Source organism: Haemaphysalis longicornis, unplaced genomic scaffold (genome assembly GCF_048455015.1).
Source record: "Haemaphysalis longicornis isolate Haplotype H1 unplaced genomic scaffold, Haemaphysalis longicornis Haplotype H1 scaffold_7, whole genome shotgun sequence".
Lineage (NCBI taxonomy): Eukaryota > Metazoa > Arthropoda > Arachnida > Ixodida > Ixodidae > Haemaphysalis > Haemaphysalis longicornis.
This window is the reverse complement of record NW_027526422.1, coordinates 143295676-143433424: the sequence shown is the minus strand read 5'-3', so window position 1 is coordinate 143433424 and position 137749 is coordinate 143295676. Positions and strand designations below refer to the sequence as shown.

At 48.4% G+C, this 137749-nt stretch overlaps 1 protein-coding gene across 1 annotated transcript; it reads left to right on the top strand.

The window, feature by feature from the left end:
* The first annotated feature begins 17332 nt into the window (after window positions 1-17332).
* On the top strand, window positions 17333-136887 carry LOC144146580 (uncharacterized). Its single transcript, XM_077678523.1, has 11 exons — window positions 17333-18195; window positions 36555-36737; window positions 43855-44058; window positions 57878-58128; window positions 66732-66804; window positions 83427-83523; window positions 83966-84042; window positions 85725-85913; window positions 105074-105293; window positions 119831-119969; window positions 135299-136887. Exons 1-11 carry the CDS (start codon window positions 17446-17448, stop codon window positions 135807-135809), a joined length of 2694 nt encoding a protein of 897 aa, XP_077534649.1. The 5' UTR covers window positions 17333-17445; the 3' UTR covers window positions 135810-136887.
* Window positions 136888-137749: the final 862 nt, after the last annotated feature.

Here is a 137749-nt window from a genome sequence, read left to right as displayed (position 1 = left end):
ATGTGGCTATTGTACGAGCTTCGCGAGCCCAATCAAGCTTGCCCTGGGACGCTGCAGTTTTGAACCAATGTATTCTAGTTGGTGCTGCTGGTATGTGACGTGAAATGTGCTGCTGTCACTTGTCAATTTGCTGCTGTAACGATCCATGATGGGAGGCTCCATGTAAACTGGCAGTAATTTTATGTGACCATGAAAGGGCAACTTAGTTTCCTCTCTTACATGATGTTTACCGACGGCGTTGCCTTGTTTCATGGCATGACTTGCAACCCGCGATATTGTGGCCCTGACGAGGGCAGCAACACATAGGCAACATCATTTTACTGGGTCACATGGGTCTTCCTAAAATGTCTGTCCTAAACTTTCTCTAACAGCTGTTCATTTTAATCAATCAAAAACTTCGAGCAGTTTTTATAGGTTATTAAACGCCCGTTGCAAGGGGGGCTCCTCTAAACGAACGTGCAACATACGCTTCAGTACGTATTGTTATGAAATTCGTATGCCTTCCATATTGATTACCAGCACTAGCGTTTCGGGTCAGCGAGTGATATGCTATGAATATTCGGCTTGCTATAACAGTTGTAACATTCACCCAGCTTGCCACGCTCTTTCCTTTGGATTTCCGATAAGCTTGCCTGCTTGCGGCGATATCGGCTCCTCTTTTTTGTTTTTGCCTCGCTCTGATGGGTTCAGCAGCGCACAAAAAGCGCGTCGCTGAGTGAATAAACGGGATTGGCTTCCTGGCACTGCGTGAGTCGTCTGTTCCTCGGCACTTGTCAGTCGTCCAGCCGCTGTACACGTAACAGACGTAACAAAAGAATGTGATGCGACTTTATAATTTTGTACTATTGTATTTCTGTCCAGTTGCTTTTCCGATAAAGTGACATAGACAGAAAATTCAACTTCCCTCAATCGAAGAGGTGCTCCTCATTGATCCCTGCCCACTCAGAACGGCCGGCCGCGCAGGGGCGAAAGTTACCGCTTTGCTGCATGAGGTGGCGCCGCAGTTGCTTGGTTCGGTCGCATGTACAGTCTAGGAAAATTCACATAGGAACCGTGGAGCGCATGGCCGAAGATTCCGGCGTCGTCACCTGGCAGCGGCCGTGGAAAACGCACGGACATGCGCAGTTGAGATTTCGGGTGCGAGGATGCGAGTCCCACTTCGATATGTCGCCCTCTCTTCGGTCGCATGCTTGCCTTATCGCCACGCCGGAAGAGCGCTCCAAGCAGTGAAAGTACCAGCGCTTCTGCAGCTGAAGGTGTTGGTCGCGCTGAGAGCAATGCGGCGCGTAGTTGCTTGCAGCTGCGGCCAGTGCTTGCGTGTGAAACGCGTGCACGCTCTCGTAAGGCATGCTGTTGAGCTCATCCCGCTACCTTGAAGAAAACAGTCGCACAGATATAAAGCCAAAATAAATTCTTGCCGCCAAACTTCCGACTGCGCTGCATTGTTTGCGTTGGTGGTGCAGTGGCTCGGGAATCGAACAATGATATGACCGCGAAGAATGCACCATTGTTTAACGGAGTCATGGCTGCGTCATTTCGCGGAGTTGCTGCTAGTAGCAATCAATAGATATACGTGGCCTTTCTCAGACAGAAAAGCGTTCGTAGATGTTTGGTCGTGCTGCGGACCGCTCTGCTTATTCACACAGCGCAAAAAAGTACTTCCTGGCCCCTAGTTTGACGCGGTATGGTAATCCTTTCGGTTGATTCTATTTTCTTAGTAACAATATTAAGTTCGCCGATTCTTGTCCCGCCTTCAAATGGCCTTAGATTTTCCTACTAGCATGCCAGTCAGCGAAGCATCGCATGTGCGCTTGTGTGAAGCTGCCTGGACTTAGAGCTAGATATAGTATACAGACTAACAAACTAAAGGCACCACAAACATGTCGTGCTCAGTTTCAAATGAGCGAATGAATTGCGACAACGTGTCGCTGGCCGGCGGAATAAACGCCGGGCAGACTGACTCTGTCGGAAGGTCAATGAGCTGTGCAGCAGCGCAGTCAAGCAAAGCAGCCATTTTTGAAGTCATAGGAAACGCCACAGGTAATGGCGAGGAAACAAACAGGAGGACTGCATTTTCGAATTGATTTTTGTAGTGAATAAAGTCCCGTAAATGCAGCGAGAGTGGTCGAAACATGGCCTACAGATTCCAGACAACTTGCGCTGAATATCCCACAATGCTTACAAATCACTTCAGTCTCCCTTTAATGAAGCGAGCGCGAAAATATGAGTACTACTTCAACTTTCTACCGACAGGGGTCAGGATAGCCAACTTTACCCATGCTTGCCCTGTTTGCTACCACAGAGATACGTGTACCAGTTTCTGATAAATGGGGCTGAGAAGAAGTTTTTCCACTGGTTTATACGAAGTAACTATGGTTGTTACAGGCAAGCATACTGACCTAGGAAGGATACATAGCTTTGATAGGGTAAAAGATACAGGCGTTTCCCATAACCATGCTCCCTCCAAGAGTGGCCGTGTTTTGATAGGTGACGCGAGTACTGTAACATGTACAGCTTTACTGTGAACTAATATGCAACTCGCGTTATGATGTCGTCTTTGCGGAAAATTTGGGAAATATTTTTTCTATCATACCTTTATTGAATTCAGAGCTACTGAGGATATTCAATTAGCCCGGGATCGAGCGCGTACGATTCTTTATTGAATTGGCTGGATAGATGTGCGTAGCTTTTTCGGAATTAGCGCAATGCATCTTCGCCGTATCAGGGAACATGCTGTGACGATAGAACAAGCGCTTAACCTGTTCTATTGCGAAATCAATGTTCGCATTCTCCAGCGCGATTGGCCATGCATGAGAGCTTGACCTTGCCGCAGTACCACCTTACACACTGCCGCGGAGGATGCCGCCCTTCGAGTGCCTCTCCTCTTACCTTCTTCACGCCGCTCCGCCGTGAAGGATTGAGAGCGAGGGAGGAGGAAAAGATTGTAGCCAAGGCGGGAAAGCCGCGCGAGTGGAAGCCGCGGCATGTGCCGAAGTTGTGTGCACTGCGCGGTCCCAATTGCGAAAGAAAAAAGCTGCGTCGGACCATGCCAGAGACGTCGGACCATGCTCGGGTTTCTAAGGCTTACTGGTAAATATTTCCGGTGATAAATGAATGAAACACGATCTGAAAAGATGATGATTATTGTAGATTAACAATACTTGCCCGGAGCAAGTTACATTCCTATACTGGTAAAGCTAGAGGGGTGTTTTAAAAGTTTTTGGTTTTAGTAACAATCACTCGTACTTCGTGCGCATGAGCAGTTTGTGAGGTATTGTGATGAGCCAGCCAAATATTGGATGACTTGAAAGGTAACCGAGAAAAGTTAAAGGGGTGAAAAAGCGACAAGCGCAAAAATTTTCTTCGGTTCCCGGGTTAGGCAGACCAAGAGAATGTTTCTGAGCAGATACGCCGATATCAGAGGTGTAGGAATTCAAGAGGAATCTTGCAAGTTTGTTCTGACGGCTTCAAGGGAGTCATTAGTGATCGGCTGGTGTGTATGCCAGATAACGGAAGAGAATTGTAAGGGGGACCTTATGAAGAAAATGTACGTCTGCAGTTTCGTATTGCTGTTAGCTTGAAAAAGGCGGCGTTTAAGAAATCGAATTTTTTAGGGCCCTGTTAGGGATGTGAGTCCCGCAGCTCAGATCGGAAGTAAAAAAAATACTCAGATATTTAAATGTGGAGCCTGTTTCAATTGGACCAATGCCAACAAAATACTGATTCGAAGGAGTATCTAAAAGGGTAAAAAAGTTATGTGATTGGTTTTTGATACGATAATCTCCATTTGCTATTTATTACACCATTATATGTATTTAGACAAGTCATCCTTCAGCATGATGACGTCATCAATGCTAGTTATCGGCTAAAAAAGAATGCAGTCATCGTCAAATAGACGGAAAGCCGAGTTATTACCAGATGATGTATTATAATATATATTAGAAACAGAAATGGCACTCCCGCCTTCACTCAGCAGCTGGTGAATATGCACTGATTGATCTGTACAGATTGAGACCGGTTTGTTAAAACCCTTTTATCCAGCTTGCAGTACTGTTGTTGAGTTGTAACTGGTGAACTTCAAACGTTAGTCGGCCGTGGGCCATGCAATCAAAGGCTTTGGAAATATCTATGAATTTTGCGCCTGTGTAAAGGGACATGTAGATAGATTCATGAAGGTGAATTACCAATTCTACTATAGGGGTTGATTTTATTTGATTTGATTGTAGGGTTTAACGCGCCGACGCAACGCAGGCGATGAGGCGCGCCGTAGTGGAGGGCTCCGGAATAATTTTGACCAACTGGGGATCTTTAACGTGCACTAAAATCTCGCACACACGGGCGCTTTTGCCTTTACCCTCCATCAGAAAAGCGACAGCTGCGGCCGGGAATAGAGCCCGCAACCTCGTGCTCAGCAGCGCAACGCCTTAGCCACTGAGCTATCGCGGCGGATAACATTGGGTTAGGCATGACCCGTTATATCTCATTTCATGTTGATGTTCTAATAGTAAATTATTTGCGTTTAAATTCAGCATGACTTGTGGGAATAAATAATGTTCCAGTATCTAATGTTCCAGTATCTTGGTGTGCTTATAGCCATTAGAAATACCTTTTCATCCTCACTCGTTCTGATTGACAACAACATAGAATTAATCTGGACATGCATATCTACCGGAGCCCTTACATTCGTTTTTGGCGTCTGCTATAGACCGCCCGATAGCCAGCCAGACTTCTGCGACCTACTCCATCTATCCCTCACTGCAGTAACTAATAAATATCCCAAGGCGCCCATATTCCTCTTCGGAGACTTCAATTATCCATTAATCAGTTGGCCGTTGCTTTCCGTACCGAATGGGCCCTCGTCTAACGAACAAAAATTTTTGAACACTGTACTCGACTTTGATCTTCACCAGACCATAATGTGCCCTACCAGGGGCAACAATACCCTTGACCTTCTACTAACCTCGTGCCCAGAGGACATAAGAACCATTAATATCCTTCCAGGTATTAGTGACCATAACCTAATCCATATTTGCATAGCCACTCCACTGAAAAAGAAATCACCTACACAGAAGATAATCACGGACTACAAAAGAGGAAATTTTGATGCCCTTAATGCCGACCTAACCAATTTCTTAGATAACTTTAGGAACACGTACCTACATCGCAGTGTCAACGCTAACTGGGAACTCTTTAAAACAACGATGCTGAACCTTAAAAACAGATACATCCCTACTATTCTTATCAAATCTGATACTAACTGCCAATGGTTTAACAAACAACTAAAATTACTCTGTAATCGAAAAAAACGCCTCTACAGAAAGGCTCACCAAAGCCAATGCCCCACCGCATGGGAACGCTACCGCTCATGCGCTAAACATTATCTAAACGAACTTAAAGCAGCTAAAACCAAATTCTTTTCCAATGACCTGCTATCAGTTCTTCAAACTAATCCTAACAAATTCTGGCGCATGCTCTCCCCTACACATCGATCTAGTCAAATAGATCTTGTTAACAATCATGGAGACCCAATCGATCTCTCCCACTGTGCTTCTGCTTTAAATAACCATTTTTCGTCCGTATTTTCCGCTGCTAACAACAACGACACCGAATCATTGCCCAATCATTCCTCTGTAACAATGCCAGAAATTGATATCAGCCCAGACGGTATATATAAACTGATCAATGACCTCAAACTTTCATCTTCAGCCGGCTGCGACAAAATAAATAGTAAATTACTAAAGAACACCGCATCAGTGTCAAGCCTAATATTGCACTTGATCTTTACCCAATCACTACAAACAGGAGACGTCCCTGACGACTGGAAGAAGGCTCAGATAATACCAATTTTCAAATCAGGCAATCGCGCTTCGCCAGCCAACTACCGCCCTATTTCCTTAACCAGCATCGCATCCAAACTGCTCGAACACATCATTGCGTCAAGTTTAATGACCCATCTGGAATCCATCAATTTTTTCTATCATCACCAACACGGCTTCCGGAAACTTCTGTCGTGCGAAACGCAACATGCTGAATTCACGCACGATATACAAAACTTCATGGACGATAAAATTCAAACAGATGCCGTATTTTTAGATTTTTCAAAAGCATTCGACCGTGTCCCCCATAACCAATTAATCCTTAAGTTGTATAACCTCGGAATCCCTCTCAACATTATTTCTTGGATCAAGAACTTCTTAAAAAACCGCAAGCAATACACTAGCGCAAATAACTACGACTCTCCTCTCGCTGATGTAACGTCGGGCGTCCCCCAGGGTGCCTGTCTCTCCCCTCTGCTGTTCCTAATTTACATTAATGACTTGCCTACTAACATATCATCAAGGTTAAGACTCTTTGCAGATGACTGCGTTCTATACTCCCCCATCCGTAATCCAGACGACAGCGCTGCTCTTCAAAAAGATCTCCAAATGATTGCGACCTGGTGTAACAAATCACTCATGCCGTTAAACCTAACTAAATGTAAAGCAATGTCGTTCACCCGCAAACGCACCTCACCTCATTACGCCTACTGCATTGATTCAGTTCCGATTAGCTCTACATCTTCATACAAATACCTCGGATTGCATATGTCATCGTCACTTTCATGGGAAACTCATATACAAACTATCTGTTCCGAAGCCTCCCGCACACTAGGATACTTGCGCCGTAACCTGAAATTAGCCTCACCAGATATTAAAATGTTAGCTTACCAAACTTTTGTGAGACCGAAACTCGAGTATGCCTGTTCAATTTGGCACCCCTGGCAATCATATCTTACTAACGATCTTGAAAGAATCCAAAACCGCGCCGCCCGTTTCATTTGCTCCCAGTATTCTAACGATATCAGCGTGACCGCACTAAAAGAATCATTGAAGCTGCCATCTCTTGAATCACGTCGCATTGTTTGTCGGCTCAGCCTGATCCACGCTTTCTTCTATCGCCCACAATCACGGCACGCCCTCTTACAACCATCACACAGAACTTCATCCCGCATTAACCACAGCCACCCTATAGCACCAATCAGCGGCCGCACCTCAGCCATGAACAACTCCTTTTTCCCCAATGGAATTACCCTATGGAACAACCTGCCTGATAACATCGTCACGTGCGGCAACCGCCAAACCTTCCGAAATAAACTTAACAGTCACATATCACAATCTGAGTAAATAGAGCTAACATATACCCTTGTAGATTACTTTTTGGAGCCATGTATTTTGCGTTTATGTCTATTGCAACACTTTTTGTGCCACTTTGTTTTTCCTTTTTTCTTTTTTTTTCCCTGCTGTTTGTGTTCCTGATTGAGCAGAAATTCATACCTTGTACGCCCCCCCTTATGTAATGCCTTCGGGCCTTTAAGGTGGAAATAAATGAAATGAAATGAAATGAAAAATGAAACTGAAGTAAAAGAAATACGTCGAAAATTGTTCGGATTAGTATTGTCCCCTCCCTGAAGTACAGTTTTTACATGAGGGTTTTTAAATTTATCTGGTGTACTGCTTGTGCGTAGTGACTGTTGAAAAATTAGTGATACTGTAGCGGCAGACATGTGCGTAGTCATTTTTAAAAGCTTTGTACTGATGCCATCTGGCCCCAGACTAGATCTGGGAAGAAGGGGGTCAATTGCTTTCACCACAACGTTTCTGGATATGGCTGTCGGGTCATTAATCTTAGGGATAACGACGGATTGAAGAGTTACCAGGGTATTGAAGGGAACGTCGTAGGGCTTGATTTCTGGCTAGTTGATTCATGACGTACGAAGGAATAAGTTTCCGCAAAAGACGGATGAAGAGAAGAAAGGGCAAGAGGAGCGGAACTTCCAACTTTATTTTGCATGAGATAGGAACGTACTTAAGTACCTCGCACCGGCGGAACCTCCTTTTCTATCAGCAGCCGCACCACCCAATTCGGCGTAAAAGAATCGAATGTCAAATAAAACGAGAAAACAATTCAATTAAATGGGGTAACCAAACACTATGCGTCAGATAACAGATCCTAATTGGACTGTGTACACGTCTTGCACAATCAACACGTGCCGCACTTCAAATTAAAGATGAACGAATAATATCAAAGTCAAAAGGGCATAAAACCACTAATAATAAAATCATAATTATATAACACGGGTTGAAGAATCAAAGTGATGAACAACGCCGCTCGCGTTTTCAAGACGAATGAGAAGCTAAAACGAATGATACCTCACTGCTACACAAGCTTTTCTACATCAACACGTGTCAAACCGCAGAGTTAGCCTTCTTGGAAGGTCATGTTTAAAGGAAGTTTGATATTTTTTTGGTTTGTTCAGTCTTTTGGTAAATGTCGGCAACACACCCTCTGTGTTGGTCACTACTTCCATTCTTCAATCCCACCATTGTTATTATTTTATGTTTAGTGTTTATATGTCGTTGGCTGTGAGTTTGTGCTTTTATTCTTTCATCCTTCGCGTTAGGATTGAAACGTCACGATGTTGAAAAGCTTGGGTAGCATGGAAGTTGAGATTGTTTTCCCCGCACGGGGCACCTTGTGTAATCTTGGTGACGCTGAGTGGCGACATCGCGTACCCCGAGCCCCCCATACTTAAGCTGTCACCTACCGTGGCTAGAAGTTGAAAGGTGAAGGGTTAGAAGCCGTGCACGGTGGCCGTCGGAGCCTTGGTCAAGCTCCGGCCGATGGGCTCCGTCCCTGTCTACCAGGCAGGGAGCTCCGGGACCTCTTTGACTACCAGGGTAAGGTCAAAGGAGAAAGTACCCCCGTCTCCCTGCTTTTATACTATGCCATATGGTATTTTCAAGCCCTCCCAAACCGGGATCGGCCCCGCACCGAACTGAATTTCCCACCGCTACCTACCATAGAATTCTCCAGACCTGACAATTTTCCCCGTTTTTTGATAATGGAATCTGCATAAAAATCTGAACCTCTTACATCGAAGTCAGTCTTCCTCATTGCTAAGTTTCTTGAAAACATTCTGGAAAAAGCTAACCAGTGGTGAAATCCTTGTGGAAATACAGAATCAACAACAGTCTAAAATTCTCCTCGAATAGAGCATAATCGGTGACTTGCAAATTAAGGTCACTCCTCATAGCAGTCTAAACACATGCCAAGGTGTAATTTCTCAATTTGACCTAAAGGATGAAAAAGACTCCTCCTTGCTGGATGGACTGCGTGAGCAAGGCGTTACTGCAGTCAGACGAATCACCATCCGCAGAGACAACAAGGAAATAAAAACAAAGCATGTAATTCTCACTTTCGACCGTTGCAACCTCCCTCAAGTCCGTCCCTATGTTCCCAATCCGCGTCGGTGCTACAAGTTCCAGCGCTATGGGCACGGCACTTTACAGTGTCGGGGGAAACTGACGTGCGCCAAATGTTCTGATCACGACCACCCCACAGACAATTGTAAAGCCAGTAGCATGAAATGCCCAAATTGTGAAGGACCCCATGCAGCGTACTCGCGTGCCTGTGGCAGGTTCAAGCTCGAGAAACGCATCATTATTTGAAGGTAGCGGAAAACATCTCGTACCCGGAAGCACGCAAAAGGTTTGCCTTATTTGCTTCTCCGAGGTACGCCGACGCAGCTCGCCGGGGGGCAGAGCGGTGTCTGGTCTCGGTGGCGACCCAGTTCAGTGAGTCTGATCTAAGCCCACCCCAGCCCCCCACTGGGTTGTCTCCGACAGCCGAACCCGTCACCACACCGCTTGTTCAGTCACCAGCCGCTGTGGTGACAACTGAGTCAGTTGGGGGCGCTGCTGCATCCACCATTTCTTCTCCACCTGTCCAAAGCTCAAGTGAGGGTACGGATGCGGAGATGGAGATGGGGGATTCCGCAGCAGCTCCCGCACCTGCCGCACCGCCTGTGGCACTTCTGGCAGTGCCGATGCCATCGGTGGCGGCGGTTGCAGAAAAGAGCACCCACGACGGTGCCACGTCCAAGGAGCCCAATCCGTTGGGTACTCCGAGGATGTCGGACGAAGACATGGACGTTGGACCCTATCTGTCTGCAGTGCAGTGGAAGGAACGGTACCATCGTCCAAACCATCCGATACGCCCAAAAAATCAAGAGTCACAGCCCCGAAATACAATACGTAAACACTCATTCTCACACATTTCCAGTCGCTTTTGCAAATAATGGGAAGGGAAAATATACAGTGGAACTGTAGAGGCCTCATCAAAAATCTTGACGATATATATCAAATACTGCACACCAAGCAGCCAAGTATAATGTGCCTGCAGGAAACTCATCTGAGCAGCAAAAACACAAACTTCATGAATTATTATATGGTATTTAGAAAAGACAGAGATGGATGCACACACTCCTCGGCAGGTGTGGCTATTGTTGCTCGAAAATGCATTGCATGTAATACCATCTCCTTAAACACTGTCCTTGAAGCTGTTGCGATTCGTTCAATAATATTTAATAAATTAATAACACTGTGCTCCCTTTACATACCGCCTGACTTCCAGCTCTCAAGCTCGGATTTTGAGGGGCTGGTAGATCAGTTGCCTGGACCTTACAACTTGATAGGCGACCTGAATGCACATAATTCTCTTTGGGGCTCTTCCCGCACCGATGCCCGAGGTCGCCTCATTGAGAAATTCTTAACATCGTCGGGAGCATGCCTTTTCAACAAGAAACAGCCAACATATTACAATATAGGACGCAACACTTACTCACACCTTGACCTGACTATAGGATCGGCAGTACTTCTTCCGTCTATTGAATGGGATGTGGACACGAATCCATACGGTAGTGACCACTTCCCTACTTCATTAACGTACATAGGCAAAGGCCCTACCAGTTCACCCTCCCATAATAGGTTCACTGAAGCAAGAAAAAACTGGAATACATTTACAGAAATATCCAAACTACACTACACATCAATAACACACCTACACGTACTAATATGAGCAATATGAAAGGGAACACAGGAACGCGTGGCAAACAGCCTCGACACAGACTCGGAGCGATACGCGGATGGCGCTGCGAAAACCAAAGGGAGAAAGGAGGGCGCTCTTCCACTAACTGTTGGCACACCCACCGCGCTGGCATTTCTACAAAGGAGCAGCCTACGTAATTTCGCCGATGATATGGCATCGTCGGACAGCCGATAAGACGCACGGCGGGAATGAACGCAGTTGTTAGAACAGCGTCCCCATTTCCCCTTTGTTTCCGACGGTGGCCGCTGCGTATCACTCATAGCTGGGTCTGAGGGTGTTTTCTACGCGTTCCTGTGTTCCCTTTCATATTGCTCATAATAGTACATGAAGCCACCCACCTCCTTACGCCGCCGGAAAGTCCATTCCCCACGTCTCTGGTGCCCCGGGCAACCAGCGGAGGACGTGGTGGAATGAGGACTGTAGGCGGGCGCGAGAGGCCCAGAACAAGGCGTGGGGTATCCTTCGTCGCTACCCCACGACGGGTAACCTTCTCATGTTCAAACGGGCAAAGGCGTTTGGAAAACGGGTGCGCCGTGAAGCAAAACGAGAAAGTTGGCGCTCATTTGTAACATCCATAAACTCGTACACTGACACTCGCAAAGTCTGGAGACGAATACGCAAACTAAAAGGACAACAGACACACAGTCTGCCCCTGGTTAGTACGACAGGGGCACACTGGAAGACCAGGCTAACACACTCGCACAACACTTCCAACACGTGTCCAGTTCAGCACACTACACCAACACTTTCATGAAACACAAACAATTGGCCGAAAAGAAGCCTATACTAGATAACTATAGGTCAACATATTCTTATAACTCAGAGTTTTCACTTCATCAGCTGAGAGCCGCTCTGAGCAGTTGTAAACCCTCAGGTCCAGGCCCAGACATCACATATACAATGATACAGCACCTACACTCACACACTCTTCTAACACTCCTCCACCTATATAACAAGAAAAAGCTTTCGGGGCACATTCCAAACTCTTGGAGAAAGGCTATAGTTGTAGCTTTCCTAAAAGAGGTGAAGGATCCTTCCTGTCCCGCTAGCAATCGACGCATTGCCTTGACAAGCTGCCTTTGCAAGCTTTTCGAGAAGATGATTAACCGGAGGCTGTGTACAATGGTTAGATGATTAACCGGAGCCTGGAGTACAATGGACTTCTCGAGAGATGCCAGGCAGGCTTCACAGCAGGGCGATATACGCATTATCAACTCGTTTTCTTAGAATTCTACATCAAAGATGCATTTATTCATAAACAGTTTGTATGACAGTATTTTTCGATACCGAAAAAGCGTATGATACTGCATGGCGCTATGGAATTCTTAGCGATCTTAAGTCTTTTGGATTGTCAGACAACATGTTAAAAACTCTTGCAAGCTACATGTCTGAAAGAACTTTTCGTGCGAGAGTGGGCGATAGACATTCCCGAGTTCACGTCCAGGAAATTGATATGCCTCAAGGGGGCGTTTTGAGCTGCACGCTGTTTATTATAACAATGAACTCGCTGGGAAAAGGATTCCCACAAACCATTTCTTACTCGCTATATGTAGACGACGTTCAAATCTCCTTCAAATCATGTAATCTGTCCGTCTGCGAGAGGCAAGTCCCGCTGGGTGTCAACAAACTTGCTGATTGGGAGACAGGAATGGATTTAAGCTTAATCCAGACAAGTGTACCTGTGTTGTATTTTAAAGGAGGCGCGGAATCCATGCTGATCCTGATATTAAGATTAAAGGTGTCTCAATTCCTCCCAAAAAGGAACACAAATCTTATGTGTGGTACTAGATGAAAAACTGACATTTACTCCCCATATAAAACACCTGAAAGAGAAGAGCCTCAAAACCATGAATATTCTGAAGGTCTTTTCACATTGCTCCTACGGAGACGACAAACAAATACTCCTCCGCGTTTTTTCCAGCCTTATTGGCTCACGGTTGGACTACGGGAGTGCCGTCTATGGGTCCGCCTGTAAAACTGCTCTGAAAATGTTGGATACAGTGCTGCACTTGGGTCTCCGTCTTGCATGTAGAGCGTTCCGGACGAGTCCCATTGAAAGCCTGTATGCAGAGTGTGATAGGTGGAGCCTTGAACAGCAGCGTTCTTATACTTCATTGCTGTATGCTATTGAGGCGACTTCTATAAAAAACCACGCATGTAGTTTTATCATAAGCAACAGCTCATCCGATCCGTTTTTCGCAGCACGGCCATCGATACCCGCTCCTTTCACTATCCGAGTGAGAGCCCTCGCTGAGGAACTAGGGATTTCATTTGAAGAGAGCATGAAGTCTTCTATTCCTGACCTCATTTCGCCTTGGGAGAGGTCGGCAATTTCGTGTGATATTTCTTTTAAACATATCAACAAATGAAATGCGCCTAGAGAACATATACTACAGCACTTTCTTCAGTTACAACACAAATACCCCCACATCACTTTCTACACCGATGCTTCGAAGTCTTCTTCAGCCGTCGCATGCGCTGCACATGGTCCCAACTTTACCAGTACCAAGGCGCCACACAGAAATAGCAGCATTTTTACGGCAGAAGCACATGGTATCGTATTAGCAGTACAACACATTACACAAACTCGAACAGAACACTCCATTATCTTTATAGACTCTCTAAGTGTGGTAACAGCCTCACATTGCTTCAGACCTACAAAAAACATTGTCCTCCAGCATCTAATCAAAGCTTTACCCTTTGCTCATCACTCAAAACTGAAAATAATTGTTTGCTCGGTTCCAGGTCACAGTGGCATTCTGGGGAACAAAATTTCTGACCAGAGTTCCGCTGTAGCTGCTCTCCGCAGTAGCATAGATGTACCATGTGTGCCCTACCTCAACCTGAAGCAACTGGTACGGACAGCCTTGCGCAAATCTTGGAAGGAAACATGGGACACACAAACAGAGAACAAACTCTACACTATAAAGCCACACTTAGGTAGATACATAACAGACAAACAAGCCAGACACACGGAAGTAGCCTTAGCCAGGCTACGGATAGGCCACACTTATGTAACACATTCACACTTGCTCACTGGGTCTCCGAGACCCGTGTGCAGCAGGTGTGCAGAGGGCCTATCCGTAGTTTACATACTAATCACATGCAAGGCACTCCACACCACACGACGCAAACACATTCCAGAAATATACAGACAACAAATCCCACTCCACCCATCGCACTTCTTAGACGATGAACCAATGTTTACTGTCAAACGTGTTTTTAATTATCTATCAGAAGTTAAATTTCTGAATCTCATATCGTATCATGCCTAATCACAACCTGGCCCTCTACACCAGCCATCCTCATTGTCTGTATTTATTTTTGCTTCTGGTGCTATTCACTTTAAGTATTGAATTTAATCTGTGGCAGCTAACCATCTTTTTTTTGGCGCTCTCTGCCCCAGTTGGCCTTGCGCCATTAAAATGCAACAATCATCAAGTTGAGTTTGTTTTAGCTTCTCATGCGTCTAGGAAACGCGAGCTGTGTTGTTCATTCTCTTTATTCTTCCGCCAGTGTTATCATATTATGATTTTATTCATAGTGCTTTTATGCCATTTTGGCTCTGATATTATTTGTTCATGTTTGATTTCAAGTGCGGCACGTGTTAATGGCGCGAGACATGTACACATTGTAAGTAGTGTCTTATCTGGCGCCTACTGTTTGGTTACCACATTTAATCGAATTGCTTTCTGTATTTGACATGTAATTCATTTTGCGCAGAATTGGGTGGTGCGGCTGCTGATAGGAAAGAAGGTAACGCCGGGTGAGGGGGTTCTATATGCGCGTTGCTATTTTATGAAAAATAAAGTTGGAAGTTGCGCTCGTCTTGTCCTCTCTTGTCTTCGTCCTCGTCGTTGCGCAAACGTATTCCTTCGCATATAGAAAGAAAGTTCCTCCGCAAATACGCCACAGAAGTGCTTGTTAAAGATCTTTCAAGAATCTGCTAGAAAAGGAGCACCCAAACGTTCGTCAGGAATGTTATGTACTGCCCGAACTTCGGTCTGATTACCCACACGTCAGAGCTTTTTTAGGATTACTTTTTAACGTACTTGGGAGAATTTTGCTGAAATAGCGGTTTTTAGCTATTTAGTTATCCCCGACCTTCGACGGGCGGGGGGATAATTCTACATCTCCTGCGCATAGCAACACCAAGAAAATACGTAAAGAAAGACAGAGCAGAGATGATATCGGGCAAATGGCGCCAATCAAGACCGAACCAGTGGAAGCGCGAACATCATACGTGAGCGCAAGACCCCGGTATGCGAGAAAAGTGCCGATGCGGGCACGGTAAAAGCACATGTGAAAACCCATAATGCCAGAAGGGGAATCACCGGCCACGGAAACACAGCAAAGATATACACTGAAGAATATTGCTGTCGTTTAGCCTTGGTTAACCCTCGTTGATATCAAGAGCTTCGTTACCCTGCCTAGGCCCATTGTAGAGGTGTGGTGTAGGTGTGATTGTGCAATGATATACAGACATGTTTGCAATAAATGCACTGTTTATTTATGATCTCTCTTCGCCTCGCGGCGTTGTTAATACTCGCCGCTCCATGTGCAATCACGGCTCGAAGTTCGTCTTCCACCATCGCCCACGGCTCGGCGGTGCATGTGGCCTCCTGGAGTTCATTCATGGAGCGCGCGTATAGCTGTGCCCACGGCCTCCTCGCCTTGCTCCACACTGCGGCGACACGAATCTTCAACGCGTCTCCGTTTCTTCCACGCTCAGCTCCTCTCTTCCGCCTATATTTCCCCGCCATCGGGCCGCTACTTTGTGCCCGGGGCTTGCGGTAGGGGGTGGGGTTTGACCTTTAGCTCTAAAGACCGAAACTGGTCACCTCGCGAAGACTGCGCGAGGTAGCGTAGTGTAGCTTTCGCTACAAAATCAGGTGCCTGCTTGCCACAGGCAGGCGGCACCAGTTAGCATGTGCCACTCGTGGCCGTGAGTCCCAGTGAGGCAATGGTGCTTCGTTCTTTATGTAGGGGCGCATGGTGGTGCGTCAACAGGTGACGGCAGGTGATTCTCCGCCCAGATATTGTAGGGGCGCCGATGTACCAAGAGATGTCGCTTTGCGTTGAGGGTCTAGTCTCAGGCAGCAAACAACCCAGCACCTGGGGATCACAAGGCAAAAGGCATCAGCTTACGACAAAGAAAGGAGAAAGAAAGGAATACCATATTTCGTTCACCGGGATCAGGTATTTGGGATGGAGCAGGCCCACAGGACTGCTGCGACCACAAGGGCCCGGGAGTTGGTCAGGACATGGCCTGACTCCCGCTGGTCGCACAACATCTGGTCCCAGGGGTCAGGTGAGGGTATGGGGGGTATGGACCTGTGGGGAAATCGCAGAGGGCAGAGTAGTGAGTGTTGCGTGCCCCGCTGGCTGGGCAAGTAGGGGCAGTACAGAGGTGCACATTACTGCAGCAGCCGGTGATTTGTCATAATGTCATCGTCCATACACGCAATTGTAAATAGTGCTGCATCAGACATTTTCTTACCGTCAACAATCGGTAACGCTGTAATGTTCATTCACCAATATCGTAATAGTACGAGTTGTGTTCCAGTGCCGATTGGGTCATTGATTTATTGTTTCCTGTGTATAGTATTATGAATACTGTTTTTGTGTCCCGCTGCTGGTGAGTGGACTGTCGATAATACTATGTGTAGTTTATAACCGCTAATAATTTTATGGGAATGTACAGTCGTATAAAATGTGCCCGTATTCCTATTGAACAATCTATGTGAAACCTATTTGTGCAAGTTAATGCACGGAATGACAAAAAGGTTTTTATTTTGGTTCAAATCAGTAACTTAGTGGAGTGGAACGCGTTGGTAAGTGATTACTACTAGGTTCATGGGTAAAAGTTTACAGAAAGTTGTCATTGCGTCTCTGTTAAACGAAACTACATAAACGTTTCTAAACTTGCAGAAACCACAACGCCACGGGACTGACTGCATGTGACATCCAGAGAATGGTCCTCATCACGCCAAGCAGACCGGTTGAAAGACGTGTTTTGCGAACATAGAGAAGAAGGTGACCATTTCATCTTTTAAAGCTCCCTCATGGAGCATTGAAATACGTACTGGGCAGTGTTCCTCTTCCGAAGTGGACGACGCAACTGGCATGGAAAAATTTGGGCAGCTGTCCCCGACACCTGAAATGGAGACTTTCTTTCCCGTTGATCCGGATCCCCCGAATGTTGTCCAGGATCTGTCAGGGCAACTTGGAGGGCTGCAGTTAAATGTCTGCCGAGAAAATCCACAAACGGAGGCAAATTCAATGCAGCGAAAAGGTTTTGCGGGTGCCGAACGAAAGCAGGAGCCTAGCATTGAAACGGAGCCGCTGACACAAGGCGTGACATTTTTCATTGCGGTTTCCGTGCCTCGCCCTGGAAACACAAGAATTGCTCTTCTCAAGCTGTCTGACGACCGGTGTCGTGAACGCATCACATGCGGGCAACCCTTCTGCATTAAACTGGATAATGATGAGGTTGTTTGCTGGCTCAATAAGACTGCCATGAAAGAGCTTTGTGCTGCTGGGTTCTCCCAAGAAATGAGCCAAGGGACGCTTGCTAAACTTTTCAATGACTATTTGTCGGTTGATATACGTGTAGAGGTCTTGAAAATGCACGTGCTTGGCCGCAGATTACTGAGAAACCTAGAACTCAGTTGCCTTGCAAAGTGCATTCTTGAGCTACTCCCAAAACAACGCCGTAGTTCAGTCAAGATTCGTCTACACTCGAGGGCTTCAAACGGCAAAGTGGAGGGAGAGGTGTATTGCACGGATGCTGTATCAGCTTGGGAAGCCGCAAAGTTTTTGGAGAGCAAGGAAATTTGTCTGGACTGGAACTTTCCGCCACATCAGAGGCTACCTCTGCTGTTCATTGAAACCAAGCTAAAAATCCAGTTTCGTCTTCCCGCTGCAGTATTCCTAACAACACAGAAATGGTTCCGTGACATGTTCTGCATAGAAGGCTTAGCGCACACAGTGACCAACGTTAACTCGCTGGGTAGCCTCGAATTCCAAGGGAGCAATTTCGGTAGCATTGCGGAGGCTGTGAAGGTGTTGAACTGGATGTTGCGAGGATCAATGATTGTGGACGCAAGTTGGCCGGTGTCTCTTGAGCAAGTGGCAGAAGCTGTGAAAGCAGCCGTGTCGGCAAATAAGATCTATATGTACTGCAAACCTCAGACAATTCACCTTATTGGAGGGGCTCAAGATATCCAGGAGGCTGAGCACACACTGAGAAACTGGATCAGAGAGACGGTGAGTACTCTCTGTCACACTGTTCAAGATGTCGTGAGTGCATACATTTCAAGAGAACGCATTTCTTATGTCTCATACTAGTGATTGCTTGATTGTAGGTTATAAGCACCGAAGCTACACCTGGGCTATGAGCCGCGCCTTAGTGGAAAGCTCCGAATTAACTTTGCCCCATGGGGTTCTTAAACGTGCCCCTGAATGTAGGCACAGGGGCCTTCTGTCTTATTTCAGTGTGGAACCTGGGACTTTCATTTCAGTGAGCAGCAGTTATTGCATAAGGTTGCATCGGTATCATCCGGGAGTGAGGCTGTCGATTCTGAAAACTAGCGCCTACTTGTTCAATCCGGCGTACTAGCATTATATAAATTTTATAACTATGAATATAAAAGGGCGACGGGGCGCGAAAGTGGCGCATGCTGTAATTTTGGTGGGCTGGTCTACTCCAAACAGTCCCAGCTACACCGTACCCGCTGCAAGCTCAAAATTGAAGGTTCGTTGGCTGGGTGGAGAAAAACTACGTTACATGAAGATTGTAGAGATTTCGCGCCTGATAATTCGGAGTCCGCGGCTTCGTGTCCTTTTGGACTTTTCGGGGTGCCAGGGGTTTTGGGTAATGGCGAATGAAGCATAGAATTTCCAGTGCTAAGAATTGTGGTAAAAGGTTTTTCTCGGTTTACTTAAGAGACGCGAAGGCTGAGCCACTTTGATTTATTTCTCTGTTTTATTTAAGATTTATGCTGAGAGAATTCTGAGGCCAGAGAGACGTCAAAAAATGCCATGGCGCAATCTTTCTGTCAAACATACACATTTATATCCATTATATTGGAATCTACTAAAAAGACAAATCAATAGACCGTACGAATTCGTAACGCGCGATATACTGCTGAAGACCACGGTACTGCTTTTAAAGCATGTCTCAATGCTTCAGCGTGGGTCTGTGCTACTCTGTGGATAAGATTTTGGAAGGTGTAATACTACACAGAGACAATTCAAAGTGCTGGCACATTCCTTTTCGCCAGCCCTTGCAGTTATTGTAAAGAAAGTAACCAGTTCATTGTCTGCTAGGTTGAGTCTTCGATTGCTTGGGGCATGTCGAAGGATAAAGAAAATCTATTCAGCGTCGTTCAGTACGACAGGGTGTACAGTTAAACTTCGTTAAACCGTACCTGACAGGTACGTGAAGAAAGTACCACCTAACCGGCACTACGGTTTATCTGACTGCATTAGGTTAAAGAAAAACCGAGTCCGGGTATCGGCTGAACTACGCACACAAAGAAACTACGGCTTATACTTGCACGGTTTAACGAGATTCCGCTGTATATGCATTAGTGTGTGGGTATGTATCACTCTACTGGACGAGCAGTAGAAACTGTCGGGCTCATGGTTGCTGCGGAATTTACGTTGTGCTTGCAAGGCTTATGACGTGAACCGATACTCAAAGTTTGTCGTGCAGTAAATATATCCAAGTGGTTACCGGTTGACCAAGTTAGGCATCAAGCGTGACCTGCTGCCTTAAGTTGCACCTGCCAGTTTTCATGCCGCCCCCATCCTCTGGCGTGCAAAACTGAAAAAAACGTTGTAACATTGCCTTTAAATGAGCCATATCAAAATGATTTTACTTTTCGTGATTTCGAAGCTTGCCTGGAGTCTTGCGCTAGATAGCATCCACTAAAAACAATAACCGTGAACATAGGACCACAGTTTGCATTACTAGCCTCTCGAACGAGGTGTGGAGAATCAATACGTTTGAAACATACAGAACAGGCCAGTGCTACACCAATCATGAGAATGATTGGTTTACCAATAATATACAAATGAAAAGATACAAGCATTTTCTTTAGCTTGAAACGTGCTTCACTGCAAGCTATCTGCGGAATGTATTCGGAAAATAATTAAATGAGGAAAACTACATTTCTGAGAGACAAATTGATATTTATATCCTTCCCAGTCTCGCTTCCAAGAACACAAATGCAGACTTGACCAGCTTGTTTGAATTCAAGTCCTTCCAGGTTGATACAACCGCGATTGAAAGTCCTTCTGTGACAGGGGTATTACACTACACCTATCAACCAACATCTGCGCATATCGGTAATATCTTTGTTTGCTTCTTTTTACGTTTCCATTTTCGCGTGGCCTTTTACACCACCACCTGAATCTGCAGCAACATAGCCATCTATTCACAGTGGTCATATACCACCACCACCACCACCATTCATCATCACTATCATGATCATCATCATCATTATTATCATCATCATTATCTTTATCATCATCATTCCACTCACAATCATCATCACCACCACCACCAGCCTATCTACGCCCACTGCAGGGCAAGGGCCTCATTATTGTCCAATTATCCCGCTTCTGTGCTAACTGCGACCAATTTATCCCCGCAAACTTCTTGAATTCATCTGCCCTTCCAACTTTCTGCCGCCCGCATGCAACGCTTGCCTTCTCTAGGGATTCACTCTGTTACCCTTAATGACGAATGGTTATCTTGCCTTCGTTTTACAAGCCCTGCCCACGTCCATTTCTTCTTAATTTCTACTAATATATCCCTACACGCGTTTGTTCCCTGACCCACTCCGCTCTCTTCTTGTCCCTTATTTTTACACCTATCATCTTAAGTTCCATTGCCCGCTGAGTCGTTCTCAATTTAAGTTGAACCCTCTTAGTGAGCCCCCAAGATTGTGCCCCTTACGTGAGTATCGGTAAGATGCAGCTATCATACACTTTCTTCCTCAGGGACAACGGTAGGCTACATTCATTATCTGAAAATGTCTCCCGTAGGCACTCCACTTCATTCTTATCCTTTTAATTATCTCTGCCTCATGGTTGAAATCCGGGGTCACAACTTGGCCTAAGTAGATATATTCGCTTACCACTTCCACTGCCTCGCAACCTATCTCAAGCCGCCTTTCTGTCCCAGGGTTATTAATCATTACTTTGGTTTTCTGCATAATAATTTTCAGGCCAATGGTTCTACGTTGTTTGCCCGGTGCTGAAAGCATGCTTTCCAATTCGTCCCCCGAGTTACTTAGCAAAGCAACGTCATCGGTGCATCTGAGGTTACTGAGGTATTCTCCACTAACCCTTACCCCCCCCAGTTCCCAATCCAATGCTTTAAATACTTCTTGTAAACACGTTGTGAATAATCTTGGAGAGATTGTGTCTCCTTGTCTGACGCCCTTCCTTAAAAGTATTTTACTGCTCTCCTAATGGAGTATGATGGTAGCTGTGGACCCATTGTAGATATCCTCTATTATTCTAACATAATGCTGACCTACACCCTGGTTCAGTAAAGCCTGATCATAGTGCCTGGTGGTGGTCATATACAGTACGTAACAACGTGCGGTGCTCACACTCCACTTATCTCAAATACGACCTTTTAACGCCTTAGCGTTATTAGGCTAATTTTTTTTATTTTCCGTGGCTGCTAGCCGTCCGCCGTCAGTTGTGCTCATCAAGCGTCCGCAGAAGTACGTCATCGGTCCTGAGAGAAAACAACACTTGCGGCAGCCAGACACCAGGGCTCGCCAGCAATGGGAATACCGAGCATCCGCAATTAGATTATTGAACGGCGGACAATGGTACTGTGGTCCACTCAGAAGAAAACATAGGCGGTTTGAGCAGGCGCCGCGCCGGCGCATTACCTCGGATGTCTATCATAAAGAAAGCAGTTGTGCACAATCGACAGCCACTGTTACGCGAACTTTCATTTCAAACGCGATCGTTCTTGATATTTTAGTGAACGCTCAAAATACCGGGGCCTACGTGCATTACTGCTTGGATAATACGGCCCGTTTAAAATAAATTGCGAACTGGAGAGGCCGCAACAAAACGAAGCGTAACTTCCGAGAACACTTATTGCGTTTGCAGTGCGCAGCCAGAAGTGGTGAAAACCGGAGATGCTGTTAGAACCGCTCCCCGCTCGCGGAAGACGCTCGCTCCCCTAGGGCAACTCCCACCCGCAGTGCCGTGGTGGCAAAAGTCGCAGCAAGCCGCCTTCTCTGCGTGGCCCCGGCGGGGAAATACGAAACTAAAAAGCATCTACACATCGCTGCCAGAAAGTACTTACCGGCGCTTAAGAAGAGCAAATAACCACCGTGATCAGGTCGGCATATAGGGCAGCCCTTGGCCACCCTATTTTCAGAATCAGCTCAAGGGTTTTTAATTTTGTCTTAGATTACCTTTGAAGAAATCAGAGAGGCCACTTTTCTAGCAAAAAGGGGCGTCTGGGAAAAACAAAATTTTGACCCGTCATCCTTTAAAATGCCGTCACAGGTACAGAAAAAAAGGTCTGTCGTCGCGATGGATATGTCACTGACTCAGTGACTTTCCATAAAAGTCTTCCCCCTAGTGTAAAACATTGATCTAAACCTAGGCGAGGATGGGCGACAAGCCAGGATCAAATGGCCTAAAGAAAAATTCTAAAACCAAGAAAACAACATTATATGCCGATGCCAGGACGTTAGAATATAGAAAGGCTACAATTGTCGTACTGGATCACCGTGGAAATTCGTGTAATTGCATCGCCTGCCTACACACAATTGAATCCTTTTTGGATCATCGGCGGAACAATCGAATAGATGATTAACCATCAATACCACGCTCAATAGACAGTACTCTTGGCTACAGGCAGAATACCTAAACGCATGAGAAAGATTACCCAATCCACAGTGATAAACGTTCAAAATAGAATAACACGCACACAAAGTTCTGGCATAGAGGGACGTAGCCTAGTAAGATCCCCACGCACTCGCATATGGTGCTCGCTGTTCACAATGACTACACACTTCCCTCCCCGAAAAATATGAAAAAAAAATGAAGGAAGCTTACCCTAACGCGTAAGACATGAAGGTAGCGAAGCAGTACGCAACATTCACGACCTATGCAACATTCACGACAGTACGCAGTACACAACATTCACGACATTCACGTCCTACGGTTTGAGTCTAGGATTCCAGCCGATTGGCTTCTTCAGTTGCGCAACGACCCTTATTCCGTAATTGTTGCTAGAAGTGTGAGATTCTTTCACTTTTGTTTTGGAAATCATAAATATTGGACATCACCTTGACGGGGCGTATCTTTCTCGTTCCGAAAGAGAGAGAGAGCGAGAAAGAGAAAAACGTTTATTCTAACAGCATTTACGGCGTTCTTGTAGGAGTAGTTCCCTTTTCACAGGAACTCATGAGCTGTCCTAGCACCGGCTACCCTCTTGGTGAGCAGGAGCTGGTCCGAGAGCCAGGGGTGACAGCAGTGTCTCTCACTGAACTTGAGGATTTGCGATGTGGGTAGTGATGGTGGGTGCTTGTTTTTCTACACTCTAGGATAATATATCTTAGTGTAACAGGTTCTTTGCAGTATTTGCATTCTGCTGGAGATTGGGTGGGGCATATCTGATGTAGCCTAATTGGATGCGGGAAGGTGTTGGTTTGTAGGAGTCTAAGTGTTATTTCTTGAGCTTTCGGAACGGTTTGGGTGAGTTAGCAAGAAAGTCCTTCGATTAAGCTTGTAATGCATTATTTTGTGGTATGTTACAAGATGTATAGGTTTCTCTACATCCTCCGAAGCCTGGTCGGCAAGTTCTCCAACCTTTTGGTGGGCAAATTCATTGTCCTTCATGGAGGCTTATGCAGGCGCCCACACGGTCATTTCTTACTATTCTGTCGGGGAATTTGGTTGGGAGCATGCTGTGCGTTGCTGGTACCACCCAACACGCCCTGAAGCTCCTGTACGCTTCCTGGGAGTCCGTTACGACCGCCGGGCCTTCTGTCTGCGTGAGGGCCAGCGCCACAGCTAGCTACTCCGCTTCCTTGGCCGATTCAGTTATGACGGAGGCACTGAAAAGGAGCTCTGTTTTTGTGGTGACTACCACTGTCTTTGCTCTTCTACCGGGTATTGCGGCTGCATCCGTGTACGCCGTTTCCGGGAGGGTGCCGTATTTCTTGTCTAAAGCTTTCTCTCTAGCTTCTTGTCGACCGGAGTGGTGAACCGGGTGCATGTTCTTTGGCAGTGGTTTGGGTAAGGTATTATGCCGCCACCTCTTAGGAAGCTGCTTGTTCAGTTTCCCGTCTGGGGCGCTCCACTTGATTCGGTTCAACAGTTTTTGGCCGGTTTTTGCCATTGCAGGCCGTACTGCCTGGTCGGAGAGATGGCCCTCTATGAGCTCGTCCACCGTGTGGTGCAGACCCATGCGAAGGAGCCTATTGGTTGACGCAATCATGGGGATCCCAAAAGCTTGCTTCGTAGCTTTACGTATGAGGGTTTAAGTGGCTTTAAGTCTTTCCGTATCTGTCTTGGTTAGAATCATTTAGGGCACTACTTATGTCAGCCTCGATAGAACAAAAGTGTGGACAAGACGGATGGTATCGTCTTCTTTATGCCCCGGTGTCTATTTGTGGCTCCATGAACCATATGCACAACTTGTTCGGTCGTTCTGCTGAGGCGCTGAAACATTAGGTCCTATTTTAAATCAGCTTGCACAAAAAGCCAAAATACCCTGTCTGAGCTGCAGGGATGGATTGTGTGCCCCTCTAAATTGATTTTGATGCAGTTCTTGTCACTTTTAGTGTGACGCCGCCGCACCACCAAGAGTTCCGCTTTCTGTGTGGAACACTCCAGTCCACTTTGCCTACTACCCAACAGCGTCGGCTGCTTGCTACAGGCAGTCTTGAAATCTCCCGAGTGATTCAGTGCCAGTCCAAAATGCTATATCATCTGCGTAGAGCGCATGGTTTTAATCTGGAACCCTCTCTAGCCTTGCCGATAGACCCAGGAGCACGATGTTAAATAGGAGCGTGGAGTGTACCCAGCCTTGCGGTGTACCTCTACTTCCCAGGGTGATGTGACGTCAGGAGATATCCCCGATTTTAGTGTGGCTGTGCGGTCTGAACGATCGTCTACACTGTAGTTGTAGGTTCTCTCCAAGCATGCTTTGTTGTTAAGGTTTCGTAGAATTGCCTCGCGTGACATGTTATAAAAGCCTCTTTGAGGTCGGGCGCTAGTATTGCTCGCGCGGAGTGTCGAGTGGCGGGTGCAGGATTTCCTCTTTTAACTCAACCAGCACGTCCTCTGTTCCGAGAAGGTTTTTAAATCCAAACATGGTGTCTAGCATTTGCTGGGCTTCATCCTGGTATTGCTGCATATGGTTGATCACAACCCTTTTCATCACCTTTCCCACGCACGATGTGAGTGGTATTGTTCGCAAATTATGTGAGTGGTATTGTTCGCAAATTACCAATGTGCGGGGATTTGCTGGCTTGGGGATAAATCTCATCTTTGCTGTGTTTCACTGCTGCGGGATCGTGTCTTTAGTCCAAAAGTCATTAAAATACTCCAACAAGGCCTCGATAACCTCGTCGTCAAGGTTGGTCATTGTTTGTAGTAGATGTGATCGGGTCCCGGAGTGCTGTTGTGCTTCTTTTCGGCAATTACAGCCCAGAGTTCCTACTCTTGGAACGGATTGTCCAGGCCTTCATTCGGCTTTCCCGTGTAAGGTAGTGGCTGGTAGCTCTTTTCGGTTTGGAGATACTTGGTTTCAAAATCCTTGAGGAGCTGTTTCAAGTCCTTCTGATTGAATTGACTGTGCGGATCACATGGCGATTGGTTTACCCCTTGCTGGTTAGAGAGTTTATCAGGTGGCGGAGGAGAAGCCAAGTCTTTCTGGTGGATAAAGTTCCCTTCATGCCATCACAAATTTCAAGACAGTTTTCCTTGCATAAAGGCAAGGCGTATTCAGCCGCTTGTTTGTTGATTTTAGCGATCTTTTTGCGGAGTTTTTTGTTGTGCTTCAGTGTTTGCCGTCTTCTTTTAAGGCTTCGCCTGGCTTATCACAGATGTAGAAGTCTCGTATCCACGTGGCGTGTTAAATACGTAGAAGCAATCGTTTAGGAGCGGGTTTTGCAATACTTCAATATTTCAGCGGCACAATCATCGTAGGATGACCCCAGGTTTCTTTTCTTTACTTGCTCGAGTTTTCCGCAACTTTTCGCAATCGGTGATTCGAGCGAAACCTAATCGGCTTTGTAGGTGATGTTTTCGACGGTAAGTTTAATGATCGCGTGATCAGAACAAAAGCTTCACTTCCGTGTTTGTCCAGGCATTCCCGATAACGCATACGGACAGGAACAGGTCAGGGCAAGTATCGCGTGACGTGCTAGTACCAATCCTGGTGGCCACGTGAGGCTTGTAAATAAAGTGAGTCGGTTCTAATCAATGATGTTAGATTTCCTTTTCCTTCTGGGAGTTGAGTCTGCACCCCCACATCTGAGCACCGTAAAGTCTCCCAGGATAAGAGTTGGGTATTCTTTGGCTTGGTTGAGAGTCCCTTTAATGGTGTTCTGTAGGCTTGGTTTCTTGTTACATGTTAGGCAACACGCGTTGAGCACAAAAAGGTTTCCTTTCTTTTTGGTGAGGGAAGAGTGAACATCGATGAGTGTGTGTTCACATCCTTTGTGGCTTGTAAGGTGGTGGGTTGCTGCGATGTTCTTTCTCACTAGTGTGGCTGTTGCCTTGCCTGTTGGATCGGTGTACGTAACATACCCAGGCAAGCGCGTCCTGCTGATAACCTCTCGGAGTGCTATAATTCTGGTTGGGGATCGAGTGTCGTGATGGATTGCAGCAGCTATCCTACTTTTTCTTTGATTCCACGGCAGTTTCATGGAATTAATGTCGCGGTGTTGTCCGATCTTTTGCTTGATGCCATCGTATAGCCACGGGTGCTGTTGATGTCTATGTGGGGTCTTGGGTATGCAGTCTAAGAAGCCGTGGAGTGCTGGGCACTCTGTCTAGGAGTAAAAACTTTTCTATCACATTTCACTCACTTTTGAAGCATTAGGCTACTCTTCCCGTGAGTGGCACGTAGCCGTCAAAACAAGGGGCGGAATACTCCTCGTGGGAGTTACTTGCGCCCTTCGAGTCAGAGTACCTGAAATCTGTATGAGAATTATAACATCTCCAAAGCAGCGTTCTGTAACTCCTTTGAAGAGTGAATAGCTCTATTGGCTGCGGCGTCACCGGATACTGCGGAAGGGTAGTTCAGCTCTCTTGGAAAGCGACCCGTTACGCCCCAAGAGCAACTATACTTTTCCCCGCGAGGCAGCGGGTTTTTGATTTGCCTGCTACCAGACCCACCCTCCCCACGGCGATACCGTAGACAGTTACAAGCAAGCAGCAAAAAAGAAGTAATTTTATACATGGAAAACACGGATAAACAAACTCATAGTTTTATTTTCGAAGAACATTTCACATAAAAATCGAGTCGTTCTGCAATTTCACACAAAAGGCAATTTATTTGGAATTAAAATATAACAGCATAAAAAAACGGTTCCTACTTATTTCACACAGAACTCACGGAGCTGCTATTTCGGCCGAATTCGAGAAAATCTCAAAAAAAAAATTCATCAAGGCAACTTAAAACACTGAGACTAGAAACATGAAATTTGAACAATAAAAGTTACATTAACACCCACAAATACAGAGGCACAGACCCTAGCACATATAGTGGCATTTGAAATGCAGCAGTGGGAGAATAGTAGTTGTAATGAAAATAGAACGGTATTCTGTATATTAGTGAGTGCTTCACACAATCTAGAACTCAGCTCCTATTTAGGTCCAATAAAAACCTTTGCAAACAAATCTTGGAAAACAAAAATGTGGGACTAAAAATTTTTCGGCTGGGAAAAGTATTAACGCATTAAAAGATGCCATCAACACAACTATGAAACAACACAGTGACAACAACTCTGCAATTGATATATGGTGGTGGGACACAGGATACAGTATGAAACATTTTCAAAGTGTTCTTGGTTGTGATGGTTCTAAAGTGCAGATTGAACTAGTAAGAGCTAAAGAAGGCGGAACGTCGTACTAAAAACAAACTCGTTCGAGCTCACGGCTTCATAATGTTGGTGACGGCCTTCAGAACTGTAGGGACCAGGACACTGGGCTTGAAACCAACCCAACGGGCGTCCTTAACTAAAGAAACGCGGGCGCTGCTGGTTAAATACGTATGTTTTTTTCTCAAATGCACGTATAGTTTTCTTTGCACTAAACAACATGAAAATGTATGACAAGCGCCAGCGCTTATCGAGTTTCGAACGCTGATGACTGTAGAAACCGCTTGAATTTCGAAGCTTCCGGGGTACGCCGCGAACAACAGCGTTACTTGGATTGGATTTGATTGGATTGTCTACATTGGCCAAGGTTGACCAGTTTCGCGTAGCTCCTGGAGATCCGTGCTGCGCGAGCGCGGGGATTAGATTGGATTGCATTGGATTGGTTTTGGATTGGATAGGATTTGGATTGGACTTGGATTGGATTTGTATTTTGGGGTAAGCAGCAGTAAGATTAAAATCGGCTAATCCTAGACAACAAGGAAAGCTAAAAATAACGAGCTGAACCTTAACTCACGCTACGTGTATCGTGGCATAGCCGCTTGGCTTTCGAAGCCTCTGGGTTACGCCGCGGCCAAGGGACCGTGACAGGCTACACCGTAACGCCGTGGTGATATGCTTGGTTACAGCGAGCGAGCTAAGAGGACAAGGCGAACGCCTGATGTGCTCTGCATTTTAAACTTTTGCTCCACACTGCTTAGCTACCTTTGGCGGTAGCTAAACGACCTTGCAAGATTAGAAACACAGGGGATGTGTTGTCCTGAGGAGGACAGCGGAGCAGACGACGCTCCACACAGCATATACTTCTATGCGCGTGCGTGTACTCTCGCCTATTCCGCCGGTTAACTCCATGATAAGGCGTTGACCACCGATCGGTCGTTGCTCTCGCTATACGATTAAAAATTTGAGAGGAGGTACAGTGCGGGTCGTACGCCCCCAATAATCCCGTTTCCGTCCATTGTGCCCTCAATAAAAATTACTCCCACCTCCCCTCGCGGGAGCCCTGGTGTGATGGAACGCATCTCATGAGGGCTTCCATTGACGTTTTCAATTGTATTGATTACGCTTATAGCAGGGATTCTCACGCGAAGGGGAGGTGGGAGTAAGTTTTCCATTTTTACCATGCAATGAAAATGCAGTACACGGATGCTTAGGTTCGGTCTTTATTGCAGGGGAAAATGAGTGCGTGGTCCCTAAAGTGCACAGTTAGGGGCTCGACGATTGCATCGTCGAGTACTGCGAGAGAGTGCAAACGTAATGCGGACGACCGTCGACTGAGACCGTCGGAGCGCGGCATGCCGCTTTATATTCACAGCGCCCGAAGGAGACACGAGCGCGGAGAGAGAGAGAGTACTGCACATGCGCATCGCGCGCAGCACCGAGCGCAGCGCCGCCCACCGGCACCTAGCAACGGAGTGAGAGCGCGCTGCGCCAACCCGCAGCTGTATGGGAAAAAGGGTTCGCTATCGGAGAGAGGAGAGGAGAAGAGGCGCAGTATATATGCAGTATATAACTGCATTATATAGTATATACGTATGCAAATAAATGGCAGGAGTGCACCTCCTTGCTTACTCCGGCACTGGACAAGAATGAAATTGCAATTTTGCTCCTACTGGAGAGGGGGAGACGATGCAGAGGTTTATTCTTCACTGGTGCGGGAGCGGAACTGGGGCTGCACTCTGCCCCACACGTGCAGAGCACGCGGTCAGTTTTTCTCTCCCTCCTCAAGGGGAGTGAACATTGCATCCAACTCCCCGTAGCTTTTGAGGGGTGTGCACCAATGCTTAGAAGAGTAAAATTACTGTTGGACTCTAAATACTCCCCGGCTTTCTTAGAGTGTGAGTTGAGCGCCTGATCAAGTGGTTGATTGAGCTTTGGCTCATGTCTGCCTCAAGTCGATCTATTCTTGTTGCGTGGTTCTGTGTTTCTTGTTTGAGTACCTGCACGTCTTTCCTGAGTGTGGGCACGTCTCGGGAAAGTGGTTTTGGTTTTCAAGACCAGCGGCAGACACTTTGCGTGCCCAGCTCACCTGTTTAACACTGGATTTGGGTAACGTGGTCCGAGATGCCACGGCTACGGCGAATGCTGAAGCTTTTTTCTGCCAATCTTTGCCCATCTCTCTAAGGGGGTTTGCTCTGTTAGACAAACGTGCGCCGGGGACGCTAGGTGGTCACCGCGAGACAGGCACACCCAAGCGCTCGGCAGTTTCTTGGTAGTTTAACTGCCATGCGGTCACCGCAATGTAGGCCAATCTCTGTACGTGGGTATGCTTGGCTTGACAAACGTGCGCTGGGGACGCTCGGCATCGTCGTGAGGCACGCACAGATGAGCACTAGGCGTTTTTTGGATTTGTTAGGTGCCGGACGGTCGCCGCAAGGCCCGCTATGACGGGCGCGCGCACAGCAATTTTTTGGTATTTTGAACTGCGAACGAAAAAATTACAATTTGCTAAACAGCTTCACTGTTAAACTCGTCTCTTGATCCCTCGCTGGGGACACCATTCTTCCGTATGCAACACTGGGATTCATCGCCTAAAGGAGTCATGAATGCAAAATACAATTTTAGGTAATTGAAAACATTGCCTCATTAGAATATTACTGACACCTCTTTTAACGTAAACTTCGCTCGAATAAGCAATATAATTAGGAAAAGGCTATTCGACCCACTCTCTCATTTCCTGCAACAGAGCCTATGATGTCATGCCTGCCAGGTCTGGGATTGGCGGAGGCCGGCAAAAGCAAACGCAAATTAGGCAGAGCTTATAAGCTTGCCGAACAGGCGATTTGCGCTTAAATTTAGGCGACATTCTTTTTAATGCAGTGAGAATGCTGGGACCGACAGTGTAAGTTGATAATGAAGGTTGGATGTTTACGACGCAAGGCCAACTAGGGCAAACGACGCCCAAACAGTGGTTATGTATTGTACATGAAGATCTAAACTCTGAAATCTCTCAAGGAAAAAACAAAATAAAATCAGTAAAAGATAATGAGGATGGGTGGTGTAAAAGGCGAAGTTGTGATAGGGCATGGCATAAAATTAGGTGCAAAAACTACGTGTGATAGGAAATGCTGTGGATAAATTTGATTTCGTTAAGAACCTGAAAAGTGCGCTGAGGAGGAATCGTGGGACCATCCGCTAAAACAGTGCTAGGCGAGGTGGGGTGTATTTTCTGTATAGTGTGTGGAAAATGTTTGAGTGTTGTTGTGTGGAGTGCTTTGCATGTAATTAAAATGTGAATAACGGATAGGTGGTCTCCACACCTGCTACACAGTGGTCTTGGCGATCCCGTGAGCAGGTTCGAGGATGTTGAATGTGTGTGGCCTATCCGTAAACGAGCCAGGGTAACTTTGTTGTGTCTGTTATGTGTGTCGGTGTAGTATGGTCCCAAGAGTGGCTTTATTATGTGTAGTTTGTTGTCTGTTCATTCCAGTGTGCTTGCAATGTTGTGCGAAGGGGTCTGCTGTTACTTGAGGTCGGCGTGGGGTTTTGTTATGTCAACTGTAGTTATAATTGCAGCAGCAGCAGCCATTCGGTCTGTGGTCTCATTACCTGCAATCCCAAATGGCTCTGGCACCAAGCACACGGTTACTTCAAAGTTTAATGCATATACAGATATAATAGTAATAATGAGAAGATCGACACATGGTTTTTAAACTTTTGTGATGACAATGTTCACACAACACTTAAGTAATCAGTATAAATTAGGGATTTGGGAATTCGATTCAGAAGAACATGATTAACTAAAGGTTATGCCACAGGCCTCTGCCATAAATATACTTGTATTTTTATTCAGAGTTTTACAGAACTTAAAGGTGCAACCATGCGCCGCACAGGAAACAGTTATGGAAAATTTTGAAGGGTGAGTGTAAAATTCAGCACACTTATATTGGTGCTTCAAAGACAAGAAATGTTGCAGGATCGTAATTTTAGGCACTCGTTTTTTTACACTTGTCCATGATGCATCACATGATGTCGGGCGAAGCTGCCACGGTGCTAAAAATTCAGTAACGGAGGTTTTTATGGTGTCAGAAAACATGGAATTAAGTTCTGACGCTTCTTCTCTTACTCTGAAAGAGAACGGAGCGGAGATGGATGGGCGTTAAAAAAGAGTTGAGATATGGATGTATCATAAAAAACTGAATTGTAAGGCTGGTGTGGCAAAGATGAGATTAAAAGCAGAAAGCAGGTCCGTGTATGCTCGCTGACGTTGTAGGCTATATTTATTTCACTCTACATACAGGCTTTCAACTGGACTAGTCCGTAAGGCACCACACGCCAAGCGGAGCCCTAGATGAAGCGCAAGGTCAAACATTCTGAGGGATGTTTTTGTGGCTAACTCATAGACAACGCTACCATAGTTCAATCGTGAACCTATTAGGCTAGTAGACACGTGTAATAGAAGTTGTTTGTCAGCACCAAAAGAAATGTGTGGGAGAACCTTCAGGAAAGTGAAAAAGTGATTGTTTTCAAGCATTTGTGCTTGGTTGTTTTATGTGTGGGGTGAATGTGAGTTTTTGTGAAAGATTATACCTAAAATCTTGTGTTCGTTTTTGACAGAAATCAAGAAACCATTGAATTTGATGTCTGGATCTGGGCGGATGCCACGCATCTTGGAAAACAAAGCACAAGTGCACTTTTCTGGATTAAATTTAAAACCATCGCTATCTGCCCAACCGCCTAGAATGTTACCACCGAGCTGCACTTAATGTTTACAGACAGAGAAGTTACAGCATTTAAAAGAGAGTTGAATGTCGTCTACATAGACTAAACAGGATATCGATGGTGGCAGCGCCTTCCTAAAAGAATTCATTTTCACAATAAACAGGGTGTAGCTCAGAACCCCACCTTGTGGCACGCCATTTTTCTGCACATGAACCCTAGAAAGGGCAGTTCCAACTCGCAAGCAAAATATGCGATCAGACATGTAACTGGCAAGTCTGTTCCCTATGTTACTCAACATGCCAAACGACTTCAAATCGCTCAGGATACCATACATCCAAAAGTATCATGCTTCTTTTCAAGACCAAAGAATACTGTCATACACTACTGCTTGTGGAGGAAGGCATCTTTTATATAGGACTCTAATGCAACGAGTTGATCGTTGCTAGATCGTCCGACCCCGAAGCCTGAATGGCAGCTCTGGAGAAGACCGTTGTACTCTTAAAGTACACGAGTCTCCTATAATCATCTTCTCAAGGAGCTTGCAGAGGCACCTTGTCAGGGCAATGGGATGATAACTGGCGCGACAGGAAGGGCCCTTTCCTTACTTCAGGAAAGCCAGTAGTTTGGCCTCTCTCCAAGAGCGTGGAATGTGCGCAGAAAGCCATATTTTTTGTACAGATGTAGAAGACTTGCAAGGGTGTCGGATGTAGGTGTATCATAGTGTATGCAATTTTGTCTGCATCTGGAGCTGAAGGTTTACATGTGGTCTGAGAAGCCTTGAGCTCATGAATTGAAATGGAGAATTGTAGGAAGTGTGCGACTTGTTGCTATCACGCAAGGACTTCTTTTCGCACATTTTGTGTTTCATGACACTGTGTAGTGTGCGGAACTTTAAACGTGTTAAAAGTATTGTGCGAGTGTGTTAGTCTGGTCTTCGAGTATGTCCCCTGTTGCACTAACCAGGGCCAGGCGGTGTGTTTGTTGACTTTTGAGTTTTCGAATACGTGTCCAGACTTTGTGAGTGTCGGTGTATAAATTTATGGGCGTAAGGAAAATGCGCCAACTCTCTCTTTCTGCTTCACGGCGCACACCCTTCCAAAGTGCTTTTGCACGTTTAAAGGAGATGAGGCTATCTGACGTGGGGTACCGGCGAAGGACACCCCACGCCATGATGTGGGCCTCTCGTGCTCGCCTGAAGTCCTTGTTCCACCAGGGCCTCTTTGGGTTTTGTCGAGCACCGAAGACCTGGGGAATGGACTTTCTCGAAGCATCAAGGATGAGTGCCGTGAGGTGTTAGGCAGCTTCCTCTACGTTAAGTGTGCTACAGCTGTGTGTAGTAGCTAAGATGTGTCGGTGAATATATTCCAGTTTGCTTCTGATTCATTGAACCTGTTATGGGAAGATGGACTGTTTGGGCCTTTACCTATTATGTTATTGAGGTACGGAAGTGATCAATAACGTATGAGTAGTGTCGATATCCCACTCAAGAAATACATAGAAAAGTGAGGAAGAAATAGCCAATTCAATATTTGAGAAAGTGTCGTGTCCTTTATTATAGTATTTACGCTGTTGCCTAATAAAAAGCATGCATAAAATTTCTTAAAAAGAGTTTCAGAATTTTTCAATCAGGCGACCACGGGCATTCGTGCGCGAAAGACCCCAAATAGGATTATGTGCATTCAAGTCGCCTATAAAGATGAAGGTTTCTAGAACCTGAGCTAAGTGCTCCTCGAAATCTGAGCTCGAGAGTTGGAAGTCAGGCAAAGAGAACATAGTGTTATAAGGCTATTAAATAATTTTTTGCGAATAGTAACAGCCTCAAGTATGGTACGTAATTGAATTGTGTGGCACGCCAAGTATTTTCGGGCAATGATGGCCACACCACCTGAAGATGTGGCACCACTATCCCTGTGTTTCCTAAATAACATATATCTATGCAAGTAATTTGTGTTTTGTCGGGCGTAAATGGGTTTGTTGGAGACACATTACACTTGGCTGATTAAAATTAAATAGCTCATAGACATCATCAAGATTTTAAGAAGGCCTCTGCAGTTGCGTTGCATATTTTCTATTGCTATGATTTAAGTTTAGAGCGAATGGAATATGTTCGTGTTTATGTGTCAACTTTCCGGCTTGAACTATAGGAGGGGAGTTTTGACCATCTGTGCTGACCTGAATGCCGCAGCCCGTTCGTTTCGCTGTGGTGGAAGCCGGAACGGCTCGACGTCCGTGTCGCAATCTGAAGGCAAAGGGTTGCCCAGCGGACTGGGCCGCCTAGACCTGGTACCATTTTGGGTGTTCTCTGCCTGCGCTGCCAGTGCCGAGGGCGTGGGGAGCACCACAGATGGCACAGGCCCAGTGAGGCGGGGAATGGGGGTTGCTGCGGCTGCCTCCGTGTCCATCTCCTCCATGCTATCGCGTGTGCTATGGGCCGGTGGAGAGGAAACCGTGGATGCAGCGGCACCTCCAACCAATGTGGTTGCCACCACCGCCACTATTGGCTGTGGTGGATGGTGGACAGTCGATTTCTGTGATATCAATGCTGACGACGAAAACACGCGATTTAGCGGGAAAATCAAAATTTTAGCGTAAATTCGTTAATTTCTCAGTGAATAGACGCGTTTGCACCCGGACAAGCGCTTGGGACACTATAAAACACGAAATCTTTCGAATAAAACAAACTTGTATTTTGTCTTCATGGCTCGTTTAAAACTCGCAAACTCTGCTTAGGATACAAACCACATATATCAGAAAATCTAGATGGGCGAAGCTGTTTGGTAGTAAATGTCCTTCGTTGACTTAAAACTGCTAAAAACGGGCAAACACCCACTCTCTTTTGCGATACCTGGTCATATCCTAGGATATAAGCCCATGAGTGAACTTAAACATTACATCTTCAAATTATATACCCACGTGACAGGTAAGTTGATGACGGGGTGCCCTCACCACCTTGCCCCCTAAAGATAAGCGTGGTCTGATTCTGGAGGCCTGGAAGTGTGGTACAACCTATGTGGTCTTCCATATCTTTATCCCCTCTTCTCAAACTTTCAATAAATCTTACTCCAAAAAGATATTTCTTTCTCCCTCGTTCTCCCTCTATGTCTGTCTTAAAATATACCCAAACATTCACTCAGGAGACCACGATAATGAATACAACCCTTTACATGGTGGTTGCCTTCCCTCTCGAACAGACCAACACGCCGCTGCCACAACTTTTCACGCCCATACCTTAAGGCACGCAAGAGTAGATGTCCAATGAGTTTCCTAAGCCGTGGTGATTCAGAGCACTGTGGCTAGCCTAGCTGTCGTCACTGAACATCAGCACTTGAAAAGCGCAACTCTGATCGAAAGCAACTCCGATCGAAAGCACTCCCTCAACGCCAGAGCAAAGCTAGCGCGTCATACATCTTAAGGCGTTACCTAAATGTCATCTGCAACTTTTTAAATGCTTTTTTTACAATAGCTCTTCCGCTCTCACCTTAAGTACGAGTGTACCGAGCGACTTTATTGAACAAGTTTCTTTTAACGCTACTGTAGTCAAGGCTCTGAAAAGCTTGTTATACTGATTTTGCCCTTAAAATAAAATGTAGCCTTTAGAGTAGCAAATGGCACAGCTGATGATTGTGGTGTATTTATTGTTGAAATGTTTGGTGTAGCATCAGGTGTTGTAGAACTGGAATGTTTGCGTAACCTCTGTATGCAAAGACATGATAATAGAATGATTAACCGATATTTCAGGTAAGGTTCGTAAAACGCGGGTGGTGCCAATGACACGCGAGAAAAAATCTGGTTTGTCCCGCGCAGGACCAGTGCAACAGGAAGAACTTGGTCCTTGTGTCTGAAGAATTCAGCATGCTAAGATCGTTCTTGGCAACGTATGGAGACAATCTTTCGAAGCTCGCTGAAGAGTGGGAGCTGTGTGGCGTGGAGTTTCATCCAAATTTGAAGTCGATTGAGGTTACTGGTACTGAATCAGCCATCGAAAAGGTATGTATAAAGCATTCGAAATCACAAATTTGATATTTCGAAAACAAAAAAAGCGTGCCACGTGTGTCAGTTTGTGGGAAATTTATTCGAGTGAGACCAAGTTTCAGCGCGTCTTATTTTGGCCATCAACCTTGGCACTGTAAGATTGCCGCCAAGATGATATTTCTGGGAAGACGGCACTGCCGGTGAGTGTTGGAGTGGTAGTGATGTGCGGTTCATCCTTCGCGACCCTCGCTCAACCGGTGTATTGTCGTCGAGCTACGTGTCAAAAGTGGAAACAAGCTGGCTTCCGACAGGCCTTTCCCAAAGATTATCCAAGCCCGCATGACACCTTCACCAACCCTATTAGTAGTAGGTTCATGTACTGCACACTGGTGCCAAAGTAATAAGTGTATGTGAGCACCTCGTGATATCCGTCAAAATAATTGCCGCCTCAGCGAAAACTGCTTTCGGGACATTTCGCAGTGAGATGGCCAAGGTTTGGCGCGACGGCGATCGGGTGGTTGTAGGTTACGCATGCAAACCACATAATCAAGGGATAGTATGTCTGCCTTCAAATGTTTGACAATGATTCTAAAACACGCAGTCTCAATTGCTTTCACTCTTCATTGCATATCTTGAATCTCGTTCGAAACAAAGGGGCTTAGAGGAATAATAAAACCTTGGTATACAAAATGTCTGCCATGGGGGCCGGTCTCACCATGTCTGTTGACGTCGCCCGTATGAAAGGTGAGCAGTAGGCAGGGTTACTATGCGAGAATAGGATTTGGGAAAAAGGAGAGAAGGCGGTTGGGTGCAAAGGCAAATTTCGCCATACCGTCACGCCAGGTATGTTGTGCCGTATAGAAAAAAGTATGAAAGTATCTATATTAAAAACTACTAAGTAGAAACTGTTAGTTTACGCGGACGAATGTTGGAACAAATAGACAGAGGTTGGAAGTGAAGTTGGTCGCAACACTTACGACAAAACCATTTTAATGCTTGTACGGCTTGGCGTGGGCGCGGCCAAGGAGCCGAAACTGTCTTCCGTGTAAAACCTACGTGATGGCGCGTGCCCAGAGATATCTCGAGTGTCAGTTTTGGCACTGCTAACTCCGAGCACACGCAGATGGCATGCTCAACATCTTTTTCTATGTCTTGTGTTGAACGAAGGGATGAATCGGCGTTCTGAAATTCCCAGAGATAATGGTTCTTGCGTTCCACGTTCAGTCGCAGTCAATACAATACAGCTCCCTCATGCTTGATGTGGCCTACGCCCGTTTCTCTGCGATGCCCCTGTATATGCCTTCTCAAAGAGTCCCAGGATGCAATTAGCAGTACTGCACAAGGCTACGCTCCAAAGAATAGCTAGATTGCCGCGACATAACCCTAACTTCACCGTTGAAAAGGGGGCTCCCCTGCTTTTTATAGAATCCCTGCTTTGTGAAGCTGCCCTCCATCACGAACAACGCGAATCTCTTCGCGTCAGAGAGCAACGGTCGCTGTGTAGGATGCTCGAACTATATTTCCACAACCACTGAGTCAGGCAGCACCTGCCCCCTGAGAAATACCGCTTTTAGCATCGCCACATCAGTGACCTGGCATTCCCAAAGAAGGACGCCTCTACACCAAAAGGCCCTTCGTCGCATCCTGAACCAATACTCCACAGATGAAATTGACATCTTTACCGATGCGAGGTTGGACGAAAACCTAATGGGCCTCGCATGGCATTGCCCAGCACGACGAGAGTTTGACGGTTGCATTACAAAACATATACCCTATCCGTCCCCGACTGAAGCCGAAATGTGTGGGTACTCTATTCACGGGACGATCTTGCCTAAAACATCTCTGCTCTACTACCTGCCCGCATTCGTATACTAACCGTCGCCAAACGTGCTATTGACAAGCTCATCAGGGCTTTCTCTAACCATCGTACTGCCCACTAAATTCAAGGTATCGTCAAAGTGCTCGCTCATAATGGCACTAAAACTCATCTTGCTTGGATACTGGGACATATGCTTTGAGGACCGGGCAACAAGGCGGTACCCTCCGCGGTTAGCGAAAGCCTCCTCTTAACCCCTCCGCTGGATCATGAACCCGCCGCTGCTGTGTCGCCCACCTACTTTCGCCTGCAACTAGACCTCGCTAGCCACGCGCGCTGATGCCGTCTAGCATCAAGCGCTCAGCATGGTTACCACAACGGTGTCCCTTCTCAACCACGCCCAGCCGAAATTTTCATTACTAAGACTCTTGCCAACGCTGCTATTACTCCTAACATCAAATCAAATTATATTAACCCTAGGAAGTCATCACCTCCACGTTGTTTGTACTGTTCAGCGACTTCTATGGCAAACCTAAGCCATTATATCTGGTACTACGCTGCTTTCTCACTCCATTGCTATACTCCCGGAACTGCTCTCCCCAATGGCCCTTGAGCTGATAATCGCTCACATTATAAACCTGAATTCCTCTCCGCGCTGGGCACTTTCAACCTTGAGAGTTTTGTTGCTCCAATAGTGTAAGCCGGGGCTTACAACCTACACGGTACCTCAAATGAACAATTACATCTCCATTTGGAAGCTTCCTACACCACCCTTGAAGATTCAAAAAGTGTTATTCCTGCCTCCTTGCTATTCGCATTTCCTCTCTTTGGCCAAAAGGGCTTCCCTTCCCAATAAAGCACTTCACTACGAATAACCCTCCCCGTCCGTGCTCGCATTAACCGTCGACCGCCTATGTGCACCTGCTCGAACGTGAAGGACACCGGCAAATGACATTTGTGCAAAACAGCTGCCGGTGGCCAAGAGGAACGAAGGAACGGCGCCGAGCAGAACGGCTTCGCAGGAATGAAAACCTGAAGGGTCAAACTTATACTGCTTCGCTTTAACAAGGCTATCAAAAAACCAACTTATGTAGAGATAACAGGAAGTACAGGATCACCTGAAGCGCATACTTTCTGTCGCACGTTGCCCATAATCTTCAGAGAAACGGCAGTGGCTTAACTTGTGATTGAAAAAGGCACGGTTTAGTGAAGTGAAAACTTATAACGCCTAGCAACCTTCCCCGAGTACACTCCTGCCGGGACCATGCCACGCCATGCATTTAAAAAAATGCTGGTTTTGGGAAAGTTTCACCTGTATTCCCTATAACAAGGTAAATGGGCCTAATTGGTTTAATAAAATTTTGAACAACCAAAGAAGAAAATAAGAAAGATAGAACAAAATAGCGAAATATGACGAACCGTAAATGCTCTCTATTTCCACAAAACTCAGATATGAGAGAACTTTCACATGTAATCGTTAGAATAGATAAAAAGAGATAATTGGTTGAAAAAATGCCGATTTGGCGGAAGTTCCACGTGTAATCGTTATAATATCGCCAATGGATATGGAAGAGTCAAGTTCATTTTAGGAAAGTTCCGAAATCATTAAACCACAAAATACACCGACTCCAGCATGTGCGAAACTACACGACAGCAATTGTGGTAGTTGACTACTTAGGCAATCTTGTTGCTGTATCACCCTTCTAGGTACAGCAGCAATGAAAAGGAAGTTGGAGGGATAGTCTTGGCCATCCCACTACCGGAAGTATGCAACACAGCGTAGTAACATAGCCTCACCGAGAAGCGTTTGTCCATCGCGCTTCGCAGCTCCTGGCCATTCTTGCCGCTCGAACAACCTTAGGCGATTTTCTTATAATTAACATCAATATTTTCCCCCGTGGCACTATGTAAAGAACCCATGGAATACAACGACTTGAGTTTTACAAATCTAAAACTGTCCACAGACATACCGCGAAATGGCAACGATGGCACCATTACAGGGGACTCACCACCCCGCAAACAGAATAAATGGATGCGTTTCGGCTGCCCGGTACTCCTTATAGGTAGGCGTGGACGAACAGTTATTCCGCATTTGTGAACAAGGCACACACCCTGCCACAGCTACTCCACTTGAAGATGAAGGGTTGCCTGCGAAGACTAGCGGCTGTAATTTAGTCCCTATTTTAGTCCCTTTTGTGCCAGAGTAAAAGCTGCAGACACTTATCACGCACTGGAAGTTCTTTTGAATACCCGGCCTTGTGAATTTATGCACATGTCACAAAAGCACACGTTTTGGCGGGAGAATCTAAATTTGAGACGTAAATTAATTGAATTATCAGTGAATGCATCATCGTTTGCTGCCGCACAAGCACTGGCGGCACTATAAAACACGAAATCTTACGAATACAACAACCTTTTATTTTGTCTGCATGGCCCCTTTAAGGTGGTGGTCCCCCTTTCTCGGCTCACGCTGCAAGACTTCGATGTTGATTGGGCAGCCTCTATTGCGCTGCAGTTTGCACCACAAACATAGCTTATGTACCATTGAAAAGAAGGGAGAGAGAGAGAGATCAAACTTTATTTAGAGCGGCCCGTGTCCGGGCTACCGAAAATGTGGTTCTGGTGGGCCTGGAAGACGTTCTGGTGGGAATTCCGCAGGTGTCAGGGCCCCGCAAGTGGGCACTGTGCCGGGCAAGACGAGGCCAAAGGATTGGGCGAAGATCAGGCGGAGGAGCGGCCCAGTTTTCCCATGAGTATCGAATGTTGGATGGTAAAAGGTGTGGATGAAGAAAGTGAGCTGATCGCCTGGCGCGAGGACAAGTCCAGTAGGTGGGTTTAACGTCGGGATAGGCACCACACACCTGACAGTGGGGTGTGCCATCTCGGGTCATGATATAGTGAAAAACGAGGTCACAAGAGAAGAAGAGAGTCTGAGCCGGGCGGATGTAAGTGCCTTCGCGGCGTGTGAGGTTAGAAGTGGGAGGAGGAAGATTACGGCGGGATCTGCGACGGGCCTTCAGCTGTTGCCTTCGGGCCTTGCGATGGGCGGCGCGTTCTTCCTGGGGCTGTAGTAATGGGGCCAGGTTTGAGGGTCGCTCGGCTTTCGATTTTCACGAGCAAGGGTATAAGAACCTTCATTCCCTACAATTCCATGGTGTCCGGAGACCCATTCTAGAAACAGGTGCAGGTGACTGTGGGCTGCCATGTAGCATGTCAGCTCGTGATGAATGTGCGCAGGTAAGGAGTTAGTTGCGAATTCTCTGAGGGCAGACTGACTATCCTTGCGGATGGTCATTTGGTCAGTTGAATGGGTTTGCAGCATGATCGAATCGGCAATGGCTGGAATTTCAGCAGCTGCAAAAGAAGGTACATGACAGTGTTGACGGATGGTTTCTTCACGTGGACCTACCGTGACAGTTGTGGCCATGTTGTCGGTAAACGTGGCGTCTGTGTAATATGTGTCATGTGATGGGCTGGAAAGATGGGGGGCTCTACTTCGGAAAGAAGGGTTCGCGTAGTTTCAAATCTCGGTAAACAGTGTACTTTAGCTGAACTGGCTTTAGAGGAAGAAGCGGAATTCCAAAAAAGAAAAATCGTATTTTTATGAAGTGGCCAGTGCGAAAGCGCTAAGTAATTACACATCCAATCATTTGCAATTAGAAACATGCTAAAAGGTGTCATCGGCACGTTCAAAGAACGGTCTTTGCGAATGAAATTGAAAAGTGGAACCGATGTGCATCCACAGCACGCCTCTTAGCTATCCCCACCCACCCCCACCCCCCCCGATTACCAATATTTGTCAAGACCGACGGTGTTGTGTTGTGGCGAAGGTGTTGTGGCGAAGGTGTTGTGCTGCTGAGGCCAAAGACGCGCGTTCGATTCCCTGCAGCGGCGGCCGCGTTTATGATGGAGGTGAGTAGCAAAAACGCCCGTGTGTTGGAGACTTCGGCACAGGTTTAAGATGCCCAAGTGGTCAAAATTAATCCGGGGCCCTCCACTACGGCGCGCGTCGTCGCCTGCGTTCTATCGGCGCGTTAAACCATAGAGTCAATCAATCAGCTTCATAATCAATCAATCAAACAAAATTACGCCCACCTCCCCTCACGAGAACCCTGGTGTGAGGCGACGCTGAAGGGGGTTCCATTGTGCGTTTCCATCAGGTCGATTACTCGAATTGCGTGAGCAATTGTTGGGTAATGCGATTGCGAGAGAGAGAGCAAACGTAGCGCGGACGACCGTCGACTGAGAGACCGGCGTAGTGCGCCACTCCGCTTATATGCGCAGCGCGCCTGAAGAAGGGGAGACCGCGGAGAGAGAGGGCGCTGCACAAGCGCACAGCGCACTTGTGCCAGTGAGAATGCGCTGCGCCATGCGCCCGCAGATGTTGGGCGAGAGTGTTCGCTATCAGAGAGAGGAGAGGGGTGAGCGGAGTAGAGACGCAGCTGTGCGGACGCGGACGGCGACGACGGACGCAGGGCAGGGCCGCCGGCAAGAGACGCTCCTCTCAGCGTCGCATCTAATAGCGTCACCGCCAATAGTGTTTGCGAGAGTCACCAATTGTGATTTCAGTATTGGCCGCTCGTAGTGCTGTTGGAGTGGAAAAGGTCTGTCGCTACCGGAAGCATCTTGAAACGATAGAGACAAGCCCGACCACATGAAATGTATGGGACCTCGCCATTGGCATTGGGGTCTTGATTGGATCACTTTGCCTTTCGTGGCACTCCTTCAGTTGATATATGTTATCCTGGCAGTTAAAGAGAGTGGATACGAGTTCCTCTACGATGTCACCTGCAATGAAAGTTTGCTTAGTTGTTCCTCAGCGCTTGTCGGAGTCCTATTGTGTACTTCTATTTGTATAGGTCTTCGAAGTTTTCGTACTGTTTTTCAATCATGAATGATAAAAGGAATTCTTGCACATGCAGAGTCGGCTATTCATTTCAGCGCTAATGTAACTTCTGTTATAGAGCTACTTCTCTGTATTGATTCATGGAAGGCGTAATGACTTTGCAGTACACGCTACTGGCAGCTAGGGCGAGGGTACGGCATTTGTTTAGCAGCCGCTCGCTGATTCAAGTCAAGTCAAGTCAAGGTAAAATTTATTCATCAAATTAAAGACCTTTTGGTCAGGGCTTCTCTAACCTGTAAAAGTCACCCAATTTATAGTGATTAGCCGCACTCCCATGACGATCATTTTTCGCGTTATTATCTTACAATCTAATGCAGCCGTTTCCATTACACCAAAATTCAAGATAGAGAACTGACCAGACTGAACTCTGAAGGTGGAGAAGTTGAGAGCTGTTTTTTGTTCTTTTTTAGGCTGAAAAGCTGATGCAGGAGTTGCCGAAGCAACGCCCGAAGTCTGTGTTGCATGCCAGTGGCGAATCGTGTCCTGTCTGCGGTTTACCGTCGATGAGCTCACCGAAGCGCATCCGTCTTGAGAGCTGCGGCCACTGGCATTGCATTCAGTGCCTTCAACTTGCCTTGAAGGTGGCTCCACTGCCTCTGGTCTGCTTTAATACGGTACGTTGCAGTACACTTTTTCTTATGTCGATCACAATAGTAGTATGGTTAGATCACCAAATAGCCTAGGCACAACTGCGCGAAAAGTTTGATAATAAAGTCGGCCTGACATACTCATTTCTTAAGTCGGGTCACAACTCATGCTCGCGAGCAGCTTGTATTTCGAGAACCTGTTTATTTTCTTAGTTTAATAGGGTAACTGGTGCTCTGAGTACTTGGTTAATTTTCACAGTTCAGTTACAAAACTTGCGACCTAGTTCAATTTCTCAGCGCCTAACTTTTATAATTTATATATAGAAAAATAATTATTACTCGCCTATTTGCGTACCCCCACGCCATTTTGCGCTAGCTCTCCTGCAGTACGCCGGCTGGATAAGATTCAGAAGGTTGACGCAGCCAAGCCAGATGACAGGCGGGACAGATGCGACTGCCACGGATTACTGAAGGTCACCAAAGTTGGTTTACCCACAAGGTGCCAGGAATTTCCCAGAAAGTTGCATGAGGTAAAATGAAAAAAAATACTGATTCTCGCCTCGGTGGAGAAGCTCGACCTGCGAAGATAGACGCAGTCCAACTAGTGGACCACCCGATATACCACCCGATAGTAATGGCTCGTTCATTGTTTAAGTGAACGTTACACCAGACAGATTCTGCGGAACTCAAGTATATGGTTAGTGAACCAGATTATAAGCTGGCATCGACAAGCAGGAAAACGCCTCCACCTTGGGTATTTTTGTCACTACGATATACGTCAAAGCCAGACAAAAATCTTTGGCGTCCAGGAACGAACTATGAAGGCAAGACCCGGCGCCAATGATAATATAAGGCTTAGATGTTAAATTGAGCGTAGCAAATTCTTCAACTTTACTTTTTATGCTACGGCAGTCTACTACGAGGATAGTAAACTCTGGAATCTGTAATGCTGTCTGAACAGAGTTACGACCACACGCACCATGTTGCGAAGACATCTGCATCCCGCTTAGCTATGATTTTGTTGCGACTACTTGGCCGAGCTCAGAATCGTAGACGAATGTTTTTTTTTGTGTACAACTAGCTTGTCATGCCTCAGTTTGTATGGAAAATCTAACCTATGGGCATGTTGTGAAAGGTTCGAGGGTGGTAATCTTACAGCAGGGCTACGATCATTGCGCATTGCAAAATCAGTCTATTCTAGCTTAAGCCCACTGGAAAGCATGCGCTCTTTATCTGTGTAGCTAGAAAATGTCACAATAATCCGACGGTTCTTATTCTCTCAGAATTCCTCAATTCGGTGCGCTCGCTCAATACGGTCAGGACTAACGCATTCGCCCAACTGTGTTTCCAAGAAAGGGCGTGCTTTTTCCTTCAAGTTAGCCCAGTTTTCGTTTATTTCTGTCAGATATGGTATTGGCGACTTGTTGTTGTTCTTTTAGCTGGGCGATTTCTCGTGTTAGGGAAGCAGCAATATTATTGTCAGATGATGCGCTGTGCGTAGTTTGTTTCAATGAGTTAACGTAGTTTAAACAACGGTTACTCTGTTTACCAAAGCTTCTGTTCAACGGTGCATTGCAACTTGTTGGTCCTTCACTTCTTTTAGTTCGCGTAAAAACTGTACTTTCCTTAATTCCCCCCTCTTCGCAATTTCAAAAATACCATCAATGCTGGCCTAAAAGTTTGGCTGTCCTGAGGGCCGGAAGGGGTGTCACTGGTAGGCCAGGGTTGCTTTCAACATCCCCCGACACCATTTACAGTATATGGGACAGACACTTAAGCATAAGTTCAACACAAGAAAAACACCGTCTCCAGATAGAAGCGGCACACTCAAATGCAGTATCAGGACGCGACACCGCAATAACATATCTATTCGAGGTGCGGTAACCTGAAGCAAAACGTAAGTAACCGACCTGTACAGAAAATGGGTCTGAGCCCGTGTTGATAGCGATGTCGTGCCCCGTGTGTCCAACGGAGCAGTGGCGGTTTAGTACTCGTGTCACACGAAGGGTGTTGCTCGCTGTACCAGGTTGCCAGGTGGGAAACGCCTTCGGCGCTAAAGCTGGAGATGTGCGACACATATCCGAGAAGGGATGAAAGGGCAGTGACGCTTGCTTGACACCCGTCAACTCGATACGGTGGCTTTCAGGAAACGGCGGTGGTGACTGAATATCCGTAGCGCTGTACATCGTACGGGTGATTGCAGTCAGGCAGGCCAGGATCTGTACAAAAAAAAAAGTGTTAGCCCAGGTTACACTTCCCGGCAGTTAAAGAAACTAAGAAAATGGCGAGTGCTCGTGTGTGCTTGCCTCATGGCGACCGTCCAGCGTCCCTGGCGCAGGTTTGTCGAGCCAAGCATACTACTTGGGGAGCCTCCCGACGATGGCCAAAGAAATGTAACGTTTGCCTTTCTTGGAAACACTTGCTCGGAACGAGAAAGGCTCCAACGCTCGCCGTAATCATGGCACCAGTTGCTTGAAACGAGCAAGACGTCATTGCGTACGCCTCTCTAAGGTGATGTCAAGCAATTATTACTAAAAAAATATTAAACAGGGTCATACTTATAGCACCAATGATGGAGTATAGCTTTTTTGCGGCAGCGATGGAGAAGCAAATCGGCTGCAATCGTCGACTTCAACTATCAGGAAGGTCGTGAAGGTTGCGTGCAGCTTCGCAACTTTCAAGTATTACGCGTTCGTGTGAGCTTGCTTCATTTCTAAGTCCTTATATATTTGTAGATACCGGAGTCGCTCGCGACGCTTATGAATTGTGGACACACGTAAATACATACATACATACATACATACTACATACATACACTTACTTACATTCATACATACACACAAATAAGCCCAAACGAGATAACACAATTAAGCCCACAAAATGCACGATGATAAAAACATACCTAACCTAAAGCGCTTTCAGAAAAGACAATGAATCCCACGTGACGGCTTTGTTAATAGACTTTTTTTACTTAACAACAGTGCAAGGATCGAAAGAATATTTGAAAATACTCCTGGCGGGTGCCATATTCTCAAAAAAATGAAGGAAGCTAAGACTACCACGAAAGGCTTGTAGGTAGTGAAGCTTTGCGCAACCTATATGACCGTATTGCGATGGTTTAGGAGCCCGATTTCAGGCGATTTGCTTCTTCTTCGCTGCCGCAATGACCTTTACTTCATAATTGTGGGTGTAAGTGAAAACATCTGATTTTTCGTAAGTTTTAATTATTGGAAATCACCTTGGAGAGGCGTAAGCTATGACGGCTCTTGTACCTAGCAAGGTTTACCACTGTTACAGGGAACGCGGTAGTATTTCTCTTTCCGTGCAAGAGCTGCCGCAATTACGGTGAAATCTGGAGTTATTTTTTGGCTAATCTTGGCCAATGGGGTTTGCCTGGCTTGAGAATCGCGCAGATGGGACGCCGGGAGGTAGTCACGAGGCACGCACACATGAGCGCTAGACATTTTCTTCGTGTTACTGCTGGAGGGCGCTGCGATCGCCGAAGGAAGAGGACGTGCTCACATCGGCTCCGGCTTTTATGCTAATTTTCGCAACGCTAATTAACAGTTAACGCTGTATATTCAGTACCAATGTGTCCGTGAAGGTGCGGGGCATCGCCCGGTACCAGATTCGACCAAGCGGTACGTCCATTTTAAGGAATAAGAGGACTTTATTCCCGCGGCAGCGGCAACCCGCCGCCAGGCCTAACCGAGTGGCCGAGGGGTACGGCCGCTAAGCCTGCCTAGGCGGGCTAGGCCTAACGCTGGCGTTGCGATGGAACAAGGCGACAGCGTGGAGATGGAGACGACGACGTCATCACCGGAAATGCCCGCGACCCCAGGCCCCAGCAACAGTGACGGGCAAGTGCGCATCGCAGTCCAGGGTGAGGAAATCACCCCAGAAGAGTTCAACGAAAGCCACGGGTGGTCACACGTGGGCAGGAGAGTAAGAACCGCGGTGAGCAGTGAAAGCGCAACGGTAACACTCGCCAGCCTCGACCTAAAACAAGAGAGAATGCCGGAAGGAAGACGATCGCGACGACGACGAGGGCAGCGAGGATGCTGAACACGCTACCGAGAGAGGAAATCAAGATAATCGTAAGGCCACGAGGAGGGCTGAACATCGCAAAGGCGCGAACGGTCACCGTCGCCTCGGCAATCATGGCGGCGGCAAGCGCTGCAAGAGAAGATGGCGTGGCGGACATCTTTTGCCCCAACTTCCACCAAAACATCATGTTGGTGAGTACCCCCGACGAGGGGAGAGCTCTGTCCTACGCCAAGATCCAAGCCATACGAATCGGAGACAAGACGCACGAAGTAGGCGCTTATCAAAGCACGCCAGACGGCACGGTTAAGGGAGTCATACGCGGCATTCCCGTCGAAGACACCCCCGCAGAAATCGACCGAAGCATCGTCAACCCAAGGAACCCGCTGGCGAGAGGAGCGCAGAGAATCGGCAACTCGACGACGGTCATTGTGGTCTTTGAAGGCCAAAAGGTCCCAAACTACGTACGCTACGGCCCGGTACTCACGAGATGCAGCCTATACCGCAAGCACTTCGATGTCTGCAAGCAGTGCGGCAAGGTAGGCCATAGAAGGGACGTCTGCCCCAACCCGGATGCGAAGGTGTCTTCAACTGCGGAACGATCAACCCGACGGAAAATCACGAAAGCGAATGCAACCCGAACTGCAAGCTTTGCTGAGGGAAGCACCCAACGGGTGGCAGGGAGTGTAAAAACAAGTACAAGACCCCCTACATAGTGACGAGGAGACAATGGGAACGCAAGATGGCGGAACAACAGGAGAGAGAGCAGCTGGCCCCGAGCGAGTTCCCCCCCTTGATGACATCAAGAGAAAGCAGCGCAGCGGGCAGCCGAGAATCGCGGCCGAGAGCGAATAAAAGTGCGGACCGAAAACGAGACCGCAGTGCGAGTCGCCAGCGCCAATACCAATCCCAGGACCGAGTCAGCTGGGCAGACGCGGCAAAAACGGAGGCACCCAAAAGGTCGCAGCAGCAAAGTCACCGCCCGGATAGCTGCACGAGAAACCAAGGAGAGAGCGAAATGTTGCGAGCCCTCAAAGAAGAAAACGACGCGTGGAGAAAGATACGCGGAGCTCGAGGCAAAGATCAACAAGATCAACAGGGACATAGAAGAGAACCGGAGAAAGATGGAAGCCCAATTACAGCAACAGCAACAGCAAACGCAGCAACAGCAACCACAGCAACAGGAACTGACAGCAGCAACAACAACGAAGCAGGAAACAGAAATGGAAATGGACCCGAGAGGGACAGCAGTGGTTGGACCGGCACCAAAGAGAAGAGCATTCGAAAATCTCAAGGAGCGCAAGCTCAGCGACAGAATCGACAACCTGGAAGACAGATTCAACCGATTTGAAGAATACAGCCGTGCGTCCTTCCAGGCATTTAATGATCGACTAGCGACACTAGAGCAAATGTGCCAACAACTAATGACGACAGTACAAGGGCTAACAGTACAAATAGCGAACCTCCAGCAAGCATGGAAAGGACAACAACCGCAGCACTAGCAACAGCAGTGAGAGGCCTCCTGGCCTGGCACTGGAACTGCAACGGATACGACCCAAAGAAAGCGACACTGCAACAACACCTAAGACAAGTAACGAGAAAGCCGGACATCATCATGCTGCAGGAAACCCGTGCCCAAAACGTCCGACTTCCGAGCTACCGATCCGTTGCCAGTCGACCCAAAGACCGGGGAACGGCCAGGAGGGGTGGCAGGGCAGTCTGCACCATGGTGAAGAAGGGCGTCACGTTTGTCGAGCACGAGCTTCTCAACAATAGCATGATAGAGCACACAATGGTGGAAGTGGTAACGGGAAAGAAGAAGAAGGAAAGCACGTACATAGCAAACATATACAGTAGTCCGTCGCACGGGAAGCAGAAATTCAAAGCTCTACTGCACAAGGAGAGGAAGATCGCGGGACCGGATAACAGATTGATAATATGTGGAGACTGCAACGCACAGAATCAAGCGTGGGGGTACCAAAGGACATTAGCAAAGGGCAGAGACTTGCTGAAAGATTCCACGGACCTGGGACTAAATCTAATCACGGACCCGACCCAGCCCACAAGAACCGGCAACTCGGTCACCAGAGACACAACGCCGGACCTCACTTTCGTCAGAAAGGGCAAAAACGACAGGGCAGACTTCGAGTGGCGCAACACGGGAAACAACCTGGGCAGCGACCACTACATCGTGGAAGTCACGATCCCGATCGGGTGCAACGGAGGGACATACAGAGGCCACCGAAAGCACCGACACACGGATTAGGACGCCTTCCGAAAGCTGCTACCCACCGAGCAGACGGACATAGAGGAGTGGAAAAACGAAATCAGGGAGAAGGAAAAGGAAGCCACCAGAACCATCGAGACAGAAGACAACGTCGGTAGAATCGACAGCCGACTGGCCCACCTCATCGAAGCCAAACAATCAATACAGGCCAGGTGGAAGACGCAGCGAACCAACAGGAAACTGCACAGGAAGGTGGCCGAACTAAACAGGGAGATAGAAGCTCACAGCAGGGTGCTGTGCACCCAACAATGGAACGAAGTGTGCAACAAGGCGGACAGCCAGATGCACTGCGGCAAGACGTGGAGCATGCTGAAAAGCCTCTTAGACGATAGCGCAACCAAATCCCACCAGCACGACAACCTGGCCCGAATCATCCACAAAGCCAGAAAAGAGCACGGAGAAGACGAGACGAAGAGGAGAATCAACAACAAGTACCTACCGACCGCACCCACCGAGGCGCACCCGGAATACCAGGGGGAACAGAACGAGTGGCTGGACCGGGACATTGAGGTGTGGGAGGTCAGGGCCACCCTACAAGATTTGAACACAAAGTCGGCGGCGGGACCCGACCGCGTCACAAATAGAGCACTCAAAAATCTAAACGAAACGGCCATCGAGAACCTCACGGCCTACTTCAACAAGTGCTGGCGCGCAGGGTCGCTGCCCCGACAATAGAAGACGGCCAAAACCATCTTAATCCCAAAGCCAGGCAAACCTCCCAGCATCGAGAACCTCAGACCAATCTCGTTGACGTCCTGCGTAGGCAAGGTGCTAGAACACGTCCTCCTGAACAGATGGCAGAGGTACCTAGAAGACGGTGGGCTCTACCCCAACACCATCATTGGGTTCAGGAATACGCTCGGCACCCAAGACGCCATGATTCAATTAAAGCACGATATTCTCGACGACACAACGGGAACGAGAGACAACAAGGCCATACTGGGCCTGGACCTCCAGAGCGCCTTCGACCAAGTGAGGCACTCCGCGATCCTGGCGCAAATGTCGAAGCTAAACATGGGCTGCAGGACGTATGCGTACATAAAAGATTTCCTGACGAACAGAACCACTGAGATCAACGCCGGTGACCTGCGGCTACCCGAGAAGCTGCTGGGCAGCGTCGGAACCCCCCAAGGCTCGGTCATCTCACCATTACTCTTCAATCTGGTAATGATCGGGGTGGCCGAGAGACTCTCGCGAGCCGCGGGGGTTCGACACACCATATACGCCGACGACGTGACGCTGTGGGTACAGGGGGAGAGTGACGGGTACATCGAGAGCATGCTGCAAGAAGCAGTCGAGGCCATTGAAGAGCAACTAGACGGGTCCGGCCTCATCTGCTCCCCACGCAAGTCCGAGCTACTGGTGATTCCACCAAAGAGGTCAACCGGAAGGACAAAGGGAGAAAAATTTGAGAGAGAGAGAGACAAGATCAGGATCAAGACGAGAAGCGGCCTCACGATCCCTGAGGTCGAGAAGATTCGGGTACTCGGCATGCTAATCGAACGGAAGTGGGTGAACGGCGAGACGGTCAACCGAGTGACGGCCAAAGTGTACGCGGCCATACGACTCATGAAGAGAGTATCAAACAAGAAAAAAGGAATGAAGGAGGAGAGCCTCATGAGACTCGTACAGTCCTTCGCAATAAGCCACGTAACGTACGTGGCAGCATTCCACAACTGGAGGCAATGCGAGCGGAACAAAATCAACATGCTGATACGCAAGGCGTACAAGGCGGCACTCGGGCTCATCGACGGCACGAGCACGGAGAAACTCCTGGCCCTCGGCGTGCACAACACGCTGGAAGAAATAGACGAGGCGCAAAGAACGGCGCAGCTCGCGCGCCTTACAGAAACAAGAACAGGAAGACAAGTACTGAGGAACCTGGGCATAAGCCTGAGGGAACAAAATAGAACAGAAGAGACAATCCCAGACGACATCATCAGAAGGCTACGAGTACACCCAATACCGAGAAACATGAATCCAGAATACAACAGGGAAAGGCGAGAGGCGAGAGCCAGGGCACTCATCGACCTCCACGCCAGGGACGAGGCAGCCGTATACGTGGACGCGGCCGAATACCCGGGAGACGAGAAAGCCTACGCAGCAGTCGTAGTCCAAACCACGACAGGGACAACTAAGGCAGCAGCAAGCGTGCGCACACGGAAGGCGCATCGGGCAGAGGAGGTGGCCATCGCCCTGGCCATCGCCGACACCGAGTGCACGACCATACTCAGTGACTCCAGAACGGCAGTACGTAACTATGCCAGGGGAAGAGTGAGCAGCGAAGCCGCGCGAATACTGAGAGCGACAAAAATCGAGAGCCGCCGCGTGGCGATGAAATGGTTCCCTGCACACATGGGCGAAGACTTATCGGAAAGAGGGTACGCAAACCACAACGAGACGGCGAACGCCGTGGCGCGAGGCCTCACTAACCGCGCTGCGGCAACTGCCGCCGTCGATCCAACGTGGTGGTGGGAGACCAAAGACAACATGACGACATACAACGAGATAACGAGGTTTTACAGACACAAGAGGAGAACGATGCCACCGCCCCACCCGGGCCTGACCAGGGAGGAAGCGGTACTATATCGGCAACTCCAGACGGGGACGCTACCCACCCCAGCCCTTATGAAGCACGTGTGCCCGGACTTTACACGAGTGACCTATGCCGCACATGCCAGAAGGAGAGAGCCACAGCGGCTCACGTCCTATGGCACTGCAGCAAAAATCCTCACAAAGCGGCAACGAGGAAGACGATCCCGCCGCTGCTAGAAGCAGCGACGAGGAGCTATGACAGGGAGACCCAGATCCAGGCCGTCCAGCAGGTCTCGGCCGCACTCGAAAGGCAGCGACCCAGCGAACCCGAGGGAAGACTGCCGCTCCAGACGAGGGGCAGGCGTGGTCGACCCGAGGAAGAAGCGGGGCCGCGGCCAAAGTAGAGGCGACACCAACCGAGACGACGTCAAGGCCGCGTCGCGGCGAAGTACCCTAACAGGACCAGGGCAACAAGCCGTCTGCAGGCACTATCAATAAAGTTGTCGTACCGTACCGTGTTACTGCTGGGAGGCTGCCGCGAGGCGCCAGCTCCCGTGAGCGCACTCCGCAAGTTTTTGGTATTTGTAACTGCGGACCCGAAAACTTATGATACGCTGAACAGCTTAGCCATCAAAACAGAAAAAATGAAGGCAGGTAATGTACATTTGGGGAAAATTGCAACGTGGTAGTAGTTTTAGTGTGGAGCTTTTTGGCGCCGTGGGCATGGGTATGGCGGCGGCAGTGGCGGCGAAAGGGGAGGCGATTTCCGCTTAATGGAGCGAGAAAACGAGCTTTGTACACTGTAGGCCCCTCAGAACGTGTCAGAAAGTCGGGATGGCTTCCCCCTAGTGGCGCGAAGACTGGGCGAACTGGGAAGCTAGCAGTCCCAACTAGCCTTTTCCTGGTTTGGTAAGTTTATGCCTGGTTATGCTCAGAGACTTGGTCATTTTTCTGCGTCGTTATGCTTTCAGATTCCGTGAAGTACAATTCTCGGTGTCACCGTTAAGCCCACAAAGGACAATGAAGGCTCGGTCATTGAATTAGGTACAGTGTACGCGAGTTCGTAAGGTCGGATCTTGGGCGACTCGCTCGCATTTCGCCGGATCACTTCGGCGATGACGCATCGCTTGCCAGCGCAGCGCTGTTCCTGATAAGAAACTTGTTCTTCCGGCGTCCGAACAATCTCCGGCATTCCCATGGCAGCAGAATGCACTACAGAGTAAAGGGTCTGAGAGATCTATCGCCACACAGGCAGTTCTGAGCTTTTACTTGCTTGTGACGCCACGGCCAAGCTCCGCCTTCACACTTGTGTTCGAGGCTCGGAGGGAGGAAAGCGGAGCGCACACATGACTCGGATTCCGTCCTAGGCGCTTGGAGTGCGAGGAGGTTTTGTGGATCGATGCTATAGAATGTTGTTGGCGAGGGTGGTACAGTGCGGCACACAGCTCAGTTCTTTGCTGTTGGTAGCGCTCCATGGCAGAACCAAAAGATCACATAGCCCCGCTGTTAAAATATGTTGGCTCACAGAGTCTGGAAGAACTCGGGGAGTTCCTGTCAGGTGCCTCAGGAAAGCTTCGCCAGCTTCCTGGTGGACTGCTGATTAGCTCGTCATCTCAATTACTCCGCACACCTGGTGGTTAGCTTAGTCTTTACCAGAGCAAGGACTGCCATGAGGAAATAAATCCGTATAACGCTGGCACAGAAGGCGCGCGGAAGTTATTTCCGACTTTTGGAGGCGTTCCTCAGCCACCTGCAACAGAGGTAAAAAACTACAGCCGGCCTCTTTGAAGCACTTGTGCGAAACCAACAGCCGCCAAATCAGAAAAAGTTGTATCGGCCAAAAAAACGACACTTGGACACGTCTCCAAGAAACGGAGAAAAATGCAGGTAAAATTTTTTTTTCAGGATGATTGCGGACACCCTAAACCAGTCACTGCGTTCTTGTGCGCTTGTCTTCCATTGTGAAATTTGTAGCTAACTATACGGCTCATTCCTTCCTATCAGAATAAACTTGTTTTCGATTTATGCCTTCCAGTTGTGGTCTCTCTACCTCACAATAAGCATAACCCTAGCATTGCACAAGGCACGCACCTATGCACACTGCGAAGAACCACCGTGAGTTCGAGTTAACTGACCACGCTCACGAAACTGAAACGCCGTCGCGCCAAATCAACACCGCCTCTGTTGGGCAGGTGGAGAAAGGGGCGACAAAGACGTTTATTTTACATTAACGTCCCGGTTACATAATTTACAGTACAAGTACGCACTTCCCTTGAGGTGAAAGATCCGATGGGGCGCCACGCGCAAGTGTGCGCATTGTCGGCGCAAAGCCAGTAGGCTCTTCGGCCAGATCAGCTCGCAGCAGCGAGGGAGACGGGACGCATTCGCTCACGGGCGCGTACCGCACGGCGTGATCGCCGAGTGGTAGGTACGGCCTTATTATATGCAAGCGTAGGGGCAACAGGAGCAGCCTTAGGCACGGGCCGCAGCCGGAAGGGCTGGTGGGCTTTCGCCGGCGCAACAGAGTTGCATCCGGCTGGTAAAGAAAACGTCAGATACGTTAGACCAACGCCTTCGGCGTCCGGGAAGCGTCTCCCCGAACGGACCTACGCGCAGGGCACGCGTTCGCGTCCCAGCGAGAGTGGGGTTCGGGAATCGTTCAAACGGACCAATAAGGTGACGTTAGCTCCGCTACCAGGGCGGAGCGCCCGCTGCGTGGCAGTGTTTTATAGCCGCAGCGGTCGCTGCAGCCTTCACCTCAGGCAGGAGTTTGAGAAGACGGCTCGGCTCTACACGGTGGAACCGAGAGGAGGCGGCATTTCGGGGATAGAGGGGAAACACGACGCGCAACGGCACAAACCCAGCGATCGCGCAATGGCTCGGGCGCTACAATGCCCACACCGTATATGAATTAGCGTTATGTAACAAAAATGATCATTTAGGGACTGATGTAAAGGGCGTATATTTGCAGGCGCTAAATATGATGCACATTCCCTTGTTCCTCGTCCGTATACTAATGCATACCTCTGCACGAAGGCTGTATGATATAGAAAAAGTAGCACGTAAGCCGATGGCGGTAGATACAACTTCTGGGTCATGCTTGAAGTCAGCTTGGCCTTTCTGCATTGCAAGACCAACAGCTTGGGTTGTAATGCGTTAGCAAAACACAAGAAATAGCAGACACGCACACAGCTATATATATATATATATATATATATATATATATATATATATATATATATATATGTATATATATATAGAGATACGGGACGAGGGACTCGGTAAAGATACATATCAATGTTGCAGTCGTCATTGCCAGTGCTATTCGGCTTTTTTCGAAATATTTAATAGGGCCGAATGACGTGTGCTTGTCACGTTTCTTTGATTCATTGATAAATAAGCGAAAATATAAGTCGAGAAAAAATCCGCCGTCCCGCTCCCGGAAAACGGCGGATTTTTTCTCGACTTATATTTTCGCTTATTTATCAATGAATCAAAGAAACGTGACAAGCACACGTCATTCGGCCCTATTAAATATTTCGAAAAAAGCCGAATAGCACTGGCAATGACGACTGCAACATATATATATATATATATATATATATACAGAAAGAAATGCGGGCAGTCTACAACGCCAAAGAAGGCATAGGGGAATGGTTGGACTATATTTTTTTACCGTTAGTGAAATTATATTTTTTTTATCTTATTAATTGAAGACAGAAAGAAAGAAAGAAAGAAAAACACGCGCCCAGAGTGGGAACCGAACCCACGCCTTTCACCCACCACCCTCAAGCGTCAGATACAGTTGTAGTAAATATAAATACCCCAGAAAGTGAAGCAGAACACAGTCGCCCAGATAGCCGAATTGGTAAGGCATTCGAGATCTAATCGAAAGGCGTGAGTTCGGTCCCCACTCTGGGCGCGTGTTTTTCTTTCTTTCTTTCTTTCTGTCTTCAATTAATAAGATAAAAAAAAAATATAATTTCACTAACGGTAAAAAAATATAGTCCAACCATTCCCCTATGCCTTCTTTGGCGTTGTAGACTGCCCGCATTTCTTTCTGTATTTCCTAACGAGCCCCTCATTTCCTAACTATATATATATATATATATATATATATATATATATATATATCTTCACATTCTTTCTGTCTTTGCAAGTTCTTTATCTGTTTCAATGACCTACCACATCCTGCCATTGGCTTTCCGAGGTTTTCTTGACTCCCAACTCTTATTTCTGTGTTATATCAACAAGCCCCTGATCTCATATTTGATTTGCTGCATGCATAGCGAGGGCCTCTGTTCCGGCAGCCCTGGTGCCATAGGGAGCTTGACAGGGTTCAACGCTGGTCGACCACTCTTTACATGTCGTAGACACTCGAGTCACGGCCCGGGAATTAAAAATAAGGTCCCCTTCACCCCGTGTAGTCCGAGTGGCGCTGGCGACCACTCTCAAGCCAGGAAACGAAAATACCTTAACATAAGTACCCCAGAAACAGGAGGGGAAAATACCCCGCTGATAGCATAGTGGTCATTGCACCATATGCGTTTTCTTAAGGTCGTATGTTCGAATAGCACCCGACGGGGATTCTTTCTGCGCTTCATTTTTGTATTTCCAAATTCTTTGTCTGTTTCGATGACACACCACATTCTCCCCTTTAATTTTTGCGGTTTTCTTGACTGCCGACCCTTAATTATGTATTTGTGTATGTATGTAGGTATGCATGTATGCATATATGTATGTATGCAAGTGGGAGGTTATTCAAGTATCAGCCAGGTGAAATGTTAGGAACATCTTTTTGTTGTATTTGGGTTAGGGAGTTTTATATTTTATTCAATTTCAGCAGTGTATCTGACGTGTACGTGGAATACCGGCCCTAAATTTGAGACCAATAATCTGGTCGGTTCCCTTAAATTAAAAGTAGCATGTTTGTTTGGCACGCAAAGATTTACTTGTAATTTTCTTACGCTGCCACTTCAGACATGCCGCAAGCCTTGGATGCCGGCGGATATCTCCAATGTCACCAAAAACAGGCCGAGTTTGGTGAGTGAATATGCCCAGAGATCTGCCTACTTTGGCATTACAGAAGACAGCAGCAGCCAAGGGCAGGTTTGCCCAACACCTGAGTGCGACTTCGTCTGGAGCAGTGAAATCTGCAGCGAAAGCCAGAAGAGTGTCACTTACCGAGGGGGACCCATCTGTTCAAAGTGCACCAATGCTGTCTGCCTCAAGTAAGAACCACTTGTACTTCTGCATTTTTCACCCGAGCAAAGTAGTGAATATAAAAATTCTCCGCCGACGAAAAAGGAAATTCAGTGACGCATCCTTAAACCGAAAAATAGTTCAGTACCACACAAGCACAGCTCTAGAACAGCGGTCGGTTAAAATAGGAGCCTTAAATCAAACGGTGTAAATGAAACAACGCCAATCAAGCCGGGAGAAGAATTGCAGTGAGGCTTCAACGTCAAGACTGTGCCCCAGCGTCGTTTTGTCACAGGTTTTTCCACCACTTGAACCCTGGCGCACGGTCGCTTTTCTTGCCGGGTATGTATGACTGTAAGAAGATAGGGCTCAGAGAAGAAGAGACGGTTTAAAGGCTAGGGGATAGAGGACAGGTGAACATTCTGAGCAGAATTGGCACTGCCCAATTATGTGGCGTCTTTTATAGGGCAATGATAGTGTGTTGTACATCTTTTCAATGGCGACCTAACTTTCTCTGGTCAGCAGGGCGCAGGCGGCCATAACTTCACATGAGTGCCAGTGAACAAGAAACCGCTTCAAATAGGCCACACTTCACACTTGAGATGCTAATAAATGTATTCTGTCTCTATTTCTTGGCAGGCTAGCACGACCGCTCCTGGTGTTGAGGTTTCCCCATGTGCATAGGTGTCATCTACAAGACCTTCTGTATCATTCATCATCACCATCATAAGCCTGGTTGTGCCCCTTGGTTGTGTTGTCTTTCACACGCATTACGTGACTTGCCCGTGCAAATTTCTGTTCGTCAATTTGAAGTAGAATATCCTCCACTTTAGACTGTTCCCAAATCCATGTGGCTGTTTTCCGATCCCTCACCGTGGCCCGTGCTATTCACCGTTCCTTGGTCCGTTGGGCCGATCTGTTTCCTTTCAAGCTGTTTGGTCAGACCCGAAGTTTCTGCCCCTTACGTCATCACTTGGGTGTAGGGTTTTTGGTTTATATGGCTGTAGCAGGGAATGCGGTAGAGTTTTAAACTATAAATTAGCGTGTACTATCTCCCGTTATTAGGCCCATAAACAAGCACAAGTTAGAAGTGGTGCAAGTCTATGCGCTTGCATGGGTGTACGAGGATGCAGCTGTGGATGCATTTCACACAGACATGTAACTGGAAATGAGAAAAGTAAAAACTCCGTAAACTGTCATTAAGGGCGAATTGAATGCAAAAATAGGGTCGCAACAGAATGACAACTTGCGGTAGGGTAATCTGGCCTAGCTTCTGAAAACAGCCGCGGCAAAATGCTGGTTGCCTTTTTCGAGCGGAATCGTCTTCAAATTATAAATACCTTCTTCCAAAAGAGAAATGCCTGGATATGGACTTAGAAATGCCCGAATGATGAAACTAAAATTTCAAGGCAATTTCCGCTAACCTAAAACCTGGGCAATGGCGATGCATAGAGTTTATGAGTGTATTCTTGGCGCCTTGGCGTTTTTGCCAGCGCAGATGAAACTGTGGGGGCCGGGAGAGGGCAGGGGGAAGGGGGGGGGGGGCAGAGGTGTACAGCTTTGCTGCAGAAGTCTCTTGCTTTTTAAACACGAAGCTCTCTAGCGCGAGACGTAAACGAGTGTCCCGGGGTTTTTACTACGCGTTAGGAAGCCCTCTAACGGGAAGCGCAAAGGAGTGTCCCGGTGTTCTTGTTTAGTACACGTTACATTGTAGCGCTAGTCGTCAACGATTATGCCGGTGTTTTAGTACCACGACTACACGAGACGACGACTAGACCGCCGACAGAAAACAGCAAACGCCCGTGCCCCGAAGGGGCTTTGACCATAAAACGCACTTGACTTCATTTTACCTGGCCTTCTACGCAAGATACACGATGTGCAGGTGCTCCAAAAATAATACGGAGCCCGGTAGCGGTGGCCGGAGCGGGCAAAACTTTATGCCAGCGCGATCTATGCGTAAATGCGCCGCAGATAGCGAGAGTGTGTGGGCACATCTGGCTGGCCCCTCTTGATGTTATGACGCTCGCCTTATCGCCTGCTTATAGCCGCGCTGCTGCCACCCCTGCTCGCCAGGGGCGCTTTCGGAGCTTCATGAAGGCCTGTTTACGCAGAGCCAGCGAAGGAAGCGTCGTCTTCAGTGGGGTCCGCTTTGTGCTTCGTCATTAATGCCAGCGATTTCGCTAAGGGTGCCTGCCGTTCTTCGCGATCCGCTTGATTTTGAATCATGTGGCTAGAATAATGCTTGGCTAAAGCTAACGCATAACAATTAAAACAAGTTATCAGGGAATTGTCAGAAGTCGTAGCCTCCTGGACTTAAAAAGGGAGAGAATAAGCATACTACAACGGGAGACGCCTAACCTACCCTCTGTGGGACGGAAAATGGAAGAGTTCAGATTGTTTTTTGAAAACAAATTCTCAGTATTGTGTAATGAACGCTTTGTTCTAGACCCTCTCAAATATCATTTCTATCATGCAGTCATTCAAGCAGATCAAGCTATAGGAGATCAACAGCCGGAATTCGAACATCAGTTATTGCCGAAAACTCAGGGCCTCATTGCCAAGCGTAGGATTATGGTACTCCGCAGGGGGCGGGACCAAATAGGAATGGCAGAGCTGTCCACGCTGATCAACAAAAGCATGACTGCCGACATCCGTGAATTTATTGTTGCAACAGTTCAGGCAACATTTAACCAAGGGGGAAGTTTTAAAGTGACCAGCAGAAAACTAAATATTTGCAAAAAGAAAATGCATGAAATCCGGGATGCCAGTGGGAAGATTACAAACAACGTGTTTGATGTGCTTAAAATAACAGAGAAACTCCACACAAAATTTCTATCTTCTACCTCTGCCTCAGACGCAATTTTTTCGTACCAAGTACGTGTCAGGCTTCAGCGGTTATGACAGATTTATTCATTTATTCATTTTTAAAATATACCTACATGACCCCAGGGGCATTAATAAAGGGAGTGGTACGTTGCAGTATTATGCAGACAAAAATAACTAAAGTAAGGAAACACAGCAAAGTCTTTACGAATCAAAATAGAAAGAATACAAGATACATTACAGATTTCAGCATGTTCATGCGCGTACCGAAACACAAACACTAAAAAAGTACAATACGACAATTCATGTGGGGATGCTACAGCGAAAAGATGGTCCATGAAGAAGATGAATTGCTAGAGTGACGTGTGCATAGCCTGATTGACCAGTACTCAGAAAGAACAACAATGATTTTTAGAGCTTGTGAAATAGACTTAAGATTTCTCAAACGTCATTTAAATTCATCAAAATCTTTTATACATGCCAGTGATTCTGGTAGCTGGTCCTACTGTGGTGCTGTGCTGGGAGTATTTGAATTGGAAAATGCAGTACTGCGATAACGCGGAAGGCCAGCGTTCGTGCGGGATCAGTGCATCGTGAAATGTAAGTTGGAGGACCTAAAAATGTATTTTGAGGTCTGCGTTAAAGTAAAGGCGAAGAGGGGCTACCTTTTCGAGTAAATATAAATGTGGTAGTGATAATGCATTTTTTATGATGGTGGCACTAGGCAGGCTGTTATAATGACCAGAAATAAAATGAAACTGCACGGGTTTGCACCGCTCAGAATTCTTCAGTGAGTAATGTAGTGTGTGTCCCAAATAGGTGCGCCATGCTGAATTCTCTACCTTACGGGGGAAGTGTAAAGAAGGAGCTTCACGGAAGATGTTGCCCTTTTAAAATTTCCTTGAACATAATACAACACTCGGTTAGCATTTGATATAATGTATGTTACAAGTTCGTTCTAGGTAAGCTTAATTGAATACGGCAAGGTATTTGTAAGACGGACCTACCCATAGCCTCCTATTTTTAATAATCTAAATGGCTGCAACCAAACGCAGATCCACGTGAAGAGTACATAACTTTGCTTTTAGTCGTGTTAAGACCCTTTTTCTATTGAGAGCACCAGTCCAAAATCAGGTTGCAATTGCAGTGTCGTTGGCAGTATTCATCATTCTTCGACGAATGTGTCGCCCACTCGGAAACTCCATGGTGTCATGTAGTTGCGCTGTTGACAGGCTCAGGGAGTGGAAACCGCACCCTCTACCACAACGACGTTATACGCAACTGAGAGCTCTTTGTTGTCAGTTCACATAAGCAATCTGTTTACAAATATTTACAGCTGAATGCGAACAGTGCGCAGCCAAGCAATCCAATGAAGCTCGTGATAGTCTGTCTCTAGGCTTATGAACTGCCAATTTTGAATCTGGTTTTCGAAGTTTTGAAGGCCCCTGACTGTTTCTTGAGACAACCTATTTGTAGACGGACTATATGCAAGAGCGCTGTCAAGAAAACTACTTTGCACCATTCATGACTTTTTCACCAGCCGGTTCATGCAAGCTGGGTTGGGGAGTGCGCTAATCAAACAAAGAAGTGTCTCAAGGCGTGCAACCAGGTCAATGTTTTGTCTCTTGTTATTTGTAATGCGGACATGGCAGGCCTATCTCAAGTATTAAAAGATCGACAACCAGCTCACGTATCTGTGTATTCGGATGATGTCTGAAGGAGGATATCCCAATACATACATAAGAGACTGGCAGTGATGGCTCAACGGGGTGTTCACACCTTGAAAGATTATCTGGCCTCATTTAGTCTGTGCCCTCAACCGACAAGTGCTGTTTTGTCCTGTTCCTTGGTAACCGGCCGTGGTCCACCCGTCTCAATTTAACACTGAGAAGCCTGTCTATCCGTCAAGACACATAGGTGCGCTTCCTTCGGGTCACCTTGGATAGTGAACTGTTCGGTGACGGACAGTGGCTACGACTATTTCGCCTTTGAATCCCCTTGCGAACATTTTGTGGAGAAATGCAGAAGCTAATTGGGGAAATCACCCGGAGTCCTTACTTCAATTAGGCTGCGCACAGCCCTTGTAGTAAGCCGTATTTTTTAACAGCGGCTCCTCATTTTTTCTTTAGAATCCCAGAATAAGCGCCTCAAAAGATTGCTCAGGAAAGGGCGGAGGACATCAATAGGAGTTGCTCAGGGAGCGCTAAACGAGGTCATTCAGGACAGCCACTCTGCTTCTTGGCGTCGCGGACGCTACTCATGAGGATAATGCGTCTGGAGAAAGTCAATGCTGGAAGTGCAATAATGGCGCGGCTTCGCGCAAGGTCGGCGTCTCAAGTGCACAGAGCTCTTCACATTGTCAGAGTGCTGTTCCATCAGTGGCCAGGGAAACCTGAGCCCTCAATGCCACAATGGTCCTTCGAGAGCTACCGCTGTATGTAAAAGATTCCTCTTATGACTTCCAAAATGAAAGCTGCCATAGAAGCAACCATAGCTTTAGTTCTTGGACGCCTGGAGAACACTTACCCGTAGCACCTTAATGTTTTTACGGATTCCTTCATTAAGCAGCACAGAGGGGACCGTTCAGCAGCGTATGTCATTCCAAATGCCCATGTTTTCTCCGCTTCATCACTGGATCTTGTAGTGTCCTCCACCTAAACCAAATGTGCTGCCATCTGGGCTGCTTTACAAACGTAAACGTACTCGTACAAGCCGCAGGTAGTGGTAATTAGGGGAGGTTGAAATCCAGCACTGCAACTTTTGAAGCTAGTGATCCCCAATAACTGGTCTGGCAGAGTTCCTTACGGCTTGTGCAAGAGCTCCGCTTTAAGAGTTTCTATGTGTGGTTTCAATGGATTCCTTCCTGTTTTCGCGTCTATGGTAATGAGGCCTCTGGTCAGGTAGTACATAATACGAAGTCATTTTCACCGCCTGTTTCCTCCGAACGTTTTCGGCGATCACTGGAACGACTTCAGGCGGGCAGTATTTGACCGTTTAGCGTCCTTTAGAGCTCCCTTTTACCAGCTTGTGTCCAAATGGGTCTTACAAGATCTGAGGTACCTTTCTCTGCCACATCCGAACAGGCTAATCGGAGACCGCATCATAGCTTTACAACGTGCGCCCTGCGCGATAACCACTGTGATAGTCATGTACAGTGCTAGGGAATGAGTACCACTACGTAATGTGCTGCCAAGAGCAGGCTATAGGAAGAACGGCAATGCTAACAACGATGCGAAATTTCAGAGCCCCACACACCCCTCTGGACCACATCGTCTTCCCAGATGGACACTGGATGCTGCGCAGGAGGTGTCGCGCCTTCTTAACATCAACTAATTGTATAAAAGAACCTTTCGTCACGTCTAAAATTATCAAGGGAAAGGCACTTATATTTCAGCCACTTTTAATGTTCCCCTCCTGTTTTAAGGCCAGGAAGTGACGGGTAAACAATTTTTGCAAGTTCTACGAATTTATGTTGCTGCAGTTGCATGCACGAAATAAAATGTCTTTGCACTTAATTTTATGTCGTTTAGATCTGTACTGTAGAATCGGCGTATAAATACGTTTTTCTAATTTTTCTACCTAAACTTACGTACTCGTTAAAATGTGCGGCGCGTCAACATCGCGCAGGCATGGTAGTCTAACTTATCGGGACACAAAGTAACAAATTGAATACATATCGCCAATCTAAATGCGGAAGCTAGGGAGTTAGTGTTACCGTCAACGATGACGACTGTGTTGTCGCGCACAGGACTGTGCACAGCACTGTGGTTACACCTGTAAGTGACGACTGCTTAAAAGTGGTTTTCAACTTGTAGCGGATACGCCGCGCACAAAGCGCCAGAAGAAACTACGGCGACCTACCGTCTAGTCAGGGCGGTATGCGGGGTGCATTTCAAGTTGTATCTAAAACATGTAATCCCCCAGTAATTTATTTTAGATCTTGAGGTTTCTCATATGCTTGTACTCTTCCTCTGGGTGACACGGCTAGCCAGCAGTGGCAACACGATGAAACTTCTGCTGTCTTTGTCAGGCGACGTCGGCTCATGACTATAGCTATGGCTAAAGGTATGGGTCACCAGCCTGTGACAAGCGAGGAAGGGAAACATGTATACGTTGGTTATAGCCTTTGATCTGTCGTCTAGTTGTATTTCTACTGCCTTCATTGGACACAGAAAAAAGGAACCTCCTTATACAAAGGACCTAGTTCTATATCTTTTTTGCGGTCTTCAGTGGACTGGACTTATTGGTCAAGGATATCTCGGTGGACTTAGTTCTCATTTTACAGAGAGGATTTTTTACAGAGAGGAGAGTTCTCATGTTACAGAGAGAATTCTCTTAGCTGCTTGACAGCCTGAGCTCGCCGTATATCACCGAGTGGACGGGTGGAGAAATGAAAATGTGGACTGCAGTGCCAGTACGAATAAACAATATGTGGGTACAAATAAGCGCAAGGTCGGCAGGGTTGATGGGCTCTGGTGCTTGATGATGATCATTGGTGTTAATGGTGCAAGGCCAACGAGGGCAAAGAGTTACAGAGAAGAAGTTGGGTTTTTGTGCTTGTGGTAAATATTGTGATAGAAGGGGGTGATTATATTTCCGCCTGCGTAAGGGGCACGGAGCCTCTCGGTGATACTAAGACAGGGGGTTGTGTGGATTGCGCGTGAAAGGCGGTAAGCGTAGTAGTGAGCACGACAGGAACATGGCGTTGAGTGTGAACCACCGCTGAGTGGTACAGGTTGGGCCGGCACACAGGCAGACCCGGAAAATATACTCGGTTATCCTGTTTCTCCGAGGCGGCTGCCGCTTTAGGCACGGTAGGGAATCTACATTAAGGTGAACATCAGAGCACGATTAGAATTCAGGATAGATGGAGTGCAGTTGATGTGTCAGGGCGAACTTTTGGAGGACTCTTTGGCATTTGGTATAAATGCACACCTACTCGGCAGGGCTAGAGTGCCCACCTTTGAAGCAATGAAAATACTTCATTTGCAGCATTTTTTTTTCGGACGACAACAAAATTACTATTGCCGTTTAACCACGTCTTAATGAAACTCATGATCACGGTCGACAAGAACCACCAAAGCAATATGGCTTCCATCCAGAGTAATCGGTTTCCCTAGAACGCCCTCCTTTATACCATTTTATGCAGCACTCCGAAACCAAAGGAACAACCAAGCAACGCGATTGTCGCACTCAACCTTCCTATGTTCCAACTCACGGTTTTTAAAGCCGTGTAGAAAAGGGAGCCGTGGAGTCGGTGATGCTTTGCTCTCCTACATTTATTCAGGTGCGTAAGGCCCGGCCCGAACTTAGAGAGCGGCGATGGCATACGACCACCTCTGGAGCGCAGTCGTGTTCAATCCTCTAGCGTGGCGCGTGGCTGCTGACGCTGGCAAGGCACCGCTGACGGTGATGGTGAAAGGAGGCGGATGATGATGATAGTGGCGCTAAATTCAGGTGGTCTTGCCGCCACTACAGAAGCGTCTGCGTCTCTCACAAAGTCAGAGATTTCCGGCGCTGGGCCAAAGGGAACACCTTTGAATACAAGAAACACCGACGGCATTCGCCTTGGGAGGAGTGTGTTCGGCGGGGCAGGCAAAACGCACAAGTTGATTTTAGATGATCGTTTTAGATTGTTTCAGATGACATCTGCAACAAGGTAACCTGATATATGAGGAATTTACAATGGTTTTTTTTTAAGGCCCGATTGAATATCTCTACAACTCTGATTTAATCACAGCAATGATTTCTTATTTTATGGGGACATATTGTCACCATTATAAACTATGCCTCTGCCCCCTTCACACAGGTGTCGCTCCTTGTTCCATTACGGAATGTCCTGTGCCGCCTTCATGGCATCGCTGCCGTCACAAGGTGCTACGGTAGGTATCTCCGACAAACGTATTGTCCATTCAAACTGTCACGGCAATCGAGTTTAACTTTTACTTAAAACATTGTTTGAGTAGTAGGATGCTGCCGAATATTCCACGTAGGGACACGTTACTAAGCACAAAAGTAGGTGTACATTTTGTATTTTGGAATTTTGCTACATAGCACATTCCGATGACAGAACGAGATCCTAGCCACTGCAAAAAAAAACTTGTGGTAATGGATATGTCAGTAAAATATGCTGTTGGGTAAGTTCGCGCATATCGCTTCAAGGGCTGACCTTTCCGACGGGGGTTTTCTTTGCTACACGAGCCAAAATGTGGTAATGACAGGTGCCATGGTGAAAGAAAGGACACCGAGCTCGCTTTTTATACTGTCTGAATACTACTGTCTCTTATATGGGAAGCTTGGTAAGACTGAGACCACGTGCCTGCCAGAGTACATATGGGGAATTTAATGCCACATACTAATCTTGACCACATCCTAACTATTCTTTATGTTCGGGAAATGTTGTTTAGGAAAACAAAAACGTCTGGTAACGGCTTTGCCATTTTCGCTTGCATTGGGAGGGGCGTTGTCTCATTTGGTCAAAGCTAGGGATGCTGACACTGACCCACTATCACTCGCGCTCAAAAAGGGTAATGTGGCAGTGTAAAACACCCCACCTCGCCTTCAGAGCCCGCAGACAAATTTTGGCGGCAACGAACAATGCCGCAAGCGACCGTTCTGCAGGTGCTTTACGTCCTCGGATTTCGAGAGATCCCAGGCTGCTTTGAGCGTAGACATAGCTATTCCTTCGACAGCCTTCGGCCACAACAACAACATTGAAGCTGTGGTGCGAAAAACGCCACCCTGTCCTTTGCACCGCATTCAGGCAAGATTGTAGGATGAACACTAGGTAGGATATTGTCGTATGACTGAAGCAACCGTGCCTCACTCCAGGTAGCTAGCAGAAAATGACCAATTAGTTGATTCTTTAGACTATTTAGATGTGGGTACAATAGGCCACAATAAGCGCGCACAAAACACATTTGCCCAACCTGATAAGAAATGTATGATGGAGGTGAAAGCTTTTAAAAATGAGTTAAGTATAGCACTTTCCGCGATCAGTGGGAGCTCCAGGTGGCCAGCTCACAGAGCGAGAAACTGGAACGCCCCAAATCTCGCGCACGGGCTCCTGCACTGGCTCGAGGCTTTCTGGGCTCAGTAATCCAAACACTTTTATGCTGAGTAAACGTCTTCAAATTTTGTGCTCTACAATAAACAGATTTACCTGGTGCAGTGACAAAATAGCACACGACAGAAGATCATGCAACAGAACTACACGCGACCAGGCATAGCGATAATACATCCCAGCGACAAGAGAGCAAGGAGTAAAAGCTGCGGCGGTGTAATAGTAGACAGCAAATATATTTGCGCACCACTTAAAAACTACCGCTTATGTAGGATTTAGCTGCAGCATTCTGTGTAATGCGCTCTCGATTTGTGTATTGTGCGCCGAGGAATTCCAACGAACGTAAAAAAATTGGCTGTCTCCTCCGCTTCATTAAATGTTTTCCCTTGCATCGTGGAGGCAAATTATCCTGCAATGTCGGCCTCGAAAAATGCGACTTTGTAGCTGACTTATATTTTGACTCAAAACTATCAATGTGTGTTTACAAATGCGGTATTTTGTACGCTGCAATTTGGACTGACATTGTGACCTGCATGTCATCAACTTGCTTCGTGCATTGCTGGAGTGTATAATGCATTAAGAAAATATATTTTCCTAGGAGTGGCATTGAAGCTAACAAGAGACTACGAATGAGACAACTATGAAACAGCTTCCATTGCAGATAAAATGAATAAAACAAAAATAAATCCAAAGAAGTAAGGTTACTAAAACAGGATGATATCCTGTGTCTCCTACTTCACAGCCTTCACAAACCCTACATTTCTTGTAGTTTAATTTCACTGCTTAGAAATGGTCTGGGAAGCACGACTCACTTGTGTATGGAGTACCCGAGGAAATGAACATCCTCAAAGCCTCGACCGAACTTTTATTCAGCAGACATTTAAAAACGTACTGCACATTAAAGGGGTTGTGCCACCGAATTTTACGTCTGTAGAAGTCAGCTGTAGGCTTTCTCTCTGTGGAAGTACCCTCAACACGAAGTGTTGGGTACAGCAAGCGCCTAATATATATTTTAATTCGCTTCTCAAAAGTATCTAAAAGCTCTTCTGGAAATAGGGACCCATTGCTAGCGCCACTAACTATGACGTCAGTGAATTGCAAGCATAACAAAGTTTGTGACGTCATACCGCGTTAGTGACTCGAGCGACGTCAACGTGAACTCCAGTTACCACAGTTTGTTTGGTCGCTTGGTCGAATCAGACACACTAGGCCGACACGACAGCGACGCCGACGAGTCCCCAAACCATCGCCACTATTCCGTGCCATCGGCCAGCTGGCGAATTGCCAGACCGCCTTGTCACACTACGCCGACCGCGACACACACACGTCGGACGATGGAAAGTCGCCTTAGTGTGACTCGCCGACCGAAGACGCCAACAAAACCGGTCGCCTGACTGGTCGCCAGATGCGTCGTCGGGAATCGACCGAGAAGCGAAAACTTCGCCCCAACAACATTCGTGCCGCTATAAATGCGGCTCTATTTTGTTAGTTTCTGGAGTGTAATAAACTCAGTTAGGTCCATGAAGCCCATACAATTCAACACTAGCGCAAATGCGATCCGTACTTTGGCGTTCGACGCTTCGGCCGTGCTCTTCAGCGACGCCGCTATACCCCGGAGCTGGAAACTGCATATGCGTGTGCGATCGGCTGACCTGTAGATCATATAAGTTGAGTTTCGTGCAGAAGAAGAGTTACGTAGGGTAATTTGGGCAATGAGAGATCAATATCGGCCAACGTTTTTAATGTAAAACGTAAATCCAAAGTACGGCCAGCACTATCCCTACAGTGCAAAATCGCAGTCGCAGCCTGGCACATTTATTTTTGTGAGCGCTTTCATGAAGGAGCAGAGTTGATGGCGATAAGCTATTGCGGGGGCTTCGCGGAACCTTGCTGCGGAAGCGCTAACTAAGAATATTCAGATTACCAGCAAAGAATTCTCTAAAATAGCTAGTAAACGCCGACGTACCACTCGAAGGATGGGCTTCCATCTAGTACACCGGCTATTTCGCTGCGGGACACCATTTGTGCGGTGGTGCAGTGATCTCGCGCGTCGCGCCCGCTCGGTAAACGTTGCGGGTTCAATTCGCAACAAAGACAGCTTTTTTTAGCGGTCTTTAAGGGGCATTGTTCGGATATCCAATTGCATTTCAATGGTTTGCATATCCCTGGTTTTCATTTGTCTGCATCCGAGTATGCAGAAAAAGAGTCCTTGTAGGAGCTATTGCGGCTTGACTTAACGACTCGGCGTGTTTACTTCCGTGGTGAAGCACGTGTGTGCGGGAGCAGACGCCGCAGCAAAGTCGCAGTGTACCGCAGCGCCGCATGGTAGACACACGTGGCAGAGCGCCCTCGCAACACTGTGGCGTCACTGCTTGAATCGGCGTCCAGAAACCGAAACCGAGTCGTGTTCGTATGAATTGTGCGATAATAAATCTTTTACTCAGAATATGTGCATGTGAGAGCAGGTATCATGCTCTCTAAAGAAATATGAAACGCTTTCCACAAGGAATGCACAGCCAACAAATTTGGTGGCAAACACCACTAGGCACGTCGCAATAGAAAGAAATTACACGCTAGGAAGATATTACGATAGAAAAATATTCAGAAGGGAACAGGTTTGGACGTGTTGGTTCATAGTCACACAGAAAACAAGGGCTGTAAAAAAACACGCCGGTCCTACCCTTTCCACGCCTCGTCCTATGCTTTATTTAGAATGCTTGTGTTCTGTGTGGCTAGAAAACTAGACAAGTAATCAAGATAGAGCAACGGCTTTTATGATAGAGCAGCGATTTTGCGAAAGCGCACGAAAAATGAAAAAGTACCTTTTTCTCTATTAGAGGTGGGCTTTTCAACCTCGGAACCAGAGTAGGAGACAACAGAAAAAAGTTGGCAAGGTGCAAAAAAGAAGACATAAATCGGAGCCAATTTCTGATCACTCACTAGCTACGCATGAATGCCATCTTTTCGATAAGATGAAGACAATTATGCTATTGCGCCCATAACGCTGCTCCTCGCAAAATCAATACACAAAAAAGGAAACGGCAATACCAGCCGAGCGACGACACAGCAACAAACGATGGAAGTCACATTTCTTTTAGAGTCATTGTACGGCAAACCTCTCAGGGAGTTCGTCCGACCATCACCGATTACAATATCAATATTGTCACGAAGCCAAGGACGACGCAGTTGTCTTGCAGGAGAAACAAGTTTATTGGAGCGAACTTGTGCTCCCCTAACAACTCAAAAGAATACAGAGGCGGCGAAGCAGCGGTCAACAAAGTGACTTGCGTCAGCGAGCGTCGCAGAATCGAATGCCCCGGCGTCCGCACTGCAGGCTTTTTATCTTTTGGCGCGCGTGGTTCTCGAAACGTCGATTCGCATCGAGAACATAGTAGATCCAAGAAGATTATTCTGGGCTGTTCACGTTAGATCGGAATGCTCTCCCTATCACAACAGATAACACATGCGGCACAGAAAGAAAGAATGGAACACGCGCTTCCCTTGGCGCAGAGATAACACAGGCCGGCGCAGCCGGGCGGTAAACGCAAAACACAAATAAACAAACCCAATGTATGGTTCGCGGCATTACCCCCCCTCTAAGAGTGCATCGACCCGATGCTAACATAAGCGACAGTCCGAATAAAAGTTCGTCATCGTCCGTAGAAAGGTTTTAAGCGAACCACGTGGACGACTTCAGGCCGCGTGCGTCGTCGTGATGTGCCGGAGTCACCATCGGGGATCACTTCGTAGGTAAGTTGGCCAACACGTCGTAGAATCTGGTAGGGTCCGAAATACCGTCGCAGGAGCTTCTCACTGAGTCCGCGTCGTCGGATGGGAGTCCAAACCCACACACGATCCCCTGGTTGGTACTCGGCGTCTCGGCGTCGGAGGTTGTAGCGGCCCGCATCCACCAGCTGCTGGTCCGTTATACGAACTCGAGCGAGCTGGCGGGCCTCCTCCGCACGTTGAAGATATCCGTGGACGTCGGCGTCGAGGTCGTCGTCTTCTACGTGCGGAAGCATGGCGTCGAGCATCGTAGTCGGCCTTCTACCGTAGACAAGCTCGAACGGCGTCAGCTGTGTCGTCTCCTGGATAGCCGTGTTGTACGCAAACGTGACATACGGGAGCACTTCGTCCCAAGTCTTATGTTCACCGTCAACGTACATTGACAGCATATCTGCGATTGTCTTGTTCAGACGTTCTGTTAGTCCGTTCGTTTGGGGGTGGTACGCCGTCGTTCTTCGGTGATCCGTGTTGCTGTAGCGTAATACTCCTTGCATCAGCTCCGCAGTAAATGCCGTTCCGCGGTCTGTGATTAGGACTTCCGGGGCTCCATGTCGCAGCACAACTTGGCTTATAAAGAACTTCGCCACTTCTTGTGCAGTCCCCCTCGGAAGAGCAGCGGTCTCTGCGTAGCGCGTCATGTAGTCTGTCGCTACGGCAATCCACTTGTTCTGTGATCGTGACGTAGGGAACGGGCCTAAAAGGTCCATTCCAATCTGTTGAAATGGTCTCGATGGGACGGCGATCGGTTGCAGAAGTCCGGCGGGTCTTGTCGGCGGCGTTTTTCGTCGCTGGCAGTCATGGCAGCTGCGGACGTAGTGGGTGACGTCAGAGGTAAGGCCGGGCCAGTAGTACCTCGCCTTGATTTTTCCAATAGTGCGGGCTGTGCCCAGATGTCCGGAAGACGGGTCGTCGTGGCACGCTTCCAAAATTTCGTCACGAAGGTCCGCGGGGATGACGAGAAGGTAATTCGCTCTTGTTCCGGGGCTGAATTCTGCTTCACAAGGACGGAGTTTCTCAGGCTGAATGCTGGTAAGCTGCGTTTGAAGCTCCTAGGAACGGCAACGTTGCATCCCTCGAGGTACTCGATTATGACGCGTAAGTCGGGGTCGGCACGCTGCTGGGCGGCTAGGTCGCTCTCCGTCACGATCCCGAAGAACGCGCTGTCTTCATCAGAGTCTTGTGGTGGTGGGTCGACGGGGGCGCGGGACAGGCAGTCGGCGTCGGAGTGTTTCCTGCAGGATTTATAAACGACTGTAACGTCGAACTCCTGCAGGCGCAAGCTCCACCGCCCAAGACGGCCAGAGGGGTCCTTCAAATTGGCGAGCCAACACAGCGCATGGTGGTCTGTTACAACCTTGAATGGCCTTCCATACACGTATGGGCGAAATTTTGAAATCGCCCATATAATAGCTAGGCACTCTTTCTCAGAGGCAGAATAGTTTTTCTCCTCCTTCGACAGACCACGGCTAGCATAGACGATTACCCTTTCGCAGCCGCTTTGCTTTTGGACAAGGACGGCACCCAAGCCTATATCGCTGGCGTCCGTATGCATTTCCGTTTCGGCATTTCCGTCGAAATGAGCGAGCACGGGCGGGCTTTGCAGGCGTTTTTGCAGCTCGCCGAATGCTTTTTCTTGGTCGTTTTCCCAGCTGAAAGGGGTGCTATCTTTCGTCAAGCGCGTGAGTGGCTCTGCAATGCGTGCGAAGTTTGCGACGAAGCGCCGGTAGTATGCGCACAGCCCGAGAAATCTCCGCACGCCCTTCTTGTCTTTCGGCCGTGGGAAGTTCGCAATGGCTGAAGTTTTTGCCGGGTCAGGTAGGACTCCCGCGGCGTTGACGACGTGGCCCAAGAACTTGAGTTCCCCGTATGCGAAACGGCACTTTTCAGGCTTCAGCGTCAACCCCGACGTACGAATGGCCTCGAGTACAGACTCCAACCTTGCAAGGTGTTCGTCGAACGTCCGGGCGAATACCACTACGTCGTCGAGGTATACGAGGCAGGTGTGCCACTTAAGGCCAGCTAGCACAGTGTCCATGACTCTTTGAAACGTCGCTGGTGCTGTGCACAGCCCAAACGGCATCACCTTGAACTCGTATAGGCCGTCTGGGGTTATAAATGCAGTCTTCTCTCGGTCTCTCTCGTCCACTTCAATTTGCCAGTAGCCGGTCTTCAGGTCCATCGATGAGAAGTACTTCGCGTGGCAGAGGTGGTCGAGGGCGTCGTCGATTCGGGGGAGGGGGTACACGTCCTTTTTCGTGATTTTGTTCAGTCGCCGGTAGTCAACGCAAAACCTTAATGTGCCGTCTTTTTTCTTTACGAGTACGACAGGCGCAGCCCAGGGGCTTTTCGATGGCTGTATAATGTCATCGCTCAGCATGTCGTCGACTTGAGTCCGGATGGCTTCCCGTTCGTGTGAAGAGACGCGGTACGGTGATTGTCGGGTAGGTCGGGCTCCATCTTCGGTTATTATTCGGTGCTTCGCTAGAGGGGTCTGACGTAGTTTTGCGTTCGACGAAAAACATTCGCTATAGCGACGCAGCAAAGCCAATAATTTTTTCCGTTGTTTTTGCGGTAGCGCCGGATTCACGTCGAATGGCTGCGGGAGCTTGAATGTTTCTACGGGTGTGCGTTCAAAGTCGGCGACTGCGATCACATCACTTGCTTCTTGCGTTTCTTCGAGGAACGCAATTGCAGCTCCCTTGTTTAAATGCTGGTACTCTTCGGTGAAATTAGTGACCAAAACGTGAGATTGGCGTTGCTTAAAGTGCGCAATGCCTCTTGCGACGGAGACACCGCGGTCGAGAAGCAACCTTCGATCACTCTCTACGATAGCGTCGATGTCAGAAGCAGCATCCTCACAGTAGACGGCGATCATCAAGCTTGCGCGGGGTGGCAGGGTGATGTGATCGTCGGCGATCCTGACAGCAGCACGGTGATCGGGGTTCGGCTGCGGCGTCGTGGAGTGATTGGAGGAAAATGTTATCGACTTGGTCTGCAGATCAATTATTGCGCCGTTGTCCGTCAAAAAGTCCATTCCGAGAATCACGTCGCGGGAGCAGTTAGGCAGAACGACGAACGCCGCAGGGTACGTTGTGCCGTCTATGGTGACGCGCGATGTGCACGTTCCACTTGGCGTCACGATGTGGCCTCCTGCTGTGCGTATGTGCGGACCGTCCCATCTGGTCATAACTTTCTTCAGTTTAGACGCAAATGGTCCGCTCATTACCGAATAGTCAGCTCCCGTGTCTACGAGGGCGACTACGTCAAAGCCGTCGATGGACACTTTGACGTCACATGCAGTCGTCCTCGAGTTCCGGGTTCGCCGGGGCGTCGTATCTCTGCTTGTACGTGTTGATGGTCGGGCACTGTGCATCGTCGTTTTCGTCGTCTTCTCAACGGACGTCTCGGTCAGGTCGGGTACGCGTCGCGGCGTATAGCTGTTGTCGTGTACGGGAGTCTCGTCAGGTCTGGGTCGGGTCGTCGGGATGAGGGCATGTTGTGAGTCACTGTCTTCCGCGAGTCGTTGCGTCGTTGGAGGGTTTTCATTTTTCCACGATCGTGCAACTTTACCTCCAGAAGTTGCTGCTTTTAGTTTCCCCCGCGTGGGCTGGGGGACCTTCCACGTGAGAACTCAGCATTGCTACGGCGGTTCGGCGACTGGTATGGGTAGGGTGACGCCGAACGGTTGAAACGGGTTGGTCGACGGCTGGTGTTGGACAGGTACTCTTCGATCTTCGATGGGCGCTGGCCAGTTCGAGGGCGGGGTGCGTCGACGGAGAACCCTCGCAAACCGAGCCTCCTGTAGGGGCAGCGACGGTAGACGTGGTCGGCCTCTCCGCAGTGGTAGCACAGCGGACGATTGTCGGACGTTCGCCACACGTCGGTCTTCCTTGGGGCAGGGAGTTGCGCCGCAGGTGGTCGGGCCGGCGAGACGGGACGACGGTACGGAGTCTCGTGACGATAGGGTGCAGGTGGGCGAGGGCGATGTACAGCAGCCGCTTAGGTCATGGCTTGCGGCTCACGAGGTGCTACTGGCGTCGTTGAAGTTCCCAGCGCTTGCTGCACTTCTTCTCTAATAACGTCGGTAAGAGAAGCGACTTGTGGTTGCGGCGGCGTCGGGAGCAGTTTCCGCAGCTCCTCCCTCACTATTTCGCGGATAGTGTCGCGTAGTGAGTCGGAGTTGATAGCGCTGGCACCAAGCGTCTCCGAAAGCAGCGCATTGATTGGGCGGTCGTACTGCCTCGTTCGGATTTCGAGCGTCTTCTCCATCGCGGCGGCCTCAGACGCGAATTCGGACACGGTCTTAGGGGGGTTGCGAACAAGGCACGCGAAGAGCTCTTGCTTCACACCTCGCATCAGAAACCGTAGTTTCTTTTCTTCCGTCATTCCTGGGTCCGCACGGCGGAAAAGTCTCTTCATTTCCTCGACGAAGATTACGACTCCTTCGTTCGGGTGTTGCGTTCGAGTTTCCAGTAAAATCGCAGCTCGTTCTTTTCTCACCACGGTCGTGAAGGTCTTAAGGAACTCGCTTTTGAATTGCGTCGAGTCGGTCAAGGCGCTCTCGTGGTTTTCAAACCAAGTTCGGGCTGCATCCTCCAAGTAAAAGAAAACATGCCGGAAGGTTTCTACATCGTCCCACCTGTTGAAGATCCGCACGCGCTCCAGCTTCTCCAACCATTCCTCTGGATCTTCAGCGGGGGCTCCCCGGAACGATGGCGGTTCCCGGGGCTGCTGCAGCATGATTGGCGACGTTGTTTCTTGTACCATGGTGTTGGTTGCAGCGTTCCTTCTCTTGGGCCCTTCTGGCATCAAACCGAACTCGGGTGGAAAATCTTGCAGGCGGAGGCTGGCTCTTGTTGGACTGGCTTGGCGGCTTCCCGCGGTTGCAGTGGGCATGAAGGGTGCGTACCCAGCACCTCCACCAGATGTCACGAAGCCAAGGACGACGCAGTTGTCTTGCACGAGAAACAAGTTTATTGGAGCGAACTTGTGCTCCCCTAACAACTCAAAAGAATACAGAGGCGGCGAAGAAGCGGTCAACAAAGTGACTTGCGTCAGCGAGCGTCGCAAAATCGAATGCCCCGGCGTCCGCACTGCAGGCTTTTTATCTTTTGGCGCGCGTGGTTCTCGAAACGTCGATTCGCATCGAGAACATAGTAGATCCAAGAAGATTATTCTGGGCTGTTCACGTTAGATCGGAATGCTCTCCCTATCACAACAGATAACACATGCGGCACAGAAAGAAAGAATGGAACACGCGCTTCCCTTGGCGCAGAGATAACACAGGCTGGCGCAGCCGGGCGGTAAACGCAAAACACAAATAAACAAACCCAATGTATGGTTCGCGGCAATATTCATGGTTGATTAATTCCCGACAATATTCGTTATTGTAGCCATTTGTTGGCCACAAAATGTTTTCTGTCCCTTACAGCAGTTGAAAAATGGCTGGTGTGACAAAACCTCAATTGCGAAAAAAAGTTCGCAATAATAAAATATTAAAAGGAGCACACTGAAATATTTCAAGGTGATAGAAAGAGAAGCGGGCTTTCTTGCTACAATGCGTTCACAGTTGCTAGTGTGGGAAAATGAAGTTGGCGGCGAAGCGAAATTGCTTTTCTGAGCAATTTACCACAATTCTTACAGCGGCAAGGACCACTGTACAGGCAATGTAGCTTAACATTTTCTTTATATTGTTGAACGTAAGTGCGCAAGAAAAAATGTGGGACCCAGGATGATGGTAGTTTAATCGCAGTGAAGACATAAATGCTAAACAAGCAGGAAAATTTTATTCTCATTCAGCTCTTCGACGGTCCACACAAAAATACAGCCTTAGCTCATTTCGAAGCGTGTACAATGGGAGTTTATTTCAAAATGTTTAATGGGCATTGTTTTCGTGTTAACCAAGAAAAACGTTTTATATTGAGCGCCCACCACGGCCTCAGACGGCGGTGCCTTACTCTGCTTTACTACAACAACGGCTCCTCCGTGGCAAAGGAGAATTGCGGCAACAGCGCAAATTGATATACCCCTTGTTTCATTTGCTTCTTATCATTGCTGGCCGCTTGGCAAAAGGGATTCCACTAGCATCCTCAGGTGATTTGCGCTGCTGCATCTGAAATGTAGTGTTGATCTTATGCAGTTCTTTCACTTTGTTCTTTCAATTACGAGTGTATAGATAACTTGTTTGGGGCATCCTCTTTTTTCAAACAAGTTACGGCATTGCTGCATGGTTCGGAGCTACAAGCGAATGAAGCTATGCGGATTAGGACCGAACGGGGTTTTTGGCCCGCCTCCAGGAAGCGCATGACGCCCCATCAGCGAAGAAGCGAAATCTTCAATAAGGTTTGATGAAGACGATTTTGTTTCGTACTGCCTGCCCTGAAGAAAAAAAACGAAATACGCGGTCACCAAAAGCGATTGCTTTTACTAAATCTGAGAGAGATGTACGAAGAGTGGAAAACATCCTGTTCTGTAGAGTGCGAATTCTCTTTATTCGCAGCCGTGCGCCCGCCAAACTGCATTTTCGCATGCGGAAGGGGCACCCACAAAGTTTGCGTGTGCAGGGCGCACGGAAACATCACACTCATGCTTCATGCTGCAGGTTTGAAGCAAAAAACAGAACTGATGTCAGCGATAGTATGCAACATCGACAATGTGCAGCTGCTGTCCAGCGGAGCCCGACAAAGATGCCCTTCAGAGCATTTTGGAGAGCGCACTACATATGGACAAAGTAGACGATGTGCATGTTGAACACTGGATCGCAGGTGTTCGCTGCAGACCAGTGAAAATAATTTTAAGTTCCATTCAATTGTCGATAAATCATTTAGACGCTGTAGAAGATGTCAAAGTGCATCACTTCATAAGCAACCAGTAAGTAAAGTACCTTCAAGAGCTATAAATCAGTGTAAAAGATGAGGAGATGATTCTCTTTTAATCTTCCATAGAATCATTGCTTTATAGCGCAAGATTCTCAACAATTCTACCGCTAGGTAGATACAGAAGCCACAATACACCCCTACATGGCATACCACCGCTCAGAAGAGACTGGGGACCTCTGTGTAAAATCGTTTGCCGCCATGCAGGACTGTCTTGATCGCATGAAAGTGGCAGTGCCTACATTTCAAGCTGAGGCGTTAGAAGTTCTTAAGCACACATTCTCTGATCTTCGAAAAAATTACTTTTTTTCAATAAGGCATTATCACAGTAAAACGAATAAAAATGTTTTGTAGTTGTGTTACCATAAAATTACGTAAATTTATTGGCTGAGCTGAACTATTTTTGCCATGTTACGTAAAAAGTGCGCTTGCGGCAGGGTTGACGGCACCGTTGAGCGATTTGCGGCCAGGATCAGTCTTAAGAGACGTCACCATGAACAAATATTTACCCCATCAGCTATTTGCGGGAGGTGAAAAACAAATGCATACACCATTTTTCATAAGGAGCCGGGAAAGGTGGAAAATACTCGCAAATCAGGCATCGCGGCGGCCTGCCGCTTGCGACTGCTCAGCCTTGCCTCTGCGCGCTGGGCTGTTAACGTTTTTGTGCTCCGCTGCATAGCAGAAGAGTGTTTGTCACCGTGTGCTTAGTCTTGCACAACGTTCCCTGTTTTAGCCTATGCTGCGATGCTGTTCAAAGGGAAAACTTCGCTTGGTCAGGGCTGTGTGGTTGCGGGGCAGGGAACAACCAGAGAAAGCGAGAAAAAAATCACGCCATATCCACGGAATGAATGATGATAAGTGGGGCAAAGCTCGAGAGGGGGAGATCATCGGTAACCGTAACTCTCCCGTGAAAGTTCGCCCATTACATCATTAAGAAAGACGTAAGACTGTGTGCGTACATTGTACAAATCAACTTTTATTTTCGGAGTCAATGCTCCCAGGCCCAGACCTGGTGAAAGACCCCGCGCCATCGAGGACTACCCCGCACCTCCACCACAATTTGTCACGTAGGATGGGACACAACGGTAAAGAAAGAACTTTTATTTAGGGCGAACTTGTGCCCGAACAAGACGAGAGGAAACGAGCAATGGTCCTTGCGTCTCGTTCGATCTCCGAGAAGGACTGCCTGCGTTCGTGGCGTGATCTCTTGCGTGATCTCCCCCTCGCAGTGCACGTGCGCTCGCGCCTCCGTTGGCGAACACAGACAAGCTCGCGCTCCCGGTGGCGAGTTTGCGCTGCCGGTTGCAGTCGGTTCTTGCGCGTGCAACGCGGCCCACTTTGCGACATCTCCGAAAGCATGCGGCGGTCACGTACCACGAGACACGAGGGATGGACAGACCCATGGCTTTAGGAGCTTCGCCCCTAAAATTCGCTAACAGCACGCATCTGCACGACACTGCGTGACGAAATTGCAGTGCGGTTGCGACATTATTTTGCTGCTTCACTTTCCAACGGACTCCCAGTTGAGACACCGGTGGGCGCCGTTGATACACCGCAAAAAATTTCCACCGGTTCAGTGCACTTGTTGGACGGCAAGCAGAAAGAGCAAAATACATTTATCACATGCAAAGTTGCACTGGGGCGACAAAGCGGAAACCCCGTAATGTTAAAAACTATATCCCCCACAATCTATCATTATATTCACTTCTGTTTCCTTGTAATCGATATAAACTAGCTTACATTTTTCAGTAATTACAGCCAGTTGGCATTAAACATCCGCTTTTCATTTAATCTAACCGTAAATATACGGCGTTTTGTTTACTTCTTTTCAGGCAAATGTATCGCACTGCCGAACGATATTGAAGAATACCTATCTCCGTCGTACACTTCTGGTCGATAGCAGGACAAGCAGGCAGCACAATGTGGAAAATCAGTTCGTGATACGCGAACGCTTTATTGGAAAAATAGCTCAACCTGTCCACAAAGTGATGAGGAAAAGTTTCTCATACTTTTGCGTCGTCGCGGAATCTAAAGTAGTACAATTAAAACAACCACTGCTGATCGCGTAAAGCATTCCACAAAGATGGGCTCTGAGTGACAGGGTGCATACGCCGCGCTGTATTAGGCGAATCATGAACCGAATCTTCGAATAATAGTTGGACTGCTTGTATTCCAGTTAATTCACACTCGTCAGTAACCGTTCAGAAATATCATGTTTTTTTATTGCAATGTCAACAGCGTGGTAGTTGTCTCGTCGAACGTCCATCGCGAGCGCCAGTCAGTGAGACACACGCGGGGCGCGTTCCGCATTCGACGCCCGCACCTCCGTAGACATGACTAATAAGTGAGCATAACAAGCACGGTGCCGTTTAAAATACGTTTTTACTCACCGATACAAATTTTTATGTTAGCCGGCACCATACCGGTAGAGTTTGCAGCGCGTAACAGCGGAGCTCCAACCGCAGCACCACCACTGCTACTGCTGCTCGCAACAGTCGGCGTCGGCATCTTCCGCTCGATTAGTGAACTAGGACCTAAAATCCATCAGCAGGTGATGAAAACAAAACAGAGCACACCCACGCACTGCAACCGCTAACTTAACGCCAAACCACTACGGCCCATTGGGTAATCCCCTGACACTGAACTGATGCACAGAAAGAATGGAGCACTTAACAGCCCAGCATGGCGCTTTGGGCGTTCGCTTCATAAACGGCGCCAACGCCTAGTCAGAAAAAGCAAATGGGGGCGCCACCTCTAGCAAGGAAATGACGTATATACGTGATGTGGTTGTCAAAAGAAATGGCCGAGAAAAAAAAGCAACTCTCAGGAAAGTTTAAGTCGACAATTCCCTTGATAGATGCGTGCATTTATGACCACTTTTTACCGTCGTCGCTAACAACTATCAATACTGGGCCCACGTCTTACTACGGCGCCCAGACGTTCCAATAGCATAGAAACTATGTCAGCGACCACGACGAAAACTGCAGCCTATTAAATGCACACAGGTCAAACTAGTAGCCGATCTCCTGCTACAACTGTATAACCTGTATGAAGGCATCGTTGCGGAATGCGTGTACGAGCACCAGCAACTCAAGATGTGCGGATGACGCCCGTCCGAAATACGGCACCGGCCAATCGCCCTCCTTTAGAGCAGCCAGCCGCGTAAAAACTGGAAACGCCCGTGACATGCGCTGCCCCAGAACCTCTCCACTGCCTCGCAGGTACTACCACTACACCAAAACAAACTTACAGCGTGCCGTCTGATGCCGTCGTGGGCGCTGAATACAACAATTATTTTCTCATCTTAAACTAAACGTACTCCGATTTAGCTTTCTGGAATGAATAGTTTTTGTACGTCTTTTCAAAGACTCTAAGCCTGTTATTTAACGCAGATTACCATATAGTGGAATATGAGAGAAAGTACATGACTAATTTTACAAATTTTTAAACTTCATGTCTATACCGCGGTTAAGCTGTCCGCTAACCGGCTCGTGTTTTTTTTTCGCTTTTACCGCCAACAATTTAAGCAAAGCATGCAGCTGCATTGTCTCGAGAAAGATTGAACAGCTGTAAAAATGTGTATAAATATTCTAGAAACACCGCTGTTCTTCATGGCAACGCCCATTTTCACACACCCTAACAATTGGCAATGCAATGTATCAAGGAAGCAGCGGGCGTCTTTTCCTGTCAGCTAGAATTAGTTCACTGTATCCCTATATTATTCTATTTTGCGATTTGTTAACGTAGTTTTCGTCCCCGGCTGGATTTTCAAATTGCTGTAAACGAAATCAGCATTTTTTTTGGGGGGGGGCGGAAATCGGCTAAGAAAATTCATAGCTATAGGGAAGGGATCAACCAAACATTTTCATAGCACAAGTAGAAGTGCTCTAGGGAACTCTCTGAGACATTTGGCATTGAATTATTAGTCGCTTGGATTGTTATTTTTTTACATTAAACCCGACTTTGTAGGACTCTTGAAACTTGTCTCACCAAAAAGACAAAAAAAATGTTCAGGCGAACTCCTCCCAACTGTGCAGTCATTCGCTGAGAGAGGGCGATAGGAGGTGCCCATTTGGGCATCATAACAGACAGACATTCTATTCGGAATGCTTTCAGTTAACCTTTTTACTGCCGTGTTTTGTCATGGGTGGTCCTCACACCCTTTCGGCTTTTTCCGTGTTCGTCCGTTGGAAGTTGCATGCTAGCAATGCACGAAGAGTATCTGCAACAGATGTAAACGCTTTTTTCATAATGACCTTACCGGTCAAGTGAACAGCTGCATAACTACCCTAATATTTATCTGCCAATTGGGACGTTCAGGTGATTGGAAAACATTGCAGTATACTATTTCTCAGAACACCATACACGCTAGCACACATATTGGGAGATTCCCCTCGCAGCTTTTGTCGCCTCTAACTTTCTACGAACATAACGGCCTGGCTGCAGAGATAAGAATAACCAACGCGAATGAGCAAACCCATACTTCATGTGCTGTCTAAGAGTTTACCTGACGTGATGTAGGCGCTAATGCGGCCTTTCCGTAGATGGCGCGACATGCCCAAAATATATTTTTTGCCAGCTGTCTCGAGAATGTCAGGGCGCTCGGTAAGTTAAACCACATTCATAAAAAATGGAAATCTTCGCACCATGGTGAAGCACCATTCGATTTTATAAGGTGTAGGTGCACAACAATAACGATATGTAGTTCAAACTCTCACAAAATCGAAACCTATTAACATCTACAATATTGTCTGCATCATCTTACGACATGTTACAGGAAAGTGAGACAAGGAGGAGGCCCGCGTCTCACATATCACAGCACAAATCACCACAGCGAAAACGTGTGCTAAGATCAAGCTCTCCCGCATGGCCAGGTATGTCATTTTTATAAGTTAAGAACATCAGTACTTCTTTTGGTCGCTGGTGTAACCATTGGCATTTTTTTTCGAATGACAGTTTTTACTGTGCCTGCAACATAAAGCGTCTTGAGTGTTGGTTGATTTGAACTACAGTGCGTCGCTTGCAGCACGCGAAACATCAGCATCGGTGTGTTGTGACTTATCGTGTTGATGGTTGAATATGTTGCGATGTGTGGAATAGTACCTACGACAATTACTGTACAATTGCAAGCCGAACGGCTGCTTATACGTTGCACATATGACCATGGTTTAACAGAGGAACTGCGTATAACGTTTCACTGGGAGCTTTGATTGCGTCCACTCAGCGGAAAAAAATGTCCTAATGTTTTCAGAACCACTAAATGCCACTGACTGGTTTGGCTAGATGACATGTCTCATTACCTTGTTTTTCTTGAAGGTTCGTGGGTGCCAGGCGGCGGAAGAAATGAAAAATTGCCTCTCCTTCCAGCTAACGTTATGCGGCTTGGAAAAGGGGTTCGTTTTTCTTTTCCTGTACAGTTTCTTGCTCTTTTCACTTTGTATATGCAGTCTGCTGTAACATGCTGGAAACGTTTCTCGATTGAAGGCAAAGCATTCGAATGGTGAATCTGTGTCTCCGTCCTACATTCTTTGTGGATAGAACTGTGAACACTGCTCACTAAACTTCCAAGAGAGATGAAATTTCTTGGTCTCCAACAGAGGCCGATGAGCATTACAATATAGGCATAAAACTTACTAACATTCTCTCTTAGTGTCTGGTGAGGAAACCCTCGTAACGTACATGTGGCCAGGGTACAAGTTTGAAAGGGATCGCCGAGTGCCCATCACTGATAATGTTGCGGAAAGGGTCGCTTGCTATTAGCCAATGACGGTGCAGGTGCTGCCAAATGAACGTGAAAAAGATGTCACAGTGTGAATGCACACGGCTGAATCGTCTGCACGAAAAGTTAAACGTTGGGTCAGGTGAATTCCCCACAACAGCGTTTTCATGATGCTGCGTTTTTATGCAGGGACCCTGAGTATTTATTTTGCGTGTTCGACGGGTTTAGACCGTCATTCAACTAATACGTGCTTACTAAGCGATCGCCCACATTTCCCACATCATTTTGCGCCTCTTGCCTCGTCGTCTCAGTTGAGAGACCTTTTTGCTGTGCGAACGGACACAATAATAAAAGTGTGCGGGTGCAGCTAGTGTTTGCTACGTGAACTCTTTGCCTCCATATTTCTTTTTACGTGCTCTTCATGCACTGTGCTTTACTTCGGTTCACTTGGGGTATACTGTGCCCTGAAAAACCCTTGTTGCGCTTCCAAATTTGTCATGTTAATATGGACAGGTGTCATATATATGACCATGAAGAATTAGGATATACTCTAGCGCTTCGGTTGAAATGTGCTGTTTTGCGCTCTGGCCTTGTCAATTTAAACACTATTAATATAATTTATCTACCATGTTAATGCTTCCTATTAATTAGATGAAGGTCACAATGGACTCGATACCATCCTTTGCCCCGTCCACCAATCGGCCACTACTGAATTAAGCAGCGGGCGAGCATATTCTCCTTCATCTATGACTGCCAACGGAGCTCCTTCCGAGCCTATGGCCATTATTGTAATCATCCTCTCACCATAACGCTATCACACCACATTTTGTGGCACAGTAACCGTAATGAGAGGACTGACTCAAGGTGCGCGAGCGCCCAAACAAAAATACCGCGGTATAAGTGCCTGGTCAGGAGCGGTCTCTTTGCGTTCTTCCATGCTCGTTATTTTCGCCTGAATTCGTATTTACCAGCTGGTTTATCCCCTCTTGTGCCTTTTGATCCACGCTGCAACGTCTCTGGCCCCTCCACGGACAGTCGGCAAGCAAGAGGATGACCCCTCGGGGACGTCCTCTGCTTCGGATCCCGCTCACCGGCCGCTAGGCCTAGCACCTCAATCGCAGTCCCATTGGCGGGCACGGCACCGCTCAGCTATGTCCCACATGTCAGCGCAACTGGCGGTGATCCTTGCTGCTGCAGAAGCGACTACGCACCCGACGCTAGAGGATATCCCACCAATGGAGGTAACTCCACAGTCCCCGCTACCTCCGGCTGAGCCCTCCAGTTTATCTAAGCGTCCGTCTGACCAGGGGGCTACCCCAAGTCACTACTGAAGACTCAACTTCACCTGCGGCCAAGCGGGCGTGTTCCTCGGACACAAACAAGCCACTTCAGCAGTCGGATGAGCGCAGTTCACCACCGGCAGCCGCTCCACCCCGTGCAACGACCACCGCTCCCCAGGGCTTTACAGCGACGGCCAGCTCCTCCACGTACAAGGTCGCCATCAAACCTCGAGAGCACTTCAACATCCTGTCTCTTCCAACGAAGGTACTTCAACAGACTTTCGACAGCTGCCTGGAAACCTCTGGATTTACTGGATACGCCTACCACAGTCGCACCAACACTATATCTGTGTGGGTGCCGTCTCTAGAGGCTGTCCAGCGGCTATGCTCCCTACACCGTATTCTACTCGCGGCTGAAAAGCAGCTTACTGTACAAGTGTACCTGCTGTCGGGCAGTGACATCCGGCGATATGTCGTTTCTGGGGTAGATCCCGGCGAGGATCCCGAAGTCCTTCGTGCCAGCCTCCGGTGTGCCACTCACCAGGTGCTTCTTGCCCGCTACATTGGCTCTGGCCGCACGTGCCTGGTTACTCTGCGTGGCCCACTAGAGCCACCAGAACGACTTTTGTACAATGGCTGCGTACTTCGGCCCCGCCTGTTCAAGGCCGGAGTGGTGCACTGTTACCGATACTTTCGTCAGGGGCACATGAGCACTTCGTGCCCATCCTCTGCCCCAGAACCACTCGCTACTTCTGAATCGGAACCGCCAGCTAACCCGTCGGCCACGCCGCCAAAGGTCACGTTTCGATGCGGTCTGTGTCGTAGCGATGACCATGACATTGCGGACAAGAAATGTCCTGCGAAATGCAAAGCTGCACTTGCTAAACGACGAGCGTGGCGACGCCGGTCTGAGCCCAAGGCAATCCATACGTCCAATCGCTTCGAGTGTTTGGCGGAGGATAACGAAGACGCTATGGAGGAAGTCGCTGCAGAGCCGGCAGAGTACATGCAGCCCTCGTACCGCGATGTGCTCCGTCGCTCCTCACGCCTACAGAATAAGCACAAGTTCACTGGAAATGCATCTCCGGTTACAGACGAGCTAGCAGAGGTGGACCAACAGTTGGCTGTGCTGCAAGCTGAGGTCACCAAGCTCAGCCAGCGCCGTGCTCGGCTAATTCGTCGGTCGCAGCGTCAGCCGCCAGAACAACCAAGCCAATCGAGTCAGCCCAGTCTCTCACAACCGAGCCTGCACCAGCAAAAGCCAGTCCCTTCCATCCGCACCCAGCAAGAGCTCCTTCAGTTTGTGGTGCAGCAGCTACAGAATTTGGTGTCTGTGTTAGCAGCCCAACTTCGCTAGACCTCTTATTACTATGCCTGACCCACAATATGTAGTACAGTGGAACTGCCGGGGGCTCACAACGAAGATGGGTGAGCTTCGTGAACGTCTCCGCCTAGGCAAACTTCGAGCTTGGGCGTTCCTGCTCCCAGAGACGAACGTGTTACCTCGCCTCCCCAATTTTAGAGCCTATGCTACGCCTTCCATACCTGATGGGCGCTGTGGCTCCACCCCGTCTCCACCAGGCAAAGCCGCAATTTATGTGCACACGGCGTATGCACAAACTCCAATTCCATTAGAAGCATGGTGTACGGCTTGGCAGGAAGTGGTTGCGGTAAAGGTGCAACTGCCCAGGTGTGCAATAATTCTTGTCTCGTGCTATGTGCGACCACACAGCGGACGTGCACCCCGGTTGCGATTGGGGTGGCTAACAACTCTGCGCCGTTCGAACGCTGGCTGTCCCATACTCGTAACGGGTGACTTCAATGCGCCCCATTGCAATTGGGGATACCCTACCTCAAGTGAACGCGGCTGTACGTTACTTGAACAATTCAACGATGCCCACTTCGCACTTCTAAATGATATATCATGTCCTACGCGTCGATGCACTCATCCCCTGATGCCGCCCTACTCACCCGACTTAACCTGGTGGCTTGGTAGTGCAGTGGTATCTTGGCAGCGAGAGGCCGACTGCTGGGGCAGTGATCACCCTATCAGGCTTGGCATTGCCCCGAACTCAACGCGTCGGCTTCGGCGGAGCTACACTATAGTGAACTGGGATGAGTTCCGGTGCAACATCAACGCAACCATGACGGCCCCCAGCACCGACCCCACCACTGTGATTAAAGAGGCTCTGAGCAGTGCCAGTCGGAGGACGTGGGTAGAGGAGTCCCGGCCAAAGCCTGACCTCCGACTTTTGCAGCTGTGGGCCCAGCGCAAACAGGCTGAAGTGGCTGCCTCGCGGGATCCCTCGTGTACGCCGGCTCGAATGCGTTTGCAACGGTTGACCGCTGCGGCCAGACGACACGAGAAACGTCTTTCGCGGCAACGATGGCTTAGCTGGTGTGAGTCGCTCGGCCCTTCGTCCACCACATCGTCTATTTGGCGCACTTTTCGGGCAATGGAATCAGGCGACCGCACCCCGGATGCAGCAGCTAGTGCATGCCTGGCATCAGGCAAGAACCCGGACCAGTTTGCCTTCGATGTGGTTCGCGCCTTGTACCCTGCATTTGACATCCTCCCGGCTAGCAACCCGTGCCCGTTTCCTCTACCGCGCCACGTAGGAGCCTCTCCTTCTGATGCCGCGGTCCGTGGAATGCAATCGGCTTTCACCATGGCAGAGTTCCTGGCTGCGATAGACCAAGCGAAAATTCGGTCATCTCCCGGCCCAGACGGCGTTACGTACGAGATTTATAAGAACCTCGACGATCCGGCCCTGAGCCATCTCCTCGATTCCATCAATGAGGTGTGGCTCTCGGGCCAAATACCAGAGTCATGGCTCCGGGCAGATATCGTCGCTATACCGAAGCCAGGCAAACCACCCGAGCATCTCCCCAATTTGCGCCCAATCGCATTAATGTGCACCTTGTGGAAACTGTTGGAGCGAATGCTGGCTACGCGACTTCAGTGGTGGATGGACACTTTCCGGTGGTACCACCCGGCACAGATTGGGTTCAGACCTCATCTGGGGACAGAGGATGGACTTGAGCATTTATCATCAATGGTGCTACTGGGCGGCCGATCTCGCAAAGTGCGGACGTTGCTTGCCATGGACATTCACAAGGCATATGACAACGTCAGCCACAGTGCTATCCTGGAAGTTCTCCAAAGCTTACTTGTGCCGGAAAAGGTCCGATCTTTTATACGGACCTTCTTGACTAGAAGATCATTTTCAGTACGGATTGGTGGAGCTAGTTATGGCCATTTTATGCCCGTCCGTGGAGTGCCTCAGGGATCGGTGATTTCACCCTTCCTATTTAACGTAGTTATGCTGCCACTTGCCTGGCATCTTGGCTCCATGCCAGACATACACCTTTTGGTGTACGCGGACGATATTACAGTATGGACTGTCCACCCAGACCTGTCTCAACAAGCCGCGAGCCTGCAACAAGCTTTAATCGACACACAGAAGTGGTGTGAATACGCTGGGCTCTCGCTTTCAGTCGAGAAGACAGCCCTTCTGTCCGTTGCCAATGCTTGGGGCCGTCGTAGATTGGAGATATCCCCGATCGCGCTACAACTATCCGGCCAGCCTGTGCGCACTGCTACCTCTCTTCGCGTGCTGGGATTGGAAATTTCGTCGTCAGGGTCAGCTGCCTTGTGGCTTCGATCTGCCCGCCAACAAGCAGGTCAACTGCTACACCTTATCCGACGCATGTCACAAAAGGCTGGGGGCTCCTGCTTCAAAATAGCCCGAGTCTTGGTGCGGTCAATACTTCAGCCTCGACTTATCTATCAGGCTCAATTCCAGCATATGACCCAAGCGGAGTGGGCCCGACTTGAATCAATTAATAGTGCTGCAATGCGGACAATCACCTGCCTCCCTGAAATGACGCCCATACCATCTCTTCAGGCAGAAGCTCAACTGAACACCCTGGATGAGCTTGTACATCAGCGCCGCTCCGCCCGCCAGCGCAAACTTTTTTTCTTGCGGAGGCAGCGGCGTTGGCAATTTACATGGGCCGTCCTCTACCCGCCTTTCCAGCCCACCCTGTAACTAGGCCGCCCTGGCTATACCATCAAGTGACCGACAACAGGCCGCTAACTAGACTCCACAGTCGGTCGACCGGGAACGCAGACGCGCAGACCGCGGGCGCACCATTTCGAGCGGCTGCGAACCAGCCCCAGGTTGTAGAGGCATTTGTGGACGCTGGGGCCCAAGACGGCGTTTTAACTACGGCGATCCAATGTTCCTCTCATTCAGAAGCGAACCAAAACTGCGCTTATGAATCACTTCGCACATGGCCTTCTATGCTAGCGGAGCTTACAGCCATCCGGGACGGACTGCAAGCGCTACTACCAGCACTTCAAGCCCCTGGAAGTTTTACTGTACAAATGTACACGGACTCAACGGCGGCCATACGGGATTTGCGCCGTGTATCCTCCAACTCGTCCGTTTCAAGAGACATTCATAAACTGCTGGACACATACCCCTGCCCTCTCCGACTGTCGTGGATCCGGCGTAATACTATCACCGCGCATATTGCGCCGGATACTTCCTGTCACCTCTCCTCGGTTTCACGACCGCTGCCCTTGCTGACAACGGACCCACATGAAAAATTTGTCCAACTAAAGGAAGATCTGCGTCGCGCCACACGCGCTCTCATCCCACCGGGTCGCACAGACCTTCCCAGTGGGCTCGCTCGCTGGGAGGAGGTCCTGCTGCGTAGACTTCGAGTTGGGGTGGCCCTATTTCCTGCGGTAACCCGGGCGTGGCCACCACGATACCATGCCCCGTTTACCAACACCTGCCCTTTCTGTACGGTTCCTGCCGAAGACGCCGACACCAACCACCTACTATGGACGTGCCCTTCCCTTAGTGCAGCGAGATCCAGACACCTTCGCGGCACAGGCCTGCATCCTGGGAGACCTCCTGATCTGCACCGATGGCTCTGGGGGCCGCTGTGGGAGGCCACCACCGCTGTCTTCTGGATTTCCTCCGGGAAACGGGTGCCAACTTGTACCTCTAAGACTTTATGCCAAAGGGCATACTATCGCAAAAAAAAATCGAGCTGGTGGTATCTGACACTCCTGTTAGCCGATTTATTGTTTTTGAGACCCACGAATCCGAGATCACCAGCTAGGACATTCGCAAAAGAAGGACGAGAGAACTTTTTGCACATCCTCATGCGGAAAATTGCAGCTAAAATATCTTTTTTACAGCGCAGGAACTGCGACTGATTGCAATGTCTTAAGTGAAGTATGTCCTCACTCTTACTCAAAAAGTTGGACGCGCGAAGTTCATATGCCGTGAACCAAATAGCAGATCAAGCTGTGGACGTGCTCGTCTTTAGGTACTACGCAAGGCAGAAGTCATGGCCAAATACAAGCTCTTCAAAGTAGCCAGAAGTCGTCGAATTACTAAAAGCGTGGTCCACCTTCCGATTACAACACTGACGTCTCGTGATGTACAAGCTTCACCATACGGATTTATCGGGAGGTAGAAGCTGTGTATCTGGCAACCGACAAAGCATTCAAGGCACAGCCGGAAAACTACTGCTCTATCCCTGACCCAGGCAATCGTCCGCCAGAAGATCGACAACCTTGGCTCGCGTTCTGTTCACTGCGTTTATCACACCGAGAATCCCGAGAATGAGTTAGGACCCACTGCAGCCCATAGGTACTCCGCTGTCAGCGTGATCGGTCGGACTTGTGAGCAGTAAATCAACTAACGAATCTGCCTCAGCTGCATCGGCATAGGTTACATCGCCTGCTGCTGCCATAACCACTGGCCTTTTCCGCCTTCCTTTGCCCATCTTACCGCTGTTTATGAATCGACTCTCGACGATTTCCTTTCTTCACTACAAAGCTGCGAACCAACTTGGGTGCAAGTACTCCCATGCAGCCTGTCAGTCGCTCGTCGTCAGCGCAATGCCGGCAATCGCTCCCTTCTCACCGCCTGCATCTCGGGTCTATCGTGGACGGCTACCGTCTGCAAAAAAAATTCCCGCTAAGCGTTGAGAGCGAAAACTGCAAATCTTGTGCTTGTTGAACCTGCTCTGCTCAACCTTCTCAATATAAAGTGCGTGAAATCCCCCTGCAAGGTTTAGTCTATACCAGAGCGCGCATATCAATGAGTTCCGAACTACGCGCCGCGCTCAAAAATAGTCGCGCCCGCTCAGTCTCTATTGGTTCGTTTTGTTAACAATATCAGCACTCAAATCTTAGTTGGCGTTCCCAGCGTATGTCACAATCGACCGTCTTGTGTTCCATTTTTCGTCAGCGTACTACCCCGGTGCTCTAACACCATACTTTGGTTCTTCACTTTTTAGTTCAACATTCATCATCCCATTCACGGGATGACGGGTTCCGTCCTTCCTGAAATTCAGCTTCATCGTATAGATATTTGAAATACCATAAAAATCACTTTTTTAAAAGTGAAAGGCTCAACAGCCGCATTCCGCAAAAAGTGCAGTTTTTGCAGTTATAGTTGTCCGTGAAAACAAACCTCCGCAGTAAGAAGTACATAATGAAAAACACATATCTGAGCTGATGGAGATACTTCACAACTTTGCACAGTAGCAGTCCAGTGCTATACCATTTTGACATTGTTTCTCCTCTCTTTGCTTTTTGAAACCTGCGCACTAGGGCACTGAAAATTGGCAGCTTTGTGAGGGAACGTGCCCGCTTCGCGCAATAAACAAAACCATTACTATAAAAGGTTACGTTGTCAATGGTGCATTCCGCGTGACGCCTGAACGTGATGCCCCGTGAGCACAACAGGTGCATATCCGCAGTGAACACTCGTGATTCTTGGGAAGCGTGGCATACGTCAGTCTTCCTCATGACCTAATTGGCGAATTATGACGGAGTAATAAAACACAAGAAAACGAGTAAAGTTTTCCTACGTAAAGTTTTCCTAGGTAAAGTTTTCGTAATAAAACACAAGAAAACAAGTAAAGTCTTCCTACGCACTCCTCCCCCAAAGGTAGATCCGCTGGTACCGCCGTCAGCCGATGAGGACCAGACGAGATGTTCGTCGGTGTGGCCGTGGATCGGTTAAGCCCGTCGAGGAGTCGATGGGTTCGGTAATTGCTGGTCTCCGGCAGCCATGAGACGAAGGCTTGTGTACGGTATAACTTGGAGTTTATAGGCAGTACTATTTACAAGAGAAATTTACAATATATACATAAAATGGGGTTACTCGTTACAACTCTCGGCATAGCCGAAGGTACAGGGTACCTACAAACGAGAATGGACCCAAGTGGTGGATCTTAGAAGGGCACTCGGCTTAGCCATTAGCGAGAAGCGGCTGCAAGAAGCAAAATTCGACCCCCGGTAATGGGGTTCCTGGAATTAATAGGATTTGGGTGGCGCCCCCGCTGGTACGAGAGTTCACATTATGTCAGACAAATATCCGGCCTGACATCAGGGTGACATCAGCTCTCAAAGCCTCGATTGTTCCACTCCAAACAAATAAAACATAAGCAAAAAAAAGAACCAGCCAATCATAAACACGCCGCCAACTGCGGTCACATGACCCGATACTCTCTCTCTCAAGCAACTCCTAGTATGCTTCCCGCGTACGTTATTGCCACCTCCAAGCGGAGGCAAGGCCGTGGGCAAGGCTTTGGCTACCCAAAGTCGCATACCGCGAGAAGTAGTCACGCCATTACGTTGAACGGGCGGCATCTGCTCAATAGCCAAAGCCGAACGGCTTAAAGCGGTCATGGCTAGCATCTTATGGTGTTTGCGCCCTGCCGCCATGCCTTTGGCTTCGCGCGCTTGCCGACACAATGAGGGAGTTGAGGCTAATCCCCTCCCCAGGCCAATGGACGTCCGCCGCCTGACCCGCGGGAAGAGCTGCTCTAAGCCCAGGCGACCATTCTCGAGGCGAATGACCATAAACGGACCGCACGGCTTCGCAAATCCACAAAGCGTACGCCGCGCGCCTTTTTGACAGTAAGAGACGGCATGGAATCCTTTCGCTTCCCGTCAGCTCGTCAACCCTACGACGACCGAGCCGCTCCCCAATGTCGGCAAGCTATAATAGCGGCGGCGAGCTTTCCGAGCGAACCCCGCGCCGACACTGCGCACCCACCCGCCGTTTACTGAGATCTCCCGGTCGAGCTGACCGCATACCAGCGCAACAAAGCTACTCGGGCTAAGCTCCACCGTTTCCTGCCCCACAAAAGGAAGGAACGCAAAGCATGCCCTCGGCGGCCCCCGACTTCGCGTCCCGCCCGTAAACAAAACGAGAATTCCGCAGCGGGCTTACACTCCCATGTCAAGATTCTGCAATAAGTTGAACTCAGTATTAGCGGAACAAAAAAAAATAATAAAAGTCAGTTGCATGTAGCTATGGCTCTTCATGCAATTGAGGGCTTAGAACTCTACCTGTCCACACGAAGGGAAAACTTAAAATGACACAATATAACGTGAGACATGCTACCCGCTGACACAACAACACCGTGAGGCTAGAGAAAAGAAGAAGAAAGAAAACACATAGAAACACTAAAAGTGCACTGGTTGCCACTGGCGAGACGATTGTTCATACGGCCACTTCTTCAGTGTTCCGTTATCGTCTACGCGCACACACTCGCACACACATCGGCACTGGTGGCCTCCCCACGCTGTCCCCCGGCCAGTGCGTATGTCAGAGCCGTTACTGCGCCTCATTCCAACACTCGTTCGGAAGGTGGGACAGGGTATCCGCGTTGGCGTGTGCCTCGCCTTTCCGGTGTTTTACCACATTGTTATACCGCTGCAATTCCAAGACCCAACGCGTGAGCTTTGCCCCTTGTAATACTGTCTGGGTGAGGCAACTGAGTGGGTTGTGGTCGGACACGACTATGACTTGGGCGCCAAATACCGAAGTATCGAACTTCATCAGACACCAAATCACTGCGAATGCCTCGCGTTCATTGGTGGACCACCTCGATTGCGTGGGCGTGAAGCGGTTGCTGACAAATGCTATCGGCAGCTCCTTGCCGTCGTCGGTCAGTTGAGCCAAACAGGCTGCCGCGGCGATGGCTGAGGCGTCGGTAAACAGCCAAAAGGGTTTTGTGATATCGGGTGTTTTCAAGGAGGTGGCATCACAGAGAGCCCGTTTTATCATTTTGAAGGAACGATCGGCTCCTGTAGACTATGGGATGCGAGAGGGAGTGGCTTTAGCAGTCAACTGAGTCAGAGGCTTCGCGATGGCAGCAAAGTTAGGTACGTAGTCCCTGTAATATCCGCACAGGCCCAGCGCGCTCCTGATCTCTTTTTTAGTCTGGGGTGCCTTAAGCCCTTTGATCGCCTCAGCTTTGCCAAGTCGGGGCCATGCTTCCCGGAACCCACCACGTGACCCAGGTATCGGATGGAAGACTGCGCGATCTGACACTTCTCCAAGTTCGCCGAGAGGCCCATTGAGGCGAGCATCGCCAACACGGCGTCTAACTGCCGCAGGTGCTCGGGCAGTGACTCGCTGAAAACTGCAATGTCGTCGAGGTACGCGCAAGCATAACCCTCATGAGGTGCGAGCAGCTGGTTCATTATTCGCTGAAAGCTGGCGGTGCATTTAACAGACCAAAAGGCATCACCCGCCACGCGAACTGTCCCATGTGCGACACGAACGCGGTGGCAAGTTGAGAACGCTCCGCCAGTGGTACCTGCCAATACCCGCGTCGTAGGTCGATCAAGGTGACGAAATGTGTCTTGCCTACCTTCAAAATCAACTCCTCAGGGCAACCCATAGGAAAAGCATCGGGCTCGGTGATCGCGTTTAGGTTCCGATAATCGACGCACATTCTTACCGTGCCATCCTTCTTCGAAACGCACACCAATTGCACCTGTATACAAGGCCTAGCTCTAGCAGTTCGTTCACCTGCTTCGTCACCTCTCCCTTCAATTCCTCCGGCATGCGGTACAGACGGCTCCGCTTTAGCTCCGCGCCCTCGATGAGTCTAATCCTGTGCTCTCCCACCTTCGCGATTCTCAAGTTTCCGGAAAACAGGGGGGCATATTGCTGGAACAATGCTCTTATGTTGACCCTATCCTCCGGGCGTAGGTGCAATGTTTTCTCCTCAGCGAGCACTGGGGCAACCTCGGCCGCAGCGATTTTCCTGGGCACGTATTCGACTTCTCCAAAGTCCTCTTCGTCATAAAATATGACGCAAATGTTCTGCACTCGGCAGGTGTAGGGTCGCAGTCGGTTACCGTGGACCATCATGCGTGCTCCCTCCGGCGTCTCTACATAGTAGGAATGCTGCCTGTATTTATCCCTGACTGTATACGGACCCAACCACCTAGGGTATAACTTTCCGGGTCGCTTATCATCGAGCACTAGCACCTGATCCCGGGGTCGAAGGACTTCGGGGTAGTGCGTAGGTTGTAATGGGTAGCGTATTCGTGCTGGCGCTTAGAGCTAGTCCCTTCTGCAGCTTCGGCCGCTTGTTGAAGTTGTCGCCTCAATTTTAGCAAATATTGCTCGGGGTTCTCAGCTAGGGCGATCGGGAGCTCCTGTTCACCTGTCCACGAGGGTTAGAGAATAGCTAATGGGCCGACCGGGTACCTACCATACAACAACCGAAATGGAGACACCCCGGTTGTGTCATGTGGCACCTTGCGGTAAGCCCAAAGCAGAAATGGGACGAACTTATCCCATTCGCCCGCGTGTTCGACTATCCGGTGGAGAAAGCATATTTTTGAACACCCGGTTCCAACGCTCTACCGCTGCGTTGCTCTCAGGGTGATCGGGTGTAGAGAACAGCGGGGACAACCCGAGACGCGCCAGAAACTCGGTGGTGAGCTGCGCGTTAAAGTTTGTACCGCAGGGTGAGCTAACTACTTCCGGAACTCCCGTCCTAGCGAACACCGTCAGCAGCGCGTCGCAGGTAGCCTTCGCTGTCAGTGATCTTAGACAGACCACCTCCGGCCAACGAGTGCACAAGTCCACGACGCATAACGCGTATCGGTATCCGCGCCTCGAAGATGGGTCTATGGGACCTCCCACGTCGATGTTCACTTTTAAATGCATAGCATTTTAGTAACTCACAATGTCACGCGGCGTTGGCGTGCCTTGTCGTAGTCCGCAGGCGCGCCTTGTCGTAGTCCGCAGCCAGGCCACTACACTATGAAAGAAATAACAGTTTCCGGCGCCCGGTTTCGAACCCATGACGCCGCGGGCGGAACGCAAGGTGCCCGGCACACTACCGACCGAGCCACGAAACCGACACAGATTTCGATGCACCGAACGCGCCTTATATCTTTCACTCATTTCTCGTTTGTTTCGAAAGCGCCACAAGTTGTCCCGCGCCCCCAAAAGATGGTGACACGGGTCCCGCGATCGAGAGATACGACTTGCCGGCGCACCCCCTCGGAAATGCTGTGCATTTGATCGTGCTCCTCGCGAGGGGGATGTCTTTTTCCTGAAGCAGGTTTCCCCCGTTACGATTACGTTTTTTCTCTCAAGTTCGTTTTGATGTTCTTCGGAGTTACGGCGTTCCCATCACCGCCGCCGCACCACGTATGAAACCTTGCAGTTGGCTCTGCAGAGGTGGTCCGCGGTGGGGTGTTCTCCGCCGCAGAGCTTGCATTTGGGCACACACTTGTGGCCCTCTCTTGGATTACAAACTCCACATGTAAGGCAGACTCGTGCATTCGGTGGGGGGCACACGTCGCGCCTGTGACCGACCTTGCCGCATACTTTGCTAACTTCTATTTTCTTTCTGTAGAGACTGCACCGGTAGAGCGTGGATCAGTAACGCACATATCTGGGAACCTTCGTACCGTTGAACACTACAATTACTGTCCTCGTGTTCCCGATAAGCTTCGCCCCCGCGGCAAGGGGGTTGTACTTGGTAATGATCTGCTGCATTATTTGGAACGGATATTTTGGTCGGCTTAGCGGAGCTATCGGCGTGCGGTCTGTTAGTCGATCGTCTGACCTTACCTGACAACCGTGACAGCTGTTGCAACACTCCTGGATCTCCTTCTCCATGCCTGGCCAATAGAAGGGGTACTTTATTCAAGCGCTGATTTTTTGACAGCCTAGGTCACCGCCCCAGGGCGATTAGTGAGCCAGTCTGAGTACTTGGCGGCGACGCGCCACGGGCAAAACCAACTGCTTGTTCGGCCCCCCCCCAGCACGTTGTCTCGATGGTAGAGCAAGCCGTCGATAACCAGCATGCCTCCCTTCCCGTCGGCTGCATCGCGCCACACTTTTGCGAGGGTTGCGTTGCCCTTTTGCTCTGCTCTAAGGGCTTGGGCGTCACTCGCGGTAGGCTCTCGCTCGTGAACCATATCACCCGCGTTGTTGTCAACCTCACCGGTCACTGCTTCATTCGCGTTTTCCTCAGCCTGTACGAGGGTTTCTTGGGGAGCGTCTGCTTCGTTCAGCTCAAGCGCGGCTACCAGCTCATCGCGCTTCGAGTGGCGCGACCATCCTGGTTGCCTCCTGCCCCTGATCTCGGTTTTCCTGCACAACGCCGTAATCCTCCGCGGATAGCAAACAGTCTTTATGCGATGTTGGCTTGTCTGTGAGTGCGCATAGTACCGGAGTCCCTTCCACGACGTTGTAGAAAATCGCCTGGCCCGCCCTTAGTGCAAGCGGGAGGACTACTACCTTAGTCTCGACTTGTTCCCCAAACGCGGACGCAAGCCTCACGGTACCGTGCGAGTCTGATAGCGCGTCGGGCACGATGCTCTCTCGCACGACAGTGATTTCTGCCCCCGTATCCACTATGGCGCCTATCTCTTGGTTTCCACAGTGCATGGTTACGCTCGTTAAGCGATCCCCCACGCCTGTGGGTCCCTCGGTGGCGACCCGTGCGATTAGCCTCTCTGTACGCGCCGGTGCGTTTGTCTCGGCTGTCTGTCGCTCCCGGACACGCAAGCAGTTTGGGCGCAGGTGACCCTCCGGGCCGATTTCGAAGTACGCGTTAGGTTTCCCCTTGTTCTGTTCGTTAAACCTTGTCTTGGGCCCCTGCGGAGGTTTCCGTGCCCCTTCGGGTTGTCACCGCTTGGCTTAGTCGCCGGTTTTTTTCCCGTTGGTCACGTTAGTCCCAGCGCTAGCGTCTTTGTTTCCTGCGGCCCCATTAAAGGTCTGCAGCAGCTTCGCGGACTCTGATGCGTCGAACAAGCTGGCCCCTTGACGTAGTCTCACGTATTTCAAAGGCTCTTCAGCTGATCGGCCACGAGCAGGTCCCACAGCTTTTCGAAGGTTGACACACCTCTCGCTTCCACGTAGAAGTTTAGGTAGCTGCAAAGGCGGGTGGTGAAGCTTTTCTACGTCTCCGACTTACGCTTGCGGGCCCCGAGGAACCGCTTTTGGTATTCTAAGGGCGAAAGCCTCAGCTCGTCAAGTACCACCTCCTTGACCGATTCGTAGTCGCGGTGCGGAGCGGGGGTTAGTCTCGTTGACAGGTACTCGACCCTCTCGGTGATAATGGGAAACACTATCTGCCCCCAGAACTCCTTAGGGACTTCGTATGCCAAGAGTGTGCTTTCAACCTATTCAAACCATATCAGTACTTCCGCGTTCATAGGGAATTTTGAGAATGCGCCTGCCAGCATTTTCGCATGGTACCGCAAACCATTGTTCCTACCGCACGGAGACGCACTGCCAGCTGGGCGTAGCTCACGCGATCGAGAGGCCCTATTCGCAAGAGCGAGATCCAGATTAGCGTTTTCCAGCGCTCCTTTGCCATTTTCAAATTGTACTCCATCTTGCGCTCTGAGAGCACCTCACTTTGTATGTCGCTACCGCCACTCACACACTCGTACTCCTCCGCGCCAGACACGTTGCCATTTAATCCGCTATCTACGACCCACACACAGCTCAGACACAACAGTGGCAGCGGCGAAAGAAAAGGGGAGACTCACCCACTTTAGCGGCGTCAAGTGTGGCTAGCCGGCTGCGGTCGCTCGAGGTTTCTGGAGTTCGACGTTCACGCCAGGCTTTTTGGTGATGCTGTCGCGCGGTCACTCCAGCCAGGGTGGTTGTGGCTCTGTCGACGTTCGGCTGCTCCGCAGCCAGGGGCGACGATCCGAGATCTCGCCGCGATGAAGTTCTGCCAAGTCGTTTCGCCCGAGGCGAATCGCAGAGGCTATGCAGGTGTCGTACCATGGCCTCCGGATACCACCCTGTCTGACTGCGCCAGTAAAGTTTTTCTTCGCACTCATCCCCAAAGGTATATTCGATGGTACCGCCGTCAGCCGATGAGGACCAGGCGAGATGTTCGCCGGTGCGGCCGCGGATCTGTTAAGCCACCGGAGGCGGCCGTCGAGGAGTCGATGGGTTGGGTGGTTGCTGTTCTCCGGTAGCCATGAGACGAAGGATTGGATACGGTATAACATGGAGCTTATAAGCAGTACTATTTACAAGAGAAATTTACAATATATACATAAAATTGGGTAACTCCTTACAACTCTCGGCATAGCCGAAGGTACAGGTTACCTACAAACGAGAATGGACCCAAGTGTTGGATCTTAGAAGAGCACTCGGCACAGCCAATAGCGCGTTATAAGAGCACTCGGCATAGCAGAAGCGCCTGCAAGAAGCAAAATCCGACCTACGGTAATGGGGTTCCTAGCATTTATAGGATTTGGGCGGCGCCCCCGCTGGTGCGAGATTTCACATGATGTCAGACGGATATTTGGGCTGACGTCAGGGTGACATCAGCTCTCAAAGCCGCGATTGGTGCACTCCAAACAAATAAAACACAAGCAAAAAAGAACCAGCCAATCATAAATATGCCGCCCACTGCGTTCACATGACCCGATACTCTCTCTCTCAAGCAACTCCTAGTACGCTTCCCGCGTACATTGTTGCCACCGCCAAGCGGAGGTAAGGCTTTGGCTACCCAATGTCGCATACCGCGAGAAGTAGTCACGCCATTACGTTGAGCGGGCAGCATCTGCTCAAAGGCCAAAGCCGAATGGCTTAAACCGGTCTTGGCTATCATCTTAGGGTGTCTGCACCCTGCCGCCATGCCTTTGACTGCGTGCGCTCGCCGACACAATGAGGGAGTCGAGGCAAATCCTCTCCCCAGGCCAAGGGACGTCCGCCGCCTGACCCGCGGGAAGAGCTGCTCTAAGCCCAGGCGACCATTCTCGAGGCGAATGACCATAAACGGACCACACGGCTTTGCAAATCCCCAAAGCCTACGCCGCGCGCCTTTTTGACAGTAAGAGACGGCATGGCATCCTTTCCCTTCCCGTCAGCTCGTCAGCCTTGACGATGCCCGATCCGCTCCCCAATGTCGGCAAGCCATAATAGCGGCGTGAGCGCTGTCCGAGCGAACCCCGCGCCGACACTGCGCACCCATCCGCCGTTCGCTGAGATCTCCCGGTCGAGCTGACCGTAGACCAGCGCAACAAAGCTACTCGGGCTAAGCTCCCCCGTTCCTTCCGCACAAAGGGAAGGAACGCAAAGCATGCCCTCGGCGGCCACCGACTTCGCGTCCCGCCCGTAAACATAACGAGAATTTCGCAGCGGGCTTACACACGGTGTACCAGAAAAAAAGCTGATCTAATAATTCGCTCCAACGGACAAAAAGCAAAAGCGAATACACGGACGCAAATTTGACGCAGTACTAAGGATCTTGTTTATAAGTTCCACCTCAATTTTCCTTTAAAGGACAAGAGAAGACTTATTCGCCTAACGGATCCCTTTATATAGATGGTCGATCCTAACTCTGAACCACCCTGGTCAAACGCAGCTTCAACACAGGTGAGGAGGTTCCCGTCAGTCGACAGCCTTGTCTTGTGGCCAATGCTGGACAGAAGTTTATAGAGGAGGAAACAGCGGACATGCCCGCTAAAGACGTAAAGATCTTTCAGCTAGCCCTCTACCTCGCCTGTTATCTTCGTAAGCAAAATTCACAATGTTTGGCGATTATGTGCTCATCCTCTTCACCATCATTCTTGTATCCACTGCAGGATGAAAGCGTCTCCCAAAAATCTCCAGCCACGCCTATCGAGTGCCTGAAGGCCTATAGTGTGATGTATCATCAGGAGAACTTTGTGCAAATGTACTCAACCAATGTTGCGAAATTCTTGTCTGGTGAGGAAATGCTGTTTTGTGTAACACGGAGCCTCACCTAGCATGCTTGAGCATTTTTAGTACAGCCTCCCGGCATATCCGGTGACGCTATGACCGCACCAGGAAGCGTTTTTGATCTGGTAATTTGATGGATGGCGGTTGCTGAGGATTTCTGTGCTCAGCAATTTTGGTACGCTTCATTGATGAACTTAAACTACGGCATGTACAAAGCACGCTTTTTGTTCTACATATACAGTGACTTCTACAAAGCACACACAATTACCATCACCTTAAAATTACCAAATTCAGTTCCGCTCCACTCTGTAAAGAAGGATGGCCAGCGAAGCAGAGGAGGAACCAGAACGTTGACGCTGCTTCGTCCGCACCACTTAGCTACTCGCACCGTTGTTCCTTGAATTGTGCTTCACGTGATGGTAACTCGCCCTGGGCGCACTCTGCTGGAAGAGACTTTGTTTAACATCCTCCGATGCACCGTGCGCACTTGCCAGTGTCGGCATATGCAAGACTGCTGTAACGTCATCTAAAAATGGTGGCAATATTAAGAGCCTAATTTAAATCCTCTCCAACGTCGTTTTCTCGAGCATGTGCATGGACTGGCGCCTGAGGCCTGAGGACTAGTAGGGTTAGCTAGCGCTTTCGCGCAAAAAGAACCTGAAGCCGGTGCTCCAATAAGAGGCGCCATTCTCGGCTTCCTTGCCGCTAATTAACCGTTTTGTAAGTGTGGAGCACTTTAGGGGCCCGGCTCGTCGTGGTGGCTCGTACGGGGTCACGGTAACAAGCCACCTTGATAATGCGTAACGTAACGCGTAAAGCACTCAAACAGGGGCTTCGGAAATATTACCGCTTCCCCTGGTCGGGATCGAACATGCGGACCTTCCATTAACAAGGCGACATCACACCCGTTGGGCAACAGAGGCAAAACGGTCCTGGTACGCGAACACTGTTAGGGGTGATTTTTGGGATGCGCAGTAGCCAGAGAGGCTGAGGTGTTTCCGCCTCAAATAAGCAGACGATGACCGAAAATATGAAAAAAAAAGTGTTACGAAGTGACGCAATATTTATTTAAAATATTGAAACTCCATTGACTGTACTTTATTAAACCTTTTCAGGGGCTGAGATGCCCTCTCCTGACTTCTTGCGGTATCAACGCCAGGCTGATAGTGAAAGTAATCAAGAGAAGTCGCCAAAACCCTTGTAGCGAATCACTGCGACGGACTTCAAAGATTTAACGTTCGGCGGAACTGCATTAATTTTGTTGAATCCGCATAGTTTGTTTGGCATTTGTGCTTATGTTTTTGATGTTTCCCTAAAGCTGTATTTTTTACTACCCCATGTCAGGTGTACAACATGACGCGGAAGCCAAGAGGATTCTGTATAATTATCAACATCTATTACTTTGAAGATAGATCTGCACGCGAAGATACTAAGTTGGATGTGGAACGCATGGAGGAGCTCTTCGAGGCACTCTACTTTTCTGTCCAGAGCCACAGTAACCTCACAGCACGTGTGAGTATTCACTGTATAATTTGACCATGTTGTATTACTGTAACCATAACCATCGACTTCCTTCTGGCTTCTGTTAACTTTCTGTTGACTCTCACTTTTCCTTCTTTAGGCGGGTACGGTTGTTTCTTGTCGCTCACAATCAACATTCCAAGATATTGCGACTTCGTTTATAAATGTACTGTGCGTCCACACACGAGGCGCTCCCCTACAAAGGGCAGGCTGAAGTCAAGTTTCGAACTTCTTTTGTGTACGCGTAGTCCTCACCCTTTTCATGCCCTTATTGACCAAACATTCGCTGTTGCATTTACGTCTGCTTCTTTGCTTACGCTTTTTTGAATGCAAAATCACTGTGGTTGTCCTTAGTTGTCGATACTAAATTTTCACCTTGACATGACGTGAGCGCGCGGACAAAACCTGCGCTGTAGGAACAAGTGATAGTCGCTTGTCGTTCTTCAGCGCATTTTTGCTTCCCCTTCAACGGCATGAGAACCGTAATTGCTTTGACGCAATTACCCAGAGAAAATATTGGTGAATCGCCTCACGTAGAGTATATTCCGTTCATCGCGATTCTAGAGATCTGTTCGCTAATTAAGCACGTGCCGTTCCAGCCGCGGTTTTTAAAAGAAAACCCATGAAGTGCTCCACTGAGAGATAAGCCCTTGTCGTTCTTGCCCAGTACAGGTTAAAACAGCCAAGGGAAAGAGTAAGTCGAAAACATATTTCAGTCCGTAGTGGTATTGTATCCGGGGTGTTAAATTGGTACACCAGTTCTTTACCACAACCCTATCTTCAAATGTTTCCGTTCTGAAAATGCCTGGCGAAATCATTTGCTTCAAAAGACAACTAAACAAAAACGAAACAACAGGGGCAAACTTGATGTAGTGCTAAATAAACATATCAATGTAATTCGCACCAAAAGTCAAAGAAAGAAAACCGTTTGTAGAGTAATATTTGGAGTGTAGTAGTAAGCAAGTCTCTGGAGGTATCCGAAGCTTTCGCTATCAAAGCACATAAGGAGACTTCAATGCAAATGCGAAATTAGTGGCCTTACAACACTCCGAACGGCGCTTTTTCCTCCTCATTACATGAGTGTTAAGATTTTGTGCCTTAGCAAACACGCTATAAATGGGCGGCAGCACCTTTCGGCAGAAGAGCGGATTGCAGAATGTTGAGGGAAAAGTTCAGTGTGCGCGCCCGCACGCCCGCCCTCCCGCACGCACGCACACACGCACTATTTTGCTTACTCACTCACACATACACACTTATTTATGGTTGCACAGCACCCAAAACATTTACTGCTTAGTAGTAAGACAATAAAAACGTGCACCAAAGGCTCCTTGACCGCACAAAAGGTACACAAAGAAATCAACATAGTGCACGAAGAGTGCAAGAATAATCTTACGTTAAGTTAAATTGTTGCGTTGCGATAAAAAAAACGTTGCTTGCTCTTTTGCTTGCAGAGAAACAAGTGTGGTTGATTCCTCTACCATAGGAATCGGTAAAACATGCTCCTAAGGTGCTTCGTCCTCAAAATTATTTACTAGAGTTGGCGTCTTCCTCACAATAGTATACGGGGACAAAATTTTATGTTACCGAATAGTTACGTTTTTGTCAATGAAATAAAATGCATAACCGCTAAAAGCTCTCTAATTATGTCAATGCAGATGTAAACATTCTTGAACAATATATACGCCCCTTCCCAACAGGCACCGGCGGAAAGGGGTTGTTGGGTCCCAGAAAGCTTCCAGCGACCACCGAGGAGGGGTAGCATTTCTGTGAAATTTTTCTAAGGTCCCACGAATCTCTTTCCAATACTCCTTAAGTTGCTTACATTTTTGCTTAAGAGGACATACTTGTCACTACTGGCTTCTTGCAGGAGATCAAAGAAGTGTTGAAGGAGGTGGCAGCGGAAAAGCAGCAAAGAAACTCCGAGTGCTTAGTGGTTGTACTCTCGTCACATGGGCACGAACAGGGACTATACGGGACCGATGGCTACTGTGTGGACTTACAGCAGATCTACGATCTGTTCGACAACAACAACTGCCCGGCTCTTCAAGGAAAGCCGAAGTTATTTTTCATTCAGGCATGCCGCGGAGGTAGGTATATCTGAGTTCATTTTGGCCGAAAGCGACTTCTTTAGTTCTCTGGGCCAAAACGTTATTGAAACAACCCTGACACCGCCAAAAAGACATATTTTCTACCCGAAAAAAACTCTGAAGGGAAGATTGAAACGTAGAATATTATAAAAATATCTTCCCCTTTATATTGATGTCTTTGGACTTAAAATAATTTGCATATCTGGCACAGCAAAGAATCGCGGAGGAAGGTAAGGTCTGGAATTGTTTTTATAAGACCTACCAAGAGCAGGGGTGCGTTCACTCGAAGCATAAAAAGTGTTTAAAGTTTATCGGGATTTGTAATTATTCCTCCATCAACACTGCTAATGATACTGTTAGTATTTAAATAATACAATTACGATAAGTAGATCTTGTTATTGTTGGAGTGCCATTATATGAGCAGATGATCGTTTTTCAGGCGAAACGTGTTCAATTTTCTGCTAACTTTTTCAGCACCTTATCAATAAAACAAAAACAGTTGAAAATATAGCGGCGAATAACATCATAACAAACCGCAAAGTCGCAGGAGCGTGCCATCCTTCACCACCCGCAAAGTTTTCTTGACAACAAATGCACACCCCGCCGTAATCTTCGTGTGCATTTCTCAAATATGATGATATAAGTTCCGCGAATTTTAGGGGCATATTTCTTTTGGCACGTGTTTTTTGAAGTACTAAAATTTCCGACGCATACTTTTTGTGTAAGCAAGAATGACTCAGCGTACCTGGTGATACGTAACAACTGGTGGTACTTTAAACAACTTCTTTACTGCTTCTTGGTACTTGCTTCCCTGATTTCCTTTGCGCTTCAGTGTCTTTGGTTCGAATTTCCCGGGCGAATTCACCATCATCGGCTGCTGTCTCCTTGCTGTCGTTTCCGCCCCTTGCGGTGCCGTTACCTTAGCAATAAAGTTGGCTCACAACACAGCTTCTCTAAGATCAGTGGTTTGTGCGGCCGGAGTGCACCTTGTCCTACTCATTTGCCCTGCCGTTCATGGGTCACACGTCACGCGATATTCTAGTTTTTGCATCCCCACTTCCAGTTGTTGTGATTTTCAAAAATCAGGCACATTCGCCTTCCAACGCTGCCGATTCCTAGCTGATTTTTGAAGTATGTGTGTGTAAAAGACAAAGAAAAAAGGACAGAGATCCACCGCTACATAGCACAAGTGAACGCACAGGCATGTAGCTGTTGACATTATGTTGACCTGCTATCCGGGTTAAAATTATGTCGGGTAAAGCACGTGCTTTTTTTTACCCTTGACAGTGGCGGCCATTTGTTTGACCGGACAAAACGAACAACGACAACGACGGTGCGTCGCATACTTAGACATTTAAAGGAGCCATGAAGAGAAAACACAAGTTTGGTTCATTCGAAAGATTGCCTCGTTAGAACCATACTGACACCACTTTTAACACGAACTTCGCTCAAATAGGCTACATAATTAGGAAAAAAAGGAATGAACATGCGACCCACCAGCTCATTTCCCGTAACAGAACCTATGATGTCACACGAGAATGCTCTGCGATTGGCGGAGGCCGGCAAAAGCAAACGCAAGTTAGGCAGGGCTTACCAGTTTGCATAGTGAGCTATATGCCCGTTAAACATGCTGCACATTCCTTTTATGACACCAATAACGGTGGAGTAAACGGTTGAAGTTCCGAATAAACACGCAAGTGTGTACGCCAATGCGTACGAAACTACCGCCAGCCGAACTCGACATTTCGCCGCCGCCGCCGTCGCCACCGTCGCGCAGACGAATTTTCGGGTTCGAGGCTCTTCGGGGCCAACAAACCGTCCCGGCACGCACAGCCGCGACCTTGCTTGGTATCGTAATCCCTTCACAGAAGGTTGGCCGTCATATCGCCAACCAGCAAAGGTAAAAATAGAAACGAGGGGAGTAAGGAACAGCAAGCAGCGACGAGTTAGTGACAGTCGTCGCCGTTTCGGAATGGTGTTGGCTTGCTGCTATTGTTAGGAGCTCGTTTCCAGTTTACAATCACTAAAAACTTCAGTTTGTTCAAGTACTTTACAATGAAATTTCGTTGCTACGTTTTAAAATGCCCATGTAGTACGGGAAAATCATCGAGGGAGTGCGACATCGCTGCCGGTGAGGAGATCTCCTTTCATGTGCTGCCCAACGATGAACCTCGGCGAAGCAAGTGGCTACGTTTTGTGAACTTTGCAAACGGAGGAGAAAGAGAGCTAAAGGAAGTACGGGTGTGCTCGCTTCATTTCCGAGGAAGCGATTACGGCAGGGACCCTTACGTTAGCTCACTCCTGGGACATGCTGGCGCTCGTCGCTGACTTCGTGAAATCGCCGTCAAAGCGCTCTGACCGTGAGGGGGAAAATGACGTACACACCGCGCATTGACGCTCGAATCTTTCGGGTCGAAGCAGAGAGCTCGCGCGAACGGCTTTTCATACACGACACCGGCCAACTGGCATAAGCGATACTGCTACTGAAATTGAACTATTATTAACCATAATAAAAATACGGCATGTACGTACCAGTCTGTATTCGTCCGTCACGACGGGGCTGACGAGGCAGCGGTGCCGACGGCTGGGCGTTCGTCTGTTGTGGCTATCGCGGAATGGTCGCTTTGCGGTCCATCCGCGTATCCCGCAACTCCTGCCGCTCGTGCCCTTAGAAGCATTGAGCGTCCAAGGGGTGTGAGGTTGTTAAATGCAAGCCCGAGCTTCTCGGCGAGAGTTTTGTTCTCCGGATCAGGCGATTCCATGACTAGGGCTGCGGGTGCACTAGGTTTTACTAGTATTTTTAAAATGGCCGCCGTCTCGGTTTCGGCACGAGTTCCGGTTCCTGTTTGATTCCCGCGTGTGGGTGCTATATGCAGTCGACATGCTAAGTATCTGTTTCCTGGACCTGCTCGTATGACGCCAGTGTTCACGTCACGAAATGTGCAATTTAGCGGGAGATTTAAAATTTTGTCTTAAACTGCGTTATTTCTCAGTGAATAAAGCATCATTTGCTTCCGGGAAAGCGCTTAGGGTACATGAAACACCTAATCTTTCGGAAAAAACAAACTTTTGTTTTCTCTTCATGGCTCCTTTAAGGCTGACGCCAGAGAAACCTGATGCGTGAGAACAAATAAAACCTGCAGGTGGAGCGTATGGATGACTAAAACAGAGTCATCGAAAACAAACAGCGAGCTAGATCTAGTATATTCTACTTCACTATGTTTCACAGAAACTGGGCGTGGTCGCATTGGTTGAGGCACCACTAATTAATACGCGATCTCTCGCCCAGGGCTTTTGGTGTGGGTGAGGTGCTTACTAAGCTGGTATGATATTTGAAACGGCGACAAAGTCTACCGAGGCCCGCGAAACCAAAACAATGGCCTTTCAGTGGGCGTAATTTTTATCTTTGGAAAAACAATGCGGACACCCATGGAGCAAAGTACGAGCAAACACAAGCGCATTGGCTGTGCCTCTTCAGCTCTGCAGGGTCCGTTCACGCGCTGTTATTCTCCATGAAGAAACAACAATCGCAAGAACGACGAGGACGAGAAAAGCTACAAACACAGCGCGGGGTTTGTAGCCTCGTTGTTCTTGCGCTGCCTGTTTCTTTATCATGAACTTGAACCAACTCTCCCAACTTGCCAACTTGCTGTTTGTGATTTCTCTAAGATAATAAATCAACTCCCAGAACTTTTGGTACTTTGTAATATTATTCGGCAGTTTTCTTTTGCTACTCAAATTTAAATTTTGCTTTGTCTGCGGGTCCATCCATCTGTCCTTCCAAGCGTCTGTTGCTTTGTCTTTCCTTCCGCACGCGCGTCTGTCCATCCGTCGCTCTCTCCATCCGTCAACTGTGTCTGCCCGTCTGCCTGCTAGCCTGCTTGTGCGCCTACCTGGCTGCCTGCTTTCCTTCATGTCTGTCTGTCTGTCTGTCTGTCTGTCTGTCTGTCTGTCTGTCTGTCTGTCTGTCTGTGTGTCTGTCTGTCTGTCTGTGTGTGTCTGTCTGTCTGCTGTCTGTATGCCTGTCTGCTCTCATGTGCAAAACATTGCCCAAGTAATATATCTTGTTGAAAGCTTGATTGATATACGTCAGCATTGTTCAAGTAAGCATTGCGCATATTGGAAGCAACACAGCTACATAACTGATACTGGCAGTGCTGTTTTATTAAATATAGACGTGGGCGTAATGTGTGCAACAGCAAACGCAACAAACGCGTTAGAAGCATTATTTTGCCCCAACTTCAAGAAGAGCTTGCGGTCAAGCCTGGAGTTCGTGGCTCGAAACACGGGCAAAACTCTAACGATAACTTTATAGAAAAGAAACGCAAGCTGTGCTAGCGCGAGAACAGTGAACTGAACTTAGTAAACTTTTTTTGCACGTATCACGGGAGAACCGACACAGGAAAAACAGCATGGTCGGTGGTCAAAGATCACCGCAAAGGCGCTTAAGTGGCCGTGGTTGCAGGGAACAATCGTCTTTCGACGACAGTCACAGCGATGCGTGCGGATGCGCGCTCAATTCTTTACGACCCCTTTCATGTTGGATGGGCCTGAAGGGATATGAAAGAATTCTTGTAGCTGGTTAACACTGCAATGCGTCAGTGTAACTGGCACTGAAAAAAGGAAGCGGATCACGCCAATATTTTTAGACGCCCGCAGGGACCGAACTTCAAGTATTCAGCTCACAGCGTGATGAAACAATCTTTTTTCGTATAAATGGTGCAATATTTGTTACAAACTGTCCAATTGGAGAAATTCTACTTGACTTTGGTACAAACATTTTTTAGGACATGCTATTCTAAATTAGCCCCAAGTTTGCACTTAACAAAGTGGACAAGAAAAACGGGGCATTCTTTGCAAGAAATAAAATAACATTTCCACTGCGATGTGTTGCTCAGTAAAAGACATATCCGAATTCGTGGTTGTTTTTAGTTTTATTCATGTCAAATTACTATAGAATTACACACGGTTTTTGAATAATTATCAGCCCACTTTGTGGCGGGTATTGCCCAAGTGATGTTTTTATCTCTAATTCAATTGACTCGTTTGCGCCAATTGACTCGGCAGCGTACACCTGCCGACGTGAAGCCACAAATATTGTAAAAGTAGCCACCCAGCAAAGCAACGCGTTCTTTTGCAAAAGGCAGGTTAGAGTTTCCGCTTCTCTCTTTTCACTCAGGGGCTACGCGCGCGAGCTTACCACCGTGCTTGTGGGTCAGTCATCACTGTGGACAACGGTGGCTACTAATTTCCCCAGTGATGTTTTGTCCAGGACCTGCTACATATTGCCGCTTGTTCGGGAATCACTCCAGAGCTAAGCTGTTTCCACAGGCGCACGCCTTTTTTAGCCGTGACGCACAAGCCATCGATTCCACACCCGGCCACCCCTCCCATGATCAAATGAACAGGGCCACCACGTGTGGAAGGGAGGTCGGCTAAGGCGATGGACGCGTGGGGATTGTGTGTGAGACGCCGAGCAGCGTGCAACGTTACTTGTTGTTCTCTTGTCTACGGGCCCAAGTGCGTCCCTAATAAACCAGTTTGATTTGATAATCCCCTCAGCGCTTACCCTAGCATGGCAACAACATCGCGAAGCCTAGCAAACGTAGCAAAACTTTGCAACACCCGAAGAAACTGGGTCGACCACCTACTCCGCTGTTCTTTTTTCCAACTGAAAACCTCACACCGTTTCAACACCTTACAAAAGCGACCCCTGTTTTTGTCGTTCAACACCCTGTTCGCACACAACTATCGTCATTTTATAGTAAAGGCTCAAATTGATATTTCACGTGCCAAACCTAAACTTTGGGCATGGGGTGCACCGCACCGTATAGTAAAACGAACGATCACTTGCTTTTGAACATTTCTTAAGAGTAGACTAGGGTATTAAATCATGTCTTGTTCTTTACGGTGCATTAAAACGCACCCTCACACAACTCACGCACCTCGTGCGACGCATCGCCCACCGCCGCTACGGCCTTCAGGAAAAGGACACTCTCAGAATAACTCAAGCAATACTGATCAGTCGTCTAAATTACGGCACACCATACCTGGCTCTCAAATCCGTCGAAAAAGAAAAACTCAATACTTTTACCCGCCAAGCCTACAAACTCGCTCTAGGCTGCCCCCCTCAACATCCACGCGCAAGTTGCTCCAACTAGGGGTACACAATACTTTGGAAGAATTGCACGAAGCTCATCGTTGTTCCCAAATCACCCGTCTCAAGCTGACACCTACCGGACGAGACACGCTTACACGCCTCGGATACCCGGTGCCGCCCAAAGAAGACCAGCCCCAACGTGTCCCCCTCCACATCTGTCAACACATTCGTGTAGCTCCCGTGCCGCGGAATATGCACCCCGGTTACAACAAAGCACGCCGCAAAGCACGGGTCGATGCGGTTACGAAGAAGTACGCAGGTAACCCTACGACACTCTACACGGACGCCGCACGCTACACGCGCAAACCCGCCCACGCAGTCACGGTTATCGACCACCAGGGAACCGAAGTCACAGCCGCCACGATATTCACCATCTCTACAAACACCGCTGAGGAAAGTGCCATCGCCCTAGCAGCCACAAGAAACAGCGAATACATTACAGTCATTACGGACTCGCAAGTCTCATGCCGCAACTACCAGCTCGGCCGCATATCACCCTTCGCCCTCAAGATCCTTAATGCGATCCCGAAACTTCCCGACATCGACATCGTTTGGGCCCCTGGACACGAGTCTCTCGACGAAAATGAGGCGGCACACGCCGCTGCCCGAGTACACACCCTCCGGGCAATTTCCGAAGAGTGCCAAGACACGGAGAAGGCCCCCCACACACTGAATGGCTACGCGGACATTCTTTCTCACTTCAGACACGAGCGTCAACGCTTCCCTCCACCCAACTCCCACCTTTCCAGAGCCGAAGCGACCACACTCCGTCGGCTACAGACCAACTCCTACCCGCACTGTACCCTCCTCCCCCATATCTACCCCACACAGTATTATAGTACCAGCCATGCCACCTTTGCCACCAGCCAGGCACCCTGTACCATCTGGTCTGGGAGTGTCAACAATCCCCATCCCTCACACCCAATCCCCGTCCTACGTACGAGCAGTGGGTGGACCGGCTGTCCAGCTCTGACCTCTCGACCCAGCGCATGCTGATAGAGAGGGCACGAGCAGCCAGCAAGGACCAGGGCATCCCGGACTAGCGGACGCCCCCCGCCGGTGCCCTCACCATCCTGCACCTTTAAGCTCGAAATTAAAGATGTCTATTCTCTCTCTTTCCGGTGCAATTATAGATGTATTCATGGCCGTATCCAATGAACAGCTGAACCCTTTTTACATACCCTTTCAACACCCTAAGAAAAACCAAGGGTGTTGAAGTTGATCAACGCCGTATTTTTACACAAAAAGATTGTAGGGCTACGAAAAAGTGTTGAGATTCAAGAAAAAGGTTGTAATGGGCTCCCAACGACCTTTTTCCACTTACGCTACACCCTTCTTGACCGAAAATGGTGTAAAAAAAGTTGGGTGTGCCCGACATGAGGTGCCCTGCCATGTCGTGCCCTGCAGTGGTCTACCCGCACCATTTCACGACACCCAAAATGTCGTGGTGAAATCAAAAGACCGCTCTCCCCTCAGCTCTCGTCCAGACCCAGATGGCCTTAGTAGAATGCTCTTGAAAAATAATCGCTCAAACGTCGGCCAGTCTTCTATCGCTAGTTTCTCAAGAATCATTAGACACAAGTAGTATAACAGATGACTGAAAAAACACGCATGTAAACCTGTGCTTGAGGGGCATTAAACCAGTGCAAAAAAAACCAGTGCAAAAAATGTAAACCAGTGCGCAACATATTAGATGCAGAGCATCTGATTCACTCGCCTTGTCCCTCCGGCGTCGTCGTCGTTGTCGTCATCGTCGGCGTTGTCCACCCCTCCCCCATTCTCCTCGCCGCGCCAGCTGCGTCTCTCCGCCGCTCACCCCCTCTCCTCTCCGATAGCAAACACTCTCTCGCGAGGGGCATTGGATTGGATTCGATTATATTGGATTGGCATGGCTTGGCTTGGCTTGGATTGGATTTGGGTTGGATTGGATTAAAGTGGATTGTGTTGGATTGTGTTGCGTCATAGCCGCGGCACGTTGCGTTATAGCCGCGGCAGACGCGCTGGGGCCGGCGCATGTGCAGTACTCTCTCTTCCGCTGTTTCCTCTTCTTCGGACGTGCTGCGCATATAACCGGTATGCCGTTCTCCGGCGAAGCAACATCCACGCTTGGCTCAAACACCTAGAGGCCACGCCGCTTTACAAGTACGCCAACGTCGTCATCGGCTGGGACCGGCTTACGCAGTCCCCTCAACGTTATGCGCGCTATAAAACGCAGTCCCCTCAACGTTATGCGCGCTATAAAACGCAGTCCCCTCAACGTTATGCGCGCTATAAAACGCGGTCCCCTCGCCGCTCCGCCTATGCGTCGCATCTAGACAGGGGTTCCCGCGAGGGGAGGTGGGAGTTTTGTCACGAAGCTAAAGATGAGGCTGTCGTCTTGAAGGAAAAGCGCGTTTATTGGAGCGAACTCGTGTTCCCCTAACAACTCAAAGAGTACACAGGCGCTACAGCAGCAGTCAACAATTCGACGTGCGTCGGCGAGCGTTGGAGAGTGGAATTGAATGCCCCGTCATCTGATCTGCAGGCTTTTAAAGACGATAGTCTTTCTTGGGCTACTTAAACCCAGAAATTTTGGTCTGTCTGTATATCTGTCTGTCTGTCTGCCCGTCTGTCTGTCTGTGACTCAATTCAGCCACCCGGCCAAAGTAAAACATTGCCTGCGCAATAGTATTATATAGTCACAGCTAAATGTCCCCGTCTAAGTCCGGTGTAATGTTCATACTTGTCAATATTGTTGAAGAACAACAAGATATTACGCATATATAAGACAACAAATTAATACAGAAGTGATATTTGCAGCGCTCCTTCATAAAAAATCGTACATATTGGATTTTGGCGAGGTTAAATACCTCATCAACTGAAGAAAAAAAAAATATCACTCCGCCGTCGCCTGCTGTCGCCCGCGCCATATAGCTTCTGGCGGCAATTGAAGAAATCAAGTGGAAAGAGTTACGAAAGGTTCCACTAGATATGTTCCACGTTCTGCTTGGAACGCACGAGGACTAGGGAAACGCGATTCTATAAACGTTGAAGTAGGGCGCCTCGATTCACACGCGTCTTCGCCGTACGGCAGCGTTGGCATCGAGACACCCGGTTAGGAGTAGTGGAACGCGGGAAATTTAAAATTATTTAATCAAACCTTTACCTTGGCAGGAGCGCGACGCAACAGAAACAACATGAGAGGTGAGTGGGAAAGCGAAGGGGGCATTTACTTGGCAAAAGTCGATAAAGACTATCGTCTTTTGACGTCATTTGCAACGAGAGGAGCAGATACGGGGCCAATTTTTTTATCTTTAGGCGCGACGGTTTCTCGAACCGTCGATTTACATCCAGAACAAAGACGATTATTCTAGTCTGTTCACGTTAGTTCGGAACGCTCTCCCTCTCAGAAGAGATAAGATATGCGGCATAGAAAGAATGGAGCACCGCTTCCCTTGGCACACAGATAACACAGGCCGGCGCAGCCGGGCGTTAAAAGTAAAACATAAATAAATAAACCCAATGCATGGTTCGCGTCATTACCCCCCCCCCCTCTAAGAGTGAATGGACCCGATGCTAACATAAGCGACAGTCCGAACAAAGAAAAAATAAAAGTCCGTGATCGTGTGTAGAAAGGTTTTAAGCGAACCACGTGGACGACTTCGGGTCGCGTGCGTTGTCGTGATGTGCCGGAATCACCATCGGGGATCACTTCGTAGGTAAGTAGGCCAACACGTCATAGAATCTGGTAGGGTCCGAAATACCGTCGTATAAGCTTCTCACTCAGTTCGTGTCCTCAGAAGGGAGTTCAAACCACACACAATAACCTGGGTGGTACTCGGCGTCTCGGCGTCGAGGTTGTAGCGGCCGGCATCCACCAGCTGCTGGTCCGTTGTACGAACTCGAGCAAGCTGGCGGGCCTCCTCCACACGCTCAACGTATCCTTGGACGTCAGCGTTGAGGTAGTCGTCTTCTACGTGCGGAAGCATGGTGTCAAGCGTCATAGTCGGCCGCCTTCCGTAGCCAAGCTCGAACGGTGTCATCTTCGTAGTTTCTTGGATGGCCTTGTTGTACGCAAACGTGACATATGGGGGCACTTCATCCCAGGCTTTATGTTCAACATCGACGTACATGGACAGCTATCCGCAATCGTCTTGTTCAATAATTTCGTTAGTCTGTTCGTTTGGGGGTGGTGGGCTGTCGTTCTTCGGTGATTCGTGTTGCTGTAGCGTAAGAGTCATTGCATCAGCTCGGCAGTAAAGACCGTACCGCGGTCCGTAATTAGAACTTCAGGGTCTCTATGTCGCAGCAGAACTTGACTTATGAACTTTGCGACTCCTTAGGCAGTTCCCCTCGGAAGAGCCGCGGTCTCTGCGTAGCGCGTCATGTAGTCTGTCGCTGCGACAATCCACTTGTTCTCGCATCATGACGTAGGGAATGGGCCTAAAAGGTTCATTCCAATCTGGTGGAAAAGCCTGGATGGGACGGAGATCGGCTGCAGAAGTCCGGGGGGTCTCGTCGGTGGCTTTTTTCGTCGCTGGCAGTCACGGCAGCTCCGGACGTAGTGGGTGACGTCGGATGTAAGGCGGGGCCCGTAGTCCCTCGCCTTTATTTTTCCATTTGTGCGAGATGTGTCGAGATGTCCGGAAAACGGGTCGTCATGGCACGCTTCCAAAATTTCGTCACAAAGATCTGCCGGGATGACAAGAAGGTAATTCGTTCTCGTTCCGGGGCGGACATTTTTCTTCACGAGGACGGAGTTTTTGAAGCTGAATGGTGGTAAGTTTTATATGAACGCCACAGGCACGGCGAGGTTGCGTCCTTCGAGGTATTCGATCATGACGCGCAAGTCGGGGTCAGCACGCTGCTAGGCGGCTAGGTCACTGTCTGTAACGACTTCGAAGAACGCGCGGTCTTCATCGCATTCTTGTAGTGGTGGGTCGACGGGGGCGCCGGACAGGCAGTCGGCGTCGGAATGTTTCCTGCCAGATTTGTAGACGATTGTAACGTTGAATTCCTGCATGCGCAAGCTCCATCACCCAAGGTGGCCAGAGGCGCCCTTCAAATTGTCGAGCCAACACAGCACATGGTGGTCTGTCGCAACCTTAAACGGTCTACCATACACGTATGGGCGAAATTTTGAAATAGCCCATATAATAGCCATGCAATCTTTCTCGGAGGCAGAGTAGTTTTTCTCATTCTTCGACAGACCACTGCTGGCATAGGCGATTACCTTTTCGCAACCGCTTTGCTTTTGGACGAGGACGGCACCCAAACCTATATCACTGGCGTCCGTGTGCATATCCGTTTCGGCGTTTTCGTCGAAATGAGCGAGCACGGGCGGGCTTTGCAGGCGTTTTTACAGCTCGCAGATTGCGTTTTCTTGGTCGTTTGTCAAGCTCAAAGGCGTGCTATCTTTTGTCAAGCGTGTGAGTAGCTCTGCAATGCGTGCGAAGTTGGCGACGAAGCGCCGGTAGTTTGCGCACAGTCACAGAAATCTTCGCACGCCCTTCTTGTCTTTCGGCCTTGGGAAGTTCGCAATGGCTGAAATTTTTGCCGGGTCGGGCAGGGCAAAAACTTGATTGATTGATTGTGGGGTTTAACGCGCCGACGCAACGCAGGCGATGAGGCGCGCCGTAGTGGAGGGCTCCGGATTAATTTTGACCACCTGGGGATCTTTATCGTGCGCCGAAATCTCGTACACACGGGCGTTTTTGCTTTTCGCCTCCATCAGAAAAGCGGCCGCCGCGGCCGGGAATCGAACCCGCGACCTCGTGCTCAGCAGCGCAACGCCTTAGCCACTGAGCCACCGCGGCAGGGCAAAAACTTCAATTCCTCATACGCGAAACGGCACTTCTCAGGCTTCAGCGTTACCCAGGACGTACGAATGGCCTCGAGTACAGACTCCAACCTTGCAAGGTGTTCATCGAAAGTCCGGGTGAATACCCGGACGAGGCAAGTTTGTCACTTCAGGCCAGCTAGCACAGTGTCCATGACTCTTTGAAACGTTGCTGGCGCCGCGCACAGCACAAAAGGCATCACCTTGAACTCGTATAGGCCGTCCGGGGTTATAAATGCAGTTTTCTCTCGGTCTCTCTTGTCCACTTCAATTTGCCATTAGGCGGTCTTCAGGTCCCTCGACAAGAAGTACCTGGCATGGCAGAAGACGACGTGTTAGAGCAGGGCGGGGTTGACGAACAGCCGCGGAGTATGTCATAGCTTGTGGCTCGCGGGGTGCTTCAGGTGGCGTAGAAGTTCCGAACGCTTGTTGCACTTCTTCCCTAACCACGTCGGTAAGGGTAGCTACTTCGGGCTGCGGCAATGTGGGGAGAAGTTTCCGCAGCTCCTCTCTCACTACTGCGAGGATGGTCCCAGGTAGGCTATCAGCCGGAATCCTCATATTGTCGATTTAGTCCGCATTGGCCGCGCCAACAAAGTTGCGGTCATACTACTAGCACGCATTTCGAGGGCCTTCTCAATTGTTGTGGCTTTAACCACAAATTCGGCGACAGTTTTGGGCGGGTTTCGGACATGTCTAGCAAACAGTTCCTCCTTCACACCACGTATCAGGAAGCGTAACTTCTGTTCTTCCGTCATTTCGGGGTCCGCGCGGTGAAATAGCTGCTTCACCTCCTCAACGAAGATCACGACCCCTTCATTGGGGTGTTGCGTGCGCGTTTCCAACAAAAGGGCATCTCGTTCTTTCCGCACGACGGTAGCGAATGTTTTGAGGAACTCGCTCATAAAGAGAGTCCAGTCTGTTAGGGAGCATTGATGGTTCTCAAACCACGCTCGGGCCGTATCTTCTAAATGGAAGAAAACAAGTCGTTAGGTTTCTTCGTCATCCCACCTGTTAAAGATGCGGACGGGCTCCACTTTCTCCAACCAGTCCTCAGGGTCTTGTCCGGGGGATCCGCTGACCGATGGTGGTTCCCGGGGCTGTTTCGGGACGAGGATCATGGTGGTTTTCCAGTCGTCTTCTTTCTTCCCGTTATCCGGAAGCAGTCCAAACTCTGGCTGAAGATCTTGCTGTCGCGAAGCGACTGACACGAGTTGGGCTCGCTTGTCGGCTTGACGAGGGCTTAAAGTGCAGTACCAAGCACCTCTACCAGATAGCAGGAAGCAAATGACGAGGCAATCGTCTTGAAGGCAAAGCACGTTTATTGGAGTGAAGCAGGCGGCGAAGCAGCCGTCAACAATTGTGTCGGCGAGCGTCGGAGAGTGGAATTGAAGGCCGCGGCGTCTGCTCTGCAGGCTTTTTATCGTTAGTCGCGACTGTTTCTCGAACCGTCGATTTACATCCAGAACAAGGAAGATTATTCTAGGCTGTTCACGTTAGTTCAGAACGCTCTCCCTATCAGAAGAGATAACACATTCGGCATAGAAAGAAAGAATGGAACACGCGCTTCCCTAGGCACACAGATAACACAGACCGGCGCAGCCGTGCGGTAAAAGCAAAACATAAATAAACAAACCCAATGCATGGTTCGCGGCAATATGGTATTCACCCAAGTCATGGCTCATTTAAATACAAATATTTACCGTTGGCAGATTAACTTGAATTTCGATATAACCGATTATGCCAAACCAAACTGCTGGAGTTGGGCGCTTACCCTATCTGTAGACATGTCTCTTAACGCAGACGCAATATTCATAGATGTTTTAAAATCCTGTGATCGCGTAAACCACAATCAGCTGGTAACCTGCCCCGGGAATGTCCCTAAAAGCAAGCATCACAACCGCATCGCCTCTAAGCAGAGGCTAGGCCTAACCTCCTCTTCGGGCGGTGGGTGCCGTTGCGCGCAAGGCCTTCTTGGGTCCCGCAAGCAGGCGTTACTTCAGGACCAGCTGCTTAAGCAAATGGAGCCAGCGTCTCAAGTGGTGTCCAGCGTCACCCTTCTAACATGGACGCCTCTGACGCCCCAAGGCGACAACAGCTGTCCCATGGATTCTAGCAGCGAACCTCCTGTGCCTCAAGAGCCCAGTAATGTCACTGGCGACTCTGCTGAGCCCCCTGACAAACGCCTTTGCACCGAGTCTTTAACCTTAGTGCCGCGTCAGTCCGAGGACGCTAATGCCCCGACGGACACTCCAGCAGGCAACCGTAATCACTCTGACAGTAAGGTTCCCTGCCGCCTGAATCCCGCTGGCGTCCCATCAAGGACTAAAGATGCTCAACCAGCTTCCTTCAACGTGGCCATCAAACCGAAGTAGAATTTCAACATCTGCCAAATCACGACAGAAGCTCTCTTACAGATGCTATCAGCATGTCTGCATCCTCAAAGTCACAATGGCTACACTTTCCACTGAGATACCAACTCAATTTCTGTATGGGTAGCGTCATTAGAGGCGGTTCACAAGCTTTACAGTCTCACTCATATGCCCGTATCCCCCGAAGTTCACCTGCCGGGACAAGCTTACACCCTAGGTGGTACTCATGTCCGCTGTTTTGTTGTCTCGGGCGTCGATGCCATTGAGCCCTCCGACGTGCTCCGGGACACCATCCGATGCGAGACGCACCAAGTGCTCCTAGCCCGGTATCTTGCAGTCGTCGTACATGCCTCGTGACTGTTCTTGGTCCTCCGGAACCACCGGTGCGATTCATATACATTGGATGCATCCTTCGCCCCCGGCCTTACAAGACGAGACCAGTATTCTGTTATCAATGCTTGCACCAGGGTCGCATGCGCACCTCTAGCCCAAATCCACCGCCTGCTCAAACCTCGGCGACTCCGAACGCGTCTGCTGAAAATGAAAATACCCCTAAATTTCGTTGTGGGCTGTGCAAGTCTGATGATCACGATATCACAGACAGGCAGTGCCCGATGAAGCTTAACGCCGAGCCACGTACGCGTGTGAAGACCTCCCCGAGGTCCCAGATTGATCAACGGCTCCCGCTTTCAAACCGGTACGAACTCCTAGCTTCCAATGACGACGACTATACGGCAGATCACCTACCAGAACCGGTCTCTGCCACACCACCTATGAATTCGGTTTCATACAGCCAGGTGGTGCGACTGCGTCGACGTCGTCAGCGATCCCGTCTTCAAGAGGTCGACCAGAATTCCCCGGCCCTAGAAGAGGTAGATCTTCGTCTCCAGGCATTACAAACGGAGCTTGCAAATTGGACTGGTCATCGGGCCCAGTTGCTGGCACAGAGATGCTTAAAGCATGCTGCTGCAACAGAGAGCTCATGTGAAGCTATACCTGCTCTGTCAAATTCTCCCTTGCCTCCGCCTCCCCCGGCATCCTTACCCGCAGCAGCCTAGATCTCGTCAGTATCCGACACTCGCTCCTTTCTTCATGCCTCCGCTAAATTATGCACCTGCGTACATGCAACTACACGCAAGGACACTACACTACCATGGAACTGTCGGGCTCTGCCATTAAATCTTGGTGAAATTAAGGAACGCCTTCGCTAGGCTCACTTCGTGCATGGGCGCTACTGTTTCAGGAAGTGAAGGAAGTGAATGGACTACCCCGTATCCCCTTTTTTACCGGCTATGCGTCTCAAACAATCATTGACCACCGTAACGCCCCACCGACACCACCGGGTAAAGCAGTGGTATATGTCCTCACGCGCCTTCCCCAGCAAGCCATTGACCTTCAAAGTTGGTGCTCCCCGTGGCAAGAAACCGTTGCTGTGAAAGTTCAACTATGTCACTGTGCACTGATCCTGGTATCCTGCGATGTGCGTCCTCGCAGTGGTTATGCCCCGCGTGTTCGGTTTGGGTTTATTTTGCATATACGAGCGCAACATCCCGGTTTTCCCATCCTCATCGCCGGTGACTTTGTTGCTCGGCACCCAGCCTGGGGCTTTGACATGGCGAGTGCGCGAGGTTCAGATCTCCTCAAGATCATGGAGCATGCTTGCTTCACTTCTTAACGACAGGACCCAGTCAACTCGCCGCTCCAGGTCTACTCGTATGCCTCCACCTTCCCCAGATATAGCTTGGTGGCTTGGTCCATCGGCTGTTACTTGGCGGCGGGAGCCAGACTGCTGTGGTAGCGACCATCATCCCAGTTACCTCGATATTTCATCTTCACCCTCTCGTCGCCTACGTCGCAAATGCCATATTATCAAGTGAGACGAGTTTCGGAAGTCAATTAGTCAGATATCAACATTCACAGAGGATCATTTATCATCCATACAAACGGCTCTTGAAGATTCTACAACTGTAAACTGGGTTGACGAGAGCCACTCTAACCCTGATTTGCGCCTCCTTCAGCTGTGGGCGTAGCGCCGCCAGGCAGAAGTGTTCGCTTGTCGCAATACCAACTCTCCGACTTGCCAAATCCGCCTTAAACAGCTCACAGCCGCGGCTCGTCGCCATGAATGCCGGCTGTCCCGCGAGCGCTGGCTTGACATGTGCGCTTCGTTAGGGCCTCACTCTGGACTACGCTCTACATGACGCATTTTCCATTCTTTGGAGCGATCATCACGATCCCCAGATTCTGCTGCGTCAGCCTTCCTTACGTCCAACCAGAGTTCGTTGCAATTTGCAGATACGTTGGACCATAATTTATTCCCCGATTCTGACTTCGACCCAGCCATCATGCCTACCTCCGTTCACACTTCCGTCCGTTGCTGGTTCGCCGCCATTGGAAGCAGCAACCGAGGGTATACTCTCACCATTTACAATTGCGGAACTAACCGTGGCCATTGACACGGCTGCACTCCGCAAAACTCCCGGCCCTGATGGAGTAACATTTGAATCTTTCAAAAACCTCGACAGTTCTTCTCTGGAGGGACTCCTAGAGGCGTACAACCAGGTTTGGCTCAGGTGTACGATCCCCCCGGCCTGGCTTCAAGCGGATGTTATCACTATCCCGAAACCCGGTAAACCGAGTACACACATCCGCAACCTCCGACCAATAGCGCTTGCGGCGACCATTTGGAAGCTGTTGGAACGGATGATTGCCACACGCCTTCAGTGGTGACTCGACAAGCACTATCTATGCTACCCATGCCAAATTGGATTTCGTCCCCACCTTGGTGCCGAGGATGGTCTGGGCCACTATTCCGAGATGAACCCTATTTGCGGCGGATCCCACTGTGTTCGCTCTGTGCTGGGCATGGACGTTCACCAAGCGTACGATCACCTTGACCACGCCGCCGTAATTGCGGTACTTCATCTCCTTCACCTGCCATCCCGCCTATGTGATTTCATTTCCCTCTACCTACCAAACCGCACATTCTCCATACGCCTCAACGGATCTCCCACAGGTTCCTTCCAGCCCCGCCATGTGTCCTGGCCCCCTTGCTATTTTAAGATGGCTATTATACCTCTTGCCTGGTGACATGGTGCTGTTCCACACATCTATAGTATCATCTATGCAGACGACATCACAGTATGGTCTGTTCACCAAGACCTTCACATCCAAAGTATCTGCCTGCAACAAGCTCTACATGATACCAATTCTTGGTGCAGGTCGTACCAATTCTTGGTACGACCTGTTGCTCGTATTCATCCACGGACAGTTGGTGCTCCGATTCCGCCTTCTATAGACATTGCTAGCCCTTCCTCTACGCTGATGTTTGTCCATGCCAGTGCTTCCGATACCGTTCTTCATACCGCTCTACTCTGCCCGACTGTGTCTCCCACTCCAGTGACCTGCACTTACATAACAACGGAGAAGTGGCCATCAACGCAGGTAGAACTTCTTGCAGTGCGGGATGCTCTGCTACACACATCGTTGATAATCAACCACGCTTCACGACAGTGTGCAATTTACACTGATTCGTCGTCAGGTGTACGAGAGCTTCGTAAAACTCTCACGTCCAACAAACTTCTACTAGAAATCCAGGACATAGTGGAAACCTATACATGTCATGTGCGCATGTCATGGCGCCAACAGAACAGCCACCCCGCAATGCAGGCTGCAGATGCCAGAACACAACCCATGCCTGTGCATTATCCAGCTCCTCTTGCACCTTCGTCAAACGGTGTTCGCCTTGCCGGTGAAAAAGAACGTCTACGGCGCACCACGCGCGCTCTCATACCTCCGCGCGGTACGGATCTCCCTGGCGGGTGGTCTCGCCAAGATGAGGTCCTGCTCAGACGTCTTCTCCAGGGAGTCGCCCTCACATCCGCTGTGACGAGGTCATGGCCACCTCAATACCATGCCCCGTTCAACTCCACCTGCCCCTTTAGCCCCGCTCCAGTTGAACAGGCTACAGCAGAGCACCTGGTGTGGAGTTGCCCTGCTCTGCGAAGCCTCCGTGCTGTGCACATCGCCCCCGCTGCCCGCGCCCCGGACGTCCGCCAGATTTTAAGGCGTGAATACAAAGACCAAATCATGTCCCCCTGCTCCAATTTCTTCGCGAATCCGGGGTGCATCTGTACATTTATTGCCCCTTATGCTGAATAGCAAACATCCGCAATAGAAAAAACTGCAACGAACTTTTTAGCCCCTAAGTACACGGCCTTCGGGTAGCGTCTTATAAAAGTGATGCGTGACAAATCTGGAGGCCCAAATATGTGTCGGTACATTGCGAAAGATGACCAAAAATGGCTCTTTCTAAACCGAAACGAAAAAAAAACAGTGCCCATTACGGCCGGCAGGAAGTGATGTATCAGTCACGAATCGAGTGCCCGCGGCCCGCGCATTCGCCGATATGTGTTTCGGGTGGTTCGTTGCGTCAAAACTCAAAACATTCGCGAAATGCCGTTGGGAAGTTTGTGAAACCCTAATTGCTCCACTGCGAGCGGGTGAGATACGCCTAGTCGTCTGGTTAAACGTAAACACAGGCATCGCGAGGCGTCGTGGTGAAGCTGAGAGCTAAGAAATAGATATACAAAAGGCAGTGTCTTTCGCTAAATGGGCGCTCGCACAGCGCATAGTGCCTGTGCTAAGCGAAGCACCGTGCATTTGTGAGAGCAGAAAACAAAAGAAAAAAAGCTACTGTGGAAGGAAAGCGCCGAAACATTCCGGCTAGACTGTGAGAATTCTGTTTGAGCGCATATTATCAAAGTTTAATCCAGAATTTTATTATTATATTTGTTTACACGGAGAGGTTCGTTCGTTTTAGCACGACACCCGTGCCAAATCTTTAGTTAATGACGCTTGCTTACATGAAACACCATGCAGCGACAAAAGCCCTGTAGATTATTCACTGGTGTCGTGAGACATTCGCCGTGACCGAGACTTAATATTGCGAATTTTGGTAGTATTAGAATCCGGAACTTTACGCACGAAGAATGAATGCTTTAAGAGCCTAAAATAGGCACTGAAAAGTGCAATTTCGGCATTTATAGGCAGCAGATACTGTCCTTTAGGCACGTATAGGCTCAATTTGTATTTACTTCATCCAAATATTTTACGACAAAAATTTAGTTTGAGTAAAAACAGCAGACGAGTAATGCGCTTTGGGAAAATAATTTTATTTTCTTCGTGAACATTGCGCCTATATGAGTTGCTATTTTAGCAAATTTGCGTAAAATGCACGCTGATCCGACCCCAAAAGAAGGCTCACAATCCCTGAGAAGCAGAAACCACTTCACTTATTAGCGGCTTGAATTTGTGCCTCATTTCGTTCTATAATTGTGTGCGAAAAAACAGTAGTCAACGTCTACTGAAGTTGGGCTAGCGTTCATGTACTTCGGGACTTTCTATGAACTGATTTCCTCTGACATATCAGGAAGTTTGGTGCTCACAACATTCCCCATTTCTTTTAGCCCATGGAATAGGGGAAGTTTATGTCAGACAGAATGGCAGATTGTCAAACAGGAATGGCTCTGTGTTACAGGAATGGCTCTGTCTGAACGGAAGGGGTCTGTCTGAAGCAAATGGCTCTACCAGCAACCAGTCGTGTTTGGGAAAGTGGAAGTTCAGTCCTCGACCTTCCTACTAAGCTCAGAATTCTTCTTCAGAGTGGCCCCCAAGCTGTCAGTTGCCGTAATACTTTCTGCTACGATTGTGAAATAAGCTCGCGAATGTCCAAGTCGCATTCAAGTTTTGCGTGTGGTAAATATTATCTGCTGACACGTTTTTATTATCTGTAATGCTGTTAGTTCCACCAGCGAGTGTATTTGGAGTAGTGTTTCACCTTCAGCAGTGTTTTATGGGTAACAATGGGTTTTGGTGGAAGAGGCACAATCAGAAACTGGTGCTTGAAGAGACAACTGCCGACCGAAGAACGGACTTAACTTCAGCCATTTATTCGTTGACAGAGAAGAACGACCTCCTCAGCTCTTCACAGCACTGATTAATCCGATAGATGGTACAGGTGAAATAATAAGTGAAAGTAAAAGTGAAATAACTTTGAACAAAGTACTGAACAAGAACTAATTTTGAACAAGAACTGAGCTATTCTGTTCTGAAGTAGATGACGAATAAGGAAGCTGCGGGACTAACACCAATCAGGAACCATGCACTATACACCGATTATCAATATTTGACAGCACGTAACAGACTCTGCGCCTAATTCTCCTATGGCTATTTTCCCAAATGCCTTCGAAGGTTAACGGCGAGGCAGATAAGGGCAGTCACGCAAGAGTACTCCACAAGAGCTCAGATGAACATTCCTTTAAAGCCCGTTCCTCTTTCCTTCTTTATCCTTCACATGCTAAACTTGCCGTCCGGTGGTACTCCCGTGATAACCGGATAATTGTGCACGTATTAATGCTGTTACGTTAAAATTCGCTGTGCGTGCGGTTGTCAGATGTGCATGCGGTTGTCCCCTAGGAGGCGCGTTTCATCTTAAGCGGCATGTGCTCGGCTGTGCCGCATTCATTTTTGTTCTTTTTTTTCTTTTTATTGGGTTAGAAAGTGACAGGGCACACCGCCAAAAGCTTTTGCCATTCATCCGCGGACACAGCAAGTAAAACGGACATAGAACAAAGGAGCGGGACGTCGGTGAGGTTGGCTGTGGTGTCGCTTCGTACGGGTTTTTTTTTCTTCAGATTTTTCTGACAAAGGGCTAGGAAACACCGCGAGCTACAAGAGTCCTTGCAGACCATCGACTCGAAAAACCAGAATGCATATATAGCAAAAAACGCATTTTTAGGCGTCTAAAAGCCAATATAGGCCAGTATAGTCAAAATAGGGGCTACAACGCTCATAATCAAGACGCACTTATAGGCACAACAAACTATATCTGAAAATGCTCCCCTTCGCTTAGTTCGTGCCAGTGGTGTAGACGTTCCTCACAAACAGGAGCGAAAACTCGTTCCTCCTTCCTTACCAATTTAAAAAGAGTTCCCGTTACAAGTTCCTTTATTGCAAAAAAGAACGCGTTCCAGTTCCACTTCGAACATTGGAACGTGTCGTTACACTAACGTTACATTTCATTATAAATTAAAGTAGGGTGTCGGATTTCTGAGGCGAAATAAAGTGAGGAATTTAAGAGTCACATAAAACTACGTATATTATAGGAATATGAACACCGCCGGAAGCGGTTTACCTGGAGGTAAAAAGAATCCAAAGAAACACCCCTGGACGATTTTTTTTTCAGGGAGCACCGGACAAACTCCAAAGATGTCTAACTGCAATTTTGGTGCTCGTCTATTATATGTGCAACACATATGGCACTTCCCAATTCAGTCTTACAAATGCGCAGTAAGTTTACTGCGCTTCAGATATGCGAATAGAAAGTTACTAACATGCAGTAACGTAAATTAATGTCTTAATTTCATTAGAAACCACGTCGAAAGGAACAATTCATAGGCCTTTAAAGAATGCTGATATAATGTTACAGTGTATTTAGAATACCTTTCAGACCCCTTTGCTGGGAATTTAGTAAGGGGTTACAAAAGTGAAGCTTTGCGGATCATACAGCACAAAAAACTGAGTAAATAAACACAGCAGAACAAATAATGAGTACGACGATCGCAATGCAAGCGTAGGTCAGAAGAAGATGACAAAAAAATGAAAGTCAGCAGCGTAGTCACACATGAAATCTACCCACAAGATTACAAAGTAAGCGGAACACACAGGGTAGTAGATAAAGGAAACAACCAAAGGTAGCCAAATATGTGGACGTGACGCACGAATCAGTGGCGATGGTTAGAAGTACGCGTAAGGGAAAAGTAGAGGAAATAACACGGAGTTTAATCACACTCGTAAAAAACATATTCACTATAAAAATTTAGTCGGGCACAAATTGCGACACGATAAAGTAAAAGAGAAAGCACAAATGAATAAAAAGTAATGCATAAACAAAAAAACACGTGCCGTGGCACTGAAAGGAAAGATTCTTTGGTACTTCAAGCAGAAAATAGTTAAGCGCATAACAAAGGTACGTGATATGCCAGAAGAGAAAAACATATAGAATGAATGAAAAAATACCAAAACAATGAGTGGGAGAAAATGCCCGAATGAATAGTCGCAACTAAGTAGAGTCCCTTGTTTCGACTTAGCAAGAGTTGCATCTCGATGTTGGAGGAAGGCAGACAAACCCGTTTTTTCTTCAACACTTTGTATGCAATGTTGAAGAGCCGTCGTACGGAAGCGCTTGAGGGTACGAGATGTGTTGTACTTGACGAAAAGTTGGTTCAGTCAATCGAAGTTCCTCATCTGCGACAGCGGGTAGTCAACTGGTACCAGCAGGTACCGCGACAGCTCATCCTATGCCTCGGATGGAAGGGTTTGCTGCCCAAAGAAAAAGAAATATTCGAGCGCGGACGAGGTGGAAAAATCTGCGCTTGAAGGCTCGGTCACCGCAGCCAGAGTTTTCTTTACGTGGTTGGTCACCTTGTCTCGCATAGAACAGTTTGGAATTTATGATATCTTAAACGTTCGGATTAACAACTTGCGACAACGAGCTCGCGCTTTCCTTTGAGCGGTTCAAACCCGCAATTCCAAATGATTTCCGGTGACCCCGCGACCCTTTGAACGACCTCACAGCGAGAGCAACTCCTTTGACAACAGCGCACCCGCGGCTGGCGCGCACTAATGCGGTAGTTCCCCTGACAATATACGGTGGTTTCACAAGGTACCTGTAGCTGCGCTCGGACTTAGAAACCTTTCCCCGGAAGGAAACAATTCTATCGGCCATACGCTAATCTTGGTCTCCCCACACAAACTATGAAAGGTGAGGTGAGTGTAAGAGGGGAAAAGGTTCCCAGCCTGCAGCACATATGCATCGCAGGTAATAAAAGGAGGAGGACGGGATAGGAATATGGGTTGAGGTAGTGGTAGAAAGATGGTTGGGGCAGAAAAAGGATGGGGTAATGGGGAAGTGAAGATAGATATACTATCAAGAAAAACGTTCCCTCGCCTGCGCTATTCAACCGTCCAACGCCGCTTAAGCTCAACCGGAATTAAAGCAAGCATAAGCTTCGGCCCGCTGCGTGGTTATTCTTCCTTTGACATTAGAGAAGCACGTTCCGCTGAAGGGCGGGCAAATTGTACACCATATAGGAAGAGAAACGCAGTAGCGACTTGTGGATTTTCGTACTCAAGCCTTGGCATCAAAAACAGCCCATTCTAAGCGATGTAACGTTTACAGAAGGAACGCCGTTCCTGCCGTTCCTTCTTAAACCTAACGAGTTACCGTTACAGTTCCACCGACGCGTAATAGAATGGTGGCGTTTCTCCTTTCCTCCCAAAAGGAACTAGTTTCAGGAAGTCCGTTCCGTACAACACTGGTTCATGCTTATCTGCTAAATAGGTTCGATGGGATCTCAAGTGAAAAAAACGGCACTATGTCTAAATTTCTCGTCTCCAGTTAGGGTCAAATCTTCATATAAAGGAATCACGCGGGACCACCCCAAATCGTTCTTTATCTTGAAGCATCGTTGTAATGACAAACTTGCGGTTATAAGCCAGTGCTATACCCAGGAGTAAAATTGCGCACCTTGGCAGTATCCGCATGCGGAGACAAGCAAACTCTCAAATCAAAACGTCTCACTCACTTCAAAGCAGCTTTATTTGAAGAAACAAGGTATTTTCTTCTGGTGAGTGCAGCAGAGATGACGGATTTCACACTGCGCAACACCTCATCCAATAAATGATCGCGACGAGCGATGAACCTGTGGACTTTGTTTATGTGCAGTAAAACCACAATTTTTGGCTCATATTATTCGGTGTTCTGTGAGCCACAGACGTCTTCGTTCGCGTCGGGACGATGACTGCTGTCGCTTTTCCTTGGCTGTGTCACTAGCTGCATTGATCGTTAGATCTCGCACGACCGTCGCAGCAAGATCACTCACAACAAAGAAACACGTGCCCGCCCTCGTGAATAGCGGGAAAAGAACCCAACCACCGACCGGCCAGTGCCTCACACCCAAAGCAGCGAAAGAGAAAGTGGTAAAAGCGGCTAGGCTACTGCACATTTTACTAGAGCTTTGGGGAGGCGCTAGCAATTGGCGCTCAACATGGTCATGATGATAGCTACTCCAGTTGGGAGAACACAGACAGAAACTGCGGTTTCTGCTTCACGCAACAGTTGCGGTGCTGTTTACCCTAATTCGTAATACTTATGTTTCTCGACTGTAAAGGACAAAATAAATTACGTGCGTTATTCTGAATTATGCGCTTTGCGAAAATTCCTAGTGTTGAAATATTTTGCATTCAAAATAAAAACAATATGGCGGGGATATTGCAAATGTTAGTAACTGTGAGAAATTCGTGTATGGGCGGTGTGTGGCAAGGAGATTTGGTTGTATTACCCATTCTGCCAAATGGGACCCCTTTTGTCCTTTATTTTCTTAACGCTAGTTTTTATTATTTTTGCGAAGTTCTTGGAACTGAATGAATTCCGTGCAGTATACCGCATAGCTGCTGTACTTGTTCGGTCTCCGACCGGCCGGGACAACAGTGACAACAGCGTATCGCCACGGGCAGGCCGGACTCGCACATGGTGCTCTCGTAGAGTCGGCCGGCCTCGATCATGCAGGGCGCCGCACAGCTGCCGTACTCGTTCCTGCCCCGAACGGCCGCTTAAACAGCGCATCGTCTCGCGGGGGCCGTTCTGGCGTATTGCGCACTCGTAGAGCCGCCCGGCGGCGAGCTTGCAGTATAGCCCCTACCAAGTATATTCGAGGGACCATACGTGTAATGCCCAACATCTTCCGTACTCGTTCACGCGCCGACGCACCGGCCAGCCAGGACAACATCGTATCATCGCGCGTAGGCCGTACACGCGTATCGCGTGCTCGTAGATTCAACCGTGACCCTGCTGCCGCCGTCAGGACCACGAAATCTGCCGTTGTGCAACTGGTGCACTCCCTCTCCCACGCCGTATTGCCTCGCGTCGACCGGACCCGGGACTCTTCGAATTAGCTCTTTTTGTTTCGGCAACCCAAAACGTCCTCAGCTTCTCGCAATATGGCTTCTGGCAGTGCAAGAGGCACGAATTACGTTGCTCACTAGCGTAAATCCCTATGAAAAAGGGCTGCGAAGGAGAGGCGATCACCGCACGGGTGGCCTGACTGTAACATGACATACCGAACTTCTGGCCCCCAATTGTTGCAACACTCTCCGAGGTGCTGCGTCGGCTGAAGTGGTGCCTTTCAAACTGTTTTATAAAAATACTGCGCCTGTATGAAGCTTAAAATTAGGTCTCAAGAGATTTTAGTAGTGTATACCACCCGTTGAAACCGAATTTGCGGCAGGCAAATTTTCGTTGCAGCTGCCCTTTAAAGTTCAGCAGTTACCACATGATGTCAAAGCTCCTCGCTGTACAAAATAATTTTCGACAAACGGGTTTGAATCTGTCAACATTATTCAGTGCACATATAACTGATCCCGTGTTAAGTAGGGAAGCCTTCAGAGCTCAGTTTTGGGTCCCCTTCTGTTTTAAATCTATATAATGATAAAGCATCTGGTTATAACTCGTCCTTGCACGTATTTGGGGATGCCTGTTTCCTTTATAAGCAAATACCTAACATTGATGATGTGATTAACCCACAGGATGGCTTGACTAAATTATTAGAATGGTGTGATGGATGACAAATGGCAATTACGGTATCGAAAACGAAACGCATGACTTTAAATTGCATCTTAGGCGGTCCTTCCAATCGTTATTTTGTTTGGAGTGGCCGAATTGAAAGTTTCCTGATTTAAATATTTTAGTGTCTTTTTTACGTCCCTTTCTGAGCTGGTGCACGCAGATTGCATACATCACTACCAAGGTCACTATAAAACTTGGATCTCTTCAAGGCCGCTTTTAAAGCGAAACCTTAGTGGGAATGATAGCGTTCTGGGAAAACCCAATGCGCCTCCCCATAGACCGGTTGGTCGACTCAAAAGTTATGTTAACATCTGTGGGCACATGGTGCGTGCGTGAAACCTGGCGTACAATGTGTCAAAACGGTTACTTCAAAATCGGGAGAAATGAAGGGTTCTTAAACGCATCGATCATGTATCAGGAGTACCACTTTTGGATAGATGTAAAAGGCTGCGGACAAAGTGATCCGGGGCTGCAGTCATAGAGACCATTCACCGGCAAGTTCTTAAAGCCATGTTAGGCACAACGCGTGCGTCTCCGGCGAAGGGGAAAAAGGCTCCCAGCTCTGCTGCTTCTCCAACCGTGCACCAATAGTCCAAGCTGCGCCAATTTCTTTCACTCCCTTTACTACTGTGGGCTATCCGTTAGTTAATCCCCCTTTTCTTAACCAATACAGGAATGAAACTTGCTACCGGAACGCATCCTTCAACTAACCCAGTGATCTTCCTTTCAGACAATGTTGCATGCATTTAGCACCCAAAATATTGACCAGTAAGCCTTAAAAATGCTTTGTTTAAAAATTGTTCAGACGTGTGCATTTCTTGTTTGAGATTTTAGTAGTCCGTTGTAGTTTTGTAGCGTGCGGAAAGTTTGCAAATGTTTCATTTACGTTTACATGTATTGCTTTGCAACGTGCTTACGGACGATTTTTTCTTACGTGTACATCGTTCACCTTGCTTTTGTTAGCACCTTACACGTTCCGCTATGACAGCACTTCTCTGCGTTCACACATGCACTGCGAAATAAAAAAAAAACACGGGAAAAAGCAATGAATGAACGATGTATTCTATTTCTCCGTTCTTGTTGAACTGTCGTATTGTTCTTTTGTTTTGTTTGTTTTTGACGCCTGTATGTAATAATTATCATCGCCCTTTAGTGTACTAAAATAAAAAGAAATAAAATATAGAAAAGTCATAGCATATTCAACATCGTCTGCAGTTTGGAACTCAGAAGCAGATACACCAATTAATTCACCAATAACCCACGAAATGATATAAAATTCAAATGTCGTCATTGTTTCTTCTATTATTATCATAGTGTTTTAGGAGTTCGTACATTCACGCGTGTGAGTAAATAAGGTGAGGATATATTCGTTCACGTATAAATGCTTAGAACAAGCCAGATGTGTAGTAAATTGTGTTAATGGCGATACATATCTTCTGCGGGCACGAGATTGTTTTGAATGTGCTTGTTCCATATACAGTCGTTGGGCTGAATGACACACAAAACATTTGTGGTGGCTATTTTTATGCATAATCTCAGCGCATGTTTCGTGCCTCAACTGTAATTGGAAATGAGGGCACCAGTTTTTAGCTAAATCGTAAGGTCACAAAACGCCTTTAGACAATATTTCGGTGGCACTTTCCTCGCGGGTGCATTAAATCTGAATTTGGAAGGTATCAGCGTTTCTAAACTGCGAGTTCATAAGTGCCTACGAAACGCAAGAAATTAATTAATCGATGGCCTACTTTTACGCTCACTTGTAATGTGCCTGTTGCGCGCAGTTCCAGACGAATAGATAGCTTGAAACACACCAGAAAATCATGGAAGCTCCTTCCAGGATTTATTCAACGCCTTTGTGTTTTTTGTCAAGTGAAACCTTTATAAGACATCTATCGCAACCAAAATACGAGATTTTTCAAACTAATAAAAAATTAAATCCAGCTTGCACAACCGTGCAAACCAGATGTCATAGCAAAGCGGTGTTCGTCTCACCAAAATAAACGCGACGGGCGCCTTTAAAGTCCCGAAGAACTATTACCCGTGTATGCCGGGAGTTGAAAATTAAGCTTTATGATTTTCTTAAAATTAAGTGCTGGAAGACACGCGAAGACCACCTTTACAAATGCGTTATATGGACGGGGGTCCCAAAATAGGAGGGTAATTATTATTAATACCCGTCCAGTTAAATAAAATTCAACAATTACCTTTTGTTGAATGCAAAAAGTGCGTATGATTGTATTAAAAAGTGAGAGGCAGTCGTGCTGCTACTCGGTATTAGTTGGAAGAATTTTCTAACGTGTCTTTGCTTCTAGATATCTTATTCAAAATTTTAATTGCCGTTCACATGATTACGCATTTAAAGAGAGTTAGGGTCGGTGCAACGTTCCTACCTGATGTGACGCGGTTTCGGCGTGCGGCGCTTAGTCTGACGACGGAGCGGAGCCATCGCCAAAGAGGATAACTCTCTGCCTTCATCTCTGGGCTGGCGAAATAAAGATAAGAAAGCGCAAAAGCCGCTACAGCTGCGTCACATCTGGTAGGGGCTGCGCGCCATTCGTAACTCTGTTTGTATGCGTAATCATGAGAACGACAATTATTATTTGGAGTAGGATATCTCTTAGCATTCGCACGCTAGAATTCTTCCAACTGATACAGTGTAGAAACATGACTGCCTCTAACTTTTTTATACAAATATACCCACTTACTGCAGTCAATAAAAAGTTATGTATTCAATTTTGGTTAACTGGACTGCTGACAGGGCTAATTATCATCTCATTTTGTGAGCCCCTGGACACATAACCGGTGGTCTTCGCATACTTCCCAGCACCCAGTTACAAGAAAACCATAAACCTTAATTTTTACCAACCCGGTTTATTCCGCGCTCGTCAGCATAAAACCAAGTCAAACTCAAAGTAAATAAGTGCCTATTTTGTACAGTGCCCTCTTAAGACTTCCCATACTTCATCTCGACCCGCCGCGGTGGCTCAGTGGCTAAGGCGTTGCGGTGCTGAGCACGAGGTCGCGGGTTCGGTTCCCGGCCGCGGCGGCCGCTTTTCTGATGGAGGCGAAAAGCAAAAACGCCCGTGTGTACGAGATTTCGGCGCACGATAAAGATCCCCAGGTGGTCAAAATTAATCCGGAGCACTCCACTACGGCGCGCCTCATCGCCTGCGTTGCGTCGGCGCGTTAAACCCTAATATCAATCAAATCAAACCCATACTTCATCTCTTGCCGACGCAAAGTATTCGTGGAGCGCTCCGCCGCCGTTGAAGGCCTGCACTACTTACTACTACTTCTCTTTTTTGCAATTGTTATCTCTCCTGGCAGCGCGGTGCGTTTCCTGATAAGACGCCTCTTCGAGGGTCTTGATTTTTGGTCGCCCCATCCCCCATTTGCCGCCTCCGCCGCGGCTGCCACTGCTGCGCCAAATCCGAGTTTTATAAACGCGGGTTGTTGTTGCCCCAAGCAACGCAGGAGCATACAACAATAATTTTCTCGGCGATGCTGTTTGCTCAAACGCTGACTGCTACGTCCGCTCAGTATTTTTTCTTTTCTTTTTGCGAGCCCCTCACATGAAGCAAGGCCGAGAGCAAGCCTGGACGGCGCCGGCGCTCCTCAAGAGACGCACGGTGACGTGCGCGCGGTATTTTCTTGATGTTTGTTCTGTTTATGAATGGCTCGACGAAGCGCTTAGACAGCTCTTCGCTTAAAACAAAACGACACGGGCCCTTACCGTAATTCCAAACCAGGTCTTTTGGTGGTAAGATAATATTGTATCCACTACGGTACAGCAAAACCAGAAGCGATGGCAGCACCCTTAACTGTTCGACCCACGTCTTATCTTAACTTTTGTGCCCTTTTGAACCATTTTTGTCTTGTAGTTCACTGTAACTGCACCAAGGCACTAGTCCCTCTTCATGTTGCCTGACTACAATTTAAATACTGAGAATGAGCGGCACATAAAACAAGAATTGACGGTTCTACAAATTCGTTTCAGAAGTGGAATCGCGACTTTTGTTTTGGTTTAATGGTGAAAGTAGGCACCATTACAAATTCTATCATAGCATTTGGCAACTTCTCATTTGGCATTTTTTTCTCTTTTATTGCAGGTGAGTGGGACAGCGGAGCAACATTGACGGATGAAGTGGATGCTGGCATCATTGGAGAGCACTCGCGCAGCTCGGTCCACAATGAATTAAGACTCGAGCGAATGCCAACTCGCTCCGACATGTACATAGCGCACTCAACAAGCCCTGGATACGTTTCATATAGAGACACGTTGTACGGATCGTGGTACCTGCGCAATGTGTACAAGGTATTTAGCAGCCATGCCTGGAAGCTACCCCTGCGACAACTGTTGGGCCAAGTAAGAGAAGAAGTCATGAAGATGGCCACGCATGACGGTTCGAGGCAAACACCATGGCTCAACGAATGCGGTGGAACTAAAGAACTTTATTTCAACCCCGGCTGTCGCTTGTAGCTTAAACCAGAAGGAACACCTTCGCCGGTATTGGCAGGCCGCTGCTGCGGGTACCTTGTCTTTCCCGCCGAACATCGCTTGATACCTTGCCTCTCCGTGGGCATACGCGGCTCTTTGAGTATCCTGATAACGATCAAAGGAGGGTAAAAAAGTTTCTGGTGTTTTCACAAAATTTATTGAGATGACAGCCAGGCAGTTTTTGTTTCAAGGGGAACAAGCTGTCTGTTCAAAGGGACACTTACATTAACACACCATAATATCCTTGCTGCGCTGCCAAAGCTACTGGCACAGTTCTAAAATCAAAATGCTGTTGCAAGAATTTCAAGCTTTTTTCTTTCCATCGCATTGTTTGAACAAGCATAGCGTAAATCCCGGCTATTTTGTATGCCGAATATAATTTATAGTACCAACTGCACATGTGAGACTCTCTGACGAAGTGTCCTGCACCTATTTGGCGGAAGACCTACGCACCCTTATTATAAAGTTTTTTTTTGTGACTTCGTGGGATGTTGCGGGTAGTTGGCATTGGCGTTTGAGACTTTAATAATCGCAAAATGCAGGCATGCAACCGCTACAGTGTCTCCTACAATGTTTACTACATCTAGCATTTAGAAACGATGTGGCAACACTGAATAAACTCTCAGGAACCCTAAGCACTTCTTTACAGTTGTGAATGTATAAGTATGTAAGAATTAAATGGACACTGAAGTGAATTTGCTAAGCTCGTGTTTTTGCTTCCACTGCGTAGACTGGCTCCAATAAAACACACTTTTGTAAGTTATGCAGTCGATATGACGGTGGGTATTTTATAAATACCGAAAGAAGAAAAACTACTCTGCGTGGCCACCGGTGGCCGCACTAACTACGCCGCGACGTCCATACATGGTGCTATGTGATTGGGCGATGTTCAAGGTTAGAATTCAAACTTGTTTCGGCTCCGGCTTAGCGAAACAAAATTCGTGACGTCCGACGTTATCGTTGAGTGAACATTCTCGATATCTCAGGAATTGGCATACCGCGCAGCCGGCATTTTGTCGGCTGTAAACTGCGGCAGATAAGCCTACCAGCACGGCTTGGAATCGTAACAATCACTATCCGAGGTGTACGCAGTGGATGAACGCCCTTCTCGTCACCGGAGACACTAAAATGCCACGCGCTTTCTCCTCTCTGCTCCCCCCCCCCCGTTTGGAGCTGGCCTGGCTTATTCCTGTATCATAAGAGGCGTGTTCGCAACAGGCCAAGGGTGACCGGATTCAGGACTGTGCCCGCAAGCAGACGGAGCCTATGGCAACACCACCGAGAACTTGCCAGCGCACAAGTGTCAGTCTGCACGCATCCTGCGAATTCGCTTGCCCATAGTTTGCCCAGCGCAAAACGTAATTCCTGCGCTTTGATTTTACGCTGTAGGATAAACGTTCCGGCAGAGATGAATTCCTTACTACCCATAATAAATTCGCTGGCTCTTCTCCCGCCTTCAATTGCCCTTAGAGGTCTTCACTAGCGTACCAATCAGCGAAGCGTCGCATGTGCAATTGTGTGGAGCGACCTTGGACTTAGAGCTTTATACAGATTACACACTAACAAACTAAAGGCACATTCTTTTATTCACAAACGTGTCGTGGCTTAGTTTCAACAAAGCGAACGCATTGCGACGACCCGCAGACGACCCGCTGACTAAAGGCGGGGATGACTCATTGTGTTGGAGGGTCGGCGAGCCGTGCAGTAGCGTCGTCAGTCCAACTCACCTCGTCTTGCGTCATACGAAACATCATAGGAAATCAGCGAAGAGGATACAGAGAGGGGAGCAGCATTTCCGAAATGTTTTTTTCGCTGAATAAAGTCACGTAAACGTAGCGAGAGTGGTAGCAAGATGGTCCAGACTCCGGACTATAATTTGCGCTACTAATACGGCAATGTTTACAGATGCCTTAAGTGTCCTT

Bases quoted from the DNA above. Each gene is read 5' to 3' on its own strand.
- LOC144146580 (XM_077678523.1), top strand. From the start codon at position 17,446: ATGAAAGAGCTTTGTGCTGCTGGGTTCTCCCAAGAAATGAGCCAAGGG. The intron at 36,738-43,854 runs GTATGTATAAAG...GTTCTTTTTTAG, and splicing joins CTGAATCAGCCATCGAAAAG to GCTGAAAAGCTGATGCAGGA. The intron at 44,059-57,877 runs GTACGTTGCAGT...CTGCCACTTCAG, and splicing joins CTCTGGTCTGCTTTAATACG to ACATGCCGCAAGCCTTGGAT.